At 39.6% G+C, this 121,896-nt stretch overlaps 10 protein-coding genes, 2 long non-coding RNA genes and 1 pseudogene across 16 annotated transcripts in view; 6 read left to right on the top strand and 7 right to left on the bottom strand.

Annotated features, from left to right (window-relative positions):
• Positions 1–9,187: 9,187 nt before the first annotated feature.
• Positions 9,188–10,548, bottom strand: LOC148728119 (zinc finger MYM-type protein 1-like; annotated as a pseudogene).
• A 3,238-nt stretch (positions 10,549–13,786) lies between these two features.
• On the top strand, positions 13,787–16,069 carry LOC148728118 (D(1)-like dopamine receptor). The gene has a single exon (XM_088725558.1). The coding sequence runs from the start codon at positions 14,097–14,099 to the stop codon at positions 15,048–15,050; it is 954 nt and encodes a 317-aa protein (XP_088581684.1). The 5' UTR covers positions 13,787–14,096; the 3' UTR covers positions 15,051–16,069.
• Positions 16,070–16,619: 550 nt separating this feature from the next.
• On the top strand, positions 16,620–35,448 carry LOC111328008 (putative ATP-dependent RNA helicase DHX57). The gene is made up of 24 exons (XM_088724662.1): positions 16,620–18,140; positions 19,051–19,172; positions 20,775–20,970; positions 21,402–21,526; positions 22,342–22,475; positions 22,838–22,892; positions 23,543–23,742; positions 25,597–25,703; positions 25,956–26,065; positions 26,202–26,261; positions 26,825–26,938; positions 28,362–28,525; positions 29,170–29,246; positions 29,664–29,759; positions 29,899–29,948; positions 30,041–30,131; positions 30,646–30,741; positions 31,346–31,429; positions 31,734–31,871; positions 32,543–32,657; positions 33,032–33,093; positions 33,553–33,642; positions 34,110–34,253; positions 34,580–35,448. The coding sequence occupies exons 1-24, from the start codon at positions 16,701–16,703 to the stop codon at positions 34,721–34,723; spliced, it is 4,014 nt and encodes a 1,337-aa protein (XP_088580788.1). The 5' UTR covers positions 16,620–16,700; the 3' UTR covers positions 34,724–35,448.
• A 3,082-nt stretch (positions 35,449–38,530) lies between these two features.
• Positions 38,531–40,764, bottom strand: LOC148728117 (uncharacterized). Its single transcript, XR_015988561.1, has 2 exons — positions 40,508–40,764; positions 38,531–40,074 (listed from the first exon to the last, which is right to left on the bottom strand). It is a non-coding gene; the product is annotated as an uncharacterized LOC148728117 (long non-coding RNA).
• Positions 40,765–43,475: 2,711 nt separating this feature from the next.
• LOC111327978 (endoribonuclease Dicer-L-like) lies at positions 43,476–57,107 on the bottom strand. Of its 2 annotated transcripts, XM_088724661.1 has the most exons (13): positions 56,606–57,107; positions 55,304–55,996; positions 54,079–54,267; positions 52,698–53,125; positions 51,992–52,161; positions 51,665–51,797; positions 50,844–51,068; positions 50,064–50,237; positions 47,894–49,798; positions 46,909–47,089; positions 46,284–46,356; positions 45,955–46,129; positions 43,476–44,814 (listed from the first exon to the last, which is right to left on the bottom strand). In XM_088724661.1, exons 1-12 carry the CDS (start codon positions 56,856–56,858, stop codon positions 45,979–45,981), a joined length of 4,575 nt encoding a protein of 1,524 aa, XP_088580787.1. In that variant the 5' UTR covers positions 56,859–57,107; the 3' UTR covers positions 43,476–44,814; positions 45,955–45,978. The 2 variants fall into 2 exon arrangements, with proteins under 2 accessions (XP_088580787.1, XP_088580786.1); XM_088724660.1 differs by having other exon boundaries at positions 43,476–46,129; positions 56,606–57,106.
• Positions 50,233–52,566, top strand: LOC148728116 (uncharacterized). The gene is made up of 2 exons (XR_015988562.1): positions 50,233–50,524; positions 50,882–52,566. It is a non-coding gene; the product is annotated as an uncharacterized LOC148728116 (long non-coding RNA).
• An 899-nt stretch (positions 57,108–58,006) lies between the features above and the next one.
• Positions 58,007–59,200, bottom strand: LOC148728115 (uncharacterized). Its single transcript, XM_088724921.1, has one exon. The coding sequence runs from the start codon at positions 59,198–59,200 to the stop codon at positions 58,007–58,009; it is 1,194 nt and encodes a 397-aa protein (XP_088581047.1).
• Positions 59,201–60,504: 1,304 nt separating this feature from the next.
• Positions 60,505–69,067, bottom strand: LOC111320324 (uncharacterized). The gene is made up of 5 exons (XM_088724920.1): positions 67,693–69,067; positions 62,959–63,704; positions 62,508–62,679; positions 62,150–62,222; positions 60,505–61,509 (listed from the first exon to the last, which is right to left on the bottom strand). Exons 1-5 carry the CDS (start codon positions 68,933–68,935, stop codon positions 61,332–61,334), a joined length of 2,412 nt encoding a protein of 803 aa, XP_088581046.1. The 5' UTR covers positions 68,936–69,067; the 3' UTR covers positions 60,505–61,331.
• Positions 69,068–83,223: 14,156 nt separating this feature from the next.
• On the bottom strand, positions 83,224–96,814 carry LOC111327981 (endoribonuclease Dicer-L). The gene is made up of 12 exons (XM_088724659.1): positions 96,276–96,814; positions 95,212–95,901; positions 93,423–93,626; positions 92,201–92,640; positions 91,485–91,654; positions 90,502–90,634; positions 89,834–90,046; positions 88,647–88,820; positions 86,055–87,992; positions 85,604–85,775; positions 85,240–85,312; positions 83,224–84,609 (listed from the first exon to the last, which is right to left on the bottom strand). Exons 1-12 carry the CDS (start codon positions 96,505–96,507, stop codon positions 84,432–84,434), a joined length of 4,617 nt encoding a protein of 1,538 aa, XP_088580785.1. The 5' UTR covers positions 96,508–96,814; the 3' UTR covers positions 83,224–84,431.
• A 4,065-nt stretch (positions 96,815–100,879) lies between these two features.
• LOC111327990 (uncharacterized) lies at positions 100,880–111,493 on the top strand. 4 transcript variants are annotated; one of them, XM_022932324.2, is made up of 5 exons: positions 100,880–100,949; positions 101,130–101,251; positions 107,336–107,480; positions 107,803–107,970; positions 108,119–111,493. In XM_022932324.2, exons 1-5 carry the CDS (start codon positions 100,895–100,897, stop codon positions 108,604–108,606), a joined length of 978 nt encoding a protein of 325 aa, XP_022788059.2. In that variant the 5' UTR covers positions 100,880–100,894; the 3' UTR covers positions 108,607–111,493. The 4 variants fall into 4 exon arrangements, with proteins under 4 accessions (XP_022788059.2, XP_088580790.1, XP_022788060.1 ...); XM_088724664.1 differs by lacking the exon at positions 100,880–100,949 and having other exon boundaries at positions 100,956–101,251; XM_022932325.2 differs by lacking the exons at positions 100,880–100,949; positions 101,130–101,251 and adding an exon at positions 105,863–106,018.
• Positions 111,494–112,470: 977 nt separating this feature from the next.
• LOC111327987 (RNA-binding protein pno1) lies at positions 112,471–116,913 on the top strand. The gene is made up of 7 exons (XM_022932321.2): positions 112,471–112,674; positions 112,755–112,904; positions 113,897–113,980; positions 114,579–114,639; positions 115,405–115,522; positions 115,773–115,843; positions 116,374–116,913. Exons 1-7 carry the CDS (start codon positions 112,477–112,479, stop codon positions 116,439–116,441), a joined length of 750 nt encoding a protein of 249 aa, XP_022788056.2. The 5' UTR covers positions 112,471–112,476; the 3' UTR covers positions 116,442–116,913.
• LOC111327984 (serine/threonine-protein kinase Nek6-like) lies at positions 116,686–119,190 on the bottom strand. Its single transcript, XM_022932317.2, has one exon. The coding sequence runs from the start codon at positions 118,996–118,998 to the stop codon at positions 117,988–117,990; it is 1,011 nt and encodes a 336-aa protein (XP_022788052.2). The 5' UTR covers positions 118,999–119,190; the 3' UTR covers positions 116,686–117,987.
• Positions 119,191–120,389: 1,199 nt separating this feature from the next.
• The window catches only part of LOC111327983 (histone acetyltransferase KAT5), a 7,342-nt gene continuing 5,835 nt past the window's right edge, over positions 120,390–121,896 (top strand). Inside the window, exons 1-3 of the mRNA XM_022932316.2 lie at positions 120,390–120,512; positions 120,593–120,650; positions 120,745–120,816. Of these exons, the coding sequence (XP_022788051.2) occupies positions 120,486–120,512; positions 120,593–120,650; positions 120,745–120,816 (157 nt within the window). The 5' untranslated portion in view covers positions 120,390–120,485. The remainder of the gene's footprint in view (positions 120,513–120,592; positions 120,651–120,744; positions 120,817–121,896) is intronic.

Here is a 121,896-nt window from a genome sequence, read left to right as displayed (position 1 = left end):
GAATGTTGCTCATAAAAAAATCTCCACATACAATATATCTACTGTTAGAATGTCAGCGACGATTTCTCGTGGGAACAAGCGGACCACTTTGCCAACCAAATTACCTGTTTAGTTAGCTTATTCACGGGGGATATTTTGGGGAGATTATCTAGCAAGATGAAAATCCTAAATTTTGCTGGCGTACTTAATAAAACAGCTGGTACCTCATATATTGCAACCGCGAGGAACGCTGAAAGAAACTGAACCCCAAAAAAATTCAATCAATTTGCAATTTAAAACGAGAGTACTCTTCGACGGAGCAAATTTGACTGCCTCACCTGTTTGGATTTAGAGACTAGTGCGCTTGTCCTTTTCGCCGTTTAATCAGAGACCAAAAGTCTTGCTCGTTTTCTATGCCGTAAAAAAGTGACTTACGGAGCAGACACTGGAAATCTTTCGCTTGATCCGAGTAATTGACATCCGCAGTTTAGCAATGACACCGAGACTAGAACAGGTCAAGAACCGATTAAAATGTTCTTGTATTACCAATTTTGTTGACATCAGTAGTTCAAAAGAAACTGGTTTCCTAAGTGTCGTAGTTCATTGTGTGCTTGGCTGTTCAACCGCACTGAACAAACAGGATGGCAAAACGCAATATTAGAGCGAAACTTTGTTTGAACAAGATTTGGGCGTTATATTAGTCTTTTGACTGGATAGAAGAAAAGGAGCTAAATCTGTTCTATTGTATGCATTCTAATCAGTCGAATAGTTTGCCTCTCAGGATTTATTTACATCTCAATTCAGAACATAGAATTTAGCGACCTCCTGATCTTAATTCGAAGGATGTTCTGCCTAGTGACGTTAAAAAAAAATCTTCGAAAGTAACATCTTAAGCGAGTTGTAAAGACAAATTAAACCAGCAGCTAACTAAATAAACCTCAGTTGTTTTTTATAAAAATTTCGGCTTCAGTGTATGCGAATTTTCTTGTCAAAACATGACAAGACGCGAGATCGTAAACAAAAATTAGTAGAAAAAGGGTTTTTACGTTGTAGTTTCCGGCGCCCATTAGTTCAGCCTTTCATTTTTCTTTTGAAAAATTTTTGCTTTTTTATAAATCAAAAAAACACCAGCGGCATATTATTTTGTCTACCGATGTTTTGTCGCGACTGATGGCTGTTTTGGTAATTTCTACAAACTTGCGAATATGTAACTATGGAAACTCTCTGAGGAGAGCAACCAATTGAATGATAAAAGAGACGTTTTAGTGGCTTCTCAGAATTCTACAGACAGTGTTCCACGTCGTGGAGACATCTGCAAAAATAAGTCCTTTTGGGGTTAGATATAATAACACCATCCCCGCCCGAGAAATCGGTTTTCTAAGCGCGAATGTTTAGGTCAAGATCTCTGAGACTGAAGCGTCACCGTAGAGAAGCGTTGGGCCAAGTTCGGCCTAATTGCAACTCACTTTGCAGACAGCGTATGCTCATTTGATAAGGATCAAGTAAATATGCCCTCTTTACTACAAAAAAGGCGCTTCATCTTTGCTTAATTAAAAAATGTAGAAAGTAATAAAATCGATATAATGACAATCACTCACACCAAACATGGAGTGTGCAGCTGGTTGTTAATTAATATTCAAAGGGTCTTTCAGTAAGGTTATAACCGTCAAAAGAAGTCCAGAATTAGAATAAGAGAGATGGTCAATTTAGAGCCCGAAAATTAACTACTGAAAGAAGGTGCTTTTTCGTCTTTTACGAATGCGGGACAGAGAGAGAATTCTGAGTACCCGCAAGGAATCGAACACCAGACCTTTGGATTCCGCGACCACTGAGCTATCTATAAAGAGATTCTTCAGTGAACTAAACGATGACTAGGCTCATGTATGACTTGAGTCTTGCATACTGCCAGAATCAGCATTGTGGAAAGTGTCCCTGGGACTCAGAATTCTTTCCTTGTCCTCCATCTTCTTAAATCCAGAATTGTATTTAATTTATTTTACCTTGCTCTTTGATTGGTTCGTAGAACTGGGGGCAACCTTCCCAACCAATAAGTGGTAACTTAGAACACGGCCAGATCTTGGCCCTTTGTGCGTCAACGGACGTTCCTTAGAACGGGTCTCCTCACACAAGGTCCTTGGAGTCACTATCAGCGACATTCTTGGGTGGAATGAGCACGTGCGTGAGATTGTCTCCAAAGCCTCAAAACGTCTTTACATCTTAAGAGTGCTCAAGCGGTCCGGAATTCCACCCGAAGACCTTATTAACATATTTTATGCTTTGGTACGATCGGTCCTCGAATACGCCTGCGTCACTTGGTCTATTAGCCTACCAATTTACCTCAAGGACATGATCGAAAGAGTTCAGAAAAGAGCTCTGCGTATATTATTTCCGGCGCTGAGCTACAAAGACGCCATTGTGGCTGCAAACTCCACTCGCCTAAATGTGAGAAGAGACGAACTCTGCAAGAAAGTTTGGGGCGGTATCTGTGTGCCTGGGTCACGGCTGTACCACCTTATTCCACCAAAGCGCGCCGATTGCCACGTTTATGAGTTGCGCAACAAAAACCATGTGTCACTCTTTAAATGCCGGACCGAAAGATTTAAAAAATCTTTCTTTCCAACAATGGCGTCTAACGCCCAGTTCTTGTAGTCAAGCAAACCTAAGCGTTTTTTATTGGTATGTAACTGCCGATTCTTGTAATTCCCAGTCCCTTTAGACTCTTAATTTTAAAGTCAAATGTAAGATTTTCGTATTTTTTAAATATTTAAAGTATACTTGTAAATTCACATGTATTTCACCACTTGGGTGCCATTTTTGAATACTTTTAATAAACCTTCTATCATCATCATCATCAACTTAGTCACCCGCGTTTTCCCGCGCTCCATTCAATTTGTTATTTTTTTTTGCTTTTTGTTCTCATTGGTTGGTTGGAATGTTTTCTTTGCTCTGATTGGAAGCTGTAGTTACTTTCGTTTTTATTTTACGACACACGATCAAAATACGCGCTGAGAACTCTAAAATAATTTTGTGTGAGTGCTGATATCAAATGCAGCGTAGTTCTTACCAGCCCATATGGTTATGTTTTTTTTTTTTTTGCGTGGCTTATAAGATCTTCTTCCCAATGCAATATAAGCCCCCACAAACTCTAAGGAATCTGAGTAATCCCTGAGGCGTACCCCTGGGATTTTACAGGGTCATGCAACGCTTCTCTGCTGTAACATCAGGTCAGCGGTTATATTTAGCGCATGCCTACTGGAATAAAGTGTGTCCATTTCCATCCGCCATCTTGGGTGTATGTTGTGTCTTTTCGAAGAACACTTCACATGTTACTTTGGATTAGCACTAAAATGCATTAAAAACCTATTTAACCGGATCCCATGCGGAGTAACACTATCAAGCTTGAATAAAGATCAATTTCTTTCTTCTTTTTTTTCCCGCAAGATAAGGACATATCAAGCATGTTTCTTTACAAGAAGAATCCTGCTGACAAGGACCTTATTCTCCTCCGGGGGTTTAAGGACAAATTTTGGCTACCTCAACATCTTCAAGTCTTATGAATGTATTTCTTCTTTTTCCACTAAAGCTGTTTCAATTACCTTTCTCCCCTAGCGATTTAAAATTGTTATCTAGAATTGTATTCTTGCGTCCAAAATGTCACTGTATTTCAAATTCAGCTCATTTATAAACCCACATAATACATCAGTGTTTCAAAACATATTGAAAATACGCCTCACATAAAATCTAAAACAAAACGGTAGTCATTCTTAATCACCACGAATAACACTTACCAAAAAAAAAAATACTCTTTTCCTTGTCGTAAAGAAAAGTTACGACAGACGTCTTCTTTATCTCTCTTTCTTCGTGGAGGGAGGCGTACTTCTTATTCAAAACTGATGAAAATCAGTCTCAAGATTAATGAACTGTCCAATTTGACGATTTTTGACGGAGAAATGATGATAAAAGGCGTTTGGGATGTCGCAGTCTACCTGGTGTGTATATCAATTTTTAAAAACCTATTAAAAATGTAGCGGTTCGCCGCCTGCGTTTTCGTTACCATAACAGTAACATAACAAAACCAATCGGAAGGAGAAGAATAACAGAAAAATCCATTTTGCAAAAGCTTTTTTATGCTTTTTTGTTAATATTTAATGATACAGACTTACGAGTAAATTATTCTTTTGGGAAATTTTATGGAAGTTAAACCCGACTTCACGACAGAGACGGGTAATGCATAGTGTTTGTAACAGTACGCTACTCCAGGCTTTTCATTTCGAACTCACGTGGGAAAAATTTAGAAAAAAAGAAAACCTTAGAAATATTAGACCAGTGTAATACGTGAGGCAGCTGCTAATAGGAAAAGACAATAAAATTACAGTATAATGGTTCGTTTCAAAAGTGGTGTTTTTTCTTTATTATCTGATATAATTCTTTACAAATTATGATGATATGTAGCCATAATAGACTCGAGACTTCGGCTTCCCAGTTTGTCTCGAACAAACGTATTATTTCACCTTCGCCTAACAGTTTTGCCCCTCGCGCTCTGTTTCCCGCCATTTATTGGCGAAGCGCAACAATGACCAAGAAACTGGGCAAGTAAAGCGCAAGAACTAGCTGAAGTCTTAGCCAAATGCAAACCAGGTCATTCTTATGTAGCACCCTCTAGTATCTCCTTACCTAGAAATGTCCAAGATCTCGATTCAAGTTGTCCAGCCCTTTTTCTTTCTGACGACCTTAATGCTGTATCAGAAAACTGCAAAAATTGCTAAACTTCTCAAACATTTACTCTTAAGTGATTGCGAAAGGAAATGCTATACTTTAAGAATTTAAAACGCATGTTTCAATGTTTCGTGGCGTTCTCTAGCATGCGGTCACTTGAGACCTGTTTATGTAAACACCACACCGACCATTTAAAACCAGTGAAAGGGACATATCAAATCACCTGAAGGCTGGATTACGTCAGAGAAACAGGAAGGTGGTCTTACTGAAGATTATCTAAAGCCACAAATTCATATACATAGACCAGGTGACAAATTAAATATAATGACAATTTAATTCATGTTGCAACACTTTTTGCCTCAGAGTACGCCGTATTTTTCATTTGCATTTACTGTGAGAGGGAGATTTTTCTCTTCTTTTCTGACGCGATTTATCTAAGGCCTGAATAAAAGTGAACAATACCAGAATTTTTTATGCAGCTGGCGCAAACGGCTTGTTGAAACTCGCCTAACTGCCCCCCCCCCCGGTTAGCTCAATTGGTTAGAGCGCCGGATTGTGTTGTGCGGGAGGTCGAGGGTTCGAGCCCCGGCCGGACCAATACTCATGGTCTTAAAATAACTGAGGATAATTTGCTATCTTTCTATAATATCAAGAAATGGATAGATATTCTAGTCTTCTCGGATAAGGACGAATAAACCGTAGGCCCCGTCTCCTGCAGGGTTAAGGGTAGGAGACGTTAATTTCATACGCACGAGATTACTGTGTGGTGGATGTCCTCCCCTGGGGTGCGATGGGTGGGTGTTCACAGGGCCCCATTTAAACTAGCTATCTGCTAAAGTGGGCTACCCTGTATAAATATTCATAAATACATACATACATACAATTATTAAAAACGAAAACTGATCATGACATAATCATGCGTTTTTCAAAATGTTCCCTACCCTCACACTCGTCAAACCTAGTAACGAAATCTACGGTTTGAATTTAGGGAGTTGAAAGATGTTGCAACGAAAATAATTAAGTTATCCACTGATCGAACTTTACCGACGAAATAATTCAGATGAACTAAGGAGACGATTAGATAAACTTTAAAGAGGCTATGATAATTGTACTCCAATGTAAAAGGGTTTATGCTTTCATCAACACTGGTAATTTTTTTTTCTGTTTATGCAATGTAAATTAGTAAAATTTCCTTTCCCTTTGAAAACAGTTTGTAGTTTTCCCACTAAGCTTGGGAAAACAAACACAGCTTTTTTTCATTCGCTCCGACAAAGGGCTAACGCTCGAAACGTCAGCTTTTGTAATCGTTACGGTGGCAAATTTACCATTTCAACTTTGTTGATATATCCAAATTATTTCGTTACCCCCACCGACGCAGCCCCAAACAGTTTCTTTAGAAACTATCAGCCTTTATTCATTTTTTCCTGAGGAACATTCATTTTGCAGTATATAGTGACGTGTAGTTCGCGAAGAACACGTCATCAGCCATGGGAGAAGTCACGATACCCACATAGCACTAGAGATTAAAAAAAAAAAAAAAGATCGTACGTTATTTTCTCCTGTATTTCAATTTAATTTTTGTTTTTAAGTGTTTCATAAAATTCTCATTCTATTTTTTAGTTAAGAAATTAATCACAAAAATATCTGATCAATTTTTAAATTCAACCAAGAGATTATTATATATAAAATAGGGATATCTTAACATTTTTTGTCTAAAATTCTAACAATTATCTAAGACTGTTGACAGCTTTATAATTTGATTAATGTTCGAAAAGGAGGGGGTCTAGTGTCTTTTATATTTCTCCTCAACAGCTAATGAGGCATTTCCCTAACGGAGAACTCGGATTCATCTCGAACTCTGAATACAAAGAAACTGTGAGCGATCGAAACATAATTTTTAACCATAACTCAACCAAATCATTACAAGCCCACGTCTCTTGTTGCTCAGCAACACCTCTGACCGACATGGCGGGCTCGTAGCAATTACCAGTTGACCTTAACAAATCGCTTTAGCACAAAACCGAAAAACTTCAGAAGGTTTTATCTATGTGGTATATAGGTTCTTTGCCATTTGCAAAACTAAAATTCGATCCGGGCAAATACAAGCTTGGTAAATTCCTTCACGTGCTAATGTGTCTCTCCTTCCTGAGTGATCCTTGCTGAAGGATCTTAGAATGGTCTGTGGAGCTGAGCTTCCTGCGCATGTGTATTACAATCACCTCGGCAACTACGAAAAGTAAAGCAACGGCGACGATACCGCTGACCACCAGTACGTTTGTCATGTAATCGGTGGAATCATCTCGACGTTGGTCGTATTAGCAGAAGCATCTGCAAGAGATACAGATTTGTAAAGTAGATACGGCATAACTAGATAAAGGAAACGATTGATTTTTACTTGCAATTATTCAGAAAGATTCTGAATCAGCAGGAGATGATGCTGACTGTTTGTAATACGTAGCCGAACGGTCGTGAGAGACTACTACTACTACGATGAAGGAGACGTCCCCGTGCGCCCCTAGCGCCAACCTCATTCCCAGAGCTTTTCCCTTTTTGAATATTTTGGCGGGCGGCCAAAATATTCAAAAAGGGAAAAGCCCTGGGAACGAGGTTACCCTAGCGCGCGCTTCCTCTTAATAGGCAAAGGGTGAGGAACGACTGGGGAAGAGTGAGTGGATGATGGTGGGAATTAGGGGCAAAGGTCGAGGAGTGAAGAACGAAGGGCGAGGAGGGAGGGGTGTGGGGTAAGGGGCAAAGAGAGTGGCCGAGGTTCACATCAAGGTACTTGGTTAGGAGGAATCTGGTCTGTGCACCAGGCCCCATTGTTATCCAAGATGGCGTCATTTGGCGGGTAATTCGTTTTACTTGACGAGGCGGTGAAGGTAACGTCACTGATCATGTTGAAATCTTAAATGAACTAAGTCTTGTCAATTCTTAAAGTCGTTCACACTTCAGTGTCAAAAACTACTAAACTTCATAAAGTTTTCCTTTGAACGCTGTGATGTACGCAAAAAACAGTACTTTCTCGATGAATTTTCAAACTGTCATAACTACGACATCGAAGGAGCTCATCGAAGGGTGTCTGAAAACTGATGCATGCTGCGTCTTCCAAATTAGGACGTTTTCTTTGTTATATTATCGAGCAGAAAGTCATTGGATTTTACCAATTCTCAACCAGATTCAGATAAGTAGGATATTTAAAGGTGGTTACTGTTGTCAACGCTATCTGTCCATCTGAAGTCCTTCACTCTCAGAATCTATCATTGAAAAATTTAAGCTGCTTACGGTGATTATTTCAGCAATGAAGTCTAGAAACCAAGTTCTTTCAAACTTGTTCAGCTTTGTACTTTGTACTCAAAAGTATGTTACCAATTCAAACGATAAGTTCCATTTTTCACGACACGTCGATTACATAAGTCCGCATAGTATACAAAATTTTACTCTGTATGGTGAGAAGTCGGTGTTTTGTTTACTTACTCAATTTATTTACCATTTGCCGGCTTGAATGATTCGGATAAAATAGTCTAGAAAAATTCTTAGCGAACAGTTTTATCTGGTCTAAAAAACATCACTGATCTTAATCAAAACCCCTACGGTTCGTGTCTTCACTTTACCATTGAAGAATGTTAATATTGAGGGAACAGGTAATTTATAGAAAAATGTTTTGCTAAGTGATTAACACATCATGCGACGAAATAGAAAACAAATCACTTGACTGAAAATTGATTAACCATCTCGATCACAAGTCAGAGCACAAGTCAAGAGTCTTAAATATTCTTCGTTCATCAATTTTTCCTAATATCATAAAGGACTCAGATTTCATTTCTGAATTCAAAGTAGAGTTTGGAGTTCACGTTAGCATTTCGAATGAGTCGAAACGACTCAGATTCCTCACCGAGGTAAAAACTAACTATCGTTTGGCGTATGTGAATACTCATCCTTGTAGTTGCAAATCTACAATTTATTCATAAACTCCAAAAATGTAAACCTGGAAATTTCAAACACTGAATTGTCCTTTTTTTTTTTTGTTGTAAAGAACTCACATTATGTAGGAGCTTTTGGAAATCCGCAGTCGAGCTAATGAAAAACAACAACGAAACATGGCGACTCATTTTCCTCGTGTTCGCTCTAAGACCGCTGCACACGGGCACAGGCGTCCCAACACTAGAACAAGAAATCTTTTTAACAAATGAAAAGATTACAATAACAACAGCTTTAATATTTATATTGCGCAAAATACATGTAATAAATGATCAAATGCGCATTACATGAAATTAAATTAAATTCAACCCAATAAAAGGTAACATCCGAAGGAAAGAGAATCTTTCTTTTGTTTCAAATGGCTTCTCGCTTACCTTTCCTAAACACTGCAAGTGAACTTCTAACATAGGCGTACGGGCAATTTAATTTTTTGCCAGGGGGAGCGGTGAACCATTTGCCCAAAAAATTCTCGGAAGTTGCCCAAATTTCTACGAAACAGTCGTCATATGATACACTAACATAGACGTACATATAAAACACGTTAAAACAAATAGCTGTCTCTGCCATTTCGACGGCTAAATATATCAATGATACGATCCATGTCTTTCTCGACTACAGAGTTGGCATATTACCTTTCATTGTTAATAAGTGCGATGTTACTAACACGTTGTTGCCCCATGGTGCTCCGGAGGCAAGTTTTCAATCTGCGCGCGCAACCCACTGAATGATCGTTCTGCAGAACATGATGTAGCAGGTATCACTGCAAGGATATGTACCACACCAGAAAACTCTGGGAACATATCAAATAGATCATTCTCATGCATTATCTGCAACATTTCTATAACAGTCATGTAGCCTATTCGACGTACACGACGAAAACTCGCGTACATTTTCTGCTCGGCTTCCAGAATCTCCCCGTCGATTTTGTAAAATTTAGCAACTCAGGAGAAACTTTCTTTATCTGGTGTTTCACTCTGACAGATATTTCCCAAATCACAGAGCATTTCCTGGTCATTTCCGCTAAACCTGAGCTCAAGCTCGGACAGCACCTTATCGATGGACGCATAGTGAGTATGATGGTGCGATTCCGGTGTCTGCGTTTGTCTTTGCGCGTGTTCACCTACAAGATTTTAAAGGCGGCAGGACGGCGTTTATCTGGGTGCCCTGGTTTCTCGTAATTCAAACCTAGAATTGGTCAGCCAATTCTCCATTTTCAGACCCATTGCTGATGCTAACTGCCATACACTTTTGAAACTTTCTTCACTCCGACACTGGCGTAGGGTCTGAATGGTCAAGTCGGCATTTCTACGAGCGGAGATGACGTCGACCGTCTTCCCCTGAAGATATCGGCACAGGCTACTAGTGTTGCTTAGGATTAATTTCAGTACACACAGCCCAAAGACAAACTCCAAGTCGCAAATGGCGTTCAATAAGGCTCTGTTCTCAGAGTAGGTTTTTGGATCTTTGTCTGAAGACAGTGTGAGCAGGGCTTTTACAATCCGTTCCATTTGCCCGTGTACGGCCTTTGCGGCTTCCCATCTGCATGACCATCGTGTGGTACTTAATGACTTCAGCGTCAGGTGTAGATCCTCACCTTGTACGTCTGTGTCACTAAACAAGGCGTGTCGTTTGGGACTCACTTCTAAAACGTTGTACAGAGCCTGGAAAGTTCCCAGAGCGTTTCGCAATGGTTCAATCTGTGTCATAGTATCCTTAAGGGGCGAGGTTGAGCACATGTCCGTAACAGTGGACGTAGATACCGAGCGGGGAGCACTCTTCCATTCTTTACGCCATAAAGGACGTGGTAAAGCCAGTTAAATTCACACGAGACAGTGGTTGCCGAGCACGTGACTCAGATCTTCTGAGAGTCTACAGTGGATAATCTACAGTATGATTCTAGAAAGTTACGCCCAAATCGACTCTAATTAATTCACCACTGGAAATTCCCCACTGTAACTAGTGCAGTGCAACACAGACTGCACAGTGCAACACAGACTGCACAGTGCCCAACAACAACAAAATTACAAATATGTATATCAACATATGATCCCCTTCAAAAATAACCAGAAAGTGATCACGTGCTAGGCAACCACTGTCGCGCGTGAATTTAACTGCCTTTACAACGTAGGCTCGATTACCAGCCGCTGTTCGGGGAAATGAGCCCGCACTCATCCCCCCCCCCCCGAAGGGGAAGATCAAAGACCGGACCCAGGAGACGGTGGAAATTGAGCCTATTTTAAAAAAAAAACGTCCCCTTCAGGTTGAAACAGAAAATATCTCTTCGAAAAAAAATACACAGACACTTGCAAGCTTCTTTAAAAACTAGCTTTGCCCAAATTTCTCGTGCTACCCAATAAATCTGAGTTACCCAAAATTTGGGGGGCTGCAGCCCCCCCCCCCCCCCCACGCTCCCCCCCCGGCCCGTACGCCTATTGCTTCTAATGTAGTGTAAATCAATTGTATCGTTTTGCCTCTTGATCCTCACACTACCAGTGTTAGCTGGTAACAGTTTCCAGTGTTAGCAATTTCAGTGTTTGCTGCTCAACGCGGCAGAACACCCTATGGCCGATTTGCTTCAGTGCACTGATTAACATAGGAAAACACGTATGAGAAAAAAAAAATATTTATGCTAAGTGCATAAACAAAGTGCAACAATTTATCGCTTCTGTAGTATATTTGAGTGTTAGCATTGGTCAAAATAACCTAAGGGGCATTTTTTTTTAATAATTGAGGCTCTTCCTTGAGTTGCTATTTGCATACCCTTGAGCTGATATGCGCGAGGAAGTTTATTTAGATTCCTTTTCACCAGGTTAGTCATATCTTTCCGAGTGTGGACCCGGTCGCTGGAGTCCTTTTAATTCCAGAATTCATGTTGTGCCAGGATATTCTTTTCTCCGTTTTCTAAAGGTTCGATCTCCACTTTCGCTGTTTTCTGCCGTCAAGTTTTCGACTTCCCAAGAGGGAACTTTCGGGGGAATGGGTGGTGGTGTACGTTGTGGAGGGAGGGTTACATGAAAACGGCGTTTGAATAAAGCCGTTCCAAAGCTGCTCTTAGGCCAAAGTTTCTCGGCTAAGCCTCCCGACATACCAGATTGAGAAAGCCTATCTGAATTGATTTAGTCGCCCCCTTTTCATAGAATTATTTGGCTTATGCAGCGTTTGGTTTCAGACCCGCACCCAAGGTTCTTACAAATGAAGACAAATAAGAAAATTCTCTTTTTTTTTTTTCTTTATCATGAAGAATTCAACCTTAATTTCTCAAGTTAATCTCTAACACAGTCTGTTTTGATCTCCCCAGTCTTCATCCTCAACCATCTTAGTTCTGTCCTTCTTCGTTTTGCAGTAAATGGTTTGAACCCGGGGGTAACATGTGAAGGTGTAGTCTGATCGTCCGGGTGAGTGTAGTCCTGAGAAGGACTGTTGTCGGTGGTAGTGACTGACGTTTCGACAACCTGTGCGGAAGTCATCATCAGAGTCAAGAGTCATCATCAGAGTCACTTGACTCTGATGATGACTTCCGCACAGGTTGTCGAAACGTCAGTCACTACCACCGACAACAGTCCTTCTCAGGACTACACTCACCCGGACGATCAGACTACACCTTCACACCTTCTTCGATTGTTATCATCGTGCAACATATGTTTTGTGGTCCAAGTCGAAGGCCGTTTTCACGTCGGAAAAAAGCGTCACATTAGCACTGTTGATGCAAATTCGATTTCTGAATTAACATTCTTGAAAAGATTTATCAGTATCAGTTTTACGTTTTTTAACATTACCCCTTTTATCGATTTTTAGAAGTTTTGACGAGTACACTAAATCATGCTACTTTTTTCTCAATGATTATTAATTTTTTTTAAAAGATTGGTCCTAATTGTAAGGCCTGCCTTGTCATAACGGCCCAGATACACACTGTTGATTTTAAAATTTAACAGGTTTTAATTCAGACTCAAGTCCAAAAAATTATCCAACGGAACTAGAGACAAATTAACATTTTAATCAAAACCTGTCTCCGAAAGCTTATGAAGGCCCCTTTTGACATTTGTTTTTCTTCTGATAGCATCTGAAATAAATCTTTTCGAATCAAGTTAATTTCTGTTACAGCAAGACTCATACGACAATCAAATTTAAAAATTAACACAGTAATTTTAATGAAGCTGGACACACTTAATAAACTGAACGGATTTAGTTAGACAAACTGACAAAACCTATCGATACAAGTTTTTGCTTTTCTCAGTTCATGAAATTTGATGAGAAAGCTGAATATTTTTTTTTATCCTTTCTAGCGTTTAAATTTTCTCATCTTTTGCTTTGAAATGACATTTCGATATCGAAAATCAAGGATGTATCGAGCGCAACTTTTCACTGTGTAAATCCATTCGATAGAATTAAGTGTCATTTCGTGGGAAAACATCCCAAGATTGCAGTGAATTAAGAACAGTTGCTCCATTAACATAAATACAATCAAATTGATTCTGTATTCAAAATATAGCTCAAGATTTAATTAAGATCACTTGAAAGTCAGTGGAAGACAGTATCCAACGGCAGGAGGGGGGAGCGACAATCGATAGATAGTGGATTCTTTTTCAGTACGCATTTCCAACTTAAGGGTCACATGGAAATCGGATACTCTAGCCAATTGGTTTATTTTTGTTCCCATGAGTTTGAGATCACCTGCTATATTTTGGCGTTTGACCGTAAAAAGAAATACACGGTATCGTATTTTCGAGTTTTTCTTTTTTCAAAAGAACATTCCTCATGGTAACCAGAACTAGATTTGTAAAGCGATCGATATAATTTTTTTTTTTAATGATATCAACCTTCCCTCGGCTTTGTTAAGAACTTTACCGCCAAATTACAAGTGTCTTTTTTTTGTCCGGAAAAAGGAATCCAGTTTCAGATAATCACCCAGGCATTGTATTAATGCTTTGAGGCATTTGCAGATCTTGACACTTCCTAATTGATGATTGTTTTTTTAAGGAAATTTTGGGAAAATCGGGTCCCAAAATACATCCAGCATTCTTTGATCTCGTTCTCTGTTGTCGGTTGAGCTATAGCCGAGTTTCTGACTTTTGCAATCGATTTTAGCGTATTAATATAGCTTAACACCCTTGAGGATACCAGGCCTGGAAACTTTTTGTCGCAAACCTTCGCCCCCCCCAGCAAACAGTAAGGCAAAATGTCTAACTCTGAAAAGGACAACTGCAAATGACGGCTTGCAAATAAAATTGTCTTCTTTTAATTAATTGGAAACCTGGTTGTGTGACAAGCGTCCGTATTGATTTCAAAACAAAAAGACAAAAAAAAAAATACAATGAAATCAACTTAAGAACGTGCTCTCTGTTGAACTAAAACATTCGCTCACGTGTGGGAATAGAAACACGCATCCTTCAAGTTGCCGACAGAAATCCACTTCTTCCACGAAGATGTATGAGCCTCCAGAGAGCGAGAAAATTGTGCGAGATGCTTTCCTGGTCTGTTTGATATTTTTTATTTTAGTAGGAAACACACTCATCATAATAGCGTACAAGAAAACTCTCAGGCTTCATACAAGCTCGAATGTCTTCATAGTAAGCTTAGCAGTATCGGACTGGCTCGTCGGCGCAATAGCCGTGCCTCTTTATCTTGTAACGCTGAGGGGAGGCTATTCCGCCAACCATTTGCTAACCGTGATGTTCATATCGTTGGATATCTTCAGCGGCACCGCGTCCGTTTTTCATTTGATATCAGTGACGGTGGACAAGTACATCGCCATATCTAAACCTTTCTTGCACCACCGCCTTCCGCTGAAGTCGTACCATTTTACTTTGGGAGTTGTTTGGGTTTTGTCCGTGGTGCTCTCCTCTCTTTATCTCGCCTTAACCCCAGACATTAGCAGAAACTTTCCCCTGTACACTCTCTCGACTGTGTTCCTCTTAGCGCTGTTCGCCATTTCTCTTATAAACACTCTCATTTATAAGATCACCAAGTCCTTGATTCGCGGTACTGTGGAGTCGGTGGTGGAATCGAGCGCAAGTAGAGCCAACGAGCGGATGAAAATTCGACGCGAGGAAAAAACGGCATCGACGCTATTAGCGATCAGTGGTGTGTTCTTTATAACTTGGCTCCCCCACTTGGTGGGCGCATTTGTGTTTACGTACTGTTTCCCCTGCAATTTGGCCCTCGTAGATATAGGGCGTATTGGAGCATGCATCAAGTGCCTACAGTACAGTAACAGCGCCTTAAATCCTTTTGTGTACGCCTTCCGTGATGCCGAGATGAGAAGAGCCATAAGGATTCTAATAGGGTCCTGTCGTAATCAGGGGCGACCCCGCGCAACACCCTCCATTGTCATATCTTTATCACTAACAAAACCAAGATCATTAGGGGTAAAAACTTAGTTATCTGGAATCCCCCACTGCTCGAGAGAATTAAAGAAAATGCTTGGTTTCCATACAAACAAGGATTAGGACTGATTCAATTGATGACAATTGTATCGATTGTTCGGGTCATTGCTGAGTTTTTAGTGAGGTTTTGGAACAATGGGGGCGATTCTATGGAAACAAGGCTTAATGTAAAGAAAAGGCTTTTAGTCAGTCAGCTGGAAGCTCCAATCTTTATGAAGCACAAACGCTTTGCTGGCCACTCTCTACCAAAGCGAACATCGTGGTAAAAAATGAAAAAGGAATGATAAAGAATGTCCTTCAAGCTGTAAAAAGGCTCATAAAAAAAAAAAAAACCACCAAGTCTTCTGTGGGTCTTACGTGTATGGGCTGTGACTGGACTCACTATCGAAGCACGAAGTAGCTCATAAATTCGCGCGGAACGCGTGCGTTCGTCATGAATTGAGCTCGGTTAAAGAGGTTTGATTATATCAGAGTTTTGACTTAAAAACTTGAGCGTAGGGTTTCAGTACTTAGCTGAATGGTTGTTTGAGATTCCGTTGGTCTCAAAGTCAAGACCACATATGTAAAGAAAACCTTTTTTTTACTACTAAAGGCTAAACTTTGTCAATTTTTACGCCTCACGGCTAAATGCTTTGGCCTTTTCAGAGCCACCCTCTTTTGCTAGATACAAAAAAACATTACGTAACGGACAGTACTATGATCAACTTTTTCATTCCTTTCTGTTTAAAGTGTATATAAACTGCTATGTAAATGTTGAAACGCAATGAATTACTAATTGATGCGAACAGATAGAGCTATTCATTATTTGAAAAATATTCGTAAGAATTTATAGTTTGCGTGTGCTTGCGCGTCAGTCATCATGTGTGAGTTTCGTATGTATTCTGAGAAGCAGAGCTGTGCGAGAGATCATACGTAAAATTCTATCTTCAGAATGTTGTTGACTTTTTGAGAGGTCTGCCATGGTTATGATCTATAATGCACATGTATATAAATGGAAAGTAAACGATACTTTGTCTTAATAAATGATGCCTCTTTGCGAAGGAACCCGCTTAACATCTTTGGAGAACAAATGATTCATTTTGATTTCTGTGAATGAGTACCTCAACAAAATTTCAGATTGTGCTTTAAGCGAATAATTCGCATTGAAGCATGCATGCAATTACGTACAAAATGGCTGATATTTCTCAGCCCATTTCTCCCTATTCTTGAAGTCAAATTAAAGCGCTAATTGCATATTCAATTTATAGCTAATTTACTCATCTTCGTGTGTAATTTTTGAATATTTGCCCAACACGCATTACGTTAAATTTATTCTTCACAGCCACAGAATTCTTTCATTACGTGATTTGCTTGAATTCTTGATTTTAATTACGGCGTCTGTAGCTTCTTGACTCCTTTGTTGTTCTTGTTAACTGAGTTTCGAAAGCCCTACTCAAAATACTTAAAATTCAACGAGCCTTGAAAAGACACCTACCGCAATGGGTATCACGGCTCTGGGAACTAACTAGCTCTCTTGAAACGCAGAAAGATCCTGGGAACTAAGATAAGCAACGCCTGGTGAATTTTTGACACGAGGGACGAAAGAAAGAAAGTCTGTACTCAGCTGCGCTAGAGTCGGTACTCGAGTACATTTAGAATTTTAGAATGAATCGCGGACGTGGTGGGTTTCGAAGACCGAATCGAGGGGGAGGACGTCACAATGTGAAGCCTCGCCCTGCAAATCGTACCGTTCTTTCGTCAGGATTAGAAGGACGAGAGGACTTAGAAGACGACAAAGACTGTGATGAACAATTCAATCTGAATGAGGCTGATGGTGGTGATGTGAGCAAACATCGCAATCCTTTGCTGGTCAAAGAGAGTCAAGTGATGCCGAAAAATAAACGGAGATCGAAGGCTCCGATTCAAAAACTTCAAATGAGCACCGAAAACCGAGAGATGATTGAAGAGGTTATGCGTGACCTGCAACTTTCTCGAAGCAACCACGAGGACCACAAAGGTCTGGTTTCCAGTGCCAAACAGGTGAGGATCAATGAGGCTTACTGGAAGAAAGTTGGGGATCAAAAACTCGTGATTGAGGGTGGTGTCAACAATGCTGCAGATCGCGACGGCGAATTACAAATTGACGAAGAAATTTATAGTTCTTATGCGGTGAAAAAATTGCACCAGTGCGGCTTTGAAAAAATCAGATGTATTGAAGCTCTTAAGGAGAGCGAAGGTGATCTAGGAGCAGCTCTGGAGTCGTTAATTTGCACTTGTTGTGGACTAAGTTGTCTTGGAAAGACAAATCCAGATTATAGCGAAGAAAAGTTCCAAGAAGCGTCTTCTCAAAGACAAGAAGAAGCAATGGCTCTTGAATCAATTTACGATGATGCCTTTACAGAGGTTATTGCAGACAGTGTGTGGACAATAAAATTATCGTTGCCCTTTCTACTTGATAAATTTAAACATGAGAGCAGAAAGGAAAATGTGCTAAAAAGTAAGGCAGGCAGGAAGGCAGAGACTTTGGATAATATTTGTAGATTTTTTTTACAAGGTTATTGCAAATTTGGCGATAAATGCAGACTTAAACATATTGTGTATGAGCAAGGAACAAGCTCAAAAGAAGCGAGAAATGAATTGGAGAGGAAGGAGAAAAGTTCTGAGTGTGAAGATCTGTCATTTCCATTTCATCTGGAAGTGAGATTTTGCAAGGGATCTCTTTACCCTTTTGAACCTCCAATGGTTGTATTTTACTCCACACATGAATCGATTCCATCTTCAGGCTGTCTCAATGTCACATTAAGGTTGAACAGAGAAGCCAAGGAGTTATGTGATGCTGAGAGCCCAATGGTGTTTTGCCTTGCCAGTCTTCTAGAGAATGAGGATGAAATCCTTGCTTGCTTTAACATGCCACTTTCTGAGTATAGTTTGCCTATAAAGAAAAGTATTTCCACTCATTCTGCCGGTGAACATCACAGAGATGTTCCCCCAAGGAGAAAAGTGGCTGATAAGAAATCAGAAACAACACAACCAAAGACATCCTCAGACAAGGTCAGCATCCATCAAAAAAGTAGGAAACTAAAAGAACAGTTTCAGCGATTGCAGGTAATGTCAAACTTTTCTCAAATTAGGAGAATGTTTCTATTAGCCTTATGTAACTAACTCTTTAACTCCCAGAAGTGATTAACATGTAACTTCTCCCCATAATATCTTTACATTATCATACAAACAGGTAATGAGAATGCTCAAACTTATCATGTGGGAATTGTTTCCTTGATTGAACACCAAATTCTTGTAATCAATTTACAATGAAATATGTTGCAACTTGAAGGGAGAATTAACAACCAGATCTTGGGAGTTTAAGGGAGTAAATCCCTGGTAATTCTAATTGATATACCCCACATGTAAATGTATACTTTCGGGTCAAAGATGACAACATGATGACATTGGAGCTCTAGATAATAGCTAGGCAAGTACTTTAGATTGCTAAAAATCCCTAAGGAATTTGAAATAACCTATTGTGAGAGAATCCATTAGAAATTTTGGATGAATCAGCTCCTCAAACATCCAATCTCTCACCCTCTTGCCCAGTCCCCATCTTTTGGTCGCTGTAAATTTCTTTACCCACCCAACTAGATACTGTAAGTGGACTGCTACATTCATTTGATGAGTTGTAAGGTGCATCCACATGCACTGATAATTGCAAGGGCGTAGCCAAGGGGGGGTCCTGGGGTGCCCGTGACCCCCCCTTGGTAGGTCTTCTTTAGAACAAACAACCTACAATATTCAGGTGGCGAAAACGCCATGTCAATATCTTGGCCGTAAAAGCCATTGATATGGGCCTTCATGCCGCGATAATACGACTGAGCCCACTGATACATGCGGAAGAGCAGCAGTGTAAATGGTGAGTAGCCTCTGTGACCCCTCCCTCTGAAAAATCCTGGCTACACCCCTGAATTGTATCATACAAGTCTAAGTTAACATTTTTAATTCCTTTATTTATTTTTATCTGAAGTCAGTTGCAGCTTATCAGTCAATGCTGAAGGAAAGGAGCAAACTTCCTGCATGGCAGTCACAACAGAACATTATAGAAAAACTCCAGGAGCATCAGGTTCTTGTTATCAGTGGAATGACAGGGTAATAACCATATTGTATCAACTAGACCTCAAGGACCCTAATTTGCGAAAAAAGGTGAAGTCTGTACTTGAGCTAAGTGGCTTAGCCAGCCAGAGATTATCCTGGTCTCTGCAGCATGAAGCATCTAAAGGTATTGCTACCCACCCCCTGATGAAATGCTAGTCCCCTCCTGATGGGATGCTAGTCCCCCCACGATGGGATATAAGTCCATCACAGGTTGTCCATGGCCATTTTATCAGCTTTCCCTGACTGTTAGCCTTTACCTGTTTCTACTCCTCCCGGTTAGCTCAATGGATAGAGTGCTTCTGGGGTGCATCCAGGGGTGGTTTGGGTGGTTTGGTTGAACCCCCTAAATTTTCCTCAGAACACTGGAAATCATATGTTTCTGAAGACCTAATTTTCAAAATCTTGGACCCCTCAGAAGGGGAACAATTCTCCAAACCCCCCTCTGAACCTGGATCCGCCCCAGTGCTGGACTGTTGTGCAGGAGGTTGAGGGTTCAAGCCCCGGCCAGACCAACACTCAGGGTCTTAAGATAATTGAGAAGAATTTGCTGCCTTTCTATAACATCAAGAAATGGTTAGATATTCTAGTCTTCTCGGATAGGGACGAATAAATGTAGGTCCCGTCTCCTGCAGGGTTGGGGTAGGAGATGTTAATTTCCCACACACGAGATTACTGTGTGATGGATGTCCTCCCTAGGGTGGGATGGGTGGGTTGGTGAAGCTATTAAATTAAATTAAATTAAATTACTCCTGGGTGGAAGGAGGTATTGTGAAAATAAAGTGAATGCTAGTCTCCTCCCCTGATGTAATGCTGGTCCATGGCAGGTTACCTGCAGACATTTCATCAACCTTCTTTGGCAGTTAACTTGTAGCCATTTCTACTCCTGTGGAGGTGCGGTGGCCTCATGGTTGGTGCGCTTGACTCCAAATCGAGTGGTCCTGGTTTGAGCCCCGGCCGGGGACATTGTACTGTGTTCTTAGGCAAGACACTTTACTCTCACAGTGCCTCTCTCCACACATGTGTTTAAATGGGTACCGGTAATTTAATGCTGGGGGTAACCCTGGGATGGACTAGCATCCAATCCAAGGGGGAGTAGAAATACTCCTAGTCGCTTCATGCTACAGAAACCGGAGTTGAGCAGTGGCCAAATGGGCCACTAGGCTCATAAACAGACTTTACCTTTACCATTTCTAGTCCTGGGTGGAGAAAGACACCGTGAGAGTTAAGTGTCTTGTCAAAGAACATAACACAGTGAAAGGGCAATATCTTGCACCCAGACCCCCTCTCCTGGAGTGGAGTGCGGTAACTGTTAAGCTGCTACACAGCCACTCTAAGCTGCATGGCAATTTGTTAAATTTTTGGCAACTGAAGTTGCAGACTCAGGAAGTTGCATGGTAATGCATCAAGCAGTAAAATCCAAAGGTGCTCCATCTTGAGGGGGACTCACATTTTTTTTCTATATCAGAAGTTTGTGACAAAAGGAAGAACATCTTTCTCTATTATCTGTATTTTGATATTTCGATTGATAAAGTTTTACTGGATTTAGGTTTCAGACTTCAAACTCATCATCTCATTGTTTTTTTGTTTTTTTTTAAGTTGTGGGAAGACGACTCAGATTCCTCAGTTCATCCTGGACAGCCATCTCGCCGCAGGACGTGGAGGTGAATGCTTCATTATCTGTACACAGCCTCGTCGCATCTCGGCCATGTCTGTTGCAGAAAGAGTGTCCAGTGAGAGAGTAGACAAGATTGGACAGTCAGTTGGTTATCAAGTCAGGCTGGAAAATAAACAGGTAAAGACATGTGTGTACTAAACCGCCTTTACAATTTAACTTGGATGTACAGATATGAATTATTTATAAGATCAAGATAACAACTTCTTACCTGATAGGTTTAAAATAAAATATTTTCATTTACCTTCTGCTGGGTAGTGTATGGATATTATAAAAAAAAGAGTTACATGTTAATCACTTCTGGGAGTAAAAGTGTGAAGAACATACTAAGCTTTGGACTTTCATTCTAAAGCCTCCATGAACTAAGATGTACATATGTAGGAGAGGAATAAAAAAATTGGAGTAAAAAAAAGATTCTAAAAAATTAGAATAAAAAATTGAAAGGTTATGCATACAATTTTAAGATTTTTTTTTCATGAGAGAATGCCCTTTTCTGTAAATACAAATATTTCACTCTGGTTGTTCTGATATTTTTAATTGTTATCTTTCAGTCCTCGGAAACACGGTTGCTGTACTGCACTACTGGGATCCTTCTGCGGCGCTTAGAGGGTGAATCCACTTTGCCGGGGGTGAGTCATATTATTGTGGATGAAGTTCATGAAAGAACAGAGGAAGGGTGAGCTATTTATGTGACATGTTTATTTATTTATCAGTTATAGATAATTTGGTAGGCAGCATAGCCTATTGAAAATCTAAACATTTTAACTGAAATGTTACTGAATGAAAAGCTACCCAGTCAAGTTTGAGAGTTTTCAGCGGAAAAGTGTCCAAATTGGAGCCTTGCAAGAGTTGCAAAAATTCCATACAAACCCTTAATTTTTTGCCCTGTCTACCCAATCCATACAAACTCCCTATTTTAGGTGATATTTGAAAAGCTGTCATTTTGTCATTTTCCTCCTTTACATACTTCTGTTCTTGCTTAAGACTCTCAAATTTAGTTGATCTTTCATTTGAATATCTAAATTTTTCAAACAAACGGAAAAGAACACTCTTTCCCAGTCCTCTCGCGTTTCTGCAATGGGCTATTGTGGATGGGATATTTGATACCTTAATGATACTGATAAACAGCAGTGAGAACACTGGAAACATTTTATAATTAAGGTGATGAAAAATTAGCTTGTGTTGCCATCACAACTTAGTGCCATTTTTTTTTTTTTTTTTTGGTCTCCTCCATATCGACAAGCAGCAACAGTTGTCTGGTAATAAATTAACAGATTACAAGCAGGTCATTGGCCAGAAATTACAGTTAACTGTAAATATTACAATGAACTGCTGAGTAATACATCACTAGTCATTCATTGTAAGAGAGTTTATTTATCATATCTGGTGTGTTGATGTTGTAAATAAAAATAAATTAACAACAGGATAAAAATGGTTTTTGATGATAATACTTGTGCACTAAAAGAGACAATTTTCTGTTTAAATTTTCAGTGATTTTTTGATGATGGTTCTGAAAGACCTGGTGACTGTTCGAGCCGACATCCGTGTGATACTAATGAGTGCTACATTGAATGCTCAGCTTTTCTCAGGGTACTTCTATGATGCTCCCGTTATTCACATACCAGGTACTGTTGTTTCTTCCTCCTTACCATGGATGCTCTTTTCAGGGAAATCAACAAACAAATAAATATTTCTTCTAGGGTTTATCTTAGGGTTTAGAGGCTTGATGAGATTTGATGTATTTGATTCCATTTTAGTGTAATCATATGAGGATTTTTTTAATTACTTGAGGTTTTCTAGATACTTCAACTGGAAAATTTATTTAGCAAAAATTTTTTTCTGTATTTGATAAAATGATCAGGGGAGTATTTCTATGCAAGTTATCAAGGCTGGATGCAAATGATTTTGGGTGTTCAGTTACAATCAATAATTTTTTTAGGCTTTTTAGAAAATTACTTTTTTAAAATGTTGAAATTGCTGCTTCCAGGTCGGACTTTTCCTGTTGTTGAGTTCTTTCTGGAGGATTCTATAGACTTGACAAAGTGGGTATAACATTTTTGTTGTTAGTACAGAAAATGTTAACTTACAACAGGAAAATGTGTATCTACTGTGTACATGTTTGCCACATTACAAAATACCAAGTTTTTATACTTGCCAATGATTTACTAAGGGCATCACATGATCAAATATTCTCCAGGTCAAACTTGGAACTATCTGGTAGTATTTCCTGAGTTTTTTACAGTTTTCAAACTTTAGGTCCAATAGATAGAAGTCCTTGTTTAAAATTTAATGTTGATTCAAGATAGGAGAACATTTCACTGTTGTTAGCAAATAAGAACTCTGAAAAGTCAATGTCACAAATAATAAATAAGAAAAAAAGTTTTTGACGAAAAGCTGTCGGTAATTGCTAATTCCCCTGTGCTTCAACAAAATATTTGATGAATGGTTACTAAATTAAAGAGAAACATTTTGTGTGTTGGGACTAAAAATACTATATATTCTAGAGTTATTGTGCAAACAGTTTATTATGTTTTTATTGAAATGCTACATCTTGGTCCAATTTTCAGTTTTTGATGAAGGAAAGTTTTTTTCCTTTGTTTAATTAAACAATACTACAAGACATCAATTAGACAATTATTGATATTATTTTTTAACCAATCTTTTAATTTAAGACTTTCTCTCTTTGTTTCAGGTTTCAAGTTGATCCCAGTTCACCCTATGCAAAGCCTTTGAAAAGTTCCAATGTCCCCAGTGCAGCTGGTAAAAAGGGACAGTTAAACCGAGACATTCAAAACATACAAGACTCTGTGACATCTACTGACTTCAAACCACCTGATGACAAGCTTGATGACCAGAACTTAACAGAAGATCAGATGGCCTGGAGATATTCCAGTAAGTGAAGAATATCAAGGAGTCATCACAATGTTTAGTTTTCAATTTGAAGTTTGATTACATTTACTCTGAGAATCAGAACAAAAATGATATTTTGGGGGTCTTCTGCAAGTTATAGAAGGGTGATTCACTAAACAGGTTATTTCTTAACCTTTTACATCCAACATACTGTTCTCCATACCGTCCGTCCTCCATATGTTTCCCAAGGTACTGATGGGGAACATTTGATGAACCATTTCACTCCCGATATCTTGAAAGTAACTCCCCTTCCTGTTTGCCATGTACAATTCTTAGGGAATTAGTTCAGAGAATTTGGTACCAGATCAACTAGTTATCTCTTAATTGATATTTTTCTTTATTCTCATCACTTGTCTGATAGATATTGTATTAATATAGTAAGGAGAAACTCTGTCCTGGTCACTCACAGGAGTGAAGGGGTTTTAAACAATTAAGAGCTTCTTTAGTTGGTGATCATTTTCCTTTATTCTTGTAACATTGATGTATGATTCAAGGGTGACATTGTAAGGAGAAATTAGATGCTAGTCACTTGAAGAGTTAAGGAGAATAGTCCATTTTACAGTTGTGTGCTTGGTTGCCAAACCTTTGAATGGGAGTGAGGCTAGGGTTGACCTTGTTATGATACAAACCTTGCTGCCTTTCAAATGTAAATCACTTTGTTATCATGCTAAGTAGATACAGGTCTCTATCACAACAAGGTCACCTTCAGCCTCACTCTGAATCAAAGGCTTGGCAACTAAGTACACAACTGTAAAATGGCCTATTGGCCCATAGCTTCTTGATGTACTCATCCAATTACAACAATTACAATTTATCACTTATAGAGCGCTATTTACAATGACAGATCAACAGCGCTTTACAATCAATCCTAACCCGCCCATCCCACCCCAGGGGAGGACATCCATCACACAGTAATCTCGTGCGTGGGAAATTAACGTCTCCTACCCCTAACCCTGTAGGAGACGGGACCTCCATTTATTCGTCCCTATCCGAGAAGACTAGAATATCTAACCATTTCTTGATGTTATAGAAAGGTAGCATATTCTTCTCAATTATTTTAAGACCTTGAGTGTTGGTCCGGCCGGGGCTCGAACCCTCGACCTCCCGCACAACAGTCCAGCGCTCTATCCATTGAGCTAACCGGGAGGCGGTTTTCCCTGGGAGGCGGGTATCCCTGGTTTCTTTGGCTTAAAGTGACCTTCAGTAAGTCTACTCTTTGGAGTTCAAGTTCTACATCAGAGGTAGTCTATCCCATGCTCCCCACCTTACAGCATATTGTCTGGTTCTCTAACAGTCAGCCATTACACAGTTGTATTCCTACTAACGATCCATCAACTATTTTTGCACGCGCGCAATTGGTCTAAACGCATCACGTGACCGAATTTCCCCAGCTAAAACTGGGAATATCCAAGGATGTCGCCCAATATTCCTCAATTTTCAAACCTTACATCTGCTACGATAAGTCCTCGTTTAAACTTTAATTCAAGATGAGAGAGCGGTTTACAGTTGTTAAGGACGAAGGGAAATGTTTGTTTGTTCATTAAGTCGTACCACGTACCAGAGAATACTAAAAAAAGACCAAACATCCCACACAGCGAACAGTTATCTGTTCGTAAATATTTTTTCACGCGTATGCGAAATGTATAAAGGATAAAAAACACAAGAGCCTCTATTTTGCGCGAAAATATGCTCGTGTATTTGTCCTGAAAACTGTATCTTGGAACAGATTATGTCCGCAGTCAAATATCCGTGCATATTTTCGCGCTAAATATAGGCTACATTAATGTCTTGCCTTTGAACACAACACAGTGACTTAATTTTTTTCGTTCATTATAGATTACAATAAAAGTACAATTTTGTCTCTTTGCACAATGGATCACAACAAGATTAACTATGATCTGGTAATTGCCATCCTGGAGTGGATTGTTGGAGAGGAACACGAGGTAACAATGTGTGTCTGTCTTTGGATGCGTTGCTGGGGGTATTAAACAATAATATGGTGTTATCAACTGAGTTGATGAAGTAAATTGACCACGGAAGGGCTAAAACTCGAAAGACAGCTTTATAAACTCTTCAAGTGTGCCCCCCGACTGTGCCCCCCGTTTGGAAAATTCAAGTTACATCTCTTTAACCTCTACGAATCGTCACTGGATCTGAGTCACCTTAAATTGTTGTTGCTTTTTGTGTTATTGCAGTATCCCAAAACAGGAGCCATTCTGGTGTTTCTGCCTGGCATGGGAGAGATTATGACCTTGCTGGATCAGCTTCAAAATCATAAAAGATTCAGTCCGAAAATCTCTGACAGGTACAAAACTTGAAAGTGTAATTATTTCGTATCCCTTGTGGGAGAAATTGTGTTCATCAGAAGGATAAGTAAATCAAGGAGCAAGTAAGATATTCAACTTTAATTTTGAACTGTAGCCATTACTCTTTATTTCCAGGTTCAGAATACTCCCACTGCATTCTACACTCTCAAGTGAAGAACAGAGTTTGGTTTTCAAGTGAGTACAAAATGTTCCGTCTCGAATAAGAATCCATGCCATTGTTCCTAGCGGTATACAGGACGCTTGTCAAGTATAAACCTTTAATAAGAGCCTTCTATTCCAAGAGGCTTTCTGTAGCTTTATGCAAAAGCATCGGAGCGCAAAGTCCAAAATCCTTAAGGAGACTGAGATTTTTCCCTTGTCTCGCACTCGTGACAATGAATAACATTTTCCTTTGTTCAACAAACGAGCTCAAGTTTGTCGTCTTCCTCGATTCAATCCTTTTTTAATCAGTGTTGTTTCCTTGTGGTAATATGCACTTATCGACTGAGTGGAAAGACTAGGTGAGCGCCCGAACCGCGTTTTATAAAGTGGCTGCTTCTCCTTTAATGGCCCCGCACGTATTCTCCTCATCCGGGATTTTTAAAATGTTGTTTTTCAAAAAATCGTGCGGGGCCTTATGGGTCATGCGATGCAATAATGTTTTTTCATAAAAAAAGTGGGCGTAGGGCCTATTGGGTCATATGATGCAATTTACGTACTGACAGTAAGAACTGTGTTCCAACAATTACGCATTACAGGAAGCAAAAAGAAGGAGTGCGAAAGATAGTTTTATCCACAAACATCGCCGAGACCTCAGTGACCATAGATGACGTCGTGTTTGTCATTGACTGTGGAAGAATGAAAGAGAACCGGTAAGCTCTGGTATAAAATCGAGACGTTTCCCCTTTTTCGCTAAGCTTCCTTAGAGCGCTTTTCAATGAATTTTCATGAAGTCAAAACTAAGCAATCACATCAGCCAATCAGAAAATAGAGATTTAGAGCTTAAAGTAAACATTGGTTGAGAGTATCATGGAGTGCAATGGTGTATTACCAAAGTGTTCAATGTAAACATTTGTTTTAAAAATTGCTTCGTGAAAACAGAGGAAGTGGAGGAATGGGGGGTCTGTGACTGAATTAGATCATTATTTTCTATCAACTGCGTTATTAATTAACAAATGGTAAACACCACAGCGTACACTATTGAGTTATGGATGCACGCGGGAGGTTGCTAAGCACGAAAGAAGCGTAAGAGTCGCTCGAGGCGACAGCCGAGAGCGACTCTAGCTTCTTGAGTGCTTAGCAAACCTCCCAAGTGCATCCATAACTCAATAGTGTACGCTGTGGTGTTTACCATTTGTTTTATAACATAACATTGATACATTGTAGCTAAAGAGTTCCCGTTTATTTAACAAATCTTACGCGACCAGAAAAAACAAGCGCGCGCGGAAAAATAGTCTTTGCATTTGCTCACGTCAGCAGCGTACACCCATGGGCAAATGGGGAACGCTAAATTGACCAATCAGAGCGCGCGCTTTACTTTGGTTATGTTATAATGTAAATTGGCCACCGTACAAAGCTACTTAAAATTAACTTGAATACAATTCAAATTTGTAAAGGGGGGAAGTTTTAAAGAAACTGTGGTGCTGGCTCTGTGGGAGAGTACAACAAGACACTTTGGTTTTTGTCAACTGAGTTGATAATGTAAGTTGGCGATAGCAAAGAGTTTCAAAGCTGACAGTTTCTTTAGAAACTTGCCCTCTTTATTCATGACTGAATTAAACGAGTTTCAATAATACAATTTCCAGTGAATTCCGCATTAAAAATATGTTAGTTGTTTAAACTCGCTGTAACTTTTAAATCTTCCATAAAATTAAAGCTTTCAAGTCTCTACTTTGGAAAAAACCTAGTAAACAATTCATCTGACGCTTTGTTGTTACACGTGGAGGCGCGGTGGCCTCATGGTTAGTGCGCTCGACTCCGGATCGAGTGGTCTGGGTTCGAGCCCCGGCCGGGACATTGTGTTGTGTTCTTAGGCAAGACACTTTACTCTCACAGTGCCTCTCTTCACCCAGGTGTATAAATGGGTACCGGCAATTTAATGCTGGGGGTAACCCTGCGATGGACTAGCATCCCATTCAGGGGGAGTTGAATACTCCTAGTCGCTTCATGCTACAGAAACCGGAGTTAAGCACCGGCCTAATGGGGCACTAGGCTCGTAAACAGACTTTACTTTTTACTTTACTTTGTTGTTACACAGAAATAATTTGTGGATATTCGATGTCTTGTTGTTTGCAGGTATGACTCTGTAAAGGGGATGGAGAGCCTGGAGGAGGTCTGGGTTTCTCAAGCGAATGCTCGCCAGAGACGAGGAAGAGCGGGCCGAGTTACATCCGGGGTTTGTTTCCACCTGTTTACCAGCCATCGATTTCAACACAAAATGGACGGCCATCAGATTCCGGGTAAAATAAGATTATGAATAAAATAAGATTATGAATAATACAACGCAATCAGCCAATCGTATTAAAATTTTTAATTGTATACCCATTGAGTGTCACAAAACCAAACGCAAAACGTGGAGCAGGAAAAATAGCCAATCAGAACATAGCAATCGTGACAAGCCGAGCCAATGAAAATGCATTTTGGATTAAGCAAACTGGCTAACGCGCAGAAAAGCGCGAGTAGCCCAGTTCATCTGATTGGTTGAAAGGAAGGATGGCGGAAGTTTTGTAGACTAATCAGAGAGTGGTGCAGGGCAAAACCTATGCAATACTGATTACTTTCCACGACCAAATGAAAATTGGTCGTTTGAAAATAATCCAAAACAATTATCTCTAGTTTCTCTAAGAAATGGTATTTTTCCCTGGGTCAAATTAAAAGTGCATCTACGAATAGCTGTACTGTTAGCTCAAAAACATCTGCATCAAATTGAAACTTTTTGTCGTCGCTGACTCTAAACAATGACGATTCAGCGTGGATTTTGGGATCTTTGGCATGTCCGTTACAGTACTGGTAACAAATCAATAAATGTAAAGCTAAATAACGTAACTTCGGTGAACAGTTTTAAACCACCTTACATCCTTCCAAATATTCTTTTCTAATTCAGAAATCCAGCGAGTTCCTTTGGAGAAGCTATGTCTTCGTATTAAAGTATTGACGCTGTTCTTTGGGCGAGAGATTAAGGTTTGTGGGACCTGTATTGTTTAGAGAGAAAACCAAGCTAGCAAAAGATATATTTCTGGATGCCTTCTTTGTGTGTGCTTTCATTTTTCTTGCTTTGCTTTGCTCCCCCCAAGACAAGGGATGTGGTCAGCGGTTAAGTCTGTTGTGTAATATTGCACAAGGTATTTTTTTTCTAGTGACCAAAATGTTATTTCAGGCTACTCTTTTTAAAGTCGCCAAACGATGACTTCGAAAAGAGTAAAGCTTGAAGCCCTGTGAATAATTCACTATGGCTTAGTGGTGGACATCCCACAGCGAAATTTTAACGATCCCTCCCGTGAAACTCAGAGTATTTACTTTTCCCACGCGCGTGACAATAGCCTGACATCTTTCCTTATTTAACCTTTAATGTTACAATATATTTGACCCACATCACAGGATGTTCTTGGTAAACTGCTACAACCACCTTCCGAGGAATCGATCAACGACGCAATCAAACGGCTGCATAACATCGGAGCACTAGATACCGACGAGGTACGTGGTGACATGTCAGTATGGCGTATACCACCCCCAGGGTTTGTAAAATAAGTGAGGTCCCCAGTCTAGCCTTCCCGTTTGTATTTCAAAGTATTTGAAAAAAGTGAACATGAAAAGGTGTACTCTTTGTTTTCAGAATCTCACTTCTCTCGGTTATCACTTAGCAGCTCTGCCTGTTGATGTTCGGTGAGTTTATACCACCAAGGCATTTTTCTGCACCTTTGGAAACAAGCAGCAAACGTTTATCGATTCTCAATAATTCAAATTTTGTGTTATAGGATTGGTAAGCTTATGTTGCTTGGTGCAATTTTCCGGTGTTTGGACCCTGTGCTGACGATCGGAGCCATACTCAGCTATCGGTCTCCTTTTGTAAGTATTTTGATGAACTTTGGGAGAAGAGACGCGGTTACCTAATGGCTAGCGCATTGGACACTGGATCGAGAGGTCTGGGTTCGAAGCTTTTTCTGAGGTGAACGTCTTGCGTTCAAGGACAAGACAATTCACTCTCACAGTGCTTCTCTCAAATCCCCCCCCCCCCCCCCTGGAGTATAATTCGAATACCGGCGAACTGTCAGGAAATCCTATGAACTTCACGGGAGAAGGGGGGGGGAGTAACCATCAATGGACAGGCATCCTATCCAGGGGGAAGCTGAGAACGATACCCTCAGTCGCTAGTCTCCTACCCAGGCCTTCCACAGCCTACATTTAGTTGTAGTTACACAGGCACGAGATCACCCAGTCGCTTCATGCCACAGAAAAGTGGATAACCTTCGCGCCTTTCTTCTTTGCTTGTTTACAGCCATCTTGTTTGGTTGTTTTCATGGCTCCGTAAAGGTTTATTACCAGTTTTTAATAATGCTTAGTTTTCTTTGTACATTGCTAGTCCGCTCCGTTCGACAAAAGAGAAGAAGCAGATAAGAAACGACAAGAGATGGCCATTGGTAACAGCGATCACATGACTCTGCTGAAAAGTTACAGGGTATTTTGAAAGATTTTTCCACCTGCAAGTGGTCTTAGTGTAATGATATGCTCTTATTGACCGAGTGGTAGGTCGGGCGTTAAAACCTAAGTCATGATTGAGAGTCAAATGTTATTCCTCGCCCGGTCTGATCTGATTCAGTCAACAACCATTTCATCACATGACCGCCGCTCTTTCTCTTTCTTCCTTTACTCTCTCTCTCTTGTGGCCTCGCTCCTGTCTTGCGTGGGGTCCCCTACGCAAGGCAGTGCGTATTTTTTTGCAGTTTTTTTAAATCAAAGTACGCGCAGGGCCACTCGGGTCTCGTGACGAATGCAAGTGATTGAACTTGCTTTGAATATGCGCGTACTACGAGCTCGAATTGAAATCGCGAACCAGTATTGCATAACTCGAAGTTCAACAATCACCTAAAAATTCATTGCATTCATTTAGAAATAGCACAATTTAACTGCCTAAATAGAGGCTTTTGGTCAGCACCCGGTTCGAAGAAAGGGAAGCAGAAGAAGAGGTGCGAAATATGAAATCTGCTTGGTTGTTTTGACTGTTCTGTTCGTGGAACGTTCTCCTCAGACCAAAATGAATTAACAAAGATTTTTATTGCCAGGGTTGGCTGGAGACTATGGCAAGTGGAATTTCTGCTGGGCATCACTACTGCCGTACAAACTTTTTGTCCATGAAGACACTTCAGGTGAGCTTAAACAATCCTCTAAGGCCTTTCAGGAAGTTGGAACATACCACAGAGAGTGAGAACTCTAAGTTAAAACAAGAAGAGATCTTAAAGCGCGTGAAAAAGCCAATAACCAATCCTGATTGGTTTTAGTTTTACATCCACTCGGTTGAAAGGGTGGTGCAAGTTTTCTGAACCAATAATGGAGCAGAGGAAAGCAAAATCAATGCAATCCTTTTTTTTTTTTCCTACACTGATTTCAATTTTTTCGTATAGTATCCTTCTATAAGTAGCTCTAAAAGTTTGCTTTTTTTTATCCATGTAGATGATAGCAAGCCTCAAGTGTCAATACGCTGAACTATTGTCAGATATCGGGTTTATCAAAGCGGATCTCACGACTAGACAGATAGGGAGACTGGCGCCGAGAACTGGAGACGGAGTGTTAGCTGCAACAGGTGACGAGGTATGTCACTGGAGCGGGTTAGTTGTCTTAAAACTGGTACTAGCGAGGGATAGGGTCGGGATCCTGGTCCCCATGGTTTTTGGCATGGTGTTCTTTGGCAGTGTCTCCCCCTACTTAGGTTTGTCAGTAAGCTCGGGTTGTAGAGCTGGACTAATGCTCAGGGTCTTGAAACAGAAGAGAATTTGCTACCTTCGCTATGACATATGTAAATGGTCTCCGTCTCTTGCATCCTCTCCGTAGTAGGGGACGTTAAAGATACCACACACCTCTCGCAAAGAATAGAGAACGTGGCTCCCGGTGTTGTGGTCTGGCTTTGTTTTCAAAAATGTCCAAAATTGGGCGCACCAGCAAAATGTCCTCTCAAAATTGTAAACTTCTCACAGCAGTCTGATCAAAGTTCCTCGCTAAGTCTTGTAAAGCGCTTCAGAGCGTGGTAATAGGAATAATGCGCTGTATAATAATTTTACTTCATCAATGGTAAAGGCGAATCTAATAAAATCCCATGAAGAGAAGTCGCGGTACTCCTAATCGCTTCATGCTATCGACACTGGGTTAAGTTCTGGCGCCGTGGCCCACTTGGCTTGCTTTGCAAGATTTCTTCTTTACCTTACAACCTCCAAGAACAGGACCAGGTGTTCTTGCTAACTTCGCTCTCTTACTTACCTCGTTAGGTCAACGTGAACTCGAAGAATCAGAAATTAGTTTTGGGAGTTGTCTGCGCCGCTTTGTTCCCGAACATCGTTCAAGTTGTCAAACCAGACGTGAAATACAAGGCGTCTGTTGCAGGTGAGTAAATAGTCAAGGACGCTGGCTATTCTACCCATGCCTTCATGTGGGTTACACACGAGCCGCTTTAACGTGTCGTGTTTTAGTGGTCACCAACATGAAGAAATTTTTTCAAGCTCATCGACAGTCAAACGTCGTCTAATTACTAAAAACAGGTACAAACACGCTTCTGACAAACAGGATCGACAAAAAAAAATCCAGAAAAACGTTCCAAGGTAAGGGATAGCTCAAGCCTAAAGTAACCTTGCGGAAACGAATGATAAGTTTATTCAATGGACCGCGGTACATTTACGCCTTTGATTTGTAAGGGCCGGGTTACCACAAGAGAATTTTCAAAAACAGAATGCATTTTGGGTTGTTTGTTTCTCCAACAGGGGCTATCCCTGTGGATTCCAAAGCAGCTGAACTGAAGTTTTGGACGAAGAATGACGGCCAGGTTAGCGAGTAGAATAGATATCTTGTAGTATGATCGTCTTAGTGAGTGTTCCTGAAAAGAACTGGCTGCGTTTTGACAACCTACGCAGAAGGTCATTATCAGAGTGACCAGGACAGAATTTCTCCTTACAATATTAGTACAATATCAAGCAGAAAAGGGATGAGAATTAAGAAAAATATCAGTTTTGGATTAGTTTCTTCAAACTAACATTACAAGAATTGTATGGTATACAGAAAGGAGAATTGCTATCGAGATCTTGGGAGGGAAAGGGTTAATTATAAAGACTAGTAAGCGGCTAGGTGAGTTTTGTCGTAATGTTATCAGCTCGAAGACTTATGTAGCGAGAGGCAGTTTGCATTGGTCAGTTTCGATCCGTGGTTCGCTTCCCTCTATATAACGGTGTATCCTTAGAATCAGATTAAAAAGATGGTTAAGAGTAAATCGCTCTTTCTTCTACAGGTGTTTATTCATCCCAAATCGGTAAATTTTCAAGTGAACTCTTTCGACAGTCCATATCTCGTGTACCACGAAAAAGTCAAGACATCCAAGGTAAACATGTTCATTGGTAAATTTAGAGTTTCAGGTTTTTGTTTCAACGTCTCTTGGTTTTGTTGCGTCTCTTATAGAAATCAGAGGCTTTGCTAGGGTTTTTCAAAGGGTGGGTTGTCGCAGTTACGAATTTTCGCGCGTCATACACCATCTGGTTTATACCGCTGGTCTATCTTGTGTATCAGCGGGCTTGTATTCATGCGGCAGTAGGTGAGTATCTAGCTCAGGAAAAGATTCTTGCTGCACAAATTCTTCGAATAAGCGCGTTCCACCAACTTTAAGACAAGTTCTCCCAATCAGAGGTATTATCCATTCAGAGTGGAATCCTATCCTAGTAGAGCAGTAATTTTACTCGTCGTTCGAATGGCCCAGAGGTTCTAAGAATTTAAATTTTTTCTTTAGTCAGTGGTGACAGCTGCATCTGAATTAAACCTGACTTACGTTTGACATGTGCGAGATTTTTTCAGGTTTACATCCGAGACTGCAGTATGGTGTCAGAATATTCCTTACTTCTCTTCTGTGGAGACAATTTGTCTGTCAATCTAGAAAGAGGTGTTTTCGTCATCTCTATTGACGATGGCTGGATCCGTTTTTCTGCATCTTCGCACGAGGTTGGTAGCCACTTAAAATAATGTGTTGCAATTTTGGACTCATGTTTGAGACATATTGCATTAACCGGTAACTAGCATCTAATTTCTCCTTACAATATCACCCCGGATTCAAACATTAAGGTCAGGAGAATAAAGGAAATGATCACCAATTGAAGAAGCTCTTGATTGTTAAACATATTCTCCTTGTCGGCACCTTAGGGAATTTATAGAGAACAGTGTGGAGAATATGCATTTTGATGTTAGGGTTTTAAAGGGCTAAGTGGTGATTTTCTTTCAAGGTAATCTGTTTATGTTTCTTTCTGCTTCCCTTTTTTGTTTTCCTCCAGGTTGCAACACTTGTGCAAGACTTGAGGAAAGAGCTTGACCGGATACTGGAAAACAAAATAGAGAATCCTTCTTTTGATCTGACGAGTTGCAAAAGGGCAAGCAGAATTATTGACGCCATCGTTCGTTTGATTTCAACTCAGTAATGAAAGGCACTAAATGAAATGAGGAATGTCGTACGAGGCCGCCAAATTTTTCGGTAACCTTCCCGTCACAACCTGGGTGAATAAACTCGAAATTCTGGGTTATTGAACAATTTTGACCGGTTTAACAGGTTACGTTTTACATGTAGGTTTCAAATCCCAATTTGATAACGATAAGTCCCTTCGTTTCGGCGAAGTGTGTCGCGCTTGTAAAAAACAAAATCAGCGAAAAAAAAAAAAAAATGACGTTAATGCGCCTCACGGAACTGTCGCACTCCCAGAGTTTCGCACCTAATTTCGGCTTATTTTCATATATGAAATAATGTACTTAGAATATCACTGGGGATATTTTAACTGAATTTATTATTTCTAATGACATGCTAAGCAAGCAGACTGAAAAATTTACTTGAAATTGATCAGTTTAACTCTAGAATTGCAACATACAATGAGATGTGAAATTAAAAGAATACGGCAATATCTTCAAAACGGTTACTTCACTCACTCCCACCGTCGACACAACAAAACTCGTGCAGCATAGCTAAAATGACGATTTTTTTTGTTACTCTTTTCAGCTTTTCATCAAGTTTTGAATGGTTCCTCTTGCTATTTTCCGTGAACTGTTATTTTTCAGTGTCGATACTCAGCTTATGCTTAATATTATTTCTTTATTCACGAATAAACAAAAGCTGAGTCATACGGATTTTTCGGCAAACACCCACTCAAATATTTATACAGTGTCCTCTTACTTCCCTTAGTTCAAGTAGTAGCATTTTTAGTTCACTGTGAATCACTGAGCGGCGTCTGAAACGGTCTGAGCCAGGGTCTGGGGTGCACCGGAACCGGAAGTCACATTGTAGGCTATGTAGAGTCTAATACTAGTGTGGATGATAACATGAACCACATGTTTATTTGAATTTCATTGTGGATCTGTTGCGTTCTTTCTTGTACCAACGGCTTCTAATCAAAAAATGTAATTTTTGGACTTTTTGCAATTTTTTCAAAGAGCATAATTTAAAAAAAAGGGGGCATAATTTGGAAAAAAGAGCATAATTTTAGCATAATTTCGCCAAAAAAAAAAGCAATGCTACGAGCATAATATGCTACTTTTACTAGCATAATCTATAAAGGCCTAGGTGGGGTGGGGTGGGGGTCATTTTCCGCTGAACAAAAGTAAAATTGTTACGTCATACTTCAATTGACGCCACGTATGCGGATGTCAGTAACTCATTTTAACATTTAAGAGTCATTAAAGTGATGAACTCATCTGGAGGTGGAAAGATGACCGAGAAATTTGGGGATGTGATTTGCTCAAGCCGTATTCTTACAAATGGAACATCTGACAACCTGATTTATCTAACAGCTGCATGCAATATTTTTCTTTCCATAACTGCGCTTCTGGGAAATACGGTGATTTTAGTGGCTCTTCGAAAAGAAACTTCGCTTCATCCACCCACTAGGCTGATGCTTCGCAATTTGGCGACGACAGATCTTTTGGTTGGTCTTTTTTTAGTGCCCCTCGACGTTGCATATCTGCTGTCCGTTGTCCGTCGGGCTTGGAGTTTATGTCGGGTCGCAGAGACCGTAACTTTTATTGTGGGTTACACGCTGGGGCCTGTGTCCTTATGGACTGCGGCTGCAATAAGTTTTGACCGTCTCCTCGCTTTAAAACTAGCCATCCGTCACACGCAGGTTGTGACTATCAAGAGAACCTATGCTGTAATAATAACATTTTGGGTGATGTCCACTGTACTTTCGTCATTGTATGTTGCAGAGAGCCTTGTATCGTTCTGGTATAGCCATCTTACAGTTGCGTCATGTTTGACGATTTCAATTCCGTCTTACGCGATGATTTTTCGATGGCTTCGTCGGCAGCAAACTTTGGTAATACACAGTAACTCTCGGCAACAGCAACAAGATAAAATAACTACGTTGAGGATCGCTCGATACAGAAAGACAGTCAGCAATGTTCTTTGGGTGCAGCTGGCGTTAATTGTGTGTTATTCTCCATATGGTATGGCTTCCGTTCTGTTCTTTTCCAGTCCTTCTTCGTCACTTTTTCTCCCATGGCAAATGACAATGTGTGTTGTTTTCTTGAACTCAACGTTGAATCCATTCCTTTACTGCTGGAAGATCAGAGAAGTGAGACAAGCTGTAAAGAATACATTCAATCACTCATCATGCTGGTTTGGGTGTAGATAGAACGTTGCCGTGGATCATCACGCTGATGTTGGACGTCAATTTCAGCGGATAATCTAAATATTAATTTTTGAGGACGGAGACGTGCGAAACATTTGCTCAAGTTTGGAACAACAGTATTCGAGCCTAGCTACTGATCTGAACGGCAAAGAACTCTCAGGCATGTCAGTAGGCCATATGCTATCTATGGATTCGTCACTTGTAAAGCTGCAATGGTACTCATTGTGAAAAGAGTAGGAATTTTTTTTTCGAAACTAATTGATTTTATTTTACGAAGCGAACTACATTAAAACTTATCAATAATTTAAGACAATTTAAGACAAGTTTTTGAAGCGAACAGGAATTTACGTCATGTAAAATGACGGATAAATTTCCGCCAAAAAAAATTTAGTTTGTTATGCCATTTCCAGAGATCATTATCTGTAGTGAAATTAAAAAGAAATTTGATAAAAGCACTGAACAACTATTTAAATAATTCAATCTTTTTTCTTAGATAAATATGAATACCTGAGAAAATTTCCGCATATTTAAAGAAATATGTCAGTTATAACGACACCCATATTTATGATGATCACTTCAGACAAAGGTAAAGTTAATGAAAACTTCTCGTCGCTTCATTTAACAGTAATTGAAGAAGCGTCTCTTAGGAAAAAAGCGTGATATGTTCTCTCGTAGCTGCCCATATCAATATCCCTGTTAGAAATAATGACAATTTGCATTTGTGTTTCACAGGTGATTAAACGGAGCTGAAATAAGAATTTTCTTATTGACGTCAATTTTCGATCGTTTTCCAACGTTGTCGGGTTCAATCCGAACCACGATTTAAGAAAATTATGAAGCTTTTTGCTTTCATTTATCAGGATATTAGCGTTAAAAATAATAATAATTTGATTCTATAGAGAAAACCGAGACGTTAGAATGTTCTGCTTCATACAAGTAACCAGAAATATAATTAACGATATTTTATGAGATTTCCTTCGAACGCTTTGCAATGTTTTAATATTTGTTCTTAGAGTAGCTGCAAATGGGTGTAGGTATACTCCTGACCAGAAGTTGGCACTAATTTCTTGTCATAACCAACTTAGCTCTAAATGATAAAATATTCTGTAGGTGAGTAAAAGATAGCATAGCTTAAAGTAAACATTCTAGAAGGCTTTTAGCTATGAAAGCAGAACAGAAAGTAGTCATTACCGTATCACCTGCAGTCATTGAACATGACCGCGCGGAGATACGAAAATTCTCTTCAAGTGTTGAATTTTTTTCAACACGAGAAAAGAAATTTCATATCTCCAAGCAGCCGTGTAATCTTCTATTTATCATATAAACACCAATGAAAAACTAAACTACTTCACTTTCGCTGCGAAAGGCTCGATTAATCATGTAACCATAGTAACGGTGTTTTTTTCACGTGTGAAGTTAACATGCTATTTTCACATGTGAAGATTTCACGTTTTCGCGCGAAAGCTTGACTATTATTTCATTGTTGTTTATGTAACCTCACTCTTGGTCAATAACGCATATACATAAAGTCAGTTTAAAAATTTAACCTTATGGTCCACGACAGGTTAAATGGTTTCTAAAATGCGCGCCCAATAGCAATCATCGACGGCACGATTTTCACACAGATCCATAATTTATTATGCTTACAGTTCTTGGACAAAGAAAAATAAAAAAAATTATAAAATGCCTTTGGGACTACGGCTTTGTTTTACAATAGAAGGGGTTTTATAGAAATCCTTCCTCATCGACCCTTATACACCGAATGCAAATATGACGTCCAATTTGAATTGCCATTGTTCTGGACTCACTAACCTCGTCTTCACGTGGAAACACAAAAGGATTATTACATGTGTGAGAGGCTAGTGAGTTCAGAACAATGGCAACTCAAATTGGCTGCCATATTTGCATTCGGTGTATGACCTAACGTATCAGGAAAAACCTACGTCGTCAAAAAACATTTATCTTGTTTCTCTTTAAGGGAAGCAGATTTTAAACAAACGATAAAAATCTAGTGATAGCTAAATTCGTGCGCGGTACAGATTTACACGCAAATCACGTGCACATGCAAACGCAAAGAGAGAACACATGCGATGTAATCAAACGTAGATGCAAACTTGTCAACCTCAGCTACCTCTAATGCAAAGCATTAGGGACAACGAGCGGTAAAAACGGGTTAAGTTTACTTATCTAAATCAAGATGGATGGCGTCTCGCATAGTTGTATTTGGCAAGAATTTGCAGAGCGTCACGATGTGTCACTAGAGAGCTTAAGCATCAGACGTTTTTGATGTCACGGACGTCAGAATACCGGGGGAGACTGGATCGACAACGGCGTTTTAGGCGCGAAATTTTTTACTTAAGCTGGACACCTGTGTCACCACGAACGTGACAGCTGATCACAGTTGTCACGTTTTTGGTTCATTGTTTACAAAAGAAATGTGGCCGTAATTTGCAACATGCCGTATTTAAAGGATGTGAGAAAATCACTTTTAATCGCTCATGACCAAGGACTGGTGTCAGATGAGGAACTGTTGCTATTACTGAAAGAGAATTCGTCAAAAAACCCTGAGTTTTCGTACGAAAAATACGCGAGGTTTAGTATCGAGAGTATCGAGGAACCTGAGTGCAAGTCCGAGTTTAGAGTTGAAAAAAAGGACCTTCCACTGCTGGCTGATGCGCTTCGACTACCGGACACCTTCCACTGTAATCAGAGAACCACTGCCGACAAGTTAGAGGGGCTATGTATTTTGCTCAGGCGAATGTCGTTTCCTTGCCGATATAGCGACATGCTCGCACGATTCGGCCGACCGGTTCCTGAACTTAGCATGATATCAAATACGGTGATGATTTATATTTACGATATACATAGTCACAAACTGTGTCAGTGGAATCATGATCTACTGAATCCACGTGACTTCAACACCTACACGGATGCTATATCGAATAAAGGGGCTGCACTACAAAACGTAACGATCTTGCACTGATCCTTTTGTCATTGAATCCTTGAATAACGGATCTTGTAATCCACTTAGCGCCTCTGCGATCGACAGCCATATTTGCGCTCGGTTGCTCGTTTTCTTCTTTGCTTTAAACGGATTCTGCACTCTGACTTCTTTCATTAGTGCTACGTCGTGCTGTTCAGACCATTCCATAGGCCCACTACATAAAAGAAAAAAGATAGAAGCGAGTGTTACTGTAGTTAGTAGCTGTATAAAATAGTCGATCACATTTCAGCACTAAAAATAAAAAGCTTAATGGCGGGGAAATTAATGCACTTTCTTGAACGTGAAATACGGCAACGACATAAACCTCTCGACAAAAAGAAAACAACTAATAACAAAAACAAACACATGGCAAGATAACTTGCTATTATATAAGTATTTTTCCTGTTCTGGAAAAAACCTCTGCTCGTAGGATAACTAAAAGAATGGCGACAAACAAAAAAGAATTCACGATCAAACAAAACCAAGTAACAGAACCTGCGGAAACTTGTGCCAAACACGAAGTTAGGCACATTTTGTCCCATTTTTAAAAGTTATTGTTTAAGTGCAGATAAAAAAATACTTTCTTATGAAACCTACAATGTACTTACGGGTTTGATTTGACGATTGAAAATGAAGACATGGTGTCAGTCTTGTACTGAGACAGTCCTGAAACTGAGCAAAACAACACGCACGGCAAACATCCCACTTTCACGTCTGCGACCTCACGTCAAAAACGTCTGCACATGCGTACTGATTGCGAAGCTCATATTTAAACTTCCGGTTGACGTCCGTGAATCAAAAACGTCCGATGCTTAAGCTCTCTACTATCCACAATAGGGACCTTAAGCAACCACGACGGCGACGGAAACCAGGACGTGGAAAAACAAGAGATCTAATTGGCAGAACAATAGTTCAGCACGTGCGTTTTGAAACTTTGTACATTTCTTAACCGTCCTATGCAAAACAACAACGTGAAATCGCCAAAATTTGCGTCGTCTGCGAACCGAAACCGCGACGGCAACTTATTTTAATTTCCATTTGGAACTCAACGCTACTTTTATACGTCATGCTGAAGTTGAGCTGTAGCGCCGTATGAGATAGTAAGCTAATGTAGCAATTTTTGAAATTCTAACTAAGAGTAGAAATTCATTTTTTAATCGAAGAAGGAACATGGCGGCAAGAGGGTTGGTTGGCATCTCGGCAGCTCTTTACTTATTTCACCTTCTTTGCTTTATTTTGCCGGTAAACCGGCATAAAATATTTCGACATGGCAGTCTGCTTGGTGAAGAACCTTTGGAAGGATTAAACGAGCGCTGGAAAAGCGACTTCAAGGCAAAAATAGCTCAAACTGCGCTGAATGAGTTTGCAGCTCGAGCAGTCGATACGGCGGGCAACCATAAAGTCAAACTCTTAAAGCACACTACCTCTACTTTGGCCTATTGCCTTTGCTTATCGCTACTCTTGTCCAGTGGCAATGTTGAGCGAAACCCTGGTCCAAAATCAACTTCTCAAAGTGGAAACTTCAAGTTGAGTACGGTAAAAGGCTTAAGAATTTGTAATTTGAATGTGCGAAGTCTTGTCAACAAGATGGATGAGATCCGAGTTTTTTGTGAGACCCACCTACCGCACGTTCTGTCCCTAAACGAAACTTGGTTAGATTCATCAATCAGTGACAGTGAAATTCAGCTTCCCGGCTACTCACTTGTACGAAGAGATAAAACCCGCCGAAATGGTGGTGTTCTCATTTACATTTCCTCGAACCTCAATTACAAAGTTATTCAAGAATTTGAAAATGATCAACCGGATATTCAATGCCTTTGGATGGAAATAACACCTCCAAAATCTAAAGGTTTTATTTTCTGTTCCTGCTACCGCCCACCGAATGCGGACAACGTTGCAACTTACGTTGAGGGCTTGAGAAATATGTTAACAGTAATGGCTGATCGGGAAAAGGAAATTGTCATTACCGGGGATCTGAATTTCGACCTGAAACAGTCGAATAAACCTGCATCTACGAAGCGCTTTATGAACATGGCGAAAGAGTTTAGTCTGCGGCAGATTATTGATAATTTCACTCGCATAACTGAAAATTCAAAGACCCTGATCGATTTATTTTTTACCAGTCGTCCGGATCTATATGTCTCCGGGGTAATACCAGTTGGCTTTAGTGATCATTCCGCAACATATGCCGTCCGTAAATTACATCGTTTGAAACCGCCTCCCCCGAGGATAATTGATACCCGGAATTTCAAGCGTTTTAATCGTGATGCTTTCATTGAAGATCTAAATAAAGTTCCATGGTCATTGACGGATTCCTTCGCAGATGTTGAGGACGCATGCGACTCATTTAAACACCTTTTTTGTGAAGTAGCCGACACCCATGCCCCAAGAATCCGCGTGCGAGTCAGGGGAAATAGGGTACCATGGCTAACACGTGAGGTGAGACATCTAATGAATGAGAGAGACCGCTTTCATAATCTGGCATTGAGGTCAAACAATGAGCTTCATTGGAGCTCTTACAAGCGTTTACGCAATGTTGTGACTTTGAAGCTCGGAAAAGAGAAAGAAAGATATTACAACGAACTGTTCCAGGAGACAAGTGGAGATTCCCGTGGGACCTGGAAAAACCTAAAACGGCTACTCGGAAATGGCTCAAAGAGTAGCAGCGCTACTGCTCGTACAGCTAATGAAGCAAAAGACAAGTGTAACACCTTCAATAGCTTCGTTGTCTCTTGTGCCGAAGATTTAAGGTCGATCCACCGATCAACCGCGCGATCCTTTTCCAAATGGCTACCGCAAATTGTCCGCCCAGAAAAATTTAATCTACGAAAGATCACCGTGACGGAAGTTAGAAAGGCTCTTAAAGATTTAAAACCCAAGAAAGCTACAGGTGTTGATGGTATTCCATCTCGTCTACTAAAAGACGGATCAGACGCCCTGGCCTATCCACTATCGCTCATTTTTAATTTAACTATCCAACAAAACGTTATTCCTGCAGAATGGAAAAAAGCGAAGGTGACCCCTTTACATAAATCAGGTTCAAAAGATGACCCAAGAAACTACCGCCCCATATCGGTATTGCCAGTGGTATCTAAAGTCCTAGAGCGTTTAATCCACAAGGAGCTTGCAAGTTTTTTTGATGATCATAACTTGCTCTGTAAATTACAGTCCGGTTTTAGAAGAATGCACTCAACTGAGACGGCTGTAACTTATTTCGCCGACGAGATTCTCCTGAATATGGATAAGGGCCTTGTTACTGGTTCTGTGTTTATTGACCTGGCAAAGGCTTTCGACACAGTTGACCATGACATTTTGCTCAGAAAATTAGAGTACTATGGTATATGCGAGGAAAGCCTTCTATGGTTTAAGGACTACTTTACGGGAAGAAAGCAGTTCGTGCAAATTGATTCTCATTCATCTGAAGAGCTTGCTATAACTTCTGGAGTGCCACAAGGGTCCATCCTCAGACCCCTGTTATTCATTGTCTACATTAATGATTTACCACGTTGTGTCAAACACTGTTCTGTAAATATGTACGCTGACGACGCAGTTTTATATCTTGCTGGCCCAACAGTAGACAATTTAACTTTTTACTTTAATCAAGATCTTCAATGTCTATCTGAATGGCTAGAAGACAACAATCTTGTTCTCAATGTTTCAAAAACTAAGTGTGTACTATTTACATCTCGAAGGCATAAAGAGCGCGATTGTATTTTAAATCTTAATCTTATCGGAAAGCTCATTTCTTGCGAAACTACTTTTAAATACCTAGGCGTGGTGTTCGACAATTTTATGACTTGGAAGGCTCACACAGACTATATGTGTAAAAAGGTGGCGTCAAGAGTTAGTATTCTGGGCCGCATTAGAAGTTTCGTCACAAAAGAGGCAGCAATACTTGTTCATAATACCTTAATTCTTCCCTTATTTGATTACTGTGACATTGCCTGGAGTAACCTTTTACAACAAGATATAGATCGACTACAGCGCTTACAAAATAGATCTGCACGGATTATTACACGTTGCTCTCGGTCATCTGAAGCAATAGATCAGCTGCAATGGCCGACTCTTTCCAGTAGACGCTATTACCACAAGGCTAAACTCGTTTTTCTCTGTCTCCACTCATTAGTTCCTGGTTACTTTTCATCATATTTTACCAGATTTTCGAATATTCACAATTATTCCGCGAGGCAAAGTCTGAGGCTATCCCTACCAAAAGTAAAACAGAATTTTGGGAGAAGGACCTTTCTTTTTACTGGTGCAGAAATTTTTAATAAACTTCCTTTAAACATTGTGAAGAGTGAAAACATTCAAACGTTCTGTCGCCGAGCAAAACATTTCCTTTTACCGTAATTTGATATTTTATTTACTATGTTATGTTTTAATTGTGTTTTTAGCTTTGTAGTTTTAGGCTGTTGATGTAGTTGTGAAATCTTAGTCATTGTATATATATATATATCTATTCTAGAAATTTGATGTAAATTATTTTCAATACAGGGCCCCTATGGATACCAGCCTTAGAGCTGAATGGGCTACCCTGTGTAAATAAAGTTTGCTTTGATTTGCTTTGTCTTCCTTGGCGTTGCCGTCCTGACTGCTTAAGGTCCCTAATACCCAGAACTATGCGACGGACGTTGAGGTAACTCCTAAAACAAACTGAAAAGTCTCGCATGGACTGACAAAGCCCCGCAAGACATCGTGACAACGAAAAGGTATGTTTTACGGTGCCGAAAAGTCATCAAACTCATCCACTCATCGCAATGTCTCTCGGGCCATATCGGCTCAACAAACATGCTATAGACAGTTTATGTTCTCTTCATACCCGTTCATATTCTATCGCCTTGAGCAGGTAATGATGATACTGTTTTGGTATCTGCTTGAGACAAAAATTTTCGTCCGCCATGTTGACATGCCACTTTTGCCAATTCAAAAACAGGACATTCTTAGAACTGAAGTAATGCATGAAAGCTCACGCAAATTTACAATGCAGGGGTTTGAAAGGGTTATCTCAGTCTCTGAAGAATTTAAGGGTACAAGATTACTTACCCTCCTCTGGCTAGGCTGGGATAATAGTGTATGACAACTTAATTTAAGGGTACAAGATTGCTTACCCTCCTCTGGCTAGGCTGGGATAATAGTGTATGACAACTTAATTTAAGGGTACAAGATTACTTACCCTCCTCTGGCTAGGCTGGGATAATAGTGTATGACAACTTAATTTAAGGGTACAAGATTACTTACCCTCCTCTGGCTAGGCTGGGATAATAGTGTATGACAACTTAATTTAAGGGTACAAGATTACTTACCCTCCTCTGGCTAGGCTGGGATAATAGTGTATGACAACTTAATTTAAGGGTACAAGATTACTTACCCTCCTCTGGCTAGGCTGGGATAATAGTGTATGACAACTTAATTTAAGGGTGCAAGATTACTTACCCTCCTCTGGCTAGGCTGGGATAATAGTGTATGACAACTTAATTTAAGGGTACAAGATTACTTACCCTCCTCTGGCTAGGCTGGGATAATAGTGTATGACAACTTAATTTAAGGGTACAAGATTGCTTACCCTCCTCTGGCTAGGCTGTGATAATAGTGTATGACAACTTAGCTCACTTTACCATGGATAACGAGTAACGTAGCCAATCAGATTGTTCGGTTTTCTCTCTTATCCATAAAATTCATAGCGAAGACGCCATGACACCCACAAGTTAAAGAGGTTTTAAATGTTGTCCATTCGCCCAAGGTATTTCGAAAGCTGAAAAATCGCTAGTAGCTTTCAGAGAGGGGCGATCACGTGAAACATATAATTTCCTATGTCGCGAAATAGAATATGCACTGCCTTATAAGAAATCTACGTCGTATTAACAATGTTCCACAGCTTCCTCCATCTTACTTCAAAGAAATGCCTCAAAAGGGACCGATCAAATCTAAGGGAACACCTTTCAACCTCGTTCCCATGGCCTTTTCCCTTGCTTAAGGGAAAAAGACATGAGAACGAGGTTGAGCACCTTCGTCGCAAGATTGATGTCCTCAAGGCCTGCACTGAAACCTAACCTTCCTGATATACCGCGGCGTGTTCTTGCTAAGTTTTCTTTTCCAGGGCTTTAATAGCAGATTTGGCCGCTGCTTTTTTAGCGATCTTCTTGTTCGTTCCCTTTCCTTTGAACTCTTCCGATGCCCAGGACACCTTCAGAGTACGCTGGATCTTTCCATTATCAAGGGTCTTAGGTTTCCTAGGGAAAACAAAAACACGAACGTCAGAATAACCGAGCCTTCTTTGATAGATTATATAAATCTTCTTGAATTATCTTCACATCTGATACGGTTAATAAGAGACTTATACAGTGAGAGTCAACCAACAGTCTAAGATGTTAACTTCACACTCACCCAAAAACGGCTTTCTTGTCTTTCTCGAGGACAAGTCTGATGGGATTTCGCGGTATATTCCCCGAGTAATGATCTGAATCGAGAAAATAAATTCAATCAATTTTTCAAGTTTTGTTCTCTAGGTTTTGTATTCCATCGCGTACCTTCGCCCTTTTGAGGCGATTTCTTATGTTGAATGCTCTCCTAACCCACTATACATCTTCTTAATGATTTAGTGGGAGAATTTGGTTTTATATCAACCAACTGCGTCTCTCAGTTCGCGTTTAATCACAAGCACTCGTCGCTATTTCAGGTCTCATGACTATGATATGTTAGAGACACATCAATAACTATGAGGAATACTGTTCCAGCATGCTATCGGCACCAAAGAGGATTTCTCAACCCTTTCATCGTCCCTGATCCGATAAGAAATTCTCAAATCTAGCTACTATACATCTCCATGTGGATTTGGTGGGAGAATTTGGTTTGATATCAACAAGAAGATCAGACGCTCTAGCTGATAAGTTCACCAATTCTCATCACTTGTTTGCTGGATACTGTATTGATAATATATGGAGAAGTTCACTTTAGACTGAAAATTAAAGAAGCTACCATGCAACCGCGAGGGAGGCGATGGCTAACTTACCGATGCAGGGTTCCATCATGCGGTAGTACACACCCCAGATTTTAGTCAAATCCATACCGCTGTCCAAAAATATCGCCCCTGCAACGGATTCAAAGATGTCACCAAGAACTTTAGGTGCCTCGATTCCTTCTTCTTCTTCTTCTTCTTCTTCAGACACGATAATAAATGGGTCAGCGGGGACCTGACAAATAAATGACAAATCAATCAACTGGAAATAATGACTTGACGGAAAAAATAATCGTTAAAGAATGCACTTAAGGTCACCAGTCGAACGCCAGGAATACGCGAGGGGATCAATTCTGGCCGGCTGTACGCTAATTTCCAGCGCAGAAATTCTACCGCGGTCTCGCAAAAAAAAGCGAAAGAAAATTGAAACGTTGAAAGAAATCTGTAAAAGGACACAAATATGGCGAAAAGGAAGCTTAAGATTTTTCAAATACGACGCTTCTTCAAGTACGGGTATCCTGTTAATTTACAATTGTTTTGAGCTTTAGCGGAAAAAATTCTACGTTTTTAAAACACCATGACTTAATGGTTTGTATGCCTGTTTGCAACTCGTGTGACAACCTGGTTCTGACAGCCGTAGAGCCATTACAACATCAGCACATGCGCAACGTTTTAACCGCCTCCCGGTTAGCTCAATTGAGCCCCGGCCGGACCAACACTCAAGGTCTTAAATAATCGAGAAGAATATGCTGCCTTTCCACAACATCAAGAAATGGTTAGATATTCTAGTCTTCTCGGATAGGGACGAATAAATGGAGGTGCCGTCTCCTGCAGGGTTAGGGGTAGGAGACGTTAATTTCCCACGCACGAGATTACTGTGTGATGGATGTCCTCCCCTGGGGAGGGATGGGTGGGTTGCTGTCTTGCGTTTTATGCATGAGCATCTGACTCGGGCAATCTGGGTAACCATGCCTCACGTAAAGACAATAAACTTCATTGATTGATTGATTGATTATGCTACTATGCTTGTTCAGCCTACCGTTTGACGGGGATTGCGTTTCCTCTCTTTAGCCTCGTCTTCCACTCTGTCAATGAAGTCCTTCATAGTTTGGAACCACTTGGGAGACATATGCTTCAGATACTTATGGTAGTGGTGTTCTACGGCAAGGGTGGCAAAGATGTTATTGTTTACCAACGCCTGTCGAATATCGGTCAGATCTCCGGGTGACAAGTTAACGTGACGGAAGTACAAATGCTGCGTGACCAAAAAGTCCAGCAGAGCATCACCGAGGAACTCGAGTCTTTGATAACTTGGCGTCGCGCGGTTTTCGTGGTAAGACGCGTGAGTTAGCGCTTCTACCAAATACAACTTTTGTTGAAATTTGTACAAGATTGAATTGCTCTCAAAGTTTTCCAGACCTGATGTGAGGCGGAAAACCACGTCTCCTTTACCCTGCGTTGCTGTTACTTTTGTCTGATCCGGCCAAAATCTGGCATAGCAACCCGATTTGCTATTCTTTGCCAGCGATTCAATACCGTCGTTGGGGTCAACCTCAGGTAAAATTTTTAGCCCTAGAAACTTCATGAATCGCAATGCACCAAGATAACCATCGGATATTAGATATGCTCCGATCAGTGCTTCGATGCTGTCTGCTATGGACTTATCCCCTATCATTTGCGTGATGCATTTCTGGGACGCATGCTCTGTAGCAGTAAGTTTTCTCTTCTTTCTCTTTTCTCTCTCTTCTGTGGTGCGATTCGGTGGTACGTCGCCAAACTGACATCCCGTAGGACACCAAACGTCGCGAGCCAACTGCGTGCTCTGGAGATACTCGCCCAAAGATTTCTTAGTGGCTGCTCGGTACAACGCTAAATTACTAATCTGGTTTGTCTTACGCCGGGTCAGCTTACCTTCGTCTTTATCGCTGTATGTGCAGAAGAGATGAAGGGAAACGGCCAGCTTCAGAAATGAGTCTCCCAACATCTCTAGCCTCTCCAGATTAAACGCATCTCCGCTATGGGTGGTGGTAACTGCTTGAAGAACGAGAGAGGAGTTGGGGTGGTTTACAGATGATGGAATGTAACGGAACATCGATCTGATGTCGGAGAAAAGCCCCGGGAATTCAGACTCTGCATCATCACTGTCTTCAAGATCCAAACCATCGTCTTCAACTTCTCCTGCTTGATTGGGTCGGTGAGAGCCCTCTTCAGCACCAATAGGAGGGAGACTTGATTCATCTGTTGTGTCGCCTTCACCGGCAACCATGGTCTTGAGATCGGCAACGAGAAGGAGGGAGGTTACACGCTGAAGAACTGATGGCAGAATCTGTGACACGCTAAGAAGAGAAGCGCGAATGGGAATCTGGTTACACAATTCTGGAACAAGATAAATCACTTGGCGCTTGTGTTTTGTTCCTACTTTTCGGTCCACCAGGAAATTCACTCTACCGGATAACTCTTTCGCTTCAACAAGAGGTTGATTTTTGTCAGCAATGCGTCCCATTTCTCCGTATTTACGGCGAAAATATTCTTCATAAGTGTTTCCCTGTGACTTTTCCGGGAAGGGAGACAGGGGGGTCAGGTCGCCACGAACCTTCAAAACAGCGTACTTTTGTGAACATTGAACGTAGTTTTTGGTCACTACTGCGTCTTCGACGATAGGCTCATTTCCACGGCTTTGTTTGCGTGCGCGCGAAAGTTCCTCTCTCATGCGATCAAAGTCAACACTCCTTCCAGAATCCTTTAGCATAACAATGAAGTAACCATCCATACTTTCTGGTGTGAATTCCACAGGAGAGCGCAGAACGTGACTGAAGAGAAAGAGATGAAACTCACGGAGAATGTCCAGGTCTTGTTTGGTGTTGTTCCTACGCAAAGGAGATGTGTGACACTGCAAGGATACTGTGACCTCGCCATAGTTAGGATACAGTTTGAACGATCGCATCTGAGGAGTGAAAAAATTTGGGTTTGAGTTAATTTGCACTCTTAACAGAAATCCAACGCACAGTTCAGTGTACGCTCTTTTTGGCCAACAAGATATCAACCTCTGCCAGTTTAAACAGCGTGATTCCAGATAGTATATTTAGTAAAAATGGTATATGCTGCTGTAAAATCAGAACTGAGGGCATCTGTAATATCACTTGAATGATAACATACGGAATTCGGTGACCTATTAAAAATCAAAGGATTCACAATAATCATAAACTAACCCTAGGAACTCTTTTATTTGTCAGCATTCCAAACGTGCAAGTGTGGTTGAGGAACAGTCGCTCACTTATAACAAACTCTTGTGGTTGAATAAGTTTTGTGACTTGTATGGTGATGGTCGTGAGGAACTGGGACTGACCATCCTGTACCAGGCTACCGACGAATACTTCAGGAACCTGGGCAAGAACAAAACGTCAGGTAAAGAAAGAGAGAAATACTTGTCAAGAGCGTGGCGCGAAAGAGAAACCTGGTTTCAACGTAACAATTCATCCACCAAGCTGAGGCAGTTTCGATTTTGGATCCTCAACCAACAGCGCCACCGAGAAAACTCGACAGGAAGCCAGACTGTAAACCAAGTCCCTCTAACACGAACCTCGTAAACATGGCCTAGCTCAACTTTGAGTACCCAGTAGCTCAGTGGCAGAGCGCGAAATCCGAAGGTCTGAAGCTCCTTTCCTCAAAGGTACTAAGAAGTTTTTCTTTGTACCACGCTCGTGACAAAGCGACGAAACATTTTTCTCCTCTGACTTCTTTGGGTGACTCTGGATTGCAGTATTATGTAATTTTTGACTAAGTGGAAGGACCGGAAAAATATTTGGCTCAAGGTCATGAAGCTGCATGTAGTACAAGCTTAACGGCGGGGTCCGTGCGTCAAGGCTGAGAGCCAAATATTTTCCCGTCTAGCTAGCTTGCAAGCCAAATGTATCTATAAACACTCAGTCAAAATAGTTTTATGATTTAGAATAAGGTAGAAGCCATAATTTTGCTATGCAACCGCTTACCTTTCTCGTGTACTGACGTTTTCTCTTCTTTGATCCAGGTTTAGATTCATTTCCGCCAGGCTCAGCTGCTGCTGCTTCTTCTTCTTCTTCTAACTCACTTTCATCGTCAGACAATGAGCGTTTTGGCCGCAAGTTATCATCGAGCTCGCCATTTCTGTAAAGCACTATACAAGCTTTGTAAGCAGCAGCCATCTTGGCATACTTCTTACTCCGCATTGGTTCACCCTGTTGAAGTCCAGAAGATACACTATTCGTTTTGGAAGATTTAAATAACACACCAGTCAAGAGCTGAAAGAGGGCAAGAAAGGAGACAAGAAAGGGGGCAAGAAAAGGGGAAACGTCCAGAAAAGGGGAACATCCAGACAGTGTTACTAGGCAAGCCCTAAAATGAAACCCCCACCGAAAATGGACAAGAGGATGCCTATAAAAACACCTATTCAGACCGAGATGAAGAACTGGGGCTACACTTGGACCACACTTTAAGGGCCAGCCCACGACAGGACAAGGTTGAAAGAGGAAATAGTCAATGGCTTATGGTCCAGGAGAAGCAACGGGCCTAAGAAAGTCAGTAAGTATTGAATCTAATGCCTCCTGTTCACAGGAGAGATGATGAAGAAATGAGGAAAGGAGAAGTCCAACAAGACTTTCTGACTCCCTATTATGTCTTAAATTTTTCTTCTCTTCAGCCTTTTCTTTTTCTAATCAGCATAACACAGGGAATAATTAAACATTTCTTGCCAGGTATTGAATCTGAGGCCTCCTGTGCCCTGGCAGGGCAATGAAGGAAAGAAGGCAAAAGAAAACTCAGACTTCTGACTCACTATTATGTCTTCACGCAGTTGACAGTTCATTGGCAGTGTTAGTTTGCACCTGTAACTATCTTTCCCAATTTCCTCAATCTTGTAAACAGGTGTAGGCTGAGTAAACCGGTCTCCCGGAAGCTTTGAACAATACCTGGAGGGTAGCAATGAAAACAGTGAAGTTAACAAATTTTCATAAGAACACGTAATTTATGTGCAAAACTTGTTTAAGGCAAGCCTTCTCTCCAGTAGGGAGGAAACTCTTCAATAAATATGTAGGTTTCTAGAGAATACAAAAGTTGTCGCCTTATAAGGTTTTAAAATCAGTTACACATTTTCTTCACTCACTTGGAAAGTATGGAAATACTGTTACTCATTGTCACACAAGCACCTCCTCCATCTTCTGGTACATAGGGCTGGAATGCATCTGTGTCTAATGATTCAATACACTCCCTCATAGATGGCTGTGTGCGGTCATGGCATCTTTTAAACAAGATCTTCTCAATTTCACGCAGAATCTACAGGAAATTATTCTTAATTATTTAGTTCAACATTGGGAAAATTCAGTCTGCTTTACCAAATAACTTACTCATCTGGTTTTCTGAGAAAAAAAAATTACATATGAGTAATTTGTGGCACCAAGATATATTTACATTTCATACTCCACTTGCCGGTGAAAGTTTACTGGAAATGCTGAGGGGGGATTCCGAAAACCAATTGACAGTTTTCAAGGAAATGATAAATCTGAGTGAAATTTCTCTCCTTAAAGGGTATGGATATTTGTCAAGAGAAACACCTATGGATGGCTATTCCTTGATAGGTTACACACTAAAACTTTCATGCACTTCAGCTGTTCAAATGTAGCTGGCCTTTACCCAATACTCCTAGTGGGTAGAAACTTTTTCATGATTAAAATTCATGTTTACAAAGAAAGAAATCAAATTCAATAAATGTCAAAATTCAAAATTATTGAATAGAGGCACTGTCTCATTAACTTTTTAAGTAAAAGAAAAAAAATACAAAATAGAAGGACATTCATTAAAGTTTCTTGTACCTCTAAGTCATTTTCTTTCTCCCCTTTCAGTTCTTGGGGTACAAGCATGTAATAATTTGAATCTCTGGCACGAGCTCTCCCTTTTGACTGAACATAAGATCTGAAGTTCTTTGGGAAGTCAAAGCAACAGACAACATTACACTTTGGAACATCTAAGCCCTCCTCAACAACAGAAGTGGCAATCAGTACGTTGAACTCATGTCTTCTAAACTTCCGAAGCACTTCTTCCTGTTTCTTGAAGTTCATCTCAGTCTCACTGGAGAAGTTAACCTTTCCACCTGTGCCATGGCCAGTTACAAAATTACTTTTGACAAATGATAGGTCATGGTTCAGTTTGGCAGCCTGGTTAATTTGTTCACTGAGGATGAGTGCTGTGTATCGCTTTTCGACAAACACAATGGCGCAGAGCCTCTTCTCTGGATCAGATTCTACAATAGGAATAAAAAAATTAAGCATCAGCAAGCTTTTTCATGGAAGGGGGGAAGAGGGGTACACTTTTGATTATGTTTTGTTGTAGTCACTTACATGTGCACAAAAATAACTTCATATCTAGTGAATAAATTGTCTGGTAAATATTATAATATGTGTCAGACGAACAACTCCCACACTGCTTCCTATTCTATCCCCTTATCAATAAAACTACCAGCTTTTTATGGACCTACAGTAAAATAAGGGCTGATAGTTTCTAAAGAAACTGTTTGGGGCTACGTTGGTGGGGGTAACAAAATAATTTGAATATATCAACAAAGTTGAAATGGTAAATTGGCCACTGTTATGATTATAAAAGCTGACATTTTGAGCGTTAGCCCTTCCACAGAGCGAAGGGTGACGACGAAAGGCTAACACTTGAAATGTCAGCTTCTATAATCGTAACGGTGGCCAATTTACCATTTCAACTTTGTTGATATATTCAAATTACCACAGTGAAATAACCCTCTTGTGAAAAGCAATGGCACAGTGATAACAGTTCTTAATTGCCTCCCCCTGAGGCCCGGATTTCATTCATAGACTTGATGTCACATCTGGGGTTGAATTTGCTGTTGGTTTTCCAGGTTATCAGCTTTTCCCCAATGCAAATGGAACATAATTTCAAATCTCATGGAATCGTTTAACACAAGTGTCAAAGGTGGAATTCAAACATTACAATTTAATTAGTCACATGCATTCTAACAGAATTGATTCTTGACAGAAGGGGTAAATTATTTAACACCTAAAATGACTGCATGCACTACAAAGCAAGTTAAGACATCCTGATTGGCTCCTTTCAACAAAAGTAATGAGACATTACTCCCCTCTCACGATTTTCTCTTAGACTTAATTAGCAACACATTCTTGTCTTAAGTTATTATCATGAAACTTTCAAAAGACAAGCATTTCTTACCTAAACCAATAAACTTCCCAAAAATGTTCAAAAGTTCTGTGAGATATTCAGGCATGATGTGACTGCAATTCTCATCATCTCCCGAGCCATTAATTCCAGTAAAATTACAGTAAACATCTTGAACTTGATGCAGCTGGGTGGCACTGGACTTGCAAATTTTTTTTCCCTCTTTGCTGGTTTGAAGTGTTTCTAAAATATAAGTTTTCAAGTTTGAACTTTCAGTCAGTCAAAAGAACAACAGTCTCTTAAAATCTTTGGATTACCCAACTGTTAGGGCAGGAATTGCATTATGTAACTTTGGGGGGGGGAAGTGGAGGGGGAGGGAAAGTGGAAGGGGGAGGGGAATAGGCTTCACAGGCCATAATAGCTTTTATTATATGGCTGTGTCTCACAAGGACTGGGAACTACCGAATTCACGAAGTTGATTGGCTGAAATCAATATTGAAATCGGTCTAGATTTTCCCATCTAGACCGGCATCTAGACCAGTCTAGAAAAAAAGGTACAAAGAAAATAAAAAATTGGCATATAAGACAGCCATATAATAAACATCTTATTAGCCAAGCTAGGTCGGTCTGTATATATGGGAGAATCTTGACCTCGGTCGCTGGTACAGACCTCACTGCGTTCGATCTGTACTGGCAACCTCGGTCAAGATTCTCCCATACAGACCTCCCCCTGGTTAATAAGTACTAAGTATTGAACAACTGCAAGAAACTGAGTTAAATGTTAATCAAAATTTTCATGTACAAAGCCTAATTTGTTGTTTTGAGAGGAAAACATAGTTGTACAAACAAGTTTATAAAATGCAATTGTAAAAGTTATTTATAACAACAATTGCCATTTTCTTTGTTAAAAATTCCTCAAAGATTCCTCCGTTAATCACACTGAACAAAAAAACCCCAGCATACTTCCCCCTACAAAAGAACAAATCTTGGTTAATTTTTCCTTCCAGGCATCAACAATCTTGGGTACTCCACCTGGGATTTCAATCCTTTAATAATCCTTCAGGGGAAGCAGCTCTAGGATTTATATAAATTGTGAGACACAAATATTTAATGAGCACCCCCCTGCACCAATCCACACACTTTTTCAAAGAAAAATATGATTTTGTGGTTACTAGCTCAACCTGAAATAGTTAGACTAACCAAAATACTTGTAATTTAATTAAGTATGTAAGTAAGCTAGTGTCAAGTAAATAAGTCAGTGATATGAAAAATACTCCACCTAATTCATTGATTAGATATGCTGCAACTATATAGGCAGCCCAAGGGCCCAGTTCATGCAATGTCCTGGTACATTCCTCAAGTGCCCACTTTGTAAAACCATGTGCATCATTAGACACTTTACAGTCTCCAGGAAAATCCATTCCTTGCGTTAACACCTGTGATAGGTGTTGAATTAGCTTATTTAAGTCCTCACTAATTTCATTTGAGTAGCTTAGGACCTGTTCTTTGGGTTTGGTGGCAAAGTTTTCAACATCCTCATCACAAGTTGTGTCACACTTGGACCACATGGTGCATTCCAGCTGTTTTATTTCTGATTCGATTCTGAGTAGCTTTACTTTCCCGTTCACCACAGAGGCTGTTAGACCCATAATTTTGGGTAATGGAGTTACTTCAGTTGGTTTTAATTGTTTTGATCTATTGAAGAACTCCATTATCTGCGCATATGGATGATTCTTCCTTGCATGATGGCATTCATCAAAGATCAGGAGATTCACTTGTGAAAGCTTTGTGAAGCCAGCTGATAGTAGGTTAAGAAATACCTGGGCTGTCATGACCAAAACGTTGTTGTCATTGAACTCGCTTTCCCATCTCGACTTTTCCCAGCCATCAACACCCATCTCTCCCACATAACACTTGACTGTCAGGTCTGTATGATTTGCGATCACTTTTGCTTGCTGACTGGCTAACAGAACTGTCGAAAGAAAGAGGAAGGTAGAGTTAGGGGGGCAGTGCGTGCGTACTTGATGCGCTTAACTCATTGTTTATCAATGGCTTTAATTTCAAAGTCGTAGTCAGCTGAAATTTAACATTAATGTTGATCTTAGACCACTATCTGCAAAAAAAAAAAAATGTCTAAATTTTCACATTCAAGCAAAATCAAGGAAAGGAAGCATTCGTTTCTTCTGTTTCTGATGAATTGCACCGCCGTTTTCAAAGAGCCGCCATTACCCCTCTCCACACATTTATGGTCAGAAAACAAAAATGGCAGATTAGACGAAATATTGTCAAACCGAGTGAACGTTCATGGATTTGACAATTTCCGCGAATTTCAATGAAATTCAGCTTGACGGAATCGACGATTTTGACGAATTTTAGTAAAAGTTGTCAAAACGAATCAGCTCGGCAGATTTAATGAATTTTTGTTATTTTCGTTCTTGCATGAACATATCTTCTCCACATCCCATTTATATCCCCGACCCGATCCCGCCCTGAAATCTCGTACTCCTCCTCCAAGGTAACGCTGATCCAAAACATTCGATATCTCTCATATCCACACATAGCCTCACACTCTGAATCATACCTGTATTTACAAGGAAGAAAGTTCTTCGCCCGTCGTCTTTATGCATGTACTTTCCTCTTACTTCATGAGCGAGTTCTTTTATAAGCATGACACTTATAAACGTTTTTCCAGTTCCTGTACCCAGACATACAATCGTGTTCCTTTCCTTTGCCCGCTCCAGAAGCTCCACTTGGTACGGCCGAGCTAACAAATTTTCGTCGGCTCCTCCACCTGCTTCGCTTTCGGAAGCCTTTTCTCTTGCATCCTCTTCCATGCTGTCACTAATTAAGAAAGCTTGGGTAAAAAAAAAAGGCCCTATCGAAGGAAAACACAACTAAGAAATTGCAAGGGCTAAGTCAGAGTTAGAAAAGGTTTAAAATAATGATCTGATCAAATAATTTCTGCTCAGTTTAGTATTTGAGATCACTGAAACGCTTCGGCAAGGAAAACTCAAACATTTACGTGTATGACATCACTCTGTTTCTCAGAACATCCAACCAATGACGTCCACTTCTGGGAAAATTACGAAGAAAAAAAACAAAAATCAAAAGACAAAAGATTTGTGAAAATCCATCTGACCTGCTTTTGTAACAAAACGAAAAAGGGCCTGGGACTGAAACTGCGATCGCAAAGCATGCATGGATTGTTTGGCTGGACAGAAATCAAAATGGCGTCCATTGTGAATGATAGTAAGCTCTCAGAAACTAAAGAAGAAGGCTTTATTTTAACTGAAGACGATATACCTGGGGCTGTTTTGCAAAACAGAAATGTAGAGGCATGCAGTGTGGTACAGCTAAAGCGCTGGCTGATTTGTAGGGGAGCGAAAACAAGTGGTAAAAAGTCAGCTTTAGTCAGCAGGTAAAGGGTCAAATTCAGCTTTTTCGTAGCTCTTTCTTTTGCTCACATAAAAACCATTAATATTTCTGATGGAAAACATATTCACTTAAAGATTTTATACATTAAATCGTCTGCTTAGAACTCCATTAACATTATTTAAAATCGTTTTGCATAGGCTAAAACACTATGTAGAAAATGGCCTTGACAAGAAATATCTTAGAGACCCCGACAACGGCGCTAATATTATGAAGAAAAAAGCAGATCTTGGTTTGCTTGATAAGAGAGAGCCTCAAACAAATGGAAAATTTCCAAAAGAAGGTTTCAACTCTGATCTCAATGCTCTCCCTAAAGTGTCATTTGGAACCATCTGGCGTTACATGATCGACTCAGTTGACTCAAAAAAACAACTCTCAACTGCTAAACCTCTTGTAAAGGGGTTCAATTTTTATAAGTCTGGGAACGTACATTCTATTCACCATTTAAAGGAAAGTGGGAAGCACTTTATAAAGAGCCAAGTTCTCCCATCAATGAAAAAGAACTTAATATACCAATGTCAAATAGTAATGTCAAGTATTGGAGGAGTACTCAAAGCATATTGACAACTCCACTTGGTGTGATTCTTAATAAAGCTTTCATTGTGTTAGTGCTCTTATAGGATGAATAGCAGGCAGATTGGGCATCGAGTGACGATGGCTTTTCCATCTGGAACTCAGTGCAGTCTACAATGACAACAGTGTCAGGACAGATTTCTTTGAAGACTTTCGGCATATGAAATTTCAAAACATCATCAGGTGGTATCTGTATAAGTGGCTCGAACTCTGACCTCAAAAATCTCAGCCATGAGTTAGTTATCCTTGAAACAGACATGCGAGAAACATTAAACCTATGGCCCAAGTCTCTCTCAAACAATCCCAGTCGTATTCGCACCAAAGTCATTATGAATTCCTGGAATGCTGATAGTGCTCTAGGTCTGCCAGGTTGTTTTGTACTTTCTAAGTCACAGTATATTCTTTCATAATTGTAGCTTATATTCTTAGCTGAGTCTTTCACTAGGTTGTAACACATCATTAACATTTCATAATCAGAGAGTCCAGTGTAGAATGCAATGTCATCAGGATTATCTTTGTACTTCTCAATATTAAAAACTTCACTATTACTTGAAATAAAGTTCAAATGTTTGTTTTCTTTTGTTAACTGGTCACATTTATCTCTCAATTTTTTGTTTTCCTCTTTGAGTTTAGATACCTCATTCAATACCTCTTCCAATGATGCCAAATCTATGTCAGTTTGAGTGTGTTTAGAAAGATATTGATGTTGTTCTTCTCGAAAATTATTCAGTATTTCCTCAGGTTGAACTTCTCTCGTATAGTATGGATCCTCGTGCAGTGATTCAGTCGAGGTCGGTGTTGTTTGGGTTACAATGTTGGCATTGTTGTCCGAGTAACTGCTGTCAGTATCAGTAGTAGATACAACAACTGATGAGACTTTCCTTTTCTTTGGCACAAAGTCATGCTTACAGATTTCTCTCCTTGATTTTCTCTCTTTTGTCCATGGAAATATTGTTGGCAGATGATTTCTGCTGAGTTTTTGGCCACCTTCGAAGTGTTCAGAACAGATTCTCGTTTGGGAAGAATCCAGCTTTAGCGATTCGTTTCTAAGCGATACTTTGTAGTATTTCCGAGCCTTTTCGCACTTGGGAATCCTGTAATATTCCAGATTTGGTTTGTTTCTAAAGTTGTTGGTACACTGGGGCACACAACAGTTAAAATGATGTGGCATTTTCCTTCAAAACAGCTTTGAATTAGTCTCTTTTGAACAGGATAAATTACAACACATGTATGTCAACATGTCTTCCTGTCCAGCCAATCAATCCATGCATGCTTTGCGATCGACATTCGGTCCCAGGCCCTTTTTCGTTTTGTTACCGGCGAATTGGACGAAACCTTGTCGCGCGTTTGATCATAGAACTTAATCGATATATATGTTCTTACTGGGATGAAGTTTTAAATAATGAAGATTTCCTATCTCATATCACATCGCCACAAAAACACCAGTTTAGTCATACTTATGTAAACCTAACTGAATCCCTTCGTGGTTGTCAATCCTAACACTGAGTAACAGACGTTCCCGTGAACTCGTTTTAATACGAGAGCAGTTTTGTCTCTAGATTTTTGAGCAGTCCGGGAAATTTTAGTACCGCATTCGTTTGGCTTGTACGCACTAGTCAATGAGTCCATAGTGGCGTACGGCTTATTATTGCTCACCTCTCCGGCGAATTTCAATTGGGTTGACATCCTAGACAAACTGAAAACAGGGTGACGTCCAGTTGACAATTAGGTCAAGAGTTCGAAATTTCTATTCCATGATAAGTGATAAGAGCGAATCCTGAACCGGATCAACCTTCGCGTAAAGAAAGCGAGAGAGAATAATTTCATTGTTTAGTATAAATATTAAGGTCGTTCAAAAGTTAACGCAAAAAACAGGTTTATCTTTTTATTTCATTTTTTTACACCCATAGTTAGGCTTCTAATATGTTTAGTCTAAAAACCCACAGCATTATTCTACGTACTAGTGGTACACATTCTTTTTTAATTTTATCCCTCGTGTCAATACTACTACATATAGCCTGCACTCTTTACGTTACCATGGTAGCAAACTACGGAACTCCCTCCCCAACAAGACCAGGTCATTGCCAACAGTTGGAGCTTTTACATCGGCTATTCGTAATTTCGAATTTGATACTGACTGCTGTCCATTCTGTAAATAGTTGTAAATGTTTATCCTATTGTATCAATTACTTAATTTTATATAATGTGTCTTATGTATATATCTTGTTCTCCATAACTACTTCATTTATTTATTTTCTCAGAGATATTAGCATGCTTTTTTTGCTATTTTAAATTCGAGATGTTGTTGTTGTTGTTACTCATTTTATCCACCGTCTATCATTGAATAGACAGCGAGTAACGTAAACAATCAGATGGCAGCATTTGAAATACAATTCAAGTAAATTTATACTAGTTATCCTCATTGTTTCTCATTAAATCACGCGGTTTTTTTTTAAGTAACGACAAACTGGCAGCTCACATGAAGGCAGGATAAGTCCTTTCCTTTTCCTTTCCTTTATTTTTCCAGTTATATACAATTATTCAATACAAAACTTTCCATTTCATTTTAGCTACAACATTTTCAATTGCAACACATATCGTGATTCCCAAAAACAGTCTAGCATTCTTACTCTAAGCATTACATTTCTTAATGCAATTAATACTTGTAAGAGAACACGAATTGAATCATTAAAATGAAGTACCAGATTCCCAGGAAATAGTTTTTACAACTAAAATTCTATCTTTATCAATTTAAAACTCATATACCTAACCACCGTGTTACGGTAAACTTTCACCGTTATTGCTGTCAAAGTTTTCTGTTTTTTTTTTTTTTTCCGGTGTTTTATTGTTGTTTTGCATGGTTAGGATTTTCCCTCTTTTCCAGAAATTGACAGCGATGACGCCCTGACGCCCACAGGTAAAAATCCAGTTTCATTAAAAAAGTAAAATGTGAATAAAAAAAATTTCAAAGCCGTATTTCTAATGAATATGCTTGTAGCCTAACGTCGATGTCTAAGAAAATCAATCACAGCACTTTATAAACAATTTTACAATAAAGTAATCTTTAATGATGCCCATTCATTCAAGGTACATCGCCTTCATAACCGTAGCTCCCAGAGAGTGATGTTCATGCCAGAAATTTAATTTTCTGTGTTGCGGAAGATAATATAAAAAAATAAGCAGTGGCACCTAAGAAATCTATTTCTTATAAAAGATGTTCCGCGGGATTCCCTAAGGACAACTCAGACCTAAGAGCGCACCCTGAACAACTACACTGACGTCCTCCAAGCCCGCACTGAAACTCAATCTTCTTCGTATAGCGCGACGCGCTCTTGCGAAGAATTCTTTTCCAATGCTTCAATGGCAAGCTTGGCAGCTGTAGCTTTAGCAATCTTCTTGTTTGTTCCCTTTCCATTGAACTCTCCCCAGTGCACTCTCAGAGTACACTGGATCTTCCCATCATCAAGGGTCTTCGCTTTCCTGGAGAAAACGAAAACTCATGAATATCAAAATAACCGAGCCTTGTGTGGTAGCCAGTTGACAGACAAGGCCTCTCTGACTCGCTCTACGCGCGTGGGATGGAAGAAACGTGGCGTAACGTAAACCACATGTACCCATTCTCAGACCAGAGTTGTAATTCGCGCTTTTCTATGCTTCACTGACTGGTGTGCAGATCTTGAGCGAACTAGTGAGCCTTTTTCGTAGGAGTTAGATTATGCAATTTGGTAAATTTCACCGCGCCAATACCGCCGTCCTGTATAATTTTTCTCAATATCTCCCTATTCCGAGAGATCGTGTTGACAACTTTATGTTGCACCACACTCCTTTTACGCCATTCGTTCACGTTGAATAGTTTTATTTTCCGTCATTTTAGGTTAACTGTAACACCGTACACGTGCACAGGTCCATGTTTTTGGAAAGGTCTGCCACATTAGGCCACACACCTTAATGAACAATTTTTTTTAAACGACTGCTCCCCTTATTCATAAATATCGTTTTCGGAAAGAATGTAGTCTATTACGCCCTTTAATTATTTTCACCTTTAGTGCAGTTAATCAGAGACGTATACAATGACAGTCAACTGACCATCAAAGATTTTAAACTTGAACTTCACACTCACCCAAAGTCGGCCTTCTCGTCTTCCTCGTAGACATGTCTGATGGGATTTCGCGGTATATTCACCGAGTAATGATCTGAATCGAAAACATTAAATCAATTTTTTTAGTGTTTTTTTTTTCTCTTAGTTGGCTACTAAACAGCGTTCCTTTACATTTTTGATAGCTAGGGTTTAATGCTTTAACTCCATGCTGAGTATCCTTTCTTTGATTCATCCTCACTCACTTGTCAACTTATTGCGAGAAAAAGTTCTGAGTTCTTTACTGGTAGGGTTTTTCCCAAGTAGGGTCCTCGTAATGATAAGTGTAAGACTCTTGTTACTCCCCCAACTCTACCCTCGCGGGTGAGGATGGCAAACTTACCGATGTAGGGTTTCATCATGCGGTAGTACACGCCCCACGTTTTAGTCAAATCCATACCGCTGTCCAAAAATATCGCGCCTGCTACTGATTCAAAGATGTCACCAAGAACTTTAGGCGCCTCGATTCCTTCTTCTTCTTCTTCAGACACGATAATAAATGGGTCAGCTGTGACCTGATAAATGAATGATACTCTTAAGAAATCAACTGAAAATGATAATTTGGCGGAGATAATAATCTTTAACCCTATGGTCCCTAAGAGTAATTATCATCTAACGTCTTCTTACAATATCACCCTGATTTACACGTTAGGGTTACGTTAATACAGGAATGATCACCAACTACAGAGGCAAATTCTCCTTGTCAGCAACTTAGGAAATATATTAAGAACAGTATGGAGAGTAAACAAACTGATGTTAGGGTGTAAGCGGTTGCAGAATGAAGTTCACCCTACCGTTTGAGGGCGATTGTGTTTCCTCTCTTCTTCCTCATCTTCCACTCTGTCGACAAAGTTCTTCACAGTTTGAAACCACTTTGGAGACATATGCTTGAGAAACTTGTGGTAGTCATGTTTCACGGCAAGGGTGGCAAAGATGTTATTGTTCACCAAGGCCTGTCGAATATCAGTCAGTTGTCCGGGTGACAAGTTGACACGACGGAAGTACAAATGTTGCGTGACCAAAAAGTCCAGCAAAGCATCGCCAAGGAACTCGAGTCGTTCATAACTTGGTGTGACACGGTTTTCGTGGTACGACGCGTGAGTTAGAGCTTCTACCAAATACAACTTTTGTTGAAAATTGTACGAGATTGCTTTATTTTCAAAGTTTTCCAGGCCAGAAGTGAGACGGGAAACCATATCTCCTTTACCTTGCGTTGCTGTTACATTTGTCTGATCCGGCCAAAACCTGGCATAGCAACCCGATTTGCTATTCTCTGCCAGCGAATCAATGTCGTCGTCGGAATCAACTTCAGGTAAAAGTTTTAGCCATAGAAACTTCATGAATCGCAGTGCACCAAGATAACCACAGGAAATTAGATACGCTCCGATCAGTCCTTCGACGCTGTCTGCTACGGACTTGTCCGCTATCATTTGCGTGTTACATTTCTGGCGCAAATTCTCTGTAGCAGTAAGTTTTCTCTTCTTTCCACTCTCACAGTAATATTCACTTCCACCAGTAGTAATATTTACCTCATCATCTGCTGATTTGTAACAAGAAGTAAAAATTATAATGATCACCCAATTCAACATTTAGGGTACCACTTACTGTTGCTAAATGTAATAAATATCCAATTCCCAAGATCGTTAACAAGGTATAATGTTAACCCATATAGGGCTGACTAGAAATGGAAATAGAAGATGTTTACTGAAGTGAAAGTTGGGAGTAAACACAGTGAATTTCCTAGTTTGCCTATTTTTCAGAATTTCAGTGATCCTAAAATAATCAAAACTTTTATTGTAAGATTGCAGAATGATTTCTGGTCAAGAATTAAGTAAAACAGTGGTTTTCAGAGGAAAAAACTATTAATAATTTTTGTATGCCTTCAAGGTCTTCAACATTTTCAAATCATGCCATGTCACTACCAAGCAATTTACAAAGATCAATTTTCTTGGAGAATGCTTGCTTTATTTGTATTCAACCTAGTCTAAGAACAGAGATGCAATTCCCTACTTGTATCATTCTTAACCTCTTTAACCAATTTGGCTCTGCTTTTAGCCTCGTTGCAAGTGCCCTTGCTACAGAATTCAAATATCAAAGCTTTGCAACTGCCGCTGATCAAATAAATGATGCTCTCCCAGTGGAGTGGAGTGAATGTAATACTACATTATCATCATGCTCTATTCAGAGATATCAATTTCACTGAACAATAGTCTAGGGCAATTTATACCAGTGGACAAAGGAATACATTTCAAACCAAAGAAATTTTGGGGTGTTATGAAAACTAAGACCCTTGAAAATGAAGACCTAAGACCTAAGACCCGTCTTAGTTTTCAAGATTATGAAAACTAAGACCACCTAAAATTGAATCCCTTATAATATAAAGTCAAACTGTAACCAAAACAGGTTTAATCTGTCAAATTATCTCCTGTTCAATCCTTTCCACCGAGTTTTAGGTCAAATTTAACGGTAAATTTAGGGGTCTTAGTTTTCGTAATTTTGAAAACTAAGACCCCTCTTAGTTTTCGTAATTATGAAAACAAAGACCCACACCAAACCATTCTGTGAAATGTCTACAAAGTCTAATTGCAACCGTTCAAAGACTATAATCTGTAAAACAACCAAAAACTACAATCGTAAACATGCTAGACGATCTGCTTCTTCTAACAATTTGCAGACATATATCATCAGCATTGTGGCTTATAAAGATGACGAAAGCCATACACTCACTACCTATGTATAATTGTACACTGAAAATATGCCTTACCCCAGTTGTTCTTTAATTTTGTTGTTTATCCTTTAAATAAAAAAATTTGACTTTAAATTTCGACGGACTCGATTTTAGATGGGTCTTAGGTCTTAGTTTTCATAACACCCGAAATTTTGTCCTATACTCCCCTTAGGTATCCAGTCAAGTTGTCGACTGTTCGACCCACCAACGCCAACTCACCGACAGATAAAATCGAGTGGAGACATTGGCGAGTTGGTCCTCAATCCAGTACAACTTATTAAAAGTTAAACATATAGAAAAGTAAATGATTTTTAGTATAAAAAACATTTTTTTTCTTCCAACAATGCAAAGTTTATAAGGATCTCAAGGCGATCGTGTGACAACAACACTGTAAAGACCCATCATGTCAATTGGTCAGATTTTTTAGGAAAACTTGGCTTACTAGACAAGATCTTTAGTAAAAGACAATTGTTTTCATTTGCTACAAAGTCTATAACGATCTCAAAGGTGAATAAAGTAAAGCGAACATCGTTAATGACCAAAAAAGCTGTAGATGTGAACGAGTTATTGTGACAACCACAGCAATCATGCGGAATCACATGTTTTTATTTAACTTTAAAGAATAATTTATTCATGATCAAGAACGTTTAATTTAAGATGCAATTTCAGATATTATAGAGATCAGGTGAACATGTGAAAGTAATGTATATCATGCAATTATTCTGCTCTTGTAGGTCCATTTAATCTCGACATCGATTTTAATAATTGGGCCACTGTTCTTTCGCCATTCTCATATTTCTCCCAAAATCCAAATTAATAACCTTATTCTGTAATTGCCTAGAAGCCCTTCTTTAAATTCTCGTTGGCTGACCACGTCTGAAGCTGTTGTAGTAATTGGTGATGGTTATCTTGCTTTATTCGCCTTGAGATCCTTATAAACTTTGTTGAAATAAAAAGAATTGTCTTTTAATAAAGATCTTGTCTAGAAAGCCAAGTATTTTTTAAAAAATCTGACCGATTGCCATGATGAGTCTGTACGGTGTTGTTGTTCATTTTTTTTCATTTTTTTTTTGTGTTCATATATTTGTTTTAGCAGGTTGATTAATTTGGCAGCTGTAATAGCTGATGTGGACCTGCTGTCCTAACCCACCCATCCCACCCCAGGGGAGGACATCCATCACACAGTAATCTCGTGTGTGGGAAATTAACGTCTCCTACCCCAACCCTGCAGGAGATGGGACCTCCATTTATTCGTCCCTATCCGAGAAGACTAGAATATCTAACCATTTCTTGATGTTATAGAAAGGTAGCAAATTCTTCTCAATTATTTTAAGACCTTGAGTGTTGGTCCGGCCGGGGCTCGAACCCTCTACCTCCCGCACTACAGTCCAGCGCTCTATCCATTGAGCTAACCGGGAGGCCGGTTAGCTCAATGGATACAATAATTGTGTGACAATAATTGTGTGACCACAAAACCGTAAAGACTCATAATGTCAATCAGTCAGAAGAACACTTGGCTTTTTAGACAAGATCTTTGGTACAAAGCAATTCTTTTTATTTCCAACAAAGTTTAAAAGGATCTCAAGGAGATTAAAGCAAGATAAACATCATCAATTTCTATAACAGCTTCAGACGCGAACAAGTTGTTGCGCGACAACAGAAATGTAAAGACTCATCATGTAAAATGGTCAGAATTTTTAAAGAAAACTTGGCTTTCTAGACAAAATCTGTAGTGTATTGTACCAGAAGTGTGAAAAGGTTATGTTTGTAGGCATCGCATGATGCCTAGCGAAAGTTGTTGTTGTAGTACTCGTTGGCTGCCATGTGGATAGTGTGTGCATTAAATATATCTTATTAACCAAGCGCGAGGGCCGTACTGGGAGAATATTGGCCCGAGGTCTTGACAGTACGGACCGAGCGCAGCGAGGTCCGTACAAAAAAGACCGAGGGCCGATATTCTTCCAGTATGGTCCCGAGCAAGCTTGGTTAATAAGAGATTTATTATACGACTGAAGTTCAAAGGGACACAAGTGCGGTATCATTCGGGACCATTCGGGACAGTGCCCGGTCCAATACTTAGGGAATATTGGACCGGCAATAGAGCATTTTGATTGGTTGATTTTAGTTATTGGCCCTCTGACTGCCCGAGTCGTGTAATAAGGTATTGAAATCAAAGAACATCGAAGGTTTTTATTGCCGTATATCCAAACATCACAAGATCTTTATTAAAAAGCAATTATTTTTATTTGCAACAAATGTTATATGGATCTCAAGGCAAATAAAGCCAAGTGAACATCGCCAATGAACAAAAAAGCTTCAGACACGAACGAGTTAAGTGTGACAGTAACACACACTGTAAAGACTCATCATGTTAATAGGTCAGTTTTATGAAAAACTGAGACAAAATCATGCATGGCAATGCCCCTTCAAACCTCCCTAAGGCCTCCTGAGTCCCATTGAAACCCCTCCATTGAGCACTAGATGATTTTAGCAAGAATCTTTAGCCTTGGGAAATTAAAAGGAAATAAAAACTTGTACGTAGCTCAGTTGCACCCATAAAGAATGGTTCATATCTACAAGGATGGAAGAAAGTGCAAAAAAAAAAAGTGTAATGACTAAAGGAGAAATAGAGCTGCTGACTGATCCATATCAAGATATTTACACTAATAACTCATGAGACCTGCACAATTTATCTGTAGAAGTAAAACGGTTTTTGCAGGAAACTCCTATATTTACACTATTATAAAATAGCATCACATGCACTGAGATTTGTAGGGAAAGATACAAGCACTGAACCTACCATGTTCCTTTTGCATTAGTCTCTCAATCATTGCTTTAAATCTCTCACATTCTGTTCTCCAAGAAAAAGCCTTCCTGTAGTTCTCACGAAGCTTCATGGCATTGGCTTCTCTCTCTTCTACGCTTTCCTCAAAGATCTCTCTAATCCTTTGTGCCCATTCATCTGCATCTTCATCTGATTCAACAATGACAGCCTTTCCACCTTCTACTTCTTGCAAAGCCTCAGCTATACCAGATTCACCAGAAACAAGTATAGGAACGCCAGCAGAAATGGCCTCGAGTGGCACTAACCCGAACCCCTCGGTACGGGATGGCAGAGCAACCAAGTCTGACTGATAGAACATCATTTTAAGTTCCTCTTGTTCACTGCAGTATCCACGGATGGTTAGTTGGTTGCGGTTGATGCGAGTGTTGTTAAGAAACCATTGCTCAACGTTTTGATGTTCACCAGGAGGTGAGCCAACAAATGTCAGCTCAAAGTTCTTACCAAGAGAACCTATGGCATTTGCAACAATATCGTATCCTTTGAGGGAAAGATCCTCAAAGGTAGCTCGGCCAAACATAAACAAGTTAAATTTCTTAACTACTGATCTATTTACAGCCAACTTTGATTCACTGGAAAACTTTTCAAAGATCCCAGGAGTAATAATCTCCACCTTAACATTAAGGAGACTTCTGCTGTACTTCTGTTGTAGACGGGAGCCAACGGCGACAACTGCATCCGCTGCTTTACACAACTCAATCTCCATCTTGTGCTTCTCCTCGTTCTCTTCCATCGTATCTGTTGCAGCCGAAGTTGTTTTCTTGTATTTCCCAAGGTCCTCACAGAAGACGTGGACGAATTGAATCCATTTACATCTTGTAGTTCGTACAAAGTGGCACGCAGGAGTTCCAAGTTTTCTGCCGTGACCAATGACAACCTGTGGATGCTGAAGCGTGGGATGTGGAATCTTTAACCAATCCAAGGGATCACGCGATCCGGGAACAGTCTCAGCGTTAATTAAATTCACACCATGTTGTTTGGCATCCTCTCTGTCTCGATCATCGCTTTGCGAAACGTAGCAGTGAATTTTCAGGCTACCAGTTGTCGTTTCTGCCAAGTTAATAGCAAATTCTCGATTGAAAGTTGATAATCCACCCTTCGAAGATTTCCACTCGTCACAGAGGAACATGACATCAATAAGCCTCTGTTCTTTCTTCTCCTCTTCGCTGCTTGCCGTAGTGGACTCGCTTAAACAGGCCATCGTTAGTATTGCTCTGCTTTCAATAAGTTTCACTCCACTAAATACTTTAATTCACAATCAAAGAAGCTGAATAACGCATGCGCATGCGTTAGGTTTTGCCGCGGTACAGGTTAGTTTGCAGGGTTGCTTCGAGGTTTTGTTTTCCTTGCCACTTTTCTTTTTCAGTACAACCTCCAATAACTTGGTACGCCCCCTAAATATTTTCGAAAATTTATTTTCTCCTTAAAACTTCTGGAAATAGGAAAATGCCTTTGACGAAAACAAAGTTCCTCGGTTTTAAATGTCAACCCTCATTATTTTCCGCTGATTTCGCTTAATTTTAAACCTACAACACCTGAGCCCGCGTTGATGACCGCCTACCCTCTGACGTGGCATTTCATTATGCACCTATCAATTAATGTCTTGACCCAACTGGGAGAGTGCGGCCATACCTAGGGGCTATTGACAATTTTCAAAAATTTTTATCAATAATTCCCACCGTGGTGGTGTGTGTACATGTCAATGCCCCATCGAAGCTGAAAAAGTTGTGAAAAATAATGATACGCTCTCACTACGCTTTTTATCTAAAGAAAATACCTTTTTATAGGTCTCATTAAAACCCTTACTAAGAACTAGAATGACAGCTAAGGTTTAATTTCTTACCTTTTTAACCACGTTTTAGGCTGCATTTTTCGTCTTGTCCGCCATCTTGAAAGGTTTCCGACCCAGTCTATCCCGGTCAAGTATCAATAAAACCCGACCCTTGGGGAACCCCTATGTCAAATAAGTAAACACATCCCCTCTCTCGGGACGAATTTTTTTTCAATAGCCCGTACATGCCCGCACTCCCCCGGTTGGGGCAAGACATTTATAGGTGCATTATTCAGCCCTGTCGCCGAGCAGTGGAAAGACTAGTTGTACAGCGGTTTGAGACAGTTTCACGTACGCAGTCGCTCATATCACTTCGTATTCAGGCGACACATCGAACTTATTCCTCTCTTTGACCTTCTCTGAGATTCCTACCGGATAGATTCCAAGAAGTTCTTTGATGTTCTACCTACCAAAGCCGAGAAGGGACTTCGTACTTCAGACTTCAGACTTCAGACTTAAGACTTCAGACTTCAGACTTCAGATTTCAGATTTCAGACTTCAGATTTCAGACTTCATACTTCAGACTTCAGACTTCAGACTTCAGACTTCAGACTTCAGACTTCAGACTTCAGACTTCAGACATCGGACTTCAGACTTCAGACTTCAGACGTCAAACTTCAGACTTCAGACTTCGCTCCCTGGGCCCCAGTCCTCCAAGTTTTGTTAATTTTTCACTATTTCAATGTTAATGTTTCTTTCGATTTTTGTTAAAGGACACAAGTACAGCTGATATGCTTAATTGAGAAAGGAGGAGTATTAGGAAAGTCTACTGAGGTGTTATTTCATCGACTGTCGCATAAGTTACTTAAAATGGCGTCGAGATCAGTCAAGATGTTGATTGATTTGGTTTAATTTCATTTCTCGGGAGTTCCCCGCCCTTCCTCTTCTCCTCGTTTTGCCAGCCTTGAAGAAGGCATAGTTAGACAACATGTTTTGACGAGTTTGGAATCCATGCAATTGTAAGCTTCAACTGTGACCACTCAAGCACATAAAGAGAATTAAGATAGGGTGTAGAAGAGCCTTATGGAGTGATCCTTATTCAGCAATCTTAACCAGCCCTACAGAGGTCAAAAGAAGGAAAAGTCAAAATAGCTTACATTTCAGGTTCTGCTTAAGTATTGTATGATCTACAAACTAGCTTGTAATTGTGATAGAAGCCATAAATCTCGTAACAAAACTGAGACATGTTCGAAAACTAAGAAAAAAGACTCCGAATCACAGAGGATGAGCTTTTGTTGATTTATGTTGTGTTTCAGTCACTTGCAATTGGGAGTAGAGATACAGGATGGTTGCCATTTACATGAGAATTTTAGAGGCTCTAGTCGAAAAAAAAAACAACTAGGCGGTTGTCGATCCATAATTTTCGTTATGCTATTGTTGAGATTTTTACTTACAATATCCATAGACTCCGTAACTGACCATTCAACATTTGCATTATCGTAAGTAACACTAACAACGTTATATTCCGTTACAGTGGAAAGCTTTCATTAGTTCTAGTTACGACAACTTATTCTTAACGTTATCTTAAATAAAAAGTAGTTGAAATGTCTTGGTTACAGGGCATGAAAATGCTACATACAGATAACATAATATTAATAATAAAACTATTGCTTTATCTTAACTTGTTCTCTGCTTTTCCTACACGAGTCACCTCAAGACGAGGTTCGAAAGCTGATAAAATTTGGTGAAAGAAAACCGCAACTGTCAGATTAAGTGATCCAGTTTAAGGAATTGGATAATCTCAGAGTATAGTTTAAGAGCCTCGCGTTCATTTAAAGGTGGAGAATAATCTAGTTTGATCAATCTCACTAACTCTTCTATATCCTCGTTATGGTCGACACAATTCTCAACATACCTGTCTTTGCACATATTTACATCGTCGATGTTGACATTTACCAAGTAGTGGTGTGTTCCATAGATTTCGGGTGTAAAAAACATGACGTCTGGTTTTCCACTCTCCTCTTCCAGTCGTTGTTGTCGCTGAATGTTATGCGTGTTCCACAACTCTTCTACGAGATATAAATCGTGGTGAAGGATAGGAAAGAGAAAAAATCTGAGACATTCCGTGACGAGGTAATCGTCATGGTACAAACCACAATCATGGAGGTCTTTAAAAAAGTTTATCCACCATCCTCCTCCACCCTCTCGAAATGTAGACCACCAAGCTTCTATGCGTTGATTTCCGGTGCTTTTTCCTTCGATGAAACTTCCACTTCCAGAAAAATGGTCATCGTCATGCCAACGAAAAAATTGTTGAAGAGTGCCAATGATTGTGTTTTCGGTTCCCCTGTCACAGCGCATCCTTCTCGGAACCCCTCCAAGTTGTAGAAGAGCATTTAGGTAGTTTGAGGCAATAACCCTGAGATTTTTGTTCGTGGAACCGACTTCTAACCAAAGAATTCGCCTTGAGAAGCCGTCTACTGCGCTATGAAAGAAAAAGCCAAAGGGCGCAAGCTTATCCCATCCGTCAACATGCCATAAGAAGTTTGGCCCTGGGGTGACATATCTTCGTCTCTTTAGCCTACGTCTTTGACGACGCTCCACTCCTTCAGGGTCTAAAACCCGAAGGGATTTCATAACAGTATCTCTTCTTGCAAATTGTACTTTCGCCTTAAGCGCCTCGTCAGTTGACGATAGCCCAGAAAGGAACCACACGAGTTCTCCAATTCTTCCAGAATAGCAGCCACTATTCGCTCAAGGGGCGATTCGTTGTTGTATCTCGCCCTTTTAAGTCCCAAACGTTGTAAAATTCGTGTAAAGTACGCACTGAGAGTACTATGCCATGTTGTAAAGCTAAAAAGGCAGTAATTTCAGCGTTGGTACTGAAATCCTTGAGAGAAGTAGCGTCTGACTGCATTTTCTCTCTCAAAGCCAAAGTGTTTGTTTAGAGCAGGTGTGTAGACAGGTAAAACGCTCTGCACTAGACATAGCGTGTTTAGAAGGAAGATAAGATGAAGATGAAGCAACCTGTTTCAGAACATAGTAAACGTTAATTAAAGTACCATTCACTCGCGTCTTAAATAGAATGATTAAAACAAGTAAGGATCAGGGGCACTCACTTACCTAAACATGATGACGCACACTGACAGATTCCAAATGTTTAATTCACGTTTGGAAGACTGAGGACAGAATTCTGAAGTCTGAAGTCTAATTTCGTGAACTGTGAAGGCTTAAATCTTCAATTCTCCAGTCACCTTTACTAAGTCTGAAGTGTGAAGTGTGAAGTGTGAAGTGTGAAGTGTGAAGTCCCCTCTCGGCTTTCGTATCTACCAACCTGATTAGTGCACAATTCTATTCATGTTCCGTCACGATGTCTACATATGTTGATATAGTTTTGCTATGGACTTCAAAGCCCAGTATGCTGAAAAAAAGGTTGCCATATGGCCTGCAGAGCAGGCGTAGTTTGGGCAAGCAAGGTCTCAATATTTTCCTTGGTAAAGACTTGTTTCTATATCTCAAAGTGCCCTTGGACGTGAGGTACCTGGGAATGAAATTAAATCACTGGAATATAATTAGAGCTGAACTACGGACGATTTGCGACTCCGAACGTTCACAGTTCTTGCTGTGCACAAATTTTAGGTCTCCTGACGTGTGTGTTTTGAGTCAAGAGAAAACATCTGGCTTAGTAAACATCACATCCAGCATAGTTCTGTCGCTTAAGGTTTATTTTCGCCGATAAAAAAAGAAATCAGAGAAATGAAACCTCAAGGGCGGTTTCAGCTATGGAAACGAGTGGCTGCACGACGGATTTGCTTTGTTTCCATAGCTCAAACCGCCCTTGTGCCCTTCCAAAATCGGTTTCCGGTTCTGATATTGAAAAATGTTTCGCGCTCTTTTTCAAATTCCCCAGAAAAGAATAATCTGATATCTTTAGTTAGTATCTTTAGTGGAGTATATTTGGGCAATGGCAAGCGATGTAGATGTTGCATCTCATTTATCGGAAATTTTCGATTTACGTTTATCCAGCAAGTCCGGCTACGTTTACCAATCTTGCAAGATCGACGTTTGTCAAAGAATGGGAGTTGTGTACAAACTCACCGTTCACTCTTTGGGTGGTGGATGACAACTTTGGGAGTATCGGTAAGTCTGACGGTGCAAATAAGCCAAACTCTGTGTTATTCTCCCGTCTATTTACTATAAAAGGGGACCAACTAAATCCTCAGTTGGTGTAGTTCTATAAAGGCACTGGGAGAAGGAATCAATCTGTTATGTTTAAATTTTCTCTTAGCAAAAGAAGATATATTTTAAGATGGATTGCTAGTTTTTAGATTACAATTGAAGTGCCCACCCTTCCCCTCCTCCATGCTTCTCCCCTCTGTATTACTCCCCTTCAAATAAACTCCCCATCAATAAGGCCTGAAATTCCATAAGCCCCAGTGGGCTTAACAGACCTTGTATAGTATATGTTTCAACAAACTCTCTAATATGATCTTTACAAGACTGGGGTAGAATTCACATTATGAGTGATAAGAATACCCAGTGACAAAATCACTTGTTTGCAGACACAAAATTATAGTTCTGTGTTAGACCCATCAGCTACAACACACAAAGTCATGTGGGAAGACCAAAAGTTGAAATTTGATGGCATACCATATTTTGTTTTGGGGCAAAAAATTTTTGACTGTCGAAATGGAAAAGATAGGAAGAAAGCTTGGAAACAAAAGAGAAAAGAAATAAAACTGCAGGCATGGGTTACTCAGTAGTCATTAATCATGACAAAATTTCCCACAAATTTTTCAATTTTTGTTTTTGGGGGGGAGGAGGGGGGGAGGGGGTGATAAACAACACCCATCTTCATTTTAGCAGAAAACAATAAATAATCATTGACAAGTAAATAGTATGTGAATACTTTATTCAAGTGTCGTTTGTTCTTGTTCTAATTCATATGTCATTGTTTGTAAGTTGTACTTGTGCAAGGAACACTAAAATCCAAAAAGGAATATTTAAAAATAATTTAAAACACTTACTTTGTGGTACTAGGAGTAAACAAGTTGAAAAAGACAAGAACTGGTGTTAATATATCAATACATCTCCTCAAGTAGAAAATTCAGAGCAGAGTGGAACTCCTCAAAGTGCTACTGGAAATTGCTTCATTCCATAGAGGGTTTGGTATGTCAAAGTTCTGTTCTATACCTCTTCTATGGTCTCGTTGGAGGATATTTAAACAATGGAGTGTTTCTGTTGAAGAACTATCAGCTGATAGTTGCCCTGCGGAAATTTGATGTTCTTAAAACAAATTTGCCAGATTTAAGAACATCAAATCTCCAAGGGGCAACTATCAGACCGTTAGTTCTGAGACATAAACACTCTATTGTGTTGTTTACCACTGAATTCTGCCGCGTGCCAGATCAATCATATCCCCTCCCCTACTCCTCCTACTGGTGACGCCCACGTGCAATGTCACCACTGCAATGACTGGTGGCACATTAAGTGTGTTAACATACCACCCTGGGCTGTAGAATCTAACAAGTCTTGGAAATGCGAAACCTGCAACAAAATAAAGCTTTGAAAATGGAAGCTGAACATTCCACTTCTATTTAAGTCAAGTCTCCCGGTCACTATAGAACTACTCTAATTTGACTTTCAAAAACTTTTAAATAGGCTTCCTGAGAGAGTGTTTAGTCAGTAAAGAAATGATGGGCAAAAGTGATGCTGTTAGTGACAAAGTATATTTTTGCAGCTTGGACTTCAAGATTTCCGATGAGAAACAGACTCACGCAAAAGCTTTTGGAATCTAGAATAAACTAGCGGTAGCCACAACTTTTTCAGAGATAACTGTTATGTAATACATGATATTTTAAGATTCGTAGACGTAGCCAGACTTGCTGAATAAACGTACATCAAAAATTTCTGATAAATAATATGCAACATCTGCATCGCTTGCCATTGCCCAAATATACTCCACTAAAGATACTAAGATATCAAATCATTCTTTTCTGGTGAATTTGAAAAAGAGCGCGAAACATTTTTTCAATACCGGAACCGGAAACCGATTTTGGAAGGGCACAAGGGCGGTTTGAGCTATGGAAACAAAGCAAATCCGTCGTGCAGCCACTCGTTTCCATAGCTGAAACCGCCCTTGAGGTTTAGTGTCTTTGATTTATTCTTTTTTTTTATCGGCGAAAATAAACCTTAAGCGACAGAACTATGCTGGATGTGATGTTTACTAAGCCAGATGTTACCTCTTGACTCAAAACCATGACACACAAAGTAGACTTAAAATTTGTGCACAGCAAGAACTGGGAACGTTCGGAGTCGTAAATCGTCGGTAGTTCGGTTCTAATTATATTCCAGTGACTTAATTTCATTCCCAGGTACCTCGCGTCCAAGGGCACTTTGAGATATGGAAACAAGTCTTTACCATTTTCCTAGCGAAACATGGCCGCCATCCTTAATCTTAACAGCAGCGGGAGGCTGGGGAGAGAGAGTAATTTGTACTAAGGGGGTGAGTGACGGTCAAAAATATGGAGGGGCTGGGGTGTGGGAGTGAATGTTAGTCTTCTCGCCCTTCCCCCGCCCTCCACCCCACCGTCCACTCTGACTCCAAATCAAACATGGCTTTTGTATTAACGATCACGAGCTTATAATCTTAACTCGCCCGAATAGGACGCCCGCACTGCAGGCTAGTTGCCATATCGATGATATTATAATCTCAATAGGCCTTTTGCAGTTAGAGATCACGTGCTTAGATACCGCATAGCAACGCCATATTGGAGAGCAAGCACTCCAGTGATCTCAGACAAAATAGAGATCACAGAGGTCTGCATTCAAACAAAGAATACAGCGGATAACAAGTTAAAAGGTATCCCAATTCGAGAAATCTTGTAAGTTTTAATCAACAGCTTCCTTGGAGTGTATCAGCAAAAAACGAAGTTTGGTGTGATTGTGCTGCTGATACACTCCGGAGAAGCTGTTGATTACTTCTTACTGGATTTCTCGAATTGGGATACCTTTTGTCCTCTTATCCGCTGTATTCTTTGTTTGAATGCAGACCTCTGTGACCTCTATACTGTCTGAGATCACTGGAGTGCTTGCTCTCCAGTATGGCGTTGCTATGCGGTATCTAAGCACGTGATCTCTAGCTGGAAAAATCCTATTGGTAGGAGGAGATGGATTGGAAAACCGGCAAATACGAAAGAAGTTTATATTGGTCGATAGGTTGAGTCGGAATATGGCAAAAAATAACATAGACCAAAAAAAAATTTGGTGGGACTCCATAACCGGTGTTAGGCCTTTATAGATTATGCTAGCATAAATTTTGGCATAATTTAAGCAAACTGGCATAATTTCTGCCAAGTAGCAATGCAAGCATAATTCGCATATTTTGAAAATTATCGGATCATTTTTGATACTACAGTTTGATCAATGTTCATTTCTACTCCCAAGTATTTGGTGACGTTATTCAGTGTTTTAAGTTTTAGTTCAAGTAGTAGCATTTGTAGTTCACTGTGACTCACTGAGCGGCGTCTGAAACGGTCTGAGCCCGTTATCCTCCGTTACCCTCTCATCAGGCAAGACTACAAATTACAAAATGGCGTCGGCCTCTAATTAAAAAAATTGTATTATTTGGACTTATTTGCAATTTTTTCAAAGAGCATAATTTTTAAAAAAGGGGCATAATTTGGAAAAAGAGCATAATTTTATCATAATTTCGCCAAAAAAAAAGCAATGCTACTAGCGTAATATGCTACTTTTTTTACTAGCATAATCTATAAAGGCCTAACCGGTGTCCCCTGGTAGAACATGCTTAACTTAGGGTACATAAGGGTTAACGTGATAGAACATACTTCAAGTTAGTTAAGGGTAGATGAGGGTTAACGTGGTAGAACATACTTAACTAAGGGTAGATGGGGATTAACGTGGTAAAACATGCTTAATTCAGGGCAGCGTGGTAGAACATTGTTAACTTAGGATAGATGGGGGTTAACGTGATAGAATATGTTTAACTAAGGGTCGATGAGGGTTAACGTGGTAAACGTGCTTAACTTAGGGGAGATGAGGGTTAACGTGATAGAACATGACTGACATAGGGTAGATGAGGGTTAACATGGTAGAACAATGCTTAACTATATAAGGGTAGGCGGGGGTTAACGTGGTAAAACATCCTTAACTTAGGAGAGATGGGGGTTAGCGTGGTGGAGCATGGGTAACTAAAGGTAGATAAAGGTTAATGTGACAGAACACCTTGGGGTAGATGGGGGTTAACTTGGTAGAACATGGCTAGCTTAGGGTAGATGAGGGTTAGCGTGGTAGAGGAGGGTTAACGCGGAGGAACATGGTTAGCCAAGGCTAGATGGGGGCTAACTTGGTAGAACACGGCTAGGCAATGCTAGATGGGGGTTAACGTAGTAGAACATATGGCTAACTTAGCGTAGATGGGGATTAACGTGGTTAACGTATGATGGATGTGGATTAACGTGGTAGAACTTAGCTAGCTTAGGTTATATAGGGGTTAACGCGGTAGAACATGATTAACTAATGGAATATGGGAATTAACAAGGTAGAACATGGCTAACTTATCATTAGGGTAGATGAAGGTTAACGTGGTAGAACATGGCTAACCAAGGCTAAAATAAATAAATAAATAAATAAATAAATAATCAATTTGATTTTAACCCTTTGGTGGTATTAAACACTAAATTACAAGGGAGACAATAAAATTAACTTAATTCTACACAGAACACAATACACTTGGCATAACAAGCAAAAACAAACTAAGCCCTATTGTAACTGTGAGTTACGAACTTACTAAGGCGGTCTGTTCTGACGAAGCGGAATTGAGAACAGGAAAAATCGGACCTCAACCCGTTCCCATGAGCGACATTCGTGGGCTGTGGCAGCAGGTGTGCAAGGAAGCCGGACTCCTTGATGTTAGATATAAAACGCCTGCAAACCTCATCACGGCACGCCAACAGAGTAGGCAAGCCACAGCTCACGAGTGCAGACTCATAGGAGCAATCTGGAAATATGATTCTCTGTGCAAACTTCTGAATGCTTTCCACCAACTGAACCAGACCGGCGGGTAACGCGGCCCACACCGGAGATGCAAATTCTAAAATGGGCCGTACCAGGCTACAATAAACCTGAATAAGATCTGCTTGTGTAACAGATGGACACCGAGTAACTTGTATTTACGATATTTATGTATTTACGCTATTGAGACAGGCCAGCCCAGTTCAGCTAGAAGCTGGTTTAAATGGGGGCCTGTACATCCCACCAACGTCTCCTACCCCAACCCTGCAGGAGACGGGACCTCCATTTATTCGTCCCCGAGAAGACTAGAATATCTAACCACTTCCTGATGTCACAGAAAGGTAGCAAATTCTTCTTAATTATTTTATTACCTTGAGTGTTGGTCCGGCCAGGGCTCGAACCCTCGACCTCCCGCACAACAGTCCAGTGCACTCTCCATTGGGCTAACTGGGCGGCGGTAAACTTAGAAGATGACACCTGCTCCATAACACTGCCTGACATCTGTAAGGGGGGGTAGATCCGAGGGCTTATACTGTAAGAAATCTATGCGTAGTTCTTTACATTTGGATGGGTTTAGCTTCATACCATGACTACTAGCATATAAACAAATATTCCTCGCCATAAAGGCCAACATGCTGGTTGAACATCTAGGAATAATCTCTAAGACTGACAAATCGTCTACCAACTTAACTCTAGTTTTCCAGTCCTTCACTAGATTATTGACGAGGACTGGGAACAACAGAGGGGCTAGATGGCGGTTAACCTGGTAGAACTACTTTGTATTGTGGGATATGATATCTATGGACCTAACATGAACGCTTTACCAATGTATAACATCGCTCTGTTTCTCAGGACATTCAATCAATGAAGTCCACTTTCGGTAAAATAACAAGAAAAGAAAAAAAAATCAAAAGACAAAAGATATGTAAAAGTCCACCTGACCTGCTTTGGTTTGCAACAATTGGATGAAACTTTGTCACGATTAACGAAATGGTCACGCGTTTGACCATGGAACATAATCGATACTGGGATGAAGTTGAAAATGATGAAGATTTCCTTTCTCATATTGCCACAAAAACACCAGTTCAGTTATACTTATTTAAACCTAACTGAATCCCATCTTGGTAGTCAATCCTAACAAGTAACTGAGATTTCCGTGAACTCGTTTTACAGTCAAACTAAGTGAAGCGTATCCCTCAGAATCACATTAATGATTTGATTATTTGAATATTGAACCCGCGAATCGTTTCAGGAGCGCAATAATGAATTGAATATTTGAACATGGAACCCGCTAACCGTTTCAAGAATGCAATAATGGATTGATTATTTCAATATTGAACCCGATAGCCCTATTTGTTTTGAAAATATGGCGTTCCATCACCGCCAAAATTCAAACTCAGCTCTTTATCCACACATATCATCATTCACTGGCAACATTCAAATATTCAATTGAAACATTCAACCTTCCACTACAACATTCATGTCACGCGTTTAAAGTACACTCACAACATTTAAACATACACAACAAACATTCAATCAATCAAGTGAAACATTCAAAGTAGGTATGCAAAATCCACTTACAACATTTGGACATGCAATTTAAACAGTGGTTATTCAATTCCAACTTTCATTTCGGACATTCGACTTTCAATTCGACAGTCCATTCAAACATTCGATTATTCAATTTGAACATTCAATTTGAATCTTCAATTCAAACATTCGATTTTTCAATTCAAACATTCAATTCAAACGTTCAATCTAAACATTCAATTCCAACATTCAATTGCAACATTCAATTCAAACATTCGAGTATTCAATTCGAACATTCAATCCAAACATTCAATGATTCCAACGTTCAATCCAAACCGTTGTAACATCGTTCCCAGTGCCATCCGACTAACATCCGGGTGTTACGAAAACGAAGACCCTCGAAAACGAAGACTCGCTTAAGACCTAAGACACAGTGTTGAAGAGACCTTGTAAACAGAAAACCGTAGAAATTACAAGTTAAACACACACATTAAACAGCAACAACGCTTAGTGATATAATACATTACATTTCACGCGTCTCTTCCCATTATTATACTGCCAGTACTACTGGCCCGTCTTGTCTGTTCTGTTTCACTGTGCGAGCCGATTTGCTGTTAATATTCTCGAGGGTTTCTTCGGGTAAACTTCCCACACATATTATTCTAGAACAGAATAAGGCGTCTTCGTTTTCGTAGTACGAAAACGAAGACCCTTTATGAAAAGCAAAAAATCCTTTGAAAGTACGATTGTAGACGTACCCTGAGCACTAGCAATTGTTATTTCAGCTTTTGATTTGTTAAGACAGTTCGCGCGTGGTTTTTCTTGTTCTTTCTTCAGCCACCACTGCTTTCGGCTCTTGGATTTGTTTTTCTATGCAATGAGTCTAAATTTGGAACAGACATCCCCATCGAAGGAGTGATCGGAATATTTTAGGGCCTTACTAAGTTAAGCAGGCTTTATTCGGGCTTTTAAAAAAGGGTCTTCGTTTTCGTACCACAAACACGAAGACCCTGCATTAGCCAAACGAATTGCTTACTGTTATTCTGTCACGCAATGCCAACTATAAATCAATGGCGGCTAGCGTTCAAATTCTGCCTGCTTTTCCAGAATAATAATATGTGTGGTAAGTTTACCCAAGGAAACCCTCGAGAATATCAACACCAAATTGGCTCGCATAGTGAAACAGAACAGACAAGACGGGCCAGTAGTACTGGCAGTATAATAATGGGAAGAGACGCGTGAAATGTAATATTTTACTAAGCGTTGTTGCTGTTTAATGTGTGTTTAACTTGTAATTTCTACGGTTTTCTGTTTACAAGGTCTTTTCAACACTGGGTCTTGGGTCTTCGTTTTCGAGGGTCTTCGTTTTCGTAACACCCGGATGTTGGTCGGATGGCACTGGGAACGATGTTACGACGGTTTGGATTGAATGTTTGGATTGAATGTTCGAATTGAATAATCGAATGTTTGAATTGAATGTTGCAATTGAATGTTTGGATTGAATGTTCGAATTGAATGTTTAGATTGAACGTTTGAATTGAATCTTTGAATTGAATGTTTGAATTGAAAAATCGAATGTTTGAATTGTAAAATCGAATGTTTGAATCGAATGTTCGAATTGAAGGTTCAAATTGAATGTTCAAATTGAATAATCGAATGTTTGAATGGACTGTCGAATTGAAAGTCGAATGTCCGAAACGAAAGTTGGAATTGAATAACCGCTTGTTTAAATTGCATGTCCAAATGTTGTAAGTGGATTTTGCATGCCTACTTTGAATGTTTCACTTGATTGATTGAATGTTTGTTGTGTATGTTTAAATGTTGTGAGTGTATGTTTAAATGTTGTGAGTGTATTTTAAACGCAAGACAAGAATGTTGTAGTGGAGGGTTGAATGTTTCAATTGAATATTTGAATGTTGCCAGTGACTGATGATATGCGCGGATAAAGAGCTAAGTTTGAATTTTGGCGGTGATGGGAACGCCATTTGAAAAGGCGCGGACCATTGTTCAAATCAGAAGTCCATTTCTGATTGGATTATGCGAACACGTGATGATGTATCGGAACCATTTCAACATGGCGTCAGACATGGCGGGAAAGGTGAGTTCGAGTGTTGTGTAGAACTTCTTGTCAATGTTGTAAATGGAATGTTATCGAGAGATTTTTTCGCCTATTTACATCTTAACGAACTTGTAGAAATTCTTGTGTGTATTCATGGTCGAAAAAAATATTACGGGCGAAGCCATCGCAAGACTTTTTTTATTTCTCTAATATTTGCGATCGACTGTTTTCGCAGTGTTTTTACAGTGCAGTTTGTTCATTTTCAGGATTCCTCGTCAAATAGAACAATCTTATTGGACTTCAGAAATGGACTTCTAATTTGAACAATGATCCGCGCCTTTTCAAAGCGGATACGGCTATCGGGTTCAATATTCAAGTCAATCCATTATTGCATTCGTGAAACGGCTAGGGGGTTCAATAACCAAATAATTAATTTATCATTGCATTCTTGAAACGACTGGCAAGTTCAGTATCCGAATGATCAATTCATTAATGTAATCTTGAGGGGTACGCTTCACTTAGTTTGACTGTAATATGAGATGGGCTTACACTACATAGAGCAGATTTGTCTCTGGATTTTGAGCGGTCCGAGAAATCTTGGTACCGAATTCGTTTTGCTTCTACGCACTAGTCAATGAGTCCATAACGGTGTACGGCTTATTATTGGTCACCTCTCCCGCGAATTTCAATTGAGCTGACATCCTAGACAAACTGAAAACAAGGTGACGTCTAGTTGACAATTAGGTTATGAGTTCGAAATTTCTATCTCATGATAAGTGATGAGGGCGACGCACGAACTGATTAATCCCCACGAATAGAAAGCGAGACAGAATAATTTCATTGTTTCGTATAAATCTTAAAATCGTTCAAAACTTAAAGAAAAAAACAGGTTTACCTTTTTACTGCATTCTGTTTACAACCGCAACGGTTAGGCCACTCACTTTAATCACTATCTATCACTGAACAGACAGCGAATAATGTAACCAATCAGATGGCAGCATTTTGTAATACAACTGAAGTAAATTTATATCAGTTACCATCGCTGTTTATCATTGAATCACGCGGTCTTTTTCAAAGGTAATGGCAAACTAGCGGCTCAAAATAAATCTTTCATTTATTTTTTCAGTTATATACAATTATTTAAGAGAGAACTTTCCAATTCATTTTAGGTACACTATTTACAACTACAACACATATCGTGATTCCCAGAAACGGTCTTGTATTCTTACACTATGCGGTACATTTTTTATGCGTTTATGCATTTTTTATGCATTTTTTATGCGTTTTATGCGTTAACATTTCTTACTAGAATTAAAACTGGTAAGACAACATAAATCTTTAAAAGGAAGTACCAGATCCCCAGAAAATAGTTTTTACGTCTAAAATTAGGGACCTTAAGCAACCAGGACGGCGACGGCAACGAGGACGTAGAAAAACAAGAGATCTAATTCGCAGAACAATAGCTCAGCACGTGCATTTTGAAACTTTGTACATTTCTTAGCCGTCCTATGCAAAACAACAACGTGAAATCGCCAAAATTTGCGTCATCTGCGAGCCGAAACCACGACGGCAAATATTTTAATTTCCAGTTGAAACTCAACGCTACTTTTATACGTCATACTGAAGTTGAGCTGTGGCGCCGTATGAGACAATAAGCTCATGCAGCTATTTTTGAAATTCTAACTAAGAGTAGAAATTCATTTTTAATCGAAGTCTTCCTTGGCGTTGCCGTCCTGACTGCTTAAGGTCCCTATTATATATTCAAAACTCATATACCTAAACACCATGTTACGGTAAACTTTCACCACTTTCACCGTTATTGCTGTCAGAGTTTTCTGTATTTTTTTTTCGGTTTGATTTACTGTTGTTTTGCATAACTGCGTTTTTCTCTCTTTTTGTCAGCGATAACTCCGTGACACCCACTCTTAAAATACAGAGTCATTTAAAAGATAAAAGTACATAAAAATATTTTAAAGCCGTATTTACAATGCAAATGTCTCGTCCACTATCGATGTCTGAGAAAGTCAATCGCAGTACTTTAGAGAAACTTTTAAAATAGAGTAATCTTAAATGATGCCCATTCATTTATAGCACATCGTCTACATAAACGTAGCTCCCAGAGAAGGATGTTCATGTCAGAAATTTAATTTCATATGTTGCGGAAAATAATATACAATAATAAGCACTAGAACATAAGAAATTTACTTCCCATAAATGGCGTTCCGCAGCATTCTCTAGGACAACTAAAATCAAAGAAAGCACCCTTAACAACAACATTGATGTCCTCGAAGCCCGCACTGAAACTCAATCTTCTTCGTATACCGCGGAGTGCTCTTGTAAAGATTTCTTTTCCAGTCTTTCAATGGCAAGCTTGGCAGCTGTAGCTTTAGCTATCTTCATGTTCGTTCCCTTTCCATTGAACTCTCCCCAGTGCACTCTCAGAGTACACTGGATCTTCCCATCATCAAGGGTCTTCGCTTTCCTGGAGAAAACAGACACATGAACATCAGAATAACCTATAGTGTGATAGCTAGTAGACAAGGCTTCTCTTACTCGCTCTAAACGCGTGAGATATAAGAAGCATGGCGTAACGTAAACCACATGTGGCCACTCTCGGGTGCGAATTGTAATTTGCGGTTTTCTAAGCTTTACTGACTGGTGTGCAGATCTTAAGCGCACGAGTGAACTTTTTCGTGGGAGTTATTGAGATTATGCGATCTGGCAAATTTTACCGCACCGCTACCACATTTCTGTGTAATCTTCCTCAACATCTCCAAATGTCGAGAGAAAATTTTGACAATTTCTTGTTCCACCACACTACTTTTCACCCTTCGTTCACGCCGAATAGTTTTATTTTCCGTCATTTCAAGGTAATTCTGACACTGTACACGTGCACGGGCCCTTGATTTTGGAAAGGTCTGCCACACTAGGCCACACCTTTACGAACTACTTTTTTTTAGAACTGCTCACACTATTTATAAATATCGCTCTTGGAAAGAATGTAGTCTATTACGCACTACAATTATTTTCATCTTTAGCTCAGTCAACCAGAGACGTATACAATGAGAGTCAACCAACTATCAAATATTTTAAACTTGAACTTCAAACTCACCCAAAGTCGGCCCTCTCGTCTTCCTCGTAGACATGTCTGATGGGATTTCGCGGTATATTCACCGAGTAATGATCTGAATCGAAAACATCAAATTAATCAATTTTTTTAGTGTTCTTTTTTTTCTCTAGGTTGGCTATCAAACAGCGTTCCTTTACATTTTTGATAGCCTGGGCTGAATGCTTTAACTCGATGTTGAAGAAGGCTTTCGTTGACTCATCCTAACTCATTTGTCAACTTATAGCGAGAAAAAGTTCTGAGTTCTTTACTGGCAGGGTTTTTCCCAAGTAGGGTCCTCGTAATGATAAGTGTAAGACTCTTGTTACTCTCCCAACTCTACCCTCGCGGGTGAAGATGGCAAACTTACCGATGTAGGGTTTCATCATGCGGTAGTACACGCCCCACGTTTTAGTCAAATCCATACCGCTGTCCAAAAATATCGCGCCTGCTACTGATTCAAATATGTCACCAAGAACTTTAGGCGCCTCGATTCCTTCTTCTTCTTCTTCAGACACGATAATAAATGGGTCAGCAGTGACCTGATAAATGAATGATACTCTTAAGAAATCAACTGAAAATGATAATTTGGCGGAGAAAATAATCTTTAACCCTATGGTCCCTGAGAGTAATTATCATCTAACGTCTTCTTACAATATCACCCTGATTTACAGGTTAGGGTCACGAGAATACAGGAATGATCACCAACCACAGAGGCAAATTCTCCTTGTAAGCAACTTAGGAAATATATTAAGAATAGTATGGAAAGTAAACAAACTGATGTTAGGGTGTAAACGGTTGCAGAATGAAGTTCACCCTACCGTTTGAGGGCGATTGTGTTTCCTCTCTTCTGCCTCATCTTCCACTCTATCAATAAAGTTCTTCACAGTTTGGAACCACTTGGGAGACATATGCTTGAGAAACTTGTGGTAATCATGTTCCACGGCAAGGGTGGCAAAGATGTTATTGTTCACCAAGGCCTGTCGAATATCAGTCAGTTGTCCGGGTGACAAGTTGACACGACGGAAGTACAAATGTTGCGTGACCAAAAAGTCAAGCAAAGCATCGCCAAGGAACTCGAGTCGTTCATAACTTGGTGTGACACGGTTTTCGTGGTACGACGCGTGAGTTAGAGCTTCTACCAAATACAACTTTTGTTGAAAATTGTACGAGATTGCTTTATTTTCAAAGTTTTCCAGGCCAGAAGTGAGACGGGAAACCATATCTCCTTTACCTTGCGTTGCTGTTACATTTGTCTGATCCGGCCAAAATCTGGCATAGCAACCCGATTTGCTATTCTCTGCCAACGAATCAATGCCGTCGTCGGAATCAACTTCAGGTAAAATTTTTAGCCCTAGAAACTTCATGAATCGCAGTGCACCAAGATAACCACAGGAAATTAGATACGCTCCGATCAGTCCTTCGACGCTGTCTGCTACGGACTTGTCCGCTATCATTTGCGTGTTACATTTCTGGCGCAAATTCTCTGTAGTAGTAAGTTTTCTCTTCTTTCCACTCTCACAAGTCTCATCAACTTCCATTGCCTCGACCGTGTCCCCGCTGTCAACTTCCATGGCTGAGCTACCTGTGGTGCGATTTGGTGGTACGTCGCCAAACTGACATCCCGTTGGACACCAAACGTCGCGAGCCAACTGCGTGCTCTGAAGATACTCGCCCAAAGATTTCTTAGCGGCTGCTCGGTACAACGCTAAATTACTGATCTGGTTTGTCTTACGCCGGGTCAGCTTACCTTCGTCTTTATCGCTGTACGTGCAGAAGAGATGAAGGGACACGGCCAGCTTCAGAAATGAGTCTCCCAGCATCTCTAGCCTCTCCAGATTAAACGCATCTCCGCTATGGGTGGTGGTAACTGCTTGAAGAACAAGAAAGGAGTCGGGGTGTTTAGCACATGATGAACTGGAACAGAACATCGACCTGATGTCAGAGAAAAGCGCATCATCGTCGTTTACAAAGTCCAGAGCATTGTCTTCAACTTCCATGGACATTTCTCTTGAGCCTTGTTCAGCTTCAATGGGAGAGAGAATTGATTCATCTGTTGGGTCGCTTACACCAGCAACCATGGCCTTGAGATCGGCAACGAGAAGGAGGGAGGTGACACGCTGAAGAACTGATGGTAGAATCTGTGACACGCTAAGAAGAGAAGCTCGAATGGGAATCTGGTTACACAATTCTGGAACAAGACAAATCACTCGGCGCTTGTTTTTTGTTTTTACTTTTCGGTCCACCAGAAAATTCAGTCTACCGGATAACTCTTTCACTTCAACGAGAGGTTGATTCTTGTTCGCAATGCGTCCCATTTTTCCGTATTTAAGGCGAAAATATTCTTCATAAGTGTCGCTCAGCGACTTTTCCGGGAAGGGAGACATCGGATTCAGATCGCCACGAATATTCAAAACAGCGTACTTTTGTGGAGATTCAACATAGTTTTTGGTTACCAGTGCGTCTACGAAGATAGGCACATTTCCACGGCTTTGTTTGCGTGCGCGCAAAAGTTCCTCTTTCATGTGATCAAAGTCAACACTCCTTCCAGAAGCCCTCAACATAACAATGAAGTAACCATCCCTACTTTCTGGTGTGAATTCCACGGGAGAGCGCAGAACGTGACGGAAGAGAAAGAGATGAAACTCGCGAAGAACGTCCAAGTCTTGTTTGGTGTTGTTTGTACGCAAAGGAGATCTGTGACATCGCAAGGATACCGTGACTTCGCCATAGTTAGGATAAAGTTTGAACGACCGTATCTGAGGAGTGAAAAAAATTGCATTGTAAGATGCAGGGGAACAACTGTAGTTTATTAGCAGTGGAACCTTACAACTGCAATTTAACGAAGGGCTGAATGTGTACTCAGTTTTACGGGTCTGCCACGCAAACTAACTGCTTGTTACTACGCACTCTCAGTGGCCAACATAGCAGGAATCGTTGCTGTTTGAAACTGCGCAGTCCGTGATATTGGTTTTGGTAAAGTGGTATACGCTGCCATTGTGAACCAGTCAGAACAAGGGCATCTCTACAATCATTTAAATGATAGAGCGATTTTCGATTAAATGTCGTAAAACTAATACAAAAAAAGTAATCCTGACGGGTAATCGAATAAAAAGAGGAAAATACCATTAAGAGCAAGAGAATATTCTCTTGTTTAAGAGCCAATAAGAACTCAAAGGATAAAAAAACAAACCGCCTAAAGCGCGGGAAAACGCGGGTAACCAAGTCATGACTGGTTTCAGTTTTGAAGCTGATTGGTTGAAAGACTGGCGCACGTTTTCTTAACCAATCACACTGCGAAGTAAAGAAATACGATCTCGGGTTACTTTCGACAATGGATTGAAAATTGCTCTAATGTACGGAATTCGCCGGTTAGCTTATAGCAAATGAAGTATTATTAATCAAGTACTAACCCAAGGAACCCTTTTATTTGTCAGCATTCCAAATGTGCAAGTTTTACCGGGAAACAGTCGCTCACTTATAACGAACTCTTGTGGCTGGGTAAGTTTAGTAACTTGTATGGTGATGGTCGTGAGGAACTGGGGCTGACCATCTTGTACCAAGCTACCAACAAATACTTCAGGAACCTGGACAAGAACAAAACATCACGTAAAGAAAGTATAGTGTAAATATTCGTCAAGAACGTGAAGCGAAGGAGAAACCTAGATTCAAAGTGAGGATTCAAAGTCGAATGCTTTACAACCAGGGCTACAGAAAATAAGCTGTATACCTAAGGCCAGTCCCTCTGATATCTTTGGAGTAACTGGTGTGCAATGTTATGTGTTTAAATGGCTGTGTCTCACAAGGACTGGGAACTACCGAATTCACGAATTTGATTGGCTGAAATCAATATTGAAAGCGGTCTAGATTTTCCCATCTAGACCGGTATCTAGACCGGTCTAGAAAAAAAAGGTACAAAGAATATAAAAAATTGGCATATAGACACAGCCATACAATAAACATCTTATTAACCGAGCTAAATCGGTGTGTATGGGAGAATCTTGACCTCGGTCGCTGGTACAGACCGAACGCACTGTACTGGCGACCTCAGTCAAGATTCTCCGATACAGACCTCCCGATCGGTCAATAAGAACTAATTATTGACTGAGTTGAAAGGCCAAACGGGAATCGAGCGCAGCGAAGTCCTTAAGTCATGACCTAGATCCATACTTTTTCCCGTTCGGCCCAACCTGAATCAGTCGATAAACATTTCATTAAATGACCGCCGCTCTCACTGCTACTTTCTCTTTTATTTCATCTTGCATCTCGCGAGGCCGCACGCATGGCCTTAGGGATTTTCCCGCCCTGCTCGCGAGGTTACGCACGGTGTTACAGTGTACAGCGGTTTTTTTCTGACGTTTCCCTTTGAATTTTTTCGCGGGAAGTTGGCGCGCAGTCGACCAGAATCGATCCTTTTGTGCATACCCGACGTTTGACTGCTGTGTTAGCCGATTATTTGTTAAAAAAATTATTATTCAGGGACTGGCACACCTCTGAGTTGACTGGTCAAATGTATGCATAGACATCGTCCGCGCTTTTGTTAACAATATAATGATTTAGAGTGAATCACAGGCTAAAATTGTGAAATTCAACTGCTTACCTTTCTCTTATATCTTCGTCTTCTCTTCTTTGTTCCAGCTTTTGGTTTTCCGCCTGACTCAGCTGCTGCATTTTCTTCCAACTCACTTTCCTCGTCAGATAGAGTCCGCTTTGGTAACAAGTCATCATCGAGCTCACCAATCTTGTGAAGCATTTTGCAGGCTTTGAGCGCAGCAGCCATCTTGGCTTGATTCTTACTCAGCATTGGTTCACCCTATTGAAATACAGAAAGCAGTCATACAAATGTAAGTGACCACGAGTGCAGTGCAATTTGGGCTGAAATCATACGCGTGATTTCAAAATCGAACGAGTGCGTAGCGCGAGTTCGATTTCGATGCGATGGAATCGCCATTCGCTCTGACGAAGGGCTAACGCTCGAAACGTCAGCTTTTAAACTCTTTACGGTGGCCAATTTACAATTTCAACTTAGTTGATATTACCAAATTCTCGTTTTAAACTACTGTGCTTTTCCTGGTAACTCAGCTCAGAGAGTTAGAGCAGTTTTGGATTGAGCATCATGGAACCCAGACCAATGTAGATGAGAAGAAATTTCAGAGCAGAGGGTAACATTATCACTACCTGATGAGAACTACAGTCTGTGAAAACAAGCAAATTGTTGTGGCAAGGCTTTTATTTTTAATTCAGAAAAGGCAAATCTTCCTGACTCACTATTATGTCTTCACGCAGTTGACAGTTTATTGGCAGTGTTAGTTTACACCAGTAAATGTCTTTCCCAATTTCTTCAACCTTGTAAACAGGCCTGGGCGCTGTAAACCGGTCTCTTGGAAGCTTTGAACAGTACCTGAAAAGACAAAAGTAAAAACATCGATATAATTCCAGTTTTTCAATGCTTATAACAAGTTTTTAGTCATCTCTGTACTAAGTATAAGAATATTCAACACTCCTGAGTTAAAATTTAAAAGAGCATGACTTTTATGTAAATGTATTATGAGAACTTTTAAAGAGGCAGTGTTCTCTTAATTCTAAGCTTGACGGGTTAAAGAAATCAACCAGTACAGTAATTCCAAGTGATGAATTCTTAGTAATGGTACTACAAACGGTAAATTTTACCACTTATTGCCTTAAAAGGAGAACCCTGCTAAGGTGTCAACAAACATATCAGTTTTTAGGTGATCTTGAGTTTTTTCGGGAAGCAAGCAAACTGCTCTGCAACACAATAGGAACCGAAGTTTGCTACCCCATCAAGGCTGAAGGGAGCCCAGTGCTCTGAAACTGTGAAATCCAGGGTGCCCAGCATATGCTTTTTATGAAAAAACTAAGATTCCTGAGTTTCCCAAGTGCAAAAGTAAGGTGCCAGTGGGCACTCGGCACTGTTAGACCACAGCCCTGCCCCATAAATAACAGGCCTTCCTGTTTTTTACAACCACATCGTCCAATAATAGACAAGTACATCACAATTCAAAGTTGACCCTTTATACCCCAACATCAGTATGCATATTCTCCTTACCGTTCTCTATACATTTCCTAAGGAGCTGACAAGGAGAATTTGCTTTACAATCAACAGCTTCTGTAGTTGATGATCATTTCCATTATTCTTTTGACCTTAATGTGATTTTGGGCTGATGCCGTATGGAGAAATTAGAAGCTAGTCACTTAGGGGTTAATGGGGTTAATGAATTCCTTGCACTTACATGGAAAGTAAAGAAACGCTACTGCTCATGGTTACTCTGGCTCCCTTTCCATTGCGTGGTATGTATGGAGGCAATGGATCTGTGTCTACTGATTCATTACACTCCTCTTCTGTTGGCTCCAACCGACCATGGCACCTCTCCAATAAGATTTCCTCAATTGCACGCAGCATCTGGGGAATGAATCGTTTTTAATAAGCTCCCTAAGAATGAATATTTTATAAAAGGTTCTCACTCAGGTTGTGGAGCACAGGACTGTTGTGCAAGAGGTCGAAGGTTCAAACCTCAAGGTTCAAGACTAGACCAACACTCAGGGTCCTAACATAACTTAGGAGCCTGATGATGTGCTGCCTTATGCTTTGACATCTGGAAAATTAATGGTTAGACAAACCTACTCTTTTCAGATAAGGACGAAAACCATAGGACTTCTCTCCTGCATCTTTACTGTATATGTCAGCAGGGAGTGTTAAAGAACCTACAGACTTTTGACGTGTATGGAATGCAGCTCCCAAAGTTGTGGTCTGGCCTTGTTATTGTTTATTCAGGCCTCCATTTAAACCAGCTTTAAAGCTGAACTGGACCAGCCTGTCTAAATATTGCAAATAAATGAATGAATAATAATTTCACCAAAGGTTAAAATTTAACCTTATGGAAATGTCAATGACCATCAACAGAAAAGGCATGGGTTTTTACTGACTTTACTACTTAAAATACCATACCTCCAATTCATTTCTTTTTTCCACTTGCTCAATTTCATCTACCAGCATGTAGTACCTGGAACCTTTAGCACGAGCTCTGCCCTTGGACTGTACATAGGAACGATAGTTCTTTGGGAAATCGAACCTGCAGACTACATTACATTTGGGGATGTCTAATCCTTCCTCAACAACAGAGGTGGCTATCAGCACATTGAATTCATGTCTTTTCTTGTCATTTCTGAACCTCCGCAGCACTTCTTCCTGTTTCTTAAAATTCATCTCAGTGTTACTGGAGTAGTTGACTCTTGCACCTGTGCCGTGACCAATCACAAAATTACTTTTGATGAAAGAGAGCTCACGGTCAAGTTTGGCAGCCATGTTAAGCTGTTGGCTGAGGATTAGTGCCGTGTATCGTCTCTCAACAAACACAATGGCACAGAGTGTCTTCTCCTTGTCAGATGCTGAAAAATAACCAAAGTGAGAATCACCAAGTTGTTTTACAGAGTGGCATGGCAGATGTCACTCTTGACCTTTGAATTCACTAAACAGATTTCAAGAAAAAGCTAATTTAAAAGCTGGTTTCTGAGTGTGTGGGGATCAAGAAAAAAAATGTATAAACCTGGTTGTTCATTATAATGATTATTATAATAACGGTATTAAGCAATTGGCTAAATCTTCCCAAGGTGAAGCTGGCTAGCAGATAGTCATGTTTGGTCATTTTTCCCTGGTGATTTGTTCGTCAACCAAAAGCTGTTTCTTGATTGAATGAGGAGATAGCTACAAAAATTTAAAATTTCCTCTCAACTTTATTTCTCTGAAACATTATTACAGTTTATATTATCATCATTATCATTTTCACTAGAATTACTGTAATTGGTTTCATTATTACTGTTGTTACTATTGATGTTATGCCATTGCTATTTGAGAGGATTCCACTTAACTGCTTGCTGCTAGTAGTGAACCAAAAGAAATTTCTCTTCACAATAACAATTGAATTCAAAATATAAAGGAGCTGAAAAGAGAGATGTTTTGAGATTTCACACAAAGTCTCAGCGTTAAATTTTAGGAAGGTCTTGGCACAATCACGAGAACTGAAATTGAGATCTTAGTAGACAGGGTCAAATCCGAATGAGAAATGTCAAAATATTCCATTTTGCTGATCTTCTGTCTTTGTTTACACTAAGGATATAAAACTTCAGTTTCATAAAAGTAAAGTACTGTTAGTCAACAGAGTATTCCTTACCTTCATACTGTTGTGAATCAGCAAACTCCCTGAAAACATTCAAAAGCTCCTGAAGTTTTGGCATGAAATAACAATGTCCACTGTCTTCAGAGCCATCACTTTCAGTAAAATTACAGTAAATGCCTCGTAGTTGACGCAGCTGGGTGGCACTAAACTCGCAAAACATTCGTCCTTCTTTGCTGCTTTGAACCCTACATGCTCTGTCTAAAAGAAAAGACTCAGGTTTTAAAGTACATTCTATTCCAGTTGATCAAAGGAACCTCAATGCCATGGTTAATTTTACCTTAATTGGAATAGTTTAGTCTTGGTATACTTTGAATTTTTTTTAATCAATGTTTAAGAAATATCTGTTTATGGAGGGCTAATTCTTTGACCTTCGATGTGGTTGGCATCCAATTTCTCCCTCCAACATCACCCACTGAATCAATCATTTAGTTTCCAAGAATAATAAACGAAATGATCACCAACTAAAAAAGGCTCTTGATTGTTAAATAAGTTCTCCTTGTCAGCACCTCAGGAAATATATAAACAACAGTATGGAGAATATATATGTAATTTGATGTTAAGGTGGAAAGAGTAAAAGCAAAATTAAAAAAAAAAATCCTATACTGTCAAAAATTTTGGAAGCAGAGGTATGGGATTGTTTCCTATTTTTTGGAAACTAATATTTGGTTTATGTTGACCTTACTATGATTTTTAAAAATCTTGAACTTGGGGCACAGCCCAGGGGGTCAGGGTACTCCATTATTTGGGTTATAATGGAAATGAATAAAGGCTGATTTTCTGCCTTTAAAAGCACACACAACCCCCAATCCCTCTATTCGCTCCGGCAAAGGGCTAACGCTCGAAATGTCAGCTTCTGTAATCATTACGGTGGCCAATTTACCATTTCAACTTTGTTGATATATCCAAATTATAATGGAAATGGGCTGCTAGACAGGGTATGGTCATTTGGCCTGGCTGTCCTGAACATGGTATGCAAGTTTATTCGCTTCTGTCCTTAACAGGGTCAGAACCTGTTGTCAACAGGGTATGGTATTACACGCCAAGAGACCTTAACCGGTCATTACTTAGTTCTTATTAACCGAGTGGGAGGTCCGTATGGGAGAATCTTGACTGAGGTCACCAGTACAGACCAAACGCAGTGAGGTCTGAACCAGCGACCGAGGTCAAGATTCTCCCATACAGACTAACCTAGCTCGGTTAATATGTTTATTATATGGCTGTGTCTTATATGCCAATTTTTTATATTCTGTGTACCTTTTTTTTTAGACGGTCTAGATGCCAGTCTAGATGGGAAAATCTAGACCGCTTTCAATATTAATTTCAGCCAATCAAATTCATGAATTTGGTAGTTCCCAGTCCTTGTGCGACACAGCTATATAATAAAAGGTCATCAATCAACATCAGATCATTTTCTGAACGAGAATGCTGTTTTTGTCTGTACCCTTCAATTTTAATTATTTTTCTGTTTATCAGTAATTATAGCAAGTGAACATTGACAGAATAGATTGTATCAGTAGGTCTAGTTTCTTTGTAATGGATAACATGGTGATAGAAACAATAAATAACTAGGGAGTGTGTATTTTGTCTCTTTGTCCTGGAAAGGGTCTTAAAAATAGAGGGTGTTGTCCTACACGGGGTAGAGTTTTTGAGTATTTTTGTCCTACACAGTCAGGATTTCAAACGCTTGGCAGCACCTTCACACCTACAGATGGGTCAAGTACCTCCCCCCCGCAGGTGGGGGGGCACAGTCACAATGATCTCTAGAACTGAAACTGTACCATACCTAGATCATCAATTAAGTATTGTGCCACTCTGAATGCAGCCCAAGGCCCCAGTTCATCCAACGTCTCTTTACATTCCCTCAGAGCGAACTTAGCATACCAGTGTGCATTCTCATTCTCTCGCCGACTCACCCGACAGTTGCAGAGAAAACTAATTCCTGGTTTTAAGACATCTGACAGGATTTGAATCAGAGTTTTCACATTTTCGTCAGTACTCTGGTTTGGGTAAACAAGAATCAGTTCCTCGGGTTTAGCAGCATATCTTACCACGTCTTCATCTTGACTTGTTTCGCAAGTAGATCTTAAGGTGCGTTCCAGCTCTACGATTTCTGATTCAATTCTATACGGCTTTACTTTTCCATTAACTATCGAGGCAGTTAAACCCATAACTTTGGGTAATCGGCGCTCTGGGCAGTCGCTGAAGCACTGCATTATCTGCCTGTAAGGATCATTCTTCTTAGCATGGTGGCATTCGTCAAAGATCAAAAGATTCACTTGTGAAAGAAGTATATAGCTATGTAACAGCAAGTCGAGAAATATTTGAGCTGTCATGACCAGAACATTGCATGTGTTGAACTCCTTTTCCCAAATTGGCTTGTCCCAGAAATCTACTCCCATTTCTCCAACGTAATGCTTGACTTTCAAGTCTGTATGTTTAGCGATCGCTTTTGCTTGTTGACTAGCGAGTGGAACTGAAAAAAAAAAAAAAAAAAAAAAAAAAAAAAACAGAAAGAAGATGTGGGATACAAAAGAAGCAGATTTCCTATAGACCCTCTAGCTCCTCGCGATTAAAAAATTTAAACCACATTCTTGATCTTATATTTTAGTTTCCGGCAACGAAAGTTGCAATATTTCATAATCCGGCAGAAAGAAGGAATGATCTTCGATCATTTGTTCTGTTTCTCTCGAATTGTATTTAAACGTGCGAAGGTCTTTTGAAAGAACCGCCACAGTACCCCTCTCCGTTATCCTGACTCGACCCCACGCCAAGATATCGTACCCCCTCCCCAAGATATCGTACCTCCCTCCCCCTCCCCCCGATCTCATAAGAACTACTCGTACATACCTGTATTTACAAGGAAGAAAGTTCTTCGCCCGCCATCTTTATAGTTTCCTCTTACTTCATGAGCGAGTTCTTTTATAAGCATGACACTTATAAACGTTTTACCAGTTCCGGTGCCCAAACATACGATGGTGTTCCTTTCCTTCGCGCGTTCTAGGAGCTCCACTTGGTACGGCCGAGCTGAAAAATTTCCTTCGGCTTCTCCCTTTGTTTCACTTTCGGAAGCCTTTTCCATGGTGTCACTTATTGTAAATTTGAAATAAGAGAAAGCGCTAGTCTCATTATGCAGCCCTACATTGGAAATCCTTTCACGATGAGGGGCGCTTCAGATCAACAAGGAATTACCTCAGATACGGTAGGTCAGCAAGGAAATAATGAAAATTAAACAGTAATCGAATCAGGGATCAACAATCGATCGCTTCTGATCATGAAAATGCTTTCTTTAAGCTGATAATTCCTCCACCAAAGCTCAAAATTTTCTTCGACGGTAGATTATTCCTAAATAGCCGAAGGCAAGGACTATATCTAAATGCTTCGCTAAGCAAAATCAATACCATGACATCACTATGTTTTCCGAGAAAGTACCTAACGTCGACTTCCGGGAAAACTTTGAATACGTCAAAACAAAAGAAAACAGGAAATACAAAAGGTATGTAAATAATCCACGTGACTCACTCTGGTTCGTAACACTTCTATCAAGCGCGCTAAAAGAAAGTTGTGGCGCGTTTGAATAAGGAACTCAACCAGGACCCAACCATGCATACTCAATAAATTACTCATTTAAAGAATCTCTGATTTTGTAATGAAAGTTAAACAATTCTATTGTCGATGCCAGTCACCAAGATTACTCAGATAAGAAGAAGATAGTATGTTTCAAGGAACAATTTTCAAAATCATAACATTTCTGAAGCAAGGAGGCGAAAGTTTGAAAGCATTACTACATTGTACTTGAATATATAATTTTCACAAACGGTATTTTTCACTGTATTCAGGTGCAAGTGCTAACGGGTGACCCGGTGCTTCTGCGAACACCTATTTACTCTGAATGGGTTACGCCAAAAGTTTGCCATTTGGAATCTGGAATCGATTCTCGCTGGTACAATATAACTTTCTTCTTATTTTTGCATCGTTACGAACTAATATATTTTGGCTTCTCTTCTAAGCCGAAGGTAGTTTAACACGGTACAAGAAGACTCTGAAAGTATTTTGAAATAGCTCTGTCATGACAACGGTGCATATTTAAGCTGGAGTTTTCTGCTCAGTTTAGACCCATTTCGGCGAATTCATTCTAAGCGCCACGGAAATTCTAAGAAAGGGATTGACGTCTGTGACTGGAGAGCCTTTGATATTGAACACCCAAAAGTGGACCGTCAAACAAGTTGTCGGTATTATGTGGTCGCCGAAAGGAATTTTTCAAACTCTGACGTTTCGAGCGGCTTTTGACATTCCTCCAATTCTTTTCTCTTAACAAAGATAATAGATGAAGAACTTATTTAAGCAATAGACCGTACTTTCTGTCAGTTTATAGGCGTAATAAATACACACGCGGAGAGAGCTGGGAGAACGGCTCTAAAAATTTGTAGATCAAGAGCCGGAGGCCAGGGATTTACAAACGTTTTGCTAAGCTACCTCAGTTATTTTATGAATTGCGTATAAATCACATCATACATCATTGCAAATTAGTCTAGTATCCATCCTTCCACAGCCAAGCGGTTTTCAGTTACAATAGACTATTTTCGCTGTATTAATATTCAAACTTGGCTTCGAGGCTCGGTGAATAACGAAAAAAAGAAAAAAAAAAAAAGAAAAAAAGAAAAACCACTTCGAAGTCGAGGGATGAATAATAATTTTTCTTTTATTCCTCCTAGCCTATAAATCATGTTAGAGTTTTGATATATCGAAAATGGCCATGGAAGGATTTGGGCACGAGATCACATACAAATATAAACGAATCTGTATTAGCGGTCACCCACGGGGAATGGCAGGGTGACCGCTAGTACAGGTTCCACAGAATAGACATGTTATAAAAGACGCCATTTTTATCCCATAACTGACCTCTATAGCTCTAATGTACAGAAAATTTGTTAGAAAATACTTCAAACCTTGATTCCGGGAGGTAATCATAGATTAAATCTTATTTGAAGGATTATTCTTAGTTTTATTTTGTGGGGTCCTGCTTTAAGTGACCGTCCAATTCGGGTGGAAGGTGATAGAAACAGGCCGTTGGGACTCAGTAAAGGGTAACCGCTTGTTAGAGGTAGCTAAAGGGAAAGCAACTAAGGGAAAAGAGAATTCGGGGTGGTGTAGGGGACTGGGGCACATATTGCGTAATTATGTAACCCGTGACAACGGAAGCACGTGCTTATTATTATTAAGAGCCTGCCCACCCTGTTTAGTTGTCAATTCGAATCCAATGAATGAGAGAGTTAGCTTGACCGTTATTGTGCGAAGACCTTGTGAATGTTGCGATTATTAAACACGTTAACATCAACTTTGTGACTCGTCTTGGATACTGTCTCCAGCGGGCGGAGGAGTCCAGCAAAATGCGCTTTACAAGTAACGAAGATAAGATATTTCCATATGGTTTATTCCACCCTCGTTAACTCTCTTTTTAAACCCCTCACGTAATCTTTCACAGAAGCCTTTTCGGGTTGAGGAGAGGGAGGCAAGAATAACTGACTGACTTCGAACCCAGCAGGAAATAAGTTAGAGCTAAGAATGGGACGTTTTCTCATCTCTCACAGGGAGAAAGTGAAATTGGATTAACAAAGTGTAAGACACTAATAGCCCCTATCAGACATCAGGAAAGATTCCAGTGCATTTTATTCTGATCACATTAGCAAGTGAGAACTAATCATATCAAGAAAACCAACGAGGACGACATTGCATCTATAAGACTGATAACCGGTATGCCTGATGCATCCCGCGAGCGAATGCGTTCGCTTTTGGACTCCTTACAATTGACCCCTGGCTTATTTTCGGTTATTATACAGTGTTATGACAACTGAAAGTAACGAGAAAAGCTTAATTTTGACACGCATTCACTCAGCCTCTCTTTACATTCAATCGCCCTTCTTGGCTGTGTGTGCGACTGATTTACGCATCGAGTTCCAGTTTCACGTTTATCGGCAAATGCTTTAAGTCGTGAATCACAAACTACAAGAAGAAGCGCACAAGCCACTAACCCTAACAAAGTAAACAACGAAACTGTACTTCGGATTAAAATCTTGCATAGTTATTGGCTTTGAAGTGATCATCTCTCAAACACTTGTATCGTTGTATATAGCCGGCTTAAAAACCTCCATTGCTTAAAACTTGTGTTTCGCCCTTTATTTCATCCTAAATGGAGACGTTTTCCACATCATGTTATTTCAGAGCTCTCTCAGGCTGCACAAACAAATTAATACCTGTTTTAATTGATAAAGAGAATTTACTGACTGAGAGCATCCTTCTCAACCCAGTTTTCAGTCTTTTCTACGGGCTGAAAAGCTTTGTATTAAAACTTCCGGGACCAATGTGTTGAAGATATTTCCTGTCTAATTACTATACAATAAAATTTCATAATATTTACGTGGAGGTAAGAGTATCTCTTTGCAATGCTTTGATTGTGTGTTTCCTTAAAGCCGAAATTCGAATAAAGTTTGCCCGGCTATCATTATATTTTGTTACAAAGTGGACCCGTGCGCGTACAGAAATGTAGGATTGTAAGACGGATAGGCAGAGGAAAATCTTCTCTAGAAAATAGGATCCATTTAATTCATAATGTAAACAAGGGGCAGCCAGTCTAAACAATTTCTTCCAAAACGGTTGTCTGAGGAGCCAATCATCACCCCACAAGGGGAGGTGGGGAAGAAGTGGGGAGGTCAGGAAAGCCATTCGTTCAACACTTTGGTTATTGAAAAATCTGTGTTTTCGAAAAGTTTGTTTTGTTCTTGTTTTTGCTTTTTTTGTTTCTCCTTGAAAAATACCTTTGATTTATTGTGACTGTCGTCGCAAACTTAGTATTTCACTGATGGTTTGAAAGTTTATTTAGCGGGTAATTAATATAACAGGGAAAGTTTGGACTGTCTGTGGTTGAAACCGCATTTCATTGAATTTAACTGATATAATTTTATTAAGAACTTAATTTGTCTGCGACTGAATCGTTTAGCAACATTATCTGCCGCACTGATCTGTCACCAGAAGGATTTTCTTACCTAAAATAATGCGTTTACTGCTGGAATGAAAATTCACAAAATGTATATGGATTTTAAAGGATCAAAATCTTAAGTCGCAGATTTTTTCCAGTGATCTTAAGTACAAAGTACTTGAAGGTACACGGAGCGAACAGCACTCCGCTGCAAACCTGTCACCGATTTTTCCGATTTTTTTTAATGTAAAAAAAGTATGTAACACTATCTCGAGAATTCTTGAAATGTCTCGTTTGAACGAAAAAATATAAGGTGACAACATCTCTTCTGTAAGTCCGGAAATGTTTAGAATTCGCCCAGGGGACCCTAATGGTAAGTTCATGTACCAACATTCGATGTCTCGACAGCCGGCGGCCTGTGGGAGTCGAACGTAATCCTAACCTTGGAAATCACGGGGTGAGCTTAACCTACTAAAGTCAATAAAATTATGTAATGCACTCTGAGTATCAAAGTCACCAGATCTTCATGCCAACAAGTGTCTGCAACGGTAAGCGTGCACTGCTTGTCTTATGCTTACTTCTACCAACAGTTTGTGATAGCATACCGTATACATTCTGCAAATTAATCCAATTTCATTGAAAGCACCTGTCCTTTTGAGACGAAGGTTCGTATTTCCAATATCGCTCTTGAAAGGCATTTTCAGTTAATCTACGCCGACACTTTACAGAGACTGTGTACAATCATCATCCGAGAACGAAGACTGAAAGCGTTTTACCTCTTCTGACTTTTCCGGCGACCATGAAACATTGGCTGAGGAGAAATCATCCATGCAACTTTTTCAATCTTCAAGTAAGTTACCATTGTATTTTTCTTAACTGATTTTCGTCTAATATTTCTTGCACAGGCACATTAATTAACGTCACCCTGACTCTACCCTTTAATGTGTGGAGTTTTTCAGTAGATTACAGAGTCTAAGCGTACAAGATTTTTCAAGTTTGTTAAAAACTGATGTCGCGTTTGTCAACTGGAAACTAACGTTTTTCATCAGGGGAGGGAAAATTGCACTGGTTTGGTTAAGTTACCGCCTTAGCAAAGTAGTTTATGACTTAAAAATAGGTACGCTTAATCAAATGGGAGGTCATTTTGCCTTCTCTTTTCTCCATGGTGAACTTTGCACCCTCAACGCATGTTTACAACCACTTAAGATTTCCCTGTTTCAATTAAAACTTTTGCTAAGTGCTATATATGAATTAGCATAGAAAAGGAAATAGCGTAAATCAATTTTATTTCGAACTGTTCAACCTGTTTTCATAGGTTTCATGGGAATCTTAAAGCATGTGGAAAGAAAATTTCTTATAAAAATATATACTGGTATTACTAATACTGGATAGATTGGAGTAATAACCGGATTTTCAGGTTTGCGTGAGCGTGAGGTTCTCTCAACTTAGCTGTCGGCCTCACCATCCCAGGGGATTTTGACACTGACGCTATGTTGAGAAGTGAAGTAGTTTTTGAATTGAAAACCATATCTTTCTCCAGACTAATCTACCATCAGATGTTCTTAATCTCTTTTAGAATGTTTTATTCCCTTTTTCTCCTTTCAGTAATTTTCACCTCTTTACTCGATGAGACCCTCATCGCAGAAATCTTCAAATCAAACTATAAATGACAACTGCTTCAAACACTTATTCAAACCAAACCTGTTTTACGTTTTCTGTCCATAAGATATCCATTTCTTCTTACTCTTATACAGAGAAAATGTTTTCGCACTAGCTTTCCAAGCCCTTTTAACGTGCTTTTTTTATTTTGTCTGTTTGAAGTTTACTCCTAAAAAAACATACTAGCCATTTTTCTCTTTTCAGAAGTGTTACATTTTTCTTCAAAGGTAAAATTAAAAAGCTTAAAATGTCATGTTTGCTATCCTCCACCCTCACACCCCTCGTTTTTGAGGAACAAACTCTACACATTTGTACCGTGTATGTGTCATTGTATTCTGACGCTTTAGTCTATCACTTCAGCTTCTAATGCATTCGAGGTTTATCTATCAAATCTTTCCCAATTTGAGTAACGCCGGTCTACCACACAAAAGTTCATAACAATGGGGAAAAATTTCTTAAGAATCACGCGTCGAAACTAGACACCTATTTCCACTCCCGAAGAGCTTTGTTGACAGATTCTTTGGCATTCAGCCACGACAAACTGAAATTGCGAGAGAGAAATTAGGCAGTCATGAATTTACCAAAAATAGAAGCACTTCTGTTGTTGTTGTGGTTGTGTGCTGCATTTTTGTCTGAAAAACTTACCACTGTGACAATAAGATGTGGTTGTCTGGTCGGGAACCTGAAATTCAGCATCTGTTTTAATGTGTACAATGAGTTAAATCAAAACCTGGTGGGCAGAAATTCTTGGCTTAGTTATATGGAGAACAAAGTGTGTGACGGCACGTGTCAGTTTGCGGTGATGCAACTTGCGATCAAAAATTTTTTTTTGTGCTCGAGACCAGTGGCTGAGAAGCTAACATAACCCCTCCTTCTGTCACGTGCCAACCACGCAGATATCATGACCGAATTTAGGGGAGGGGGGAAGGGGAAGGGAAAGATATTTCAAGCGAGCAGTTATCCTTTTTCGTTTTTGTTTTCTCTGATATTTTTATAAGAAACCGTCCCTCCCGTGGATTAATGGTTCCGCCCCCCTGTTTTGAATATTTAGGATCCATTCGTTTAGATGGCATTAACTCACAGAAACACACGATGAACCTCCCTGTTGGTAAGATAAAGCATCCTTCAGGAGGCGTTATCGGAAAATTTGTTTTCTTGGCTTCTATTATCTTTTTTCTGACCTCATAATCGTTATGTCATACTGATGCCTATACCTATACCTTGCATGTGCCGTTACCAAACTTTCCCACGTGAGATAAGCATGCACGTGAATTTGTTTTGTTACGCAACGACCGCTCTAATTGCTACCCGTGCGCTGAAGGTGCCGGGGACTAGGCACACTGCCAAACTCTTGTAGTTGTGCAGAAATATTACACCAAAGCTTTCATTTTTATGTCCAACACTCGAGGTAGGATCAAAGGCCTAAAATATACCTTCTTCAGCGTTAAATAGATTTTACAAGAAAAGAGGGATATATGTTTTTATGCAAACAGCGAAAGCTATCAGAGGTTCACATCAAATAAAATAATAATAATAATAACAATGTGGGTAATGGTTTTTCCTCTCGTACATTTCCAAATTAATTGACACGGAACACATCTGTTAAATTCGGTTCTCTAGGATCAGACTCGTATCAGACCCAATCTAACTTTGATTGCAAAAACGACCCACGTATAAAAAACACGAAAGCAACTACTAGTTAGTATTGAAAGAATTTCAAAAAACCGTCCATCAAAATTATCCTTATAAAAGTAAATTACATTAAAAAAATATATGAGAAGGGAAATGACACTCTTACTCTAAAAAAACTTTAAAAACAAATATTAAAAATGTCTAGCCTATATTTGCCTATAGCATTGTCAATTAAAAAATCTGTATCGAATGTCTCAAACGTTCTTCCCTTCTTTCTTGTACCTCTTAAGCATAAGAGGACGCATCATAAGAGCGTAAAAGAGATTTTGGCTCTAATCCAGGACATAGTGGTAGAGTATGTTTCACATTTCTTAATGGATATGAGTTCAGCTTAGCGTTTATGGTAAATTTTGCATTCAGTGCCCATCTCTCCGGTGGTACTAAAGATCAGGGGCGTAAAGGATCCTTGCTCTATTTTCAATACTCTACTGGCATACTTTCGTTTCTTCTCATTTTCGTGCTGTTTAAAGACTTGCTCAGATGTCTTCTCGCGATAGGAGTCAGCATAAGGGTGGAATACCCGGACATCAAAGTATGCAGACTTCTTTCGCTCCAAAAACCTCTGGCTAGAATATCAAGACGAGCATCTTGGGAAGTTTTGGCTCCATTATTCAAAATTTCTCCCGTAATCTGCTGCAGGGGAGGCTCGATTTCCACATCTTTACATACGGTGCTAAGCAGTGCCGCCTCCAGGTCTCTTGTGGCGTTGTATCACAAATCCGCCATTTCTGCAGGTCATTTCTGCAGGTCCATGCACGTCAAAGATGTCACCACAGACGCACCGGTTTGGGATGTCAGAGAATTCCCAATTATAACTCAGCTTAAGGGCATCTCTAAATTCTCCTTTATTGAGATCGTATCCTAGGTCTTTTAACGGGATGACAGTGAGCCAACTGGAGGAACCTCGTTCTGATGCTTGTTCTTTCACTTTGAGCGAGGTCGGTGTTAACATGTTCTTTACCCTCACTTCAGATTCTTTCAGGGCCTCACGTTTCTTAGCTTTTGCCTGGGACTTTGCAGCATTGTTATTTGCTTCATCTGGAGTGTGGTGATCTTGATGTATGATACGCTTATTATTATTATTATTATTATTATTATTATTATTATTATTATTAATAATAATAATAATAATAATAATAATCGATATTTAAACAGGGTGACCCCCTCAGTCACAGGACTGGTGTCAACGGGGGTCCTGCATAACATAAAATAAAATAAAAGAGAGTAAAATAAATCATATATATACACATATCAATAAAAACTAACTGATATAAAAAGTAACGATTTTTGATTTCAGATTGAAATACATAAAAGTAGCTAAAAGGAAACATCGGAGGTTATCCCTAACGAGGACGCTGCCCGAAAGCCAGCTAATAATTTAATATAACCAAGTTTTCCAATAATTTTGCACGCACTATGCATTTCGTGTTTGATAATGGTACCAATAGACCACTTTCATAAATGACTGCCGGATTAGTATTCTTTTGTTTAAATTTAAATTAGCCCTTCTGGCCTCGCTTGAGATAATGTATTCTTTTGAATTTTGTACTGGAGAACGAGGCCAGAAAGGCTGATTTCAATTTAAACAAAAGAATATTAATCCGGCAGCCATTTATGAAAGTGGTCTATAGGTGAATAGCTTTCAATTCAGTGGGTTACCGAATTTCATCACGGTCTCCTCTGGCCATAGGCTCGATTACCAGCCACTGTTCGGGAATCGGAGCCCGCGCTCCTCCTCGGGGAACAGGCAGCCCAAGCTCACTACTCGAAGAGCGGACGTGACTCTTACAGTGTTGCGCAACGTTTTATATTTATGAAGGTTTGTAAAGGATGTTATCGGTTTGCCTTAAAAGAGAGAAAAAATGTCTTGTTTTGAAATAAAATGGACTTACGCTTCAAAATGCCTGAGACGCTGGTAATCAACAAAGAAAACAACAAGGCAATTGTCACCAAAATTATCAGAGTGCAACAAGGTTTTTTTTTTTTTTAAACGTATCGAATCAGGAGCCCAAACTCTTTTTTTTTCTCTTTTGTAAGAGCCCTATTGGATAGCATGACACTGAGTTATTTTTCTCGCGTGATGCAAGGCGCAACCTTTTACCGTTGGAAACTAGGTACTAGTTTTGATTTTGGCTCGCAATTTTGGAAGCGTTTTGTGGCCATCATTATTCGGAGGGAACGATCGAATACTTCGTACCTAAAATGAGTTAAAATGAGAGAATACTTCTGCCTTTGCTGTTATGGAAACATATTTGGCGTGGAAGAGGTAAAAAGCTTCTGATTTCGAATTTTCAGCTATCTCCATCGATGAGAAATTCGATATAGTTTGATTGCGGAGACTACGTTATTTCGATAATTCTTTACCATGGCCATTTGAAGTCGGGTTTGTAATAAGCTCGATGATTAGTATTACAGTGTTAACCATTTTTGGTTTCCTCTCCAAATTCTGTATAATCTCGTTGAACGAGTTTCAACGTGCGCAATTTATTTGTGTAAGTGATTTCTTTTTATACCTTATTTTAGAACGGTGTTTATTACATAAACATGAACCACAGTTGAACAATCACGAAACGGAAAAAAACAAATGTTTTTTTTTTTTAAGCATTTCGTTACGTAAATTTGCTTCGTTATATCTGAAGCATTTGTAATAAAGGATTTGGCACTTTTCGAAAAGATGACTTTTGAAATATCTCAGATAGGACTCCGCGTTCTTTCTTTGTTGCAATGTTTGCGTCTGGCTCTAATTAAGTGCTATTCTAACTTAATTAAGTGTAATTCGACTCTGAATTATTACACGGTTTAATTCCCTGTGTGAACCGAAAAGACATTCTAAGTGAAGGGAAGACATCAACTGACTTTTGCTATGTTGATACACAAAACTTGGTATGATTTTAAAATGATATGAGTAAAAAGTGAAGTCTGAACTTATGCGAAGAGGCTCATCCAGCCGGAACATATTTTTGTTTAAGGCCCTGTTTACAAGCAGGTAGGGTAACCCTAGTGCTAGGGTTACCCTGGCAGGGGGGTTACCCTGACGCCCCCACATTTCTTCTTTTTTTCATAGACGTGTTTACAAGGCAGCTAGGGTTACTCTAGCACTAGGGTAACCCTAGCACTCAGCTAGGGTTACCCTAGCGCTAAGGTAACCCTAGCGCTAAGGTAACCCTAGCTGCCTTGTAAACGCTCTGCTGGGGATAACTCGCCTACCCGGGACAACTTTTTACTTGTTTCCAGACCCTTTGAACATTGATAACAATGCGTGCGGTTACCAAGCATAGTTAAGTTGTCCCGGGTGGTAGGGTAACCCTACCTGTGAAATTTTGCTTGTAAACCCGGGCTATCTTTGACCCGCCTGCTAGGGTAACCCTAGCACAAGGGTTACCCTCCTTGCTTGCAAACAGAGCCTAACTCAGTAGGGGCTTTACTCACCATGGATGATATACTAATTTAGTTGCTAAAAGTTGGTCAATTTTCCCAGACAATTTGCATCAGACACTCAAACCTGCACTATTTTTATTGTTTTTTTTTTTTTGTCTTTTTTAATGTTTACTTATATTTCCTAACCAGATTGTTTTATATTCAGGATGGGAAGCAACTGATCAGCACCACTGGTAGATTTGCCAGACAAATGGTAGAATCATGTGATGGTGATGAAAAAGAATTAAAGAAAACAAACAAGAGAATTATATCATCCAAAGAGATCAAATTAATATGGGCAAATAATCGACGTAAGTGTTGAGCAAATGCAAAATTTGGCTGAAATACAGTCTTTAAAGTTTGAATTATCTCTCTGACTTTGGTTATCACACACTACTTGTAGCTATTTATGACTGAACACCATGGACTGTAAATCACTACCTCTGGAGAAAAAGCACTAAATAAATGAATTATTATTATTGTTATTGTTATTATTATTATTATTACTATCAACAAACATAGAATCAACTTGGAATCTTTCTAGTTAGTGTATTGATAAGATTGAATTGATCGAAACTAATTATATTTCCAAGTGTTTGTTTATTTCTTTACTTTTTGTTTGTTTCATTTTAGAAACAAATGCAGTGTTCAGTAAACTTGGAGCAGAGGATATTGTCACTCGTTATGATAAGCTTTTGCATGAATGGAAGTTGTTGAAAGATGCCGAACAAGACTTTAAGAAGATTATGGGTTTGGATCTTGATCGACCTCTCACACGCTGCTTGGACAGTATTCCTCCTGGTATGTGCGATGCTAACCCTTAAAAACTAAAAAAAAAAAGGTCATAGGGCAGACAGAAGAAAGAATTTGTGTTGATATCTTGAAAATGAAATGCCTAAAATTGTGCAAGCATTCTTATGATTTTTCCTTTTTATTGTAACATTTGCAGACATGAGGATTGGTTTCAGTCATGGTACAGATGACAGTGAATATGAGTTTCACCTGGATGTTCACCCTTTAGTATCAGTCGATAAGCTCAAACCACCAGTGGCAGAACAACTGAAAACAGCCATGCATCTCTTCAGCGTAATATCCAGCACAATGAACTTCGTGAAGTCAGAAGGAGCATCAATACAGAGAGATCTTGAAAAGTTGATCGCTAAATTTAAGAATGAAAAAGAAACCTGTGTGAACATAATGGGAGTGCGACGCAGTGTGGAACTTCTAAATGTACAACAAGTGGAGCAGGCCCTTCTTATTGTCAAGGACATTATCACTTTTACATCAGCACGCAGTCACGCCTTGATGGAGTACATTGTAGCGCAGGGTGACAAAGTTGACTTGCATGTCTCGAAAGAAGATCCACAGAATCCAAAGGTGATTATCTTTTCAAAGAAATTAAGGAATTCAAAAAGGGAGAAGACAGGTTCTAACTGATTTTGAAATAATTTTTTTCTCTTTTTGTGTGTATGTTAGGATGTAGTGAGAATTTGGATTGCATAGTGTGCATTAAATTGTGTGACAGGGTTGTTATTTGAAGCCATTATGCAGTGGAAACCTGCCAGCTGTCAGAATATTTTGCACTGGCTATAAAAGTTACTTGAACATGTCCCATAATGCAAGAAAACTCATAGATCTTAATTAGGGAGTTTTAAATTGTTTCGTGATCTCCTAGGTATCCTTTAGGCTATAGCTTGTGACAATATGTTATGAGGAAACATTGCAGTGACAAGTGGCTTCATTTGATGTGTTGAATTTTAGTGAAAGTCTTGGTCCCAGTGACACAATTTTGATACAGCTGCAAGTTTAATGCAAATTCAAACTGGTTTTTGAAGTTGAACACTGTTCATAGCAATGAAATGGCTTAAGCTTGCCTCATAGACTCGTCATAGCATCTTGTTGCCAAGCCTTAAGATCCCACTTTGAAATCCCTCTGGGGATTGGAGTGAACTCACAATTAGCAGTTAATCATAAACTATTATTAACTGAAGATAGTTGACATTACTACACTGCTACTCATGCAGTATATGTTTTTTGATGGTTATTCGCATACTAAAAGTGTTTGTTCCTTTTCGCTTAAAGCCTCTCAGTAAGTTTACTTTTGAGGTGGTCCATATGCCAGATATGTTTTTTGATGGTTATTCGCATACTAAACATTTTTGTTCCTTTTTGCTTAAAGCCTGTCAATAAGATTACTTTTGAGGTGGCCCTTATGCCATATATATTTTTTGATGGTTATTTGCATACTAAAAATTTTTGTTCCTTTTCGCTTAAAGCCTGTCAGTAAGTTTACTTTTGAGGTGGCCCATATGAAAGGCAAGGTCATGAGGTTGAGCAGGCTCATTCTTGTGACCTCACCCCCCTGGCACTGGAACCCCAAGTAGTACTCTGTTCACTGGCTTTTTTGAAATGTGGCTGGTCCACCAAGAAAAGCGCTGGTAATAGGGCAAATTTTTAAAGAATGTGGCTTTATCATTGTTCCCAAAACATTTTTTTTTTTCAGAATTTAATGTATTGGCTCTGTAGAGTTAAATTTTTTCCTATGAGCTCAAAGAGTCAAATTGGTAGGTGTAAGTAAATTCATAGATTTTGCAAATGTAATGTGCAATTTGCGTGATACTTCCTGCTAAGATCCGCCTTTGTTTGTAAGTAGTAACCCTTCAACTCCCAGAAGTGATCAAAATGTGACTTCTCCCTGTAATATCCATACATTATCCAGCAAATAGGTGATGAGAATACTCAGACTTATCAGGTAGAAGTTGTTACCTGATGTAGCACCAAATTCTTATCACTAATTTTTGAGGAAATGTGTAGCAGTTAGAGGGGAGAATTAACAAATATCAGACTTTGGGAGTTGAAGGGGAACCAAGAATACAATGTACTGTTACAAGCACGAAATAGCAAGTTGGCTTAGTTATACATACAGTGGCTGCAGCATAAGTCCTTTTTTTCTTGTTAAAAGGTTATCTGGTCTTGATTTCATAGAAATGATGATTTCAGGAATTATAATTGTTTATTTCTCACTGCGGATGATATTAGACATGAGTATATTTTAAATTGGAAAGGATGAAGAAAACTTCTGACCACAATCACCTTGTGTGAGGTGACTGCCATACCAAAGCACTTATTTTCACAAGAGCTTCCCTGTTATTTCTTTCTTATTCCTGAAAAAGGAAAAAAAAAGAAACTTCTGTTAAGATAAATAAGTAATTATACTTAAACTACAGTTTTTAATGTTCAGAATAATTATTTTTTACCTTCATACTCAGTGAATAGTGTTAAATTAAAATTTCACAGTATTCACCTAACCTTAGGTAAATAAGTTAATTATTTTTGCTCCCTTGACATTCATAGGTAGGGTAGTGAGAGAAGGGAGGGGGGGGGGAATTCACTTTGGGGCAGATACTTGAGCCAGGCTGACTTGGTAGGCAGGTGTGACCTATTGAACATTATTGTATGCCTTGCAGTTCAATAACACTTACTTGAAACTAAATTATCATGTAATTTTTATATGCCTTTGGGCCTTATCTTTTTATGGCTAATGACCAAATATCATTTCTTTGTACTGTCTGCAAAAAAAAAAAAATGTGTTACAATTTTAACTCTGATAATTTGTGTTAAAAAAGAAACAATGCCTCTCAGTTGATCCTTTTCTTTCTTGTTATCACTGATCTGCCTAAAATTCTATTGAGATTGTAAGGAAAATTCCTCATTGGGATTGAAAAGGCACATCACTTTAGGCAATACCTTGATGAAAGTCACCTTGAGATATCTAGCCGGCCTAGATAACAGAGCCAGCCTCAATTTTGTTATCAGCCTTTAGAGTTCTAAGCCCTTTTTTTCATTTTTTTTTTGCTGTAACACTATTAGCTGTGCATGAAGTTAATATATGAACAATAACACTCAAAATCAAGGTGTATAGTAAAAATTGAAATTGAATTTTTGCTATTGTGAACAACATTTATTCACTGGAAACTAAAGCAATAAATTATCTTACTTCATAGCTTTGAAATGTATTTAAACTTGATGAAATTGTGTTTAAAAAAATTTGTTGAAAGATATTTTGTGGGTATAGATATAAAGTATGGGGGAATTTAATCAATTTGCACAAACAAGAGCAATAAAGATGTTTTTCTGAAAAAATAATATATTCCACAATAATTATTATTACTATCTATAGTCTGAAAATCTATACTTATTTATTGTTTGACGATAGTGTGAAAGTCACATAGTGGTCAGGTAGCTCACTGCTAATAATGAGCTTTTTTTCTATTTTGATTCAACTTTGTATTTTGTGAAGTTCTTAATAAATTCTTTTGATCCAGTTGCTATAGAAGTGTGAGATATTAGTATTGTTGTAAACATTGTGGTTTGATTTTATCTTTGTAATTAAGGTGTGTTACCTCGGATATTACGTCGTGGATCCCTCACAATGCAAAAGTAGTGTGTGAAAAGGGCTTATGATACTTAGTTCTTATTAACTGAGCGGGAGGACCATATGGGAGAATCTTGACTGAGGTCGCCAGTACAGACTGAACGCAGTGAGGTCTGTACCAGTGACCGAAGTCAAGATTCTCACATACAGACCGACCTAGCTCAGTTAATAAGATGTTTATTATATGGCTGCGTCTTATGTGCCAATTTTTTATATTCTTTGTACCTTTTTTTTCTAGACCGGTCTTGATGCCGGTCTAGATGGGAAAATCTAGACCGCTTTCAATGTTGATTTCAGCCAATCAAATTCGTGAATTTGGTAGTTCCCAGTCCTTGTGAGATACAGCCATATAATAATGAGTTATATGAAAACTTCACAGTGATATTTTTTTACTGATGGGCAAACTTTTTTTGGGTGGGAGAGATGGATTGATGAAAATTTTGCTGAGAACCAAATTTGCAATTTTTAAGCAGCAGAAAGTTAATTAATGAGCAAGAAAGCACAGCATTATTGGTATGACCACAAGCTGAGTTATTCCATGCTCCTTTTATTGACTGCTTCACGAAATGTGGGAACCTTCTAGCGTAAAGGATTGTCTTCAATGTATTGATTGGTGTGCATTTTTTTTAAGCTCTACTGAACTAACATCCTAAAATCTTCATCAGTCAACAATGAACAAGTTATCTTGAGTATTTTTTTCATCTCGAATCAAAGCGAAATATTGTCTATATCTGCAAAATTCGCAGGCTGTTCTCTTAGAAGGGGAAACAAAATATGCTTTTACTTGCGACGGATGGAACCGCTACGAATTTGAGTGAGGCTTGGGAATAGGACGGGTCTCGGGCTGAAGGCCTGGGAACGAAATGTATTGCATGCGATTGCGACACACGTGCGCAAAAAAAATGGCGGAAGGATCGACCGAAAAGATGACCGGCGAAGCAACTGAAGATGAGCCTTTTAAGGCCGTTCCAGTGAAAAGAAAACGGAAGAGACAACAAGAAGAAGACATGGATACTAGCGAAGAACCGAAGAGACCAAGCTTTCCGCCAGCCAAAGCCGAAAAATTAATGGTAAACTTTGATGACGTTCATCTTCTTACAATTGGAGTCTTGAGGTTTGATACAAACTGCCGGATACTTTCCCTTTGTAGGGTGGAAAGACGGAGACTAGAAAAATACCTGTTCCGCCACACAGATATACACCTCTGAAAGAAAGCTGGATGAAAATTTTCACTCCAATTGTCGAGCAGTTAAAGCTACAGATTCGTTTTAATTTGAGCGCAAGAAAAGTAGAAATTAGGGTAAGATTTTTACTTTTTATGAGATATCTTACAAATGTACTTTTGATAGAAGGTGTATCGCAAATTTCTGAGGACGACTTCTTTGCTTTGAGATGAGGGCATAATTTCAACTCGATGATTCACTACTCCGTAGCGAATAGTCCATTTTACAGTTGTGTGCTTGGTTGCCAAGCCTTTGAACGGGAGTGAGGCTAGAGATGACCTTGTTATGATACAAACCTTGCTGCCTTTCAAATGTAAATCACTTTGTTATCATGCTAACTAGATACAGGTCTCTATCACAACAAGGTCATCTTTAGCCTCACTCTGAATCATAGGCTTGGCAACTAAGTACACAACTGTAAAATGGCCTATTGACCAGATAGATTGCATGAGGACTGTTCTAACGGTGTCTGGTCTTTTTGTCCAAGAGTCTCTTCGTCCGAAAGTCTTTTCGTCCAAGTCTTTTCATCCAAAAGTATTTTTACCTAAGTCTGTTCGTTTACTTGTTAAGTCATTTCTCGAAGCAAGTAAATAACTATTATATGATATTATATCATAGATAAGGCTATATAAAGAACTTATCAGTGCGAGCCATTGCCCTTTTGGTTCACCTATCTTCATTTTACGAATTCACAGTCATGAATTTAATACACAGAGAATGAATGAAGTTGTAACCCAATATATTTTATTAAACAGTAGCAAAAATAAAGACTTGCTTGCCATTTAATTATTTCACGCGAAAGAAATGGGAATATTAGGCTTTTTGTTAAGCGTCTATTGAGCGTAAAAGGCAACGAAGTGTAACATCACTACGTGTCCGACATACCCAAATGGCAGCGGCTCACAACAAGTTCTTTATATACCCTTATCTAGCCTTCTAAAAGTTATTTATTTGCTTCAAGAAAAGACTTGAGAAGTAAACGAACAGATTTAGGTGAAAGTACTTTTGGATGAAAAGACTTGGACGAAAAGACCGTAATTCGTTCTAAGTTTGATACCTCATGTCACAGACCTCAAAAGACACTCAGGATATCGGTGCCATTCAGAAAGCTGCAGATTTTGTTCAAGCTTTTCTACTTGGATTTGAAGTTGAGGTGAGTTCATTGTCTCATCATTTGTCTTGAATTTAATCATTTTCGTGACGTTTGGGACAAAATTTCATCGCCTTTTTTTTGAGAATTTGGCTTTTGATCACTGGTGGTTTGATGATGACTTCTGCCATGCTAATTGTGAGAGTCTTCTGTCATGTCTGATGCACAGCTGGTCTTCTTGACAGTGGGCTCAGGTGTCTGTGGAGACTCTGTGACAGCAATAACGCATCCTGAGAACCACTTGGGAGAGGAAGTAAACTCCAACTCCAACACTATTAAGTAGGGTGGGTGTGGGATGTTTGCACTCTTGGTGCATTATCCTCACTCCCTTAGGATCCCCCAACTCAAGTCCAGACCCATCAGGGAGGAGTTCGGGCTCCGGTTCCTGAACAGTGGCTGGTAATCGAGCCTAACAAAGGAGTTGGCCAAACAAAACATATATTTGAAGGGACATTGTCTGTTGATCAGCCATTATTTTGAGCACTGGCTTGTAGGCTTGCTAAAAATCTCCCTTTAGCCATTCTACTTCAGTGAATATTTGTGAATTAGCTAGTTAAAGTCTTTCATAACTGAAGTCTTTATCTGAATATTTTACTTGCAGGATGCTTTGGCCTTGGTCAGGTTAGATGACCTGTTTTTGGAGACATTTGAGATAGCTGATGGTATGTAGGTTCACTCAAAATTGTTATCATTGGTCTGTAGCAATTATTATAACATAACCAAAGTAAAGCGCGCGCTCTGATTGGTCAATTTAGCATCCCCCATTTGCGCATGGGTGTACGCTGCTGATGTGAGCAAATGCAAAGACTATTTTTCTGTGCGCGCTTGTTTTTCTGGTCTCGTAAGATTTGTCAAATAAAAGGGAACTCTTTAGCTACAATGTATCAATGTTATGTTATAAAACAAATGGTAATCACCACAGCGTACACTATTGAGTTATGCATGCACTTGGGAGGTTTGCTAAGCACTCAAGAAGCTAGAGTCGCTCTTGGCGACTCTTATGCTTCTTTCATGCTTAGCAACCTCCCGCGTGCATCCATAACTCAATAGTGTATGCTGTGGTTTTTACCATTTGTTAATTTTTATGAAGATAACAGGAAACAGATGGGAAACATATGAGATAATTTTGGTTTCTTTGGGTCTTTTGATGCATGTTAATTTCCCACGCATGAGATTACTGTGTGATGGATGTCCTCCCCTGGGGTGGGATGGGTGGGTTCACTGGGCCCGCAGTAATTGGCGCAAGCTGTTGCGGTGTCCCTGCCGGTTGGCGAAGCTAATTAACTAAACTAAACTAATCCTTCCCTCAAGAATGAGCAAAGATAAAGTAAATGGAAGCGGGTCAAGTGGGTTAATACTACGTTAAGGAAACATAACTTCATGAACCTTGTGTAATTTTAATCACATGCTTTTTTCTCTGTCAACAGTTAAGCCCCTGAAGGGAGATCACCTTTCAAGAGCCATTGGGCGCATTGCCGGAAAAGGAGGCAGGACAAAGTTCACCATAGAAAATGTATCCAAGACCAGAATCATCCTGGCTGACTCGTAAGTCTTTTCATTGTTATATTCAGCCTCACTGGACTTAGTCCCATCAGGATCAAGTGTTAAAACATCATAAGCCTTGTGGTCTCCATGACTACAAGAGTACATCCAGTGCTCCAACATGTGGCTATTTTGGTTGCCATGGTGACTTGAAAAATTTTTGGCGACTTAACTTGCTGCCAAAGTTACCGATTTGGCAACCAGTGTTTGGTTTCATGTAATGATTTAAATTGTTTAAATTTTCTTATTTCAGAAAAATCCACATATTAGGATCGTTTCAGAATATCAAAATTGCCAGAACGGCAATATGCAGTTTGATTTTAGGTAGGTTTTGATCTTTTGGTCATCATTGTAGATCACAGTGTTCTTATTTCTATATTTACACAACAATTAGACCCTGAGTTTTTAGACGCCTTTTAGACTGGATACTGTGACCAAAAATACAGTAATCACAATGGCCAATCAGAAAGAGAGATTAAAAAAATTCCCACAAGGAGTCGATAAAAACTCTACAGAAACGCGAGCAAACTGTCGGTAGCACGGGTTTACGCGAGAAATCAAGTCGCGACTGGTCCTACTTGCCTCTGATTGGTTGAGAGAGCAAGCCGTCTGTGGAGTGAACCAAAACCAATGTAACCTTTGTTTCCTTTTAGCCTCAAAACCTCCAAGATTGGCAATTCTCCTCTGTAGCTGCTAAAAGTTTCCTGGTTAATGGGTTACGAGAAATTGGTGTTAGATCAAGATAACTTCGTCTGATGAGTTTGAGGATTCTCATTACCTGTTTACTGGATAACGTAAGGGAAGTTACATGTTAATCACTTCTTGGGTTAAATTGTTCTGTTGTCTCTTTCCAGGGAGTCCACCGTCAAAAGTTTACGGCAACATGAGATCGGTAGCAAGTAGAACGGCGGAGAGATTCTGAATAGAGAATTGAGGAGGACAAGTGTGCAAAGCCTGAGGCAGGCTTACGATAGCGCTGCTTTCATAACAAATGAAAAATACGCGCAACAATTACTGCACGGAGATGCACGAAGTGTCTATCTTACTAACTAAGGTGGAAGGGTTCCTAAAAGGAATCGGTCCAATTTGATGGAGACAGATTGAAATTTCCCAGACGCAGAATGGCATCATTAGTCTGTACTAACAAACTTACCACAACAAGAAGCTGAAAAGATGATATTTTATTGACAAACGAGCGTTGAATGAAGTTTTCATGACTGGATTTCATAATATAAAAAATGTCACGCTTAAGTAATCGCGAACTAGCAATAGTTATATATAGAACTGAGGTGAATCTTATTTACATATAAGTCTGAAAAGGATGAGATGAAAGTTCTGGCGGCGATTATTCAAATAAGGTTTATTTTAGTAAAGGTGATAAGTTTCTACAGAAACTGTAGTGCTGCGTCGGTGGGGTATCACGAGATAATTCAATTTTATCTTTTGAGTTGATAAATGTAAATTGGCCACTAAATAGCTTTTAAGGCGTTTCGAGTGTTAGCCCTTCGTTAGCCTGAGGATCAGGCTCTCTGGGGGTTTCCTCAGGCTAGCCCTTCGTCAATACGAACGACCTAGCTAACAAAAATGCGTAACTCTGTAGGAAAACTGGTTGTTCGACTCGCAAAAATTGTAAGGATATAGCAAACTATTTCTGCGCTTTAACATTCTTTTAGCCCCATCCACAACTGAAAGTTTATCACTTTAACATTGATCGCTAAAGTTTTGTATTTGTCCCAAAATATTTATACAAAATTAATTGCAAATGGTTTTTAACTTCCTAAATATTTTCTGGGTACAAATTTTAAAAATCTGATGGGTATAAGCGAAAAATGGTTATTGGCCTCTTCTGAAATGAATCCCGCCAGCGTGAAAGATAACATTTTTATGAGAGTACAATTCGAACCACAGCTACTAAAAAACAGCAATATTTTCATCCACTATTAGTTAACTGATTTTCAAAACTAATTAATTATCTATCCTTCAAAAATTTAGAAATACAGATAACGCAGAATCTGTGGAAAACTTTTGACTTGAAAGAATGTACCAGAAAACCCTGCGTTTGTAAACTACTTACAGTTTTGAAACACACCGCGAAAAAGTATTCTTTTAACTATAAGGACTTCTGTGGCCAAAAAGCAGGTGCCGACAATCTTGGTTTGGCAAGCATTGCACCAACTACGCCCTAACAGTAATTTCTAAACTTGGTTTAACCGTGACTCTGAAAGTCACGATGGTGAACTAATGATGTTGTGTGACATGACGTTAGTTGTGTCACCTGTAAACTGCACTTGTAGCTGAATTCTCAACTACTGCCCACATTTGTGGTTAAAATAATTACGTGTTCTTCCGTTATTAAAAACAAATGGAATATCAGCATTCCAGCTGATACAGAACTGAAACAGCATCATTTGCAAATATATTTGCCTAGCTAGTCAAGCGCGAAGGAATTATTTTCGTGAAATACTTGTCTAATTTGGTCGTGTTTGCTCCCTCGTAAAATGAAATGCATCTTCGATTGACGGTCTCAACCTTGGCTCGGGCATCAAACAAGAACGAATCAAATTCTCTATGCCGGAGCCGCATGATTTATTATCTGCTTCATTAAGTGTCGCGGGTGGAACCCCGTGAACGATGTTATTCAAAGTTTCAAAAATATTTTCACCTGGTCGAAGCGGAAACGCTGGTTCCAAGAAAACCATTTCGAACGCGACGCATCCCAGCGCCCAAGCATCTTGTTTGCTCGAATATCTCTCTCCTCGAATTCTCTCCGGGGCAACATAGATTCCGTAAAAGGAATCTTTACCATCAACGCATACATTAAGCTCTGTTTCACTAGGAGTGTAAATGAGGAGATTGTGGAGCAAAATATCTCCTGATTTCGAAAGAGACAATGTCTTGCTTTGGATTTCCGTGTGCACAATCTGACGTCTCTGTAAATACCACAAGGCATCGCAGATTTGATGCAACATCTTCCACAAAAGTCCCTCGGAAAATGTCACTCCTGCTTTGCGATATTCGTGGACCAGATCGTAAAGACTCGGTGAAAATGGCTCCAGGACGACTCCTATAGTTTCTCGTTCCCTGAACAAAACCAGTACCTGCATAATGTTCTTGTGGCGTATTTCGGCCCATCTCTTAAGGAGACGCGAAGAATTTGTAGAGTTGAAAGTCTTGGTGCTGATGCACTTGAGTAGAACCTTAGAATTATCCAGCAAACTCCTGGTTGGATAAATACAATGAACCCGCATATCTCTGGAGAGATTCAAGTTTTGTGCCTCGAACTCTCGGAAGCTGAAATCCGATGTCAAAAAGTCGATTAAATGTTGCGGTAAAGGCAGTTTTTTACGCGCTTTTCGAAGTCGCCGCAATCCGGTGTTTTTGATAATCACAGCCCTGCAAAGTTCTCTGAGACTGATCATTTTAGACTCGCAAGTTCTCCGTCTCTTCCAGCGTATGTCAGCTTCGACGACAGAAGACATTAGAGATGATATTTTTTTGTTCCGTAGATTTTACTTAATTCACTGCCCTATAGGCGTTGGAAATTTTAGTACTAGTTGAGGATGATAAAATGCCCCGTTTTGAACATGGTTGTAAGTCATATGCAATTGCTTCTGTATGACAAAGCAGGTCCATGACTTAAATAGCCCTCACTGCATTTATTATTATCGCGTTGTAAGTCAGCAAAATTAGCGTATGATGTCATTTCCGTTTAGCATAAGTCTGCAAGTTCGGACTTGTAGTTTCCAAACTAAATTTATAGACTTTTACAATGACAAAAATCGTTTAAAAAATATCTTTCTTACTTAGGTTGACAGAGAGAAATTTTCTTCGAGTGCAATTGAATTATTTCTATGAGGAAATAGGTTCAAATGTAAATCAAATCAACTTCTCAACTTTTGACTCGAGTATTTTAGTGCGTGACTCTTGTCACGCACCTCAAAGGAACGCTGGAGACGTGTAAAAGCACATCTTAAAGAAATTATTCTGGATTCCCAGAGCAAATATCATCGATATTTAAGATAAATAATTTGTTTGTGAATTGAAAGCTATTCACCAGGTAATTAAGAAATTAAACGGTATTGTCTCTTCCACGACCTATTGTAGAGATTTTCGCTGTTCTGAAAACCGCAGAATAGATAACATTTTGAGGAGCGATTCTAAGTCTATCTTCCCCCTTCCAAAAATAAACCCTATTTCAACACAACTTGAAGGGCGATCGCGACTAGGCTTGTCCCGATTGTGCTCGGCAACTTTTTAGCAACTAATTACTTTTGATGTTTGGAGCCGACTTCGAGCAATTTTTGCCCTTCTGAGCAATTTTTGAGCAAAATATAGGTTTAGAGCACATATCAAGCACGAAAAAGTCGACGATTTCATTAAAAAAGAAGAGATTGACGCGTAACCACGCTTGACAACGTTTCGCAAGCCTATTGCGATCTTTATCCAATATTCTAACTAAAAATGACGTTCGGCAGGACGTAAAACGAATCTTGTGTTTTGTTCCGTCATTAGTCTTGAATCCTTAAATATCGGCCATATTTGCAAGCAATTCTTTAGAGCCTACTTTCAAGCTATTTTCCTTGACTGTTGTTGGTTATTTTTGTGAATAACGAAAAATAAAGCCTTAATCAACGTTTTTATAAAAGTAACAAGGTAGCAACTTTTGAAATTTAGGCAGTAACTTTTGGATTTTGGCATTTCTTAGCAACTTTTTGGCATTCTAGTGGGCAAATTTCCAGCACAGGCCTAATCACGGCAGCAAAGAAGCTCGAACCTTTTGCTTTAGGGCTCGACATCAGGATTTGGTGATAAAAACCCAACAGTGACCGTGGAAGCCTGAGCCTAACTCAGCGGTGAAACAATCGATCGATATAATATCGGCCATGTTCGTTCGTTCGATGATTCAACGGAAAAGTTCGTTGTTAGACATTGTCGTATAGTAATGGCGACAAGCTAGGAATCAAAGATGGCGGAGGCAAACGGTGAAACTTCGGTACAGAAAGATTAATATTTCACATGTCTACTGAATCGATCACCCTTCAAATGATCTTAAAAATTGTTTTTTTCTTGTAGATGGAGGTGTTAGAGGGTTGTAGAATGCCGGTAAAAATGAGTGGTTCTGACGAATGGCGTAAGTAAATTAATTTCTTTAGAAGTGAAAGTGTAGCTGTAAGTAGGGCCGAAAGTATTGTTCTTATGCTTACAGCCTACCTTTTTTTCCATAGCTTTGGCTGAAATACTCAGCAAGAAAGAATTGCCGAGTGGTTCTACTCATTATTATGTGCATTATATCGACTGTGAGTACGAAATAATTTGTGTATTGTTTTAAAAAGCTGTAGCATATTTTCGCGGGCTCCTTGCCCCTTGAGTGAAAAGGACTTTTGAATTCTTTTACGAGCAGGGGAGGACTCGATATCGTTAGGTGCCATTGAAGTGTTTTGCCGAATTTACTTTTTATTTATTCATGTAAAGAACTGGCTGTTTAAAGTTAAATAATTTTGAAATTTCTTATCTTTGAAAATTCAAGATGGCGGATAGAGGATTTTCAATCCCATAACTCCTTGCTTCCCCAAAGATAGGTCCGCGTGGCGTGTGAAGGTGATTCCTCAGGAAAAAAAAAATTGTCAAACATTTTTTTTAAGCTTCCTTAGATGTTCACTACCAATGTTTGTTTCAAAATATACAATAAAAAAGATGGGCCACACTGCTTGTTAAGAGATTTGATGGGCCAATCTTTCCCCATTCATGCCTGTACTGGTACTAATCAAGCATGTCATTTCATCTGTTCATGGTGTATTCTGCAGTAGCTAGGAGCAAGAGTCTTTAAGCCTACACTTGAAAATACTTGATAGGTAGAAAGTCTTGAATGCACAGAACAATTTGACATATAATTTGTGAAAAAATAACGTAATTTTATTTGACATTGACTGAAGATGTTACTTGAGTTGTTTCTTTCAAGGCCAAAATTTGCATCATCATGTAACAGGTTTCATGCTTACTTAAAGCTATGTCTTTTTTTCCCACCGATGAATTTTTTTTTAATTTCTCCAATTTGAGGGGGACAATTTGTACATGAAAAATATGCAATAAAAAATACAGGTCACCATGCTTGTTCAAGAATTAAAGACCATCGTACCTCTTTGCCTGGTCAATTGATTGAAAAACAATACCATGTTCTCAGAATTTGCACTTGCTTATTTGCCTGATTACTTGACTTTTATGCGCAGTACAGGATACACAATGCAATACTGAGGAATCACCTTAAATAGAGATTAGTTAGACCATGTAGACCAAATGGAGATTATTTAGTACTTGAAGTAGATGATTGAACCAGGACAAGGTCCTTGAAAAATAAAACTTTCACATTCAAATTTGAA

This window comes from Stylophora pistillata, chromosome 6 (assembly GCF_964205215.1).
Source record: "Stylophora pistillata chromosome 6, jaStyPist1.2, whole genome shotgun sequence".
Taxonomy (NCBI): Eukaryota; Metazoa; Cnidaria; class Anthozoa; order Scleractinia; family Pocilloporidae; genus Stylophora; species Stylophora pistillata.
This window is presented reverse-complemented; position numbering and strand designations above follow the sequence as displayed.

Bases quoted from the DNA above. Each gene is read 5' to 3' on its own strand.
- LOC111320324 (XM_088724920.1), bottom strand. From the start codon at position 68,935: ATGGCCTGTTTAAGCGAGTCCACTACGGCAAGCAGCGAAGAGGAGAAG. The intron at 63,705-67,692 runs GTAGGTTCAGTG...GTTACAAATCAG, and splicing joins ACTAATGCAAAAGGAACATG to CAGATGATGAGGTAAATATT. The intron at 61,510-62,149 runs GTGAGTGTGAAG...CGTTTTCTCCAG, and splicing joins GACGAGAAGGCCGACTTTGG to GAAAGCGAAGACCCTTGATG.
- LOC148728115 (XM_088724921.1), bottom strand. From the start codon at position 59,200: ATGCCACATCATTTTAACTGTTGTGTGCCCCAGTGTACCAACAACTTT.
- LOC111327987 (XM_022932321.2), top strand. From the start codon at position 112,477: ATGCGATTGCGACACACGTGCGCAAAAAAAATGGCGGAAGGATCGACC. The intron at 114,640-115,404 runs GTATGTAGGTTC...CTCTGTCAACAG, and splicing joins GACATTTGAGATAGCTGATG to TTAAGCCCCTGAAGGGAGAT. The intron at 115,523-115,772 runs GTAAGTCTTTTC...TTCTTATTTCAG, and splicing joins AGAATCATCCTGGCTGACTC to AAAAATCCACATATTAGGAT.
- LOC111328008 (XM_088724662.1), top strand. From the start codon at position 16,701: ATGAATCGCGGACGTGGTGGGTTTCGAAGACCGAATCGAGGGGGAGGA. The intron at 18,141-19,050 runs GTAATGTCAAAC...TTTTATCTGAAG, and splicing joins AACAGTTTCAGCGATTGCAG to TCAGTTGCAGCTTATCAGTC. The intron at 33,094-33,552 runs GTTAGCGAGTAG...TTTCTTCTACAG, and splicing joins GGACGAAGAATGACGGCCAG to GTGTTTATTCATCCCAAATC.
- LOC111327990 (XM_022932324.2), top strand. From the start codon at position 100,895: ATGCACTCTGAGTATCAAAGTCACCAGATCTTCATGCCAACAAGTGTC. The intron at 101,252-107,335 runs GTAAGTTACCAT...TTTTATATTCAG, and splicing joins GCAACTTTTTCAATCTTCAA to GATGGGAAGCAACTGATCAG. The intron at 107,971-108,118 runs GTATGTGCGATG...TAACATTTGCAG, and splicing joins CTTGGACAGTATTCCTCCTG to ACATGAGGATTGGTTTCAGT.
- LOC111327978 (XM_088724661.1), bottom strand. From the start codon at position 56,858: ATGGAAGAGGATGCAAGAGAAAAGGCTTCCGAAAGCGAAGCAGGTGGA. The intron at 53,126-54,078 runs GTAAGAAATGCT...TTCCTATTGTAG, and splicing joins TGGGAAGTTTATTGGTTTAG to AATCTGATCCAGAGAAGAGG. The intron at 46,130-46,283 runs GTGAGTGTGAAG...TGTTTTCCCTAG, and splicing joins GACAAGAAAGCCGTTTTTGG to GAAACCTAAGACCCTTGATA.
- LOC111327984 (XM_022932317.2), bottom strand. From the start codon at position 118,998: ATGTCTTCTGTCGTCGAAGCTGACATACGCTGGAAGAGACGGAGAACT.
- LOC148728118 (XM_088725558.1), top strand. From the start codon at position 14,097: ATGTATGAGCCTCCAGAGAGCGAGAAAATTGTGCGAGATGCTTTCCTG.
- LOC111327981 (XM_088724659.1), bottom strand. From the start codon at position 96,507: ATGGAAAAGGCTTCCGAAAGTGAAACAAAGGGAGAAGCCGAAGGAAAT. The intron at 95,902-96,275 runs GTATGTACGAGT...TTTTTTTTTCAG, and splicing joins TTTCTTCCTTGTAAATACAG to TTCCACTCGCTAGTCAACAA. The intron at 85,313-85,603 runs GTAAGTTTGCCA...TTTTCGATTCAG, and splicing joins CATGATGAAACCCTACATCG to ATCATTACTCGGTGAATATA.